The sequence below is a fragment of the Stegostoma tigrinum genome, chromosome 21 (assembly GCF_030684315.1).
Source record: "Stegostoma tigrinum isolate sSteTig4 chromosome 21, sSteTig4.hap1, whole genome shotgun sequence".
NCBI classification, from domain to species: Eukaryota; Metazoa; Chordata; class Chondrichthyes; order Orectolobiformes; family Stegostomatidae; genus Stegostoma; species Stegostoma tigrinum.
Window position 1 is genome coordinate 34,963,613 of NC_081374.1, and position 144,179 is coordinate 35,107,791.

Genomic DNA, 144,179 nt, shown 5'->3' on the forward strand with positions numbered 1-144,179 from the left:
GATACTAACATCATACGTGGAAACACCACCCACACATACAAGGCAGATACTCATCTGCCTCCGCCAATGTTGTCTATCTCATACACTGCAGGTAAGGTTGCCCCAAGGCATGGGATGCTATGACAACAGATGAAAAGACACCAAGCAACAATTGCCAGCAGGGATGTTCCCTTCCAGTTGGGGGGGTGGGGGAGAATCAAATCAGTCGTCAAGGCCATTTGGCCTCGGATCTTTGGGTAGACATCCAAGGCAAACTTTGGAACACATAACAATGCAGAGTTGCCAAGCAGAGGTTGTTAGGCAAGTTTGGTACCCATTTGTATGGCCTCAACCGGGATCCTGGGTTCATGTCGCATACGGGTGACCACACACACACACACACCACAGGTAGGGGTGTATTTGCAGATACATTCTATTTTGTAGAAAAAGCACACAAATTATGGACACAGTCACACAATGTGGCATAGGATTCTTACTGCTGAATTACAAGCAGGAAGATTGTACTTTTTTAAAAATAAAAAGCTGTACCGAATAGAGAAGCTAAGCATGGTCACTCATGCAAAGAAAGAGAAAAAAAATCTGCAGGGAGAAAGGGCAGTTTTAAGAAAAATGCTATTTATCCTTCAGTAAAATTTGTACCCAAGATTTTAGGATTAAATACTTTACATATTGTTTTGGCAGATTGAAAGTCATGCAGGCTAGGACCCAGCATTGATTTGTCTCATGTACTGCAATTTGTGATATGTGAGTCACGTCATGTGATGTCTGATAACATCTGATAAAATCGCCCGCTTCAGATTTATTTGTTGTGCCATGGAAAATCAAACTTTAAGTTTGTGGCCTTGAGAAAATGTTCTGCTTAAAATGCTTTGCACAGGTCAGCTATTTCCTCAAAAAGTAATTAACACTTTCCATTACTCTATCTTTAAAAAATCTAATTGCTCAATTTACAAGGTCTAACAGGTTTCCTCAGAAACTCTCATTATCCTTTGGGTAACAGACCCTGATATTTTCTGTGACAAGATTTCCAAACCCGGAAAAATATATATTAGGCATGGTTATTGATCTGGATTGATAGACTCGATTTGCAATTGGACAGAAAATGCTTTGAAAGAGATCACAGCCCAGCAGACATCTTTCATGAATGTGACTTTTGGGGATAGAGGTTGTGATTGGGCAGTTTGATGCAACATAGCTTGGAGCCTTAGCATTGTAGCTAGAATTCAGTGGCTGAGTCAGATGGGGGGGAGAGTTGGGAGACAGTAGGGATTGTGTCAATGGTAGAACAATGACAGAGAGAGATGGAAGTGGAAGTTGGGTGTATCCATAGGTTGAATTATAACAAGCCTCTGCCTCACTGCAAATTTGGTGTAAATACCTATAAGAACTTTAAGATTCACTGTCCCTTTTTTGAATTGTCAACTTTTCTAAAGCTGTTCAGCAAGTTTTACCAACTTGCTAGTTCAACCCATTGAAAAGTCTGCAATGACCTGGAAACACTGGTATAAACAATACCTGCATAAGTTGAAAATGACCTCTCTCACAATAGTTAACTTTCTTCAGTGAGAACAAATCTCTAACTAAACAAATATTAAGTCACAGCAAATACCAAAAAGCTCTTGCAGCAGCTAGTTTTAAGATTAGATTGCCTTAGGACAGGATAAAATGTCTCGAAGATAGGCAGTTGGGTGTTTGTCTGCATGGTTTCATGAAAGGAAAATAACATTTGATCAATCTATTAAACCTCTTTGAAAGAATACAACATGCAGTAGATAAGCGGTGGCCCACAGATCTCTGGTCTTTGGATTTTTAGAAGGCATTTGATAAACTGCCACTCCAAAGGCTATTGTGGGCAGCAAAAGCTCATTGTGTACAGTGTAACATATTAACATGGATGGAAGATTGGCTGGCGGAAAACAAAATATGTCTGAATAATATGTTCGTCTGAAAGGCAAGATAAGATCAATGGAGAAATGCAGGAATCTGTGCTGGGACCTTAAATTTTCACAATTTATATTAATAATTTAGTTCAGGGAAGTAATGGCGTGGTAACTATTTTGTAGATGACTCAAAGATAGGTAGGAAAGTATAGCATGGAGAGAACATAAGATGTTTGCAGACTGATATAGGTTGAGTGAATGGGCACATCTGATGGATGAAATTTTGCAGAAAAATTTGAAGTTGTTCACTTTGACACAGAATTAAGAAAATTTTGTATTATTTTAATGGAATTGAGAGTCATAGAAAGATTTAGGTTCTGGTGCATGAGTCACTCAAATGTTAGTATGCAGGAAAACCACATCGTCAAAACGGCCAACGGGATACTATCTTTCATTACAAAATAAATTGAAAATAAAAATAATGATGTTATGCTTTTAAATGCATGTCATTGGTGAAGCCACATCTCAAATACCGTTTGCAGTTTGAACCTCCTTATGGAAGAAAGGATGTGAATACATTGGAAATGGTTCAAAGGACATTTACCAGATTAATAGCTAGAATGAATGGGTTGCCTTGTGAGGATAGGTTGGAAAGGCTGGGTTTGATTGCACTGGGGCTTAGAAAAGGGAAGGGTTGATTGCAGTATAAAAGATCCTGAATAGTATTAACATGGTGGAACTGGAAAGAATAAACCAGGAGGCACTGGTTTAATTTAAGGATCACCAAGTAAAAATGGAAAGAACTGCAGATGCTCTAAATCAGAAACAAAAACATATATTGCTGGGAAAGCTCAGCAGGAGCATCTGCAGAAAGAAATCAGAGTTAACGTTTTGGTTCAAATGACCCTTCCTAATAAGTTCTGAGGTTATTAGGGATAGCTAGGAATGTGGAATTCACAACACAAGCTGGTCTTTATTATGGGATATTAAAGGAAGCCACTACAGGGATAGTGGAGGCACAGGTAGCTAGCTTTCTAGGAATACTTACATTCTGGAAAAGTCTGAGAAAACTGGAGAACAGCCAGAGTAATAGCTTTATTCAAAAGCAAAGCAGAGAAAAGACAGGTAGCCATAGACCTGCTAACTTAACGTCTGTTTTTGAGACACATTTTATCTGGAAATTGTTCGGTACAGTAAATCGACTCACAAACAGAGGGGGAAAAAAAAGAGCCTTAGTCTTTTTAAGGCCAAGGACAGCAGCTGTAAGCAAAATTTAATGCCTCCATAAGTTCCCATGGCTCAGAAAACAGAGGAAAATAAGATTTCTCGCAAACCATGTACATCCCCAACTTGACCACTGAAATAACTGCACAGAGGCTGGTATTCCACCTCCAAGTTACCCTTTATTTACTTGTGCACCATACACTGGCCATGGCCAGCCAGCTTTGAATGTTTGCCAGGGTGAGCGAAGAGAATTTGTGGAGACATTCAAAAGACAAATAAAATGAACGTATGCTATGTTTAGGAATAATACAAATCCAACTGAAAAAGCCCTAAATCAAGTTCCAAGCCAAAAAATGGAAAGGAATATTAAATATAGTTAGCTTGGTCAGCTGGTATGCAATGTGATGTGATGCTGACAGTGTAGGTTCTATTCTTGCACAGGCTGAAGTTACTATGAAGGACTCTCCTACTCCACTGCTCCCTCGCCTGAGGTATGGTGACTCTCCGGTTAAACTTTAGTGAGAAAGCTGCAATATTGCCTGGTGGGCCAATAGTAACTCTTACAGTTCTAAAAACAGAAAACGTGTGCTAAGTTAAATGACAAAAATTCAGCAGAAAAATTGATACCAAATCCCCCAGCATGAGCTGGCAAGTAATTGCTCTACTGTCTGAATTCAAACTTAAAAAGAGAAGGTTCACCTATGCTTCATTGAACAAACAGTCGCATAAATGGTGAGACAGACAGTCATGAAGATATTAACAGCTGTTGGTATGATGAGTTATACAGAGTCAATACCTTTGGTTAATCTAAATATCAGAATGATTCCACAAAGACATACACAGTGCTAGAAGATCAGCTGCATTTAAGAATTAACTTTAAAATTTGGATATACTTAAAAGAAAGTAGCGTAAAGAGACAGGGGGTTCTGAATGATCTGGCAGTCTCAAAAATAGATAAATCTCCAGGGCTGGATGAAATGCGTATTATAGGTTGTTGAGTGAGGCAAGGGAGGAAATAGGAACAGCACACAATAATTTTCAATTCTTCTCTGAGAACTGATGGAGAGTCCATGTGGTATCATTATTCAAGGAAGGAGGAAAGGATAAACCAAGAAGCTACAGGCCAGCCAGTGTAACTTAAGTAATGAGGAAACAATTGGAAGCTATTCTGAGGGACAGAATTAATCTGCATTTGGAGATGCAGACATCAATCAAGAACGGTCTGCATGATTTTGTCAAGAGGAGGTCATGTCTGACCAATTTGTTTGAATTTTTTGATGAGGCTTATAGTCCTCTTCACTGTTATTTGCATGCAACAGGTAAAGCAACCTTAATTGAGAGCAAATAGACAATCAAGTGAGGAAATGCAATATTTCTCCTTTGTAATAATGACAGTGGATTTCATGATGCTGCTCGCAGAATTTTATGATCATCCAAAGCACAAAGCTGAGGAGGTAATTTGGCCCATCAGGCCAGTATAACTCTTTGAAAATGCTGGAAGTCCCAACCTCCCTGCTCTTACACCATGCCAAAACGATTTTTACCCTTCAAGTGTTTATTCAATAAAATTCAGAAAGTTAGCATTGAAAATATTTTCACCTTGTTTTAGGCAGACCGTTTCAGATTATAACAAGCAGTTACTTCAAAACTATTCCGCATGTCACTCCTGTTTCTTTCGCTGATCATCTTAAATCTGCTTCTTCTGGTTTCTGCCCTTTCTACCACTGGCAACAATTCATCCTTCTTTACTCCACTAAGACTATTCATATTTTTGAACATCAGAATTAATTCTCCTTATATTCTTCTGGGCTTTACTGGTGCGGCACAAGGGTAAGCGGCAAGGTCCCTGGGCCCAGAGTGGAGTGGGACAGTGTTATAGCAGGGAATGGTCATACCCCTCTGATAATTCAACTAAAACACACAAGCCCTAGTCCCTTATGAAAGGAGTTAAGGTTCCCTTCTAATAATTACCCCAAAACACCCAGAAAAGCTCACCTTTCCCCTTGTAATCTGTTAAAAGAGTGCTCAAAGGAAAGAAAATCCCTGATCTCCACTTTACAAGGAACAAGAAACAATTTTTTTTAACCCAACAATGAGCAAATTAACAAAATGGCAATGCCCCCTTAGATTACTAACCACTCCCTAACTGGCCTGAATTCTACTGGAATGCTGTTTAAATAAAGACAAGACCCACTAATATAAACCCAATTAATAAGAAGCAATAAATTATAACTTGATCTCTTCAAGTTCACACAGACTGTCTTCTGGAATATTCTGTCATCTCCGGTCTCTTCACAAACACCTTTCTTCCACTAATTATGCTGTCAGGGATGTTTTATTTCTACAATTCCTTCAATGACGGCTCTGAGCTAAAATACCGCAGTAGCTTTGATTAATTAGATGGGTTTCCCTGAGAGACGTATGGTGCAAAATCTGGCAGCTGGCAGATTGTTCTCTCTTTCAGATGGCAGTTGGTTGTCTCCAATTTCCCAAATGCCCTTGTCTTACATACCCATAATGACATTATCAAACTCTTATAATATGATGGTGTTGCCAATCTGAAACCTATCAGATTTAAATTCAGTTAGATGTTTCTAGGCACTTCATATTAGGTAGTTCGCTGAATTCAAACTCATTGTCGCAAAACCAAAACAAGCCTATTGTTTTGCCTGCCACCTGTAAGGCACTTTTTATTTTTTGACACACTTCTTTCACTTTGAGACTCACAGACATGGAAATTTTTAAAAATTTCCAAGTACAGACATAGCACAAATCTCTCAAAGAGACCAAATGCTTCAGCTTCCTGCCTTCCACCTCACAGTTACTTGACCCAACTTCATAACAAGAGCAGAGGTGGGCCCAGGGCCTGGAACAGGGCAGCTGGTTGCTGATGGACTGGGGGCCCCGGTGAAGTCAGCCCTTCACAGTGGCCAGCAGCTTGTGAACCCAGTTGGGTTTGGCTTGTTGTGTGGGGGAGTGAAACCACATGTGGATGGCTGGCAGCGTGGAGTGACTGCAGGCTACAGAAGGACTGTAATATCCATCTTTCAACTTTAATTTTTTATTTTATTAATTTATACTATGAAGAACTGTAATGTAGAGCTTTTAGCTTTATTCTTTATTCCCCTATTTTTGTACCTAATCTATCTTAGTACCTAATATTTGTGACACGGAAATTTGTACCTAAGCTGGTGCTATGTGTGGTGACATTGCAGACTTTTCACTGTACTCTTGTACCTGAGTACACATGATAATAAAACCCAATTCTAATCTAATTCCTTCACATGCCTCATTCCTGGCACCTTTGAGGTACGTCTTGCCAGCACTCTATTTAAGACCTTGATATTCTCCCTAAAGTGTGATACCAAAAATTGGACACATTGACCTGGATCCTACAGTCAGCGGTGAAGTGGAAGTCCATGTCATTACCTACATTTTAAATTGCATCCTCTCCATCATGCAGCAGGGACTTACTATCCTGGCTGCAGCATTGAGCAGTGAGGTGAGTAGTGTGGCCAGTAATGAAACATGGTTCGACCGAAACTAAACCTCCTCTCTGGTGGCATGAGCTGAAGACACACCACTTGCTTAATGCCAGCTGACTGCTTTTGAAATGTATTCATCATTCAGCTTTTCTTTCTTATATTCTCCATCCAATCTGCACAACCCAGTCACCTCGAGAGCCGTAATATACCATCACCCCACAACCCTGAGTAACCCACCCAGTAGCTCCAATATTGACAGCATGGAAACAGACCCTTTGGTCCAACTCATCTATGTCAAGCAGATATCCCGAATTAACCTAGTCCCATTTTCCAGCACTTGGCCAATATCCCTCTAAATCCTTCCAATTCATATACGCATCCAGATACCTTTGAAATGCTGCAATCATACCAGCCTCCACCACATCTTCTGGCAGTTCATTCCATACACACACCACCCTCTTTGTGAAAATGTTATCTGTTATGTCCCTTTTATTTGCTGATGAAGGGTCTACGCCCGGGACATCGGCTTTTGTGCTCCTGGGATGCTGCTTGGCCTGTTGTGTTCATCCAGCTCCACACTTTGTTGTCTCGGATTCTCCAGCATCTGCAGTTCCCATTGTCTCTGTGGGAAACTTTAGATAGCTCTTGTAATCTGGATTACCACAGCTACAGAAAGTACCACTGGTTTGATCAGCTTGAGTGCTGGGATTTGGAGCTTGAGCATCAGCTGGAAGTACAGGGGGATTGAGTTTAAGAGTCGTGAGATCTTGTTGCAGCTCTATAAAACTTTGGTTAGACCGCACTTGGAATACTGCGTCCAGTTCTGGGCGCCCTATTATAGGAAAGATGTGGATGCTTTGGAGAGGGTTCAGAGGAGGTTTACCAGGATGCTGCCTGGACTGGAGGGCTTATCTTATGAAGAGAGTTTGACTGAGCTCGGTCTCTTTTCATTGGAGAAAAGGAGGAGGAGAGGGGACCTAATTGAGGTATACAAGATAATGAGAGGCATAGATAGAGTTGATAGCCAGAGACTATTTCCCAGGGCAGAAATGGCTAGCACGAGGGGTCATAGTTTTAAGCTGGTTGGTGGAAAGTATAGAGGGGATGTCAGAGGCAGGTTCTTTACGCAGAGAGTTGTGAGAGCATGGAATGCGTTGCCAGCAGCAGTTGTGGAAGCAAGGTCATTGGGGTCATTTAAGAGACTGCTGGACATGTATATGGTCACAGAAATTTGAGGGTGCATACATGAGGATCAATGGTCGGCACAACATTGTGGGCTGAAGGGCCCGTTCTGTGCTGTACGGTTCTATGTTCTATGTTCTATATCTTTACCCTTACAATTTAAACTGGTGTCCTCCAGCTTTGGACACCCCCACCTCGGGGAAAAGACTTTGTCTATTTACTCTATCCAAGCCCCTCATGATTTTATAAACCTCATTCACCCCTCAGCAATCCAATGCGCCAGAGAAAATTGCCCCAGCCTATTCAGCTTCTCTATAGCTCAAACCCTTCAACCCTGGAAACATTCTCAAATCTTTTCTGAACCCTTTCTAGTTTCACAACATCCTTCCTATAGGGAGACCAGAATCGCACGCATTACTCCAAAAAAGTGACCAAACTAATGTATTGTACAGCTGCAATATGACCTACTAACTTCTATACTCAGTGCACTGACCAATAATAGAAAGCATACCAAATGCCTTCTTCACTATCCTGCCTAACTGTGGCACCACTTACAAGGAACTATGACCTGCACTCCAAGGTCTCTTTATTGCTTTCAGGTGCAGTGAAAGAGGGAGTAGAGCTAAATTAGCTGAAAAAACATTAGCTTAAAGGTCAAGTTAAGGACAGCCCAGAGTGGGCCAGAACCAAAAAATGATGTCTGCTTTCAATCTATCCAGGTTTGTGTGTGTTCAGAGAAATTAGTTTTACAGCTTGAACTGGAGAGACAGTTGTTGTTAGCAGAGTGTAAGCAGTTCGAGCAGGAGAAAATCCTGGAAGACATTAATTCTTCATTGCAGCTGACGGAGTTAAGGACACTGACAAGCATATTTGAATTCGTGCAGGGAAGAAAGATTAGAAACTAGAGAAATTGCAGCCAGTTGTCTGGTAAAAATGGAAATCATACTCATAATTGGAACACATGAGACATTTCTCAAGAATCGTTGAGAACTCAGTCACAGGAGAAGAGATTTGAACTGCTAAGACATGAACAGTGATTCAACCAGCTGACAGACTTTCAATGGAACTCTGAAAATTTTTTTGGCATTTCAATTCAACCCTGGAATCCTGCTGCTTATTTTTTTTTAATCTTTGATTCTTCCACACATTCTAGTCTTCAATAGATTACAACAACGGACTGCCCAGTCCAGTATTGTCCTTATGGTGATCAAAACAATGGCTTCTAATTGAAGAGACAGAAGGATTATCTTTTTTTACCTCATTAAAGCCCTGTATCACTGGGGAGGCAGTTCAGAGCATTCCGAAAAGATAGGAGTTTAGGGGACTGAAAACACCAGTGCATCTCTCTTAAAAACTTCAGAATTCAAAACCAAAATATTGATTTAACTATTCTCTGAGGTTTAACTACATCAGTTCTGAGGAAGGGTCACTGGACCCGGAACGTTAATTCTGATTCTTTTTTTCCTCCACAAATGCTGCCAGACTTGCTGAGCTTTGCCAGCAACTTCTGTTTTTGTTATAGGTTCAATTAACATTCCTCAATTAATTTAAGCAAAAAAATGCTGGAAATCACAGTGGGTTGGGCAGCATCCATGGAGAGAGCAAGCTAATGTTTTCAACTCCAATGAAGAGTCGTCTAGATTCAAAACATGAGCTTGCTCTCTTCTCCATGGATGCTGTCCAACCCACTGTGATTTCCAGCATCTTTTGTTTTCAGTACAGATTCCAGCATCTACAATAATTTATTCCTCAATTAATATTCTGACCAAACACCATTCCAACTCTGTCTTCTAATTAGTGATGTTGACACCATCTGTGTAAAAATGCATCATCTGAGTTAGTCAATTCACCTTTCCTCTTACAATGTTAATGGCACAACCTGTGAAATATCATGGGCGCAAACAATTATTGTTTTAATATTGTGACTGTCTCACATGAAGACATTAGAAGGCATCCAAGTAAGGGGAGGCAGTTAAGGCCAGGGATGGCAGATGCTACATTTATTATTTTGCATCCTTGCAACAGTTTCAGCTTAACAAACTGCAGATGAAAGAATCTCATGATCCAACTAATAAAGCCAGCTGTATCATATTTCATTCTAATTGTCACTCAGCATATTGTCAACATATCCTGATGAAATGACTGCTAATCAAGATACTGAGGTGCTCTTAGACAAGTTCTTTTAGAATGTGAATTCCTCAGGGTGTAAATGCCATTTCGCTACATATATCGTACTGTACACTGATGGCTGTCTAGGCTTGGCATCAGGCTGACTGTGTCTGACTAGTTAGACATTTTTGCTGATTTATCCCACAGTTTGCAGGGAGACAATCCATTGACATCGATGCAATCCAGGTGGAATTGGATTGCAGAGAAATAAGGGACCAACATTCCAACCCCCCCATTTCATGGGTCTGGAATATATTTGTAACATTTTTTACAATTTATTGTTAGAACATAAATAAGTGAAGGTGCATAGCTGGAGGCTGCTTTCTAAGCTTTGATTATTATAATATTCTCCCTGTGCCTCTGTGTCTATAATAAGAGTCAAGAAATATTGTTTGTCCTTTGGGATATCCTGGCATTTGAAATTTTGTGTAAAAGTGACAAATGCCTGAAAAATTTGACCATCAATGACAGAAATCCACTATATTATTATGTTCTGACCATTCTTATTTAGCTTCAATAGACTGAGCTTTCCCCCTCATTTATCAATACTGTCCCATTAAATCATTGCTAACGAAAAATGCAACTGCTTGTATTCATTAATGATAAATGGTCATCTCCAAATAATAGAGTGCAACCCATACCTGACAGCTCCATCTCCATGTTTACATTGAAAGAGAATAATATGCCTAATTACCATTGAAGCCCTGCCCATTGGGACTTTCAAGTGAATCGCAGTGCTGAAGGTCTAAGCCACTGGTAGATTCAGCTTAGTCACATACTTTCAGTTTGCAAATAAGTATGAACAAGGCTCAAAATGATTCAGGTCATAGAGTCAAAGTCATAGACTCATACAGCATGGAAACAGGCCCTTTGGTCCACCTAGTCCATGCCAAACATAATTCCAAACTAAACTAGTCCTACCTGCCTGCACCTGGCCCATATCCCTCCAAAACTATCCTATTCACATCCTTATCCAAATGTCTTTTAAAACTTTGTAATTGTACCCACACCCACCATTTCTTCAGAAAGTTCATTTCACATGCGAACCACTCCCGTGTCAAAAAAAAATTGCCTTTTATGCCTTTTTTAAAAATCTCTCTCCTCTCACCTTAAAAATGTGCCCCCTAGTCTTGTAATCACCTATCCTAGGGACAGCACAACTAACATTAACTCTATTAATATCACTCATTATTTTATAAACTCCTATCAGGTCACCTCTCAACCTCCTTACTCCAATAAAAAACATCCCAGCCTTTCTTTATAATTCAAACCTTTCTGACCCAGCAACATCCTGGTAAATATCTTCTGAACCCTGTTCAGCTTGATAATATCCTATCTATAACTGGGTGACCAGAACTGGATACAGCATTCCAGAAGCGACCTCACCAATGTCCTGTATAACCTCAACATGACTTCCCAAAAGCTATAATTACAGAACTGAGCAATAGAGGCAAGTGGGCCAAGCCCCTTTTCAACTACACCATCTATTTGTGACACAAACTTCAAAGAATTATGTACCTGCATCCCAAGATCCCTCTGTTCTACGACACTACAAAAGGCCTTACTATTAATTGTATAATCCTTACCCTTGTTTGTTGTACCAAAATGCAATACCTTGCATTTATCCAGATTGAACTCCATCTGCCATTTTTCAGCCTATTGACTCATTTGATCAACAACCCTTTGTAACCTTACAAAACCTTCTCCACTGTTTACAATGCCACCAACCTTGGTATTGTCCGCAAACTTGTTAATCATGCCTTCTATATTATCATACAAATTATTTATATAAATGACAAACAAAAGAGGACCCAGACATGATCCCTGTGGCACACAACTGGTCATGGGCCTTCCAGTCTGAAAAGTAAACTTCCAGCTCAGGGTGTCCCTCTCTGGTGGTAGTATGGTGAACTGACCTCTACAATTGCTGAGGCCTGACACTAACTCTCTGACACCTACTATCCCCTCAATCATGACCCCATTTCTGATCACTAAGCCACCATCTCCCAGACCATCAACAACATCATCACTTCAGGAGAAATCTCACCCTCAGCCTCCAACCTTATAGTTCCCCAACCCAGCATCGCCCGTTTCTCTGTCCTACTCAAGATCTATAAACCTGACAGCCCTGGTCGACCCATAATCTCTGCCTGCTCCTGGCCCACTGAATTTATCTTGACTCTATTCTTTCCCCTTTAGCCCAGGAACTCCTTACCTACATTTGTGACTCAACCCATGCCCTCCACCTTTTCCAAAACATTCAATTCTCCTGCCCCCAACACCTCATCTTCACTGTGAATGTTCAGTACCCATATACCTGCATTCCCCACAAGGAATCCTTCCATTTCTTCCCCTCCTATAGGCCCACCCAGTTCCCCTCCCTCATCCGCTTGGCTGAACTGGTCCTCGATAATTTTTCTTTTGATTCCTCTGACTTCTGACAAACCAAAGGGTTGACTCTGGGCATCTGTATGGGCCCAAGCCATGCTTGCCTTTTTGTAGGATTCATGGAGCAGAACCTCATCCACAACTACACTGGCGTCATCCTCACCTTTTTCGCCGTTACATTGATGACTGTATCAACACTACGTCATGCTCCCGCAAGGACCTCATTAACTTTGCTAACACCTTCCACCCTGTGCTCAAATTCACCCGGACAATTTCTGACACCTCCTTTCCTTCCCTGGGCCTCATTGGCCCTGCCTCTGGAAACCGACTCACTACTGACAACCATTTCAAACCCATTGGCTCCAACAACTACCTCAACTATACTTCCTCTGACGCACCCTCCTGCAAAAATGCAATCCCATAACCTCAAGTCCTCCACCTCTGCCGCATCTGCTCCCAGGATAAGGCATTTGACTCAAGGGCATCCCAGATATCCTCCTACTTCAGAGACCATAATGTCCCCTACTCTATAATTAAAGAAGCCGTCAATTGCATCTCCCCCATTTCCTGCATTTTTGCCCTTAAACTCAGTACCCCCCATCAACAGTAAGGATAGAGTGCCATGAGTCACTGTGATTAAACGGTAAAAAATTGCCACCAATCACTGTTTTAAATGGTAAAAAATTGCAGCACAATGCTGTGCAGAGGGACTTGGGTGTCCTAGTGCATGAACTGCTGAAGGTGAGGTTGCAGGTCCAGCAGGTAATTAAAAAGGTGATTAAAAAATTTTGTCTGCCACTGCTGGAGGGATGAAGTTTAAAAACAGGGAGGCTATGCTGCAGATGTATAGGGTCCCGATGAGACCCCATGTGGAGCACTGTGTACAGTTTTGGTCTCCTTGCTTAAGAAGAGATAGACTAGCACTGAAGGGGGTGCAGTGGAGATTCACTCGGTTGATTCCAGGGTTCAGAGGGTTGGATTATGGGGAGAGACGAGTAGACTGGGGCTATAATAATTGGAATTCAGAAGAATGAGGGGAGATCTTATAGAAACATATAATATTATGAAGGGAATAGATAAGGTGGAGGCAGGGAGGTTGTTTCCGCTAGCGGTAAAACTAGGACAAGGGGGCATAGCCTCAAAATTACGGGAATCAGATGTAGGACTGAGGTCAGGAGGAACTTCTTCACCCAAAGGGTTGTGAATCTGTGGAATTCCCTGCCCAGTGAAGACGTTGAAGTTACCTCACTGAGTGTTTTTAAGGCAAGGCTAGATACGTTTTTGAACAGTAAAGGAATTAAGGGTTATGGTTAGTGGGCAGGTAAGTGAAGGTGAGTCTCAAAAAGATCAGCCATGATCTTATTAAATGGTGGGGTAGGCTCGAGGGGCCAGATGGCCTACTCCTGCTCGATGGTCTAATGTTCTAATGTTCACGTCCTCACGTACCAACTCACCAACCTCCAAATCCATCGCACCATCCTCTGACAATTTCATCACCTCCTATCTGACCCCACCACCAAAAAGATACTTCCTTCCCCATCCCTGTCTGCTTTCTGCAGGAATTTTCATTCCACAAATCCCTCGTCAGTTCCACACTCCCCACCAGACTCTCAACACACTCAGTACATTTCACTGCGACTACAAAAGCTGCAACACCTGCCCCTACACCTCCCTTCTCACCTCCATCCAAGACCTCAAACAGTCTTTCCAGATCCAGAAGAGATTCACCTGCACTTCATCCAACCTGATTTATTGTATCTCTTGCTCCCTACATCAGGGAGACCAAATACAGACTTGAGTCCGGTTCACAAAGCATCTGAATTGTGTACGTACCAACCAACGCAACCCTCCGGCTGCCATCTCATTTAATTCAGCCCTCACTCCCCTCACGACATGTCCACCCTTGATCTCTCCACCGTCAGAATGAGGCCAAATGCAAACTGAAGGACAAACACCTGAAATTTCGCCTTGGGAGCTTACAGCCCAAGGGCCTGAATATTGACTTACCAACTTCAAAATCCCTCCACCCCCAGACTTATCCAATGTCCCACCTCCCTAAACTGTCCTACTCACCTATCCACCCTAACCTTCTCACTGATTAATCACTGTAACCTCCTAACTGCATCTACCTATCACCATCCCATCTACTTTTCCCCAGCTCCACATTCCTTCCTCTTTATTTCCGGGCTCCTCACCCTGTCCCCAGCCCTGTCAAAGCATTTCGGCCTGAAACATTGACTTTCCATCTCTTCAGATGTAGTCTGACCTGCTGTGTTTGACCGGCTCGACATTTATTGCCTCCACCATTATTCGCTGTCTCCTGCCATTAAGCCAATTATGTTTCCAATTGGCAAGCTCACCCTGAATCCCATGTGATCTAATTTTACTGGTTAATCTGCCATGCAGAACCTTGTCAAAGGCTTCACTAAAATCCAAATAAACAACGTCTGCTGCTCTACCATCAATCTTTTTGGTAACTTCCTCAAAAACTCAGTTAAGTTTGGAGACATGATTTTCCATGCACAAAACCATGCTGATTATCCTTAATTAGTTTTTGCCTTTCTACGTGTTCATAAATTTAACTTTTGTAATCCCCTCCAACAATTTATCCACAACTGGATTCAGACTCACAGGTCAATAGTTCCCTGGTTTCTCCTTACAACCTTTCTTCAACAAAGGCACAACATTAGACCACTCTCCAGTCATTGGGTCCTGCACCAACTCGTTCATTCAGCCCTCACAGCCTAGCATCAAAATTGAAATTAACCATTTTTCACTTTAGAAACAGCTATCGACTTTAAGAAACCAAAATCACACTTTAAAGATATTATAGAGTCATACAGCACAGAAACAGACTCTTAAGTCCAACCAGTCCATGCTGACTGTGTTCCCAAACTAAACTAGTCCCACTTGCTTGCGCTTGGCCCATATCCCTCCATACATGTTTTATTTGTGTTCTTATCCAAATGTTTTTTAATTGTTGTAACTGTACTGGCATCCATTACTTCATCTGGAAGTTCATTCCACACATGGTCCACTCTTTAAGTAAAAACGTTGCCTTTCTTGTCTTTCTTAAAATCTATCTCCGTTCAACTTAAAAAATGGCCCTTAGTCTTGAAATACTCTAACCTAGGGAAAAGGCATGTGTCATGCACCTTATCTATACCCCTCATGATTTTATAAAGGTCACCCTTCAGCCTCCTATGCTCTCGTGAATAATAGTCCCAGCCCATCCAGCCTCTCCTTTTAACTCAAACCCTCCATTCCCAGGAACAGCCTCATAAATTTCTTTGTATGGTATCCAGCATAATTATACCCTTTCTGCAGCAGGGTGAGCAGAACTGCACACAGTACTCTAGAAGGGGCCTCACCAACATCCTGTATAACCCCAACATAATGTCCCGACTCCTGTATTCAAAAGATTAAGCAATGAAGGATTTTATGGTAGATTTTTAGGGTCCTCTGCTGTAGCTATTATATAGAATGGCTTTTGAATAAAATGAGCTCTAATTTTCAATAATTATCCCTAATTTTTAATCAGGATGACAACAGCTGTGTTGATGCAAATTTACCTCACATAAATGGAACTCATGCAGCTAAAATGATAATGTTACAAACATTATTTGCAACATAAATATTAAAATGAAATATATTACAAAATCATCTATTATTTGGCAGATTTTATTTGATGAATGATAAATTTCAATTCACTGTAGGTCTTCAAAAAAAAGAATATTGATGGAGAGAGAAAGATGTCACTGAAACCTTTTTTGACAAGCATTGTTCAGAACAAATGGGAGAACACAAAATTTCAAACAGTCACAAGAGCAGGGGAAAGGCTTGACCAGACCTTGGCAAGTAAACTCTAAATCATCAAGGAATTGTTATAGAGAATGTAAGGAAATTATAGGGTCTCATAGTATTTGGTAATTCATTAAAAAAGGCATGTGGCTTTAACGTATTCATATTCTGTGCAGGGAACAGATCACAATGAATGTTGCTTCTCATGAGTATAAATGAGCACCATTACAAACTTGACTGATTATCTTAACATGGTTCTTCGTGTAGCAATGAGCATATTTAGGATTGTTTAGCAAGTGCAGCCCAAACACAGAAACATTTTCCACAGTGGACACTTAGGGGTCTGCACAGGCGGCTTGCTTTCATATGGTCTTGTTTATTACAGACAGTTGAAGGATCATGCTCTTTAGTTCAAAGAGCCGGTCAGTATGACCCATGCACTTGGCATCACACCAGCACTGAAATTCATACACAACATTGTACAATTGACAGCAAATCTTTTTGGACTGATGGTAGCATTTTGCTGGTGGAAATAACAATGAAGTTTTCGTATCATTCATTCAAATTTTCAAGATACTTTGCCTTTCCACAGGACCCAATTGCTTTCCTGTAGCAACAAAATCAACTTGCCAACCAATCAGCACAAACCCTCTGGAAGAAGATAAGAAAAAGAGCCTTTGGATCCTGGGCTGATTCCACGCACATTGCAAAAGAGACAAGTTGAGATGGATTGAATGGTTAATACAAACAAAATGCAATTTTTAAGAGTTCTAATGCAGAGGTTGTGAAACATTGTAACTTCAGTGTAGAATGTACATTTCAGCTGCAGATCAGCACTAGATTACAGGCACATCAGGGTTGGAGCATATAGAGTTGGGTAGTGGGGACTAAAGGCACACCTAGACAACCTGTTATCCTTGTGACTTCTTCTGAATAAGTTCAATTAAGCCCCTTAAATGCCTATTCTACCCCATTGTGAAAGTGGAGGTGGGAGGAGGAGGGGGAAATGCTTTGTGAACAGGCCTCCAGCTAGATACTAGTCATCTGCCTGTGGCTGGTGACAGAGCCCTCTTGGTCAGTCATTCTCTGCATAACAGAAATAAAGGATCATCCCAGTGGGAATATACTTCCCTAACTTTCAAACCAACCCTTCTCTCCCTTTGCTTGGTCTGGGCCTGCCTGACTGCTCCCCTCATTTACTTCTCCTCTTGTGGATACCTTCAATTTGGGCTACCTGCAGTACCAATAGTGATCATTATTCCTAGTGGCGCTACTGGTACTGAAGTGCTGATGGATTCTGATTGACCGGCCACAGATGGAAATCGAATCTTTGTCCTGAAGTCTCTCAGAACCCTGATGGCAGACAGATCAGTACCTGATCAGGATTTAATCTCATTTATCTTTGGAGAATGGCAACGATAAGATTGTATGTGCATGGATAGGACTATCAACATGCCTATTAAATTTTTCAGTCCAGTCACAGGTTGATTCACTATAGTTTCACTGTTGTAGCATTGATGTCACAAGTAGCTTAATGTTCCATATAAGACAAACTCCACAATGCACATTGCATTTGACATTGGCTCCAACGAGGGGAAAAACACACTTGGCTCTGTTTTTCATCTTTCTATATGTATGCTTTCTGAAGACATACAGACTATTATCTTGTAAACCAATGATTTCTCATAAACATTCATTGACAATATTAATTCAGTTACGCTGCTTGACAAAGCATAATTGCTTGCAAGTCTCCATTGATGTAAGAGATATTATTCATTTTAATGAGATACAATTTTCTAAATCACAATTATCTTTCGGTGTACAACCAAGCTAGACAATAGCTTTTCAGTAGCTGTAGTTTTCCAAGTGTGATAATTGATGCAATTTTATTTGGAATTAAAATTTAAGGAGATAGGGAATAGTTTGATATGTTTACAATCAACAGAACCAGATCTCTCAGCGCTGTAAACTGATAGCTTTTCTGTTGAAATATTGGAACAGTGTACGTTAGAATTAAAAGCTATTAGTAAAGCAGTCATTGTTACAACTTACAAACAGATATCTGTCTCTGTAGTAAAACCATGAGGGTAATTTTATCTACATTGAGAGAGAGAAATCAGGTTGGTAGGGGCTATGGACTTGGTAAAAAAGCAACTGATCCAGTTCCATTAGATTTACACCAAACAGATTAGGCTAAGATAAAGCCCTTTATTTTCCTACAAATACAGAAGGCCAGTGGCACCTCATGTTCATGAGATTATAGCTGATTTACAACCTAATTGTGTATACCTGCCTCTGGCTCAGAGGCCTCAATGTATGATTATTAAAAAACATCCAATCATGGTTTAACATTAATAATTGATTAAGCACCAATTGTCATTTACACAAAAAAAGCCAATCTTCTACCTCCCTTCACATTTACAAATGTTTTCTAGTTTTACTGTTGAATGATCTGACTATTAATTCTTAGATAATATCTTGTGGGCCTGGATTCCCACCCATCAAAATATTTTTTCTCTGTCAACTGCCAATCCCCTTTAACCTTCTAATTCCAGAGAATACCACCCTTGTTAGTCCATATCTGCTAGTCATTTAACCCTAATTCAAATATGATTCTATTACACTATGCTCATCAAAGGCATTACCTCAGTCCTACAATGTAGTGCCATCACTGCTGACAATCACTCAATGTAGTCTAAACAATGACTCATATAGCTGAAGAATGACTTCTACCCTTTATAGCTATTCTTCCAGACATAATAGGTTATATTCCAATAGATTATAAAATTATTTTTTGTATATGTTCGTTACATATTAATGATACATGTGTCTGGATTTCAAGTCCACCTGCCCTTTCCTGATTCTATCTTGTTCAAATTTAGAAAGTGGCCTGTCCTATTCATTTTAGGTGAAAGGTGGATAATGTCGCACCTGTCCACTTTGAAACTAATTTGCCACAGTCTGGCTCATTCACTTAATCCGACATTATCTCGGTAATTTCAAGCCTCCATGTACACTACTTTGCCACCTATGTTTGTTGAATTTTGAGACACAGTTTTCTATCATAGAATTGTTCAAAAATATGGTGAATAGTTGAAGCCCCAGTGCAAATTCTCATGGGACAACATCACTTACAGTCTGCCATCTCAAAAACCTGCCTATTGTCCCTACGTTCCATCTGCTGCATGTATTAAAAATTGTTTGCCCCTTAGTACATTCTCTGCCTGTCATGATGGCTGAAAAATAAAAACATGTTGTTTTTAGGAGCTTTAGGGATGGTTGCATATCCATCTATATGGTCCTTTTTACTACAGGGCCTTTGGCACTTGCTGAACACTCCATAGTATTTCTGTCACTCCTTGTTAAAAATGAACATTTATAACCCAAGGTAATAAAACGTGAGGCTGGATGAACACAGCAGGCCCAGCAGCATCTCAGAAGCACAAAAGCTGACGTTTCGGGCCTAGACCCATCAGAGAGGTCTAGGCCCGAAACGTCAGCTTTTGTGCTCCTGAGATGCTGCTGGGCCTGCTGTGTTCATCCAGCCTCACATTTTATTATCTTGGATTCTCCAGCATCTGCAGTTCCCATTATCACTCATTTATAACCCAAGATAGGTTTGGGAAATTTTGTTTAACCCAGGAAACATCAGCAAGTTTTGGTTTTTAAAATAAGGAAGTTCATCCGAAATGTGTTTAAACCTTTGACAAATCTAGTTTCAGGTTCAGCTTACAAAATACATAGGATGCAGCGTTTTCTGCACAAGGTGACTGAGATCCAGTTCCTTCCTGAAGTGTATTCCTCTGATGCAGATGGTTAGATCTCATGGGAACCACAAAGACGACTGCAGATGCTTAGCATTTTGGAAAGTACAGAAGCAAAAATATCAATTGAACAGTGGTATACAAACAGATTCTGCCCCACCTGATCACTGTCTGTTTCTGATTTTGATCCACATTTCCAATACTTGTATTATCATTATTATTATAGGTTTGAAATGCTTTTCTGTTTTGTCTAATACAGCACAGGGAGATATTAACAGCTTCAACACTGAATTGTGCCAGTAGTCCCCTCCCTGTTATTCAAAGAACGCCTCAATGTGTTTGTTCTGAGGAACAAGGTCTGTAGATAACCCTTTGACTGACTCGTCTTCTCATTGAAAGCATTGTAAATGAAACATGTGCACATTGCCATAAGTGTATAATTTTCTGTATTTGTAAGGGAATCTGTCTTTAAAATGGAAACAAGGAATCTTATAAAAAAAACTCCAAGAAAGTTTTTACTTGCACCATGGCACACTTGACTTACGAGAAAAATCACAAGACAGCTTTTGAAATTCAATTAATATTTCCGAGGGTAACCATAAACTCTGACTGTGTTTCCTCAAAGATGTGGATAGCTCATCTACCTCATCAATACCACAACAGTATGAGAGCTGTCTAAGCTAATGCCTATGACAGTATAAAAGTTAATTAAATAAAACAAAGAACAGCAGATGCTGGAAATCTGAAGCATGTTCTCAAGAAGGGTCACTGGGACTCAAAATGTTCATCCTCATTTTTCTCCACAGGTATCTAAGACCTGCTAAGCTTCTTCTGCACTTTCTATTTATGTTTATAAAAGTTAATTTCCTCAACTGAAAGATAGTGGCATGATCTATGCCAAAGACACAAAGTAACCTAATATTGGACCAATTGGAAATGCGATTCAACATTTTACGAACATCAGCTGTATTAGGATTTGTTCTGCATTAACGTCTGCCAACTATTTTGTGTGAATCATGGAATCCCTACAGTGTGGAAGCAGGCCATTCAGCCCATCAAGTTACACTGCCTGTCGGGAGAGCATTCTACCACCCCCAACCGATCTCTTTAACTCTATTTTCCATGGCTAATCCACTTAGGCGATACACTACGGGAAATTTAGCGTGGCAAATTCACTTAACCTGCAAATAGAGACATACAGAACAGAAACAGACCCGAGATCCAGTCCATAACGAAGACGATCCCAAACTAAAGTGATCTCACCTGCCTGTTCCTGGCCCATATTCCGCCAAACCTTCCCTATTTTTGCACTTATCCAAATGTCTTTTCAACATTGTAATTGTACCTGCGCCTATCACTTCCTCAGGAGTTCATTCCACATGCAAACCACCCTCTGGAGTAAAAGATTTGTCCCTCATGTCTTCTTTAAACCTCTCTCTTCCCACCGTAAAAATGTTAAAATCCCCCAAACAAGGGAAAAGATAACTGCATTAACTCTATTTATACCCCTAATTAATTTATAAATTTCAATAAGATTGCCTCTCAACCCCCTATGCTTGAGTGAAAAAAGTCCCAGGCTATCCAGCTTTCTTTATAACGCAAGTCTCCCATACATGGCAACATCACCTTTGGACTGTGGGAGGAAACCCACGCCCATGCAGGTAAAATGCCCAAACTCCACACATGCATTTGCCTGAGATTGGAATCAAACTCAGGTCTCTGGTGCTATGAAGCAGCAGTACTAACCACTGTGCCATCCTGTACAGGGAGCATTACAGAAATAGATCAAAGCAAGAATCCCTTATCAACAGAGAGACAGAGGAAGATACCCAGGGTCGCTGTACTGAACTAGGCCAGTAAGGACCACAGTCTAAAACAAAAGTGCAATAAAATAAGCAATAGATTCTTCACACTTCCAAAACCTGTGGTACTCAGAACACCATTGGGAGAAATCTCCAACAGAAACCATGGCAGCTGCCAAATCTAACATCAAGGCTGAATTTTCCCATTTCTAGTCAGAGTATTTTTGAATAGGTTTGACTGCACCCAATTTGGCAAAGCCCATGGTGATTTTTCTCAGGCAGCCTTCCATGCTTCATCGCATTAATAATGCACCCAGCCTGTACAGTATGCTTATTGTAGAGCCAGGTGGAAGTGCTGCCCTTTGCTGGGAGCTCATAACATTCATGTTGTTGGTGCCATAGTGAAACCCCATTTCTATTGCACATGAGACACTACAAGTGAAGAACTATATCTCACAACGTGCTGCTCAACCGTCATCATGGAGGACATGGCCCAAAAGAGGAAAGTGATCTCCTCAGTTCACCAGCAGGGAACGGGATATGCCAGTGGACAGGGAGGTATGGGGGAGGGCAATGCTTTATCTTGCAGGCCAGCAAAGGAGACCACGCTACCCATGTCAGCCAGCATGGAAACAGATAGCCATCCAAATCAATGCTGCGTCCCGGGTTAAAGAGAATCCATAGCAGAGCAAGAAGAACATTCATGATGTTCTACACTTCACAAGAATAAGTGCCACCATCTTCCAACTGCTTTCTCACACTCACAGGACCACCACGGCCTCTGACCGAGTCACCCCATATGCTTCTCACTAAGGCTCAAGGACTACATCTCTCACTAGTGAAGACTTCATGCCCACTCAACAACTCTTGCCCACCTCCCCCTCCTAAACCGTACTAATCTTTCCTGGCCTCTGCACTTCCTATTTACTCACTGGAGGCACCTCATCACCCTCCCTGCTCTTGTAGCATCACTGACAGCTCTTCCATTCAATCCAGCAAACTCACTCCCTCCCTTTGTCTCTTGAAGGAAAAATTACCCATTCCTCAGACTCCATAGAGATCTATCTTCTAAAAAGTTATCCAGAACTCCAAAGATGGAAGCTTAAATCGCACAATGTCAGTAAGTACTAAGAAACTAAGCTGAGAAACATAAGATGCAAGCTGTTCAAATACATCAGATACATATGTATCTATGCACAAAAAGTGACCTTGCAGAAACATACAAGTTGCAGTACCCTAAACTCCAAAGTAAAGGTTTGAAGTGGTGTTTGAGTTGGACTGAGAGCAGGCATGATATACCAAGCCTAGTGATTTATACCTTGCATGGGTGAAGGGTCAAGGATGGTGTCAGTGGAGCATGCAGGGTCATTGTCGTGAAGCTGGAATTGGAAGATAGCCATGTGGTCAAATGACTACAGGCCCAAAGTGGGACATTCCAAATTGACCCACAGCTGGAGAGATCAGGCCTGGTAGAAAATTGGCCAAAATAAATTAAACAGCAGCCAGCTGAAAGAGCATCGTGGAAACCAAGATCAAAGAGGTCACAACAGTTCAGGGGAAACCAGTTACAAGGTTGTAACATAATATTACAAAATTTGCCAACGACACAAAGCTGGATGGAGGAGGAGGACATAGAGATGTGATTTTGAGAGGCTATACGACTGGGCAAATGCATGGCAAATGAAATATAATGTGGATAAAGTGTGAAATTATCCATTTTCATGGCAAAAAATAGGAAAGCAAATTTTTATTTCAATGTCTGTAAATTGAGAGAGGGGAATGTTTAATGAGACCTGAGCGCCCTCATGCACCAGTCTTTGAAAGTAAGCACGTGGATGCAACAGGCAGTAAAGAAGGCTAACTGTATGATGGCCTTTATATCCTGGTTTAAGTACAGGAGCAGGATATTTTACTGCAATTATACAGGGCATTGGTGGGGCCACACGTGGAATATTATGTGCAATTGTGATCTCCTTATCTGAGGACAGAGGGAGTGAAGTGAGGATTTACTAAATTGATTCCTGAAATGGGAGGACTGAGGAATGAGGAGGGGTTAATTTTATTAGGATTGTATTTGCTGGAGATTAGAAGAGCAAAAGGGATCTCATAAAGATCTATAATATTCTAATAGGATTAGACAGTTTGGATGTAGGAAGAATGTTCCTGATGGTGGGGAAGTCCAGGACCAGGCTCATAGATTCAGGATAAAGGTAAACTTTTTAGGGCTGAGATAAGAAGAAATAACTTCACCCAGAGAACAGTGAGCCTGTAGAATTCACTACCACAGAAAGTGTTTGAGGCCAAAACATTATGTGTTTTCAAGGAGGAAGTAGGTACAGATCTTGTGGATAAAGGAATCAAGGGATATGGGAAGATAGTGGAATTAGGTCTTGATCTTGATGATCAAAGATGATCACAATAAGTGGTGGAGTAGTTTTGAGGGGTCGAATGACGTATACGTTTTATTGGTCATTGATTTCCTTTCCTCTATGAGATTACAATTACTTCGTCAATTCCAATCAACGTTATGCCCCCAGTGAGACTATGGTTTTTTAAAAAAAAGACCCATAGAACATAAAAATCTGCTTCAGATCTGAATAGATCTTACTTTTCAGCATGTAGATTAATCTTTCTGAAAGGGGATAATTTAAGACGTGGATTGCCCTTGACAAAACAAGTGTGCTAGACATAGCTACTATGCTCACACAAATATGTGATCATTGCAAAAGAGAAAGAATGGCATATTTCAGTTGTTCATAATATACCATACTTCAAAACTAGATTCAGACTTGATGTCATGATATGTTTCACAACTGAGAATATTGCACCTTTTACTTGTTTATTTGATTATGGGTATACACTCTATGTTCTCATCAACAGTTGAAGTGCTGGTCTGTCTTTGTAAAACATCACTCCCAATACTGGTTCCAGTTTTGCACCAGATTGGCAGGATTTGCGAGGTACAACAGTACAATTCTGTCATTTTACTCAGTAGTAACCAAGGCTGATATGATACTAATAATGATTGCTGGTACGTTTTCTATGGAACAAACACATGTTGCAAATGTCCCTTGCTAAAGTATCACATAACAGGGCTGCAAATCAGAAAGATTTTTGTGCAAATTAATCTGTCTGGTTATATACCACTCAGTGTTAACTTATCTCAATAAATGAAGTTCTGTAATCAGAATACTAAAACACTAATTTACCCCATTATGTACAAAAATTCTCTTCGGTTGTGCAATTTCCATGCTTGGATCAGACATCATTAATGTTGTGGACTGTGGACGTACGGAGAAGACGAGGTATTATCAAAGAATCTAATCAAAATAGGAAGTGTATTGGACTCATTGATTAGGAGGTAGAAACCTTTTATCTCAGTTCTCACTTAATAAATAATGAAATTATTTAATCCTCCTACTTTCATTTGTTATATTAAACCACATTCCATAGAGTATTTTTGGTAACTAATTGTCAGTGCTACTAATGTGATTAATAATTTACAAGATATAAAGAAAATATTTTGTTGCTTTAATTTGTGTATTAAATTCTTATGTTATCTTATAAAAAAGCTCCATCAATATGTTTCTTCAACAAACACAAAGTTATAATTCATTACAAAAGAAAATCATGTAGTCAAGTTGCAGAATTGGTTACTAGGTTGTAATATAAAAATATCAATGAATTCCCCTCTAAATAATGCAGCACACTCACAGATGTGAAGCTTAAAAAAATTATTTTAAACATATGCACTTTAAAAAAGGGCAAAAATAATTTTCTAGTTAAGGTTGATTATTTTTGAAGGTAAACGGCACAGAGTTTTATGAAGTACTGGTGTACTAGCTTGTGTGGCTACTTCACTATTTGTACACAGTTATCTCTGGAGCCTTGGCAGACACAGATTACTCAGGGGAAAAAAAATAAATGTTTTTTTTTGATCACACTCTTTCTAATTCACACTAGATTCATCATAAAACATGTTTTGAAAACAGGAGAAATTGACAGTTCAGCTTATTCTTAGCAGGCTTTCCCTAACTAATTCCAACAGAAATTCCAATCCTGCAAACAATGCTCAAATGGTACAACCATAAACCGCAGTCATAAAATACTCAAGTGCTTTGCATGAAGTGAACTCAAGCAAACAAAACCAGCAATTATCACAAAACATCATGGTTTCCAAGATAAAATAATTTAAGAAAGGATTTTCATTGACCTTTTTTAAAAATATTTAGTCATCTTCACAATATTTCAAATCTAATTTCTCAAAGATGCATTAAATATTTCGCAACAACTCTTCTAGGTTTGTCTCAACAAATATTTTTATATGCTTTTTACACCTATCTGTTACGATTCATGTTTCCTAAATTATCCAGCTGTTGAAATATAGCTCAACGGGGCTCAGTGGTTAGCACTGCTACCTCACAGCACCAGGGACCAGATTCAATTACACCCTTGAGCAGTTGTCTGTGTGGAGTTTGCACATTCTCCAGGTGTCTGCATGGGTTTCTTCCAGGTGCTCCAGTTTCCTCCCACAGCCCAAAGATGTGCAAGCTACTTGAATTGGCTGTGTTAAATTGCCCTTAGTACCCAGGGATGTTTAGGTTAGGTGTGTTTGACATGGAAAAATGCAGAGGAAAGGATCTGGGTGGGATAGTCTTCAGAGGAGCAGTGTGGACTTGTTGGGCCAAATGTCTGCTTCCACAGCCTAGTACCTTTAATAATGATGTTAATTTCAGATCAGATCAGTTCTGGTTTATGGATGCTTTCGTGAGTTTGACTTAACCAGGTGACTGCCTCAGCCAGCTTCGGACAATATTTGAGATAATGGGAACAGCAGATGCTGGAGATTCCAAGATAATAAAATGCCCCAGCTATGCCTGCCTCTTTGTAGGTTACGTGGAACAGTCCCTCTTCCACACCTACACAGGCCCCAAACCCCACCTCTTCCTCCGGTACATTGATGACTGTATCGGCGCCGCCTCTTGCTCCCCAGAGGAGCTCGAACAGTTCATCCACTTCACCAACACCTTCCACCCCAACCTTCAGTTCACCTGGGCCATCTCCAGCACATCCCTCACCTTCCTGGACCTCTCAGTCTCCATCTCAGGCAACCAGCTTGTAACTGATGTCCATTTCAAGCCCACCGACTCCCACAGCTACCTAGAATACACCTCCTCCCACCCACCCTCCTGCAAAAATTCCATCCCCTATTCCCAATTCCTCCGCCTCCGCCGCATCTGCTCCCACGATAAGACATTCCACTCCCGCACATCCCAGATGTCCAAGTTCTTTAAGGACCACAACTTTCCCCCCACGGTGATTGAGAACGCCCTTGACCGCGTCTCCCGCATTTCCCGCGACACATCCCTCACACCCCGCCCCCGCCACAACCGCCCCAAGAGGATCCCCCTCGTTCTCACACACCACCCTACCAACCTCCGGATACAACGCATCATCCTCCGACACTTCCGCCATTTACAATCCGACCCCACCACCCAAGACATTTTTCCATCCCCTCCCCTGTCTGCTTTCCGGAGAGACCACTCTCTCCGTGACTCCCTTGTTCGCTCCACACTGCCCTCCAACCCCACCACACCCGGCACATTCCCCTGCAACCGCAGGAAATGCTACACTTGTCCCCACACCTCCTCCCTCACCCCCATCCCAGGCCACAAGATGACATTCCACATTAAGCAGAGGTTCACCTGCACATCTGCCAATGTGGTATACTGCATCCACTGTACCCGGTGCGGCTTCCTCTACATTGGGGAAACCAAGCGGAGGCTTGGGGACCGCTTTGCAGAACACCTCCGCTCAGTTCGCAACAAACAACTGCACCTCCCAGTCGCAAACCATTTCCACTCCCCCTCCCATTCTCTTGATGACATGTCCATCATGGGCCTCCTGCACTGCCACAATGATGCCACCCGAAGGTTGCAGGAACAGCAACTCATATTCCGCCTGGAAACCCTGCAGCCATATGGTATCAATGTGGACTTCACCAGTTTCAAAATCTCCCCTTCCCCTACTGCATCCCTAAACCAGCCCAGTTCATCCCCTCCCCCCACTGCACCACACAACCAGCCCAGCTCTTCCCCCCCACCCACTGCATCCCAAAACCAGTCCAACCTGTCTCTGCCTCCCTAACCGGTTCTTCCTCTCACCCATCCCTTCCTCCCACCCCAAGCCGCACCCCCAGCTACCTACTAACCTCATCCCACCTCCTTGACCTGTCCGTCTTCCCTGGACTGAACTATCCCCTCCCTACCTCCCCACCTACACCCTCTCCACCTATCTTCTTTACTCTCCATCTTCGGTCCGCCTCCCCCTCTCTCCCTATTTATTCCAGTTCCCTCCCCCCATCCCCCTCTCTGATGAAGGGTCTAGGCCCGAAACGTCAGCTTTTGTGCTCCTGAGATGCTGCTTGGCCTGCTGTGTTCATCAAGCCTCACATTTTATTATCTTCGGACAATATTTGTCCTTTTTAAAGGCCACTTTAGTCCATGAAGATCTCAGGTGTTAAAATATGTTGGATTTGAATTTCAATAGTCCATGTCTACAATGATCAAATCAAGGAGTGTTTGGCATAAGGGAAGAATTCAAGGCTTGGAAATATGAGAAATGGAGGATTTCCTTCTGAGCCTTCAACTTCATGCATATATTATCCTTCAACATAGGTTTATAAGACAAGAACTTGAATAAGTTGTCTAGAGAGGCCATTATCCCATCACCAAGTCACCTCTTATTTACACATGCACAGTACACAGACTCTGACTAGGTTGCTCAGGGCCAGCTCCTAGAATGATGACACTCAGACTCCTGTTTATATCGGTCAGCCAGGTAGCCAGCCTAATTGGCCCAGGTTAACAACCCCAATCAGGGATATTGTAGTCAATGAGATTCACCTGGCCCTTGTTCCTACAACAACAGACTCGACAATATGCAAAATGGAACCTAAGAACTGTTAAAATAAGGAAAGGAAAAGTTTACCTTCTCGTTCCCAATTCTAATTTGCTTCCTATTGATCTGGTAGTCACACATGCAATGATAATAGATTTGTTGAATAACAATAATGGAAATCAAACGTTATCAGTTATCCTACAACAGACCCAGATGTGACACAGAGTGCCCCATTGGAATAGGGCTTTGGGAATTAAGTCTTTGGTACCTTCCAAGTAGAATTGTTTGATAGACTGTTCAAAAAAGCATGCTGGAAAAATTAACCCCAAATTCGAAAGTGCTATGCAGTTGGTTCGAAAGTGATAAAGGAGATTGAGTGGCAGTGGGAAACCCGTCATAAAAATCAGAAGGTGATTGGTAGCATCAGTTGATGGAACAACCTTGCGACATGGAATATGTCAGCAAGAATGGTATGACTGCAGTGTTATTCAAATATTGATTGTCAGTGAAACTGATAGAGGACAGTTTGAGAGATAACCCAAATAAAACCCCATGTAGGATATTGAAAAACTATTAATTTTTGAGTTTTCTCTAGTAGAAAAATTGGCCATTCAAATTGTACTACTTTACTTAAAGTTTGCACAAGTCCCTAAATCTAAAACATATTGATTGCTTCTTTGGCTCAATGGTGAAAACAAACATTAGATGGGTGCTATGTTAATACAACATGCCTGTTTGAAATTGTGGATTTAGCGCACTGTTTTGGTCCTAAGTAATGGTTACCACAATTTGACCATTTTTGGACATTCTAAACAGACATACACAGGGTTGGAATTGAAGGTCTGATAATGTGCAAGATTTCTGGAGCAGCATGTATAGCCTCCTACAGCCACTCATTGAAAGCATGGAGTATCGTAGCTGATGCGCTGTAGCAGGATGGCTCAGGAACAAAGGACACACAGGTTCTCACAAAAGACACAGGATGTCCTGCAGAAGATGATCCAGGGATGGAGGAGAGATGTCCTGAAAACAGCATTTCGAAAACATGCCACCTTTTCCAGCTTACTATCCTGGTCTGAATGGCTGGTACTGCTCTGACCATCCTGAACTTGCATTCTCAATCTAGTCAAATAGGACTCCTTGTTGCAAGATTCATTAAGACCATAAGAAACAGAAACATTCAGCCACTTGAGCCTGTTCCACTGTGCAATAGGATCGTAGCCTTGATTTTCTTGTGTCTTGTATACTTTGCTGTAAGCAGAGAGGAACTCACTTTCTCCCTTTCATACCTCAATTCACACCCATTTTACATCGCTGTTAACGGTGACACCATTATTAACAATCTCATTGACTTCTGCACTGGGCCTCTACACCATCTAGTACACGACAAGACCAAAAAAAGGGAACAGGGGTAGGGTGTTCAGCCCTTTAAGCCTACTTCACCATTCAATAGGACCATGGCTGATCTGGCTTTCCACACAGGCACTTTCTTGCCCTACCCCCATAATCCTTGATTGTCCTACTGATCAATAATCTGTCCATCTCAGCCTTAAGTACGCTGCCACTGCAGCTGTCTCTAGCAAGGAGTTCCAAAGACTCACAGTCCTTAGAGAAGAAATTCTTCCTCATCTCATGCCTTAAACTCGTGCCCTTTATTCTGAGCCAATGGCCTCTGATCCGAGACTTACCCACGAGGGGCAACGTCTCCTCAGAATTTACTCTGCCAAGCCCCTTAAGAATCCAATGTGTTTAAATGAGATCTCCTCATTTTTCTAAATGTCATGATACCCATGATTTAACACTGCCTTTCTCCGGTTGAGTCAAGTGAAGCATCCTGTAGGAGGGATGAGAATGTTACTTGCTCTTGTAAAGTGAAGACCTAGAAGAACTTGTGCAGTAAATATTGCTAAAGTGTCACTGAAGTCTTGTCAATATGTCCACAAAGTATGACCAAGGAGTTTTTCAGAAGTCTTCCCATAGGATAGTGTAGGGGGGTGAGTCTGAGTGGGATGCTCTTTGGAGGGTTGGCATGGACTCAAATGGGTCAAATAGCCTGCTTCTACGCTGAAGGGATTCTATGAGCTCACCCAAATCCATCCATCCTCTGAAAATATATTCCCCCCACCCTGCACAACATTTATTATAAATCTTTGGTAGTAATAGCATTTTAGAATGAGGAAAATAGGCAGTACATGTATGTGACTGCTGATGCACAGTAATTAATAATTTTTCAGAATTATTTTAAATTTATATGTACTATTGACTCATTCTACCTTTCTTTTTCAAGTTATTGATAAATAGCATGTTTTAAGGGCACCATTTTCATTCCGTAATGTGATCATTTATCCTTGCTGATATTTCACCAGTCAGATGTTGAGCAAACAGTCTTTAAAGGTTAAAACAAACCAGACAGAATGGACTCTAACATTAAGCTCATAAGTCAATAAATCCACTCAAGGACCCTTCTGTTGATTCCTTACAGTTTTTACATTCAAAAGTTGACTCTCAAAATTCACTGATGATGGCTTCACAACCTGACAACCTCAACATTGACAGCTTTCTGTACCCAAGAACGTACCTTTGCATAATTAGTTCACGTAGGCCAGGTTTCTGGGAAAATCAGGATATATATGAGTTATAATATTAGCACAGCAGAGTGGCAGGGATATTCCACCTGACTACTGTAAGGCTTTCCCCTTGGATTTTTAAATTGCAAATAAAAGCCTATTTAGCTCAATTTCCTTTTATTATTGAAACCAGATCAAATTGAATTTGAATTCCTGTGAGACTTGAAACTGCAAAAGATGCATATTCCCACAGATGGTAAAAAGAAAGAGTTCTCTGGATGGCTCTATTAGTAAGTGCAGTGTCTGGACTGGAATTGAACCACATCTCAGCTTCGGTGCCCTTAAAACATGCTATTTGTCAATAACTTCAAAAAGAAAGGTAGAATAAGTCAATAGTACATATAAATTTAAAATAATTCCAAAAAATATCTATGTTGAGTTGCCTCATTTTAGATAAAGCAGCACTAGGGTTGACATAATTGACTTCAGCACCTACGACAAACAAGGGGCACAATGCATTGACAGCTATCCATTCACTGTTGCTGAAACTGTAATGCATGCATATCAACAGTCTCAATCAAATACACTGGGAATAACTAAAGAAGGGTTGAGCGCTTATTGATATTGGCCAGATCAAAGGCCATTGTGTTGACCACGAAGATAAATTCTGAGCATTGACAGCATTTCACAACATTAAATGGTTTCAAGTGAGGACAGATTTGATTAATAATCCCCACTGGCACTCATTCTCAAGGTGGATGTTCAGTAATGACCATTTAGTAGTAGACTTCAGAGGACATAGAACTAGAGGGCCAGAAAATGTCTAACAATGCAATGGGCTGAATCCAAAATTTTTCTGGTTAGTGCGGGTTGTGTTGGGTTTTGGAGCATTTTTACCACAACGCCTAATGGATTATTTTGCCATTATGTACAAAATTCACCCCATTACCTAGATACCCCATCCCATACTGTCCCTCTCATTTGATTCTAACCACAACTTACCACGTGCCACTCTGAGAACAACTCACCATTAAGCAGATATTCTGGAATAGATTGTCATCACCAGCAGTGTCATCTTCAAAAGGCTTTGGAGTGCCTAGATAAGCACTGTCAGCCTGTAACTGCCTTTAGACAAGTGGAAATGAGAGTTCTTAGAAGCTGGCTCGGTGGATGTGGCTGGTGCCAGGGAATGCACCTGAGATTTTGGTGCGCAGTGTCCAGTGTGGGGATCCTTTGGAGCAAATGGTAAACTAAATCTCTCAGGACCCACTCAGACTTCCATTGAGAAGAATTCTCGATGTCAAGCTTGGGCAGCATACTTGGTAAGATAGGAAGTTGAATATTGACGAGATGTGTTGTACCAGTAATAAGGCATTAAATAAACTATTAGGGCCCTTACATAAAAATCATTTGCAACCTAGTGACGATCTCGCACCATCTTGCCTCGCTGCTCAGCAAATGCTGGACTTTTCACATGATTCTGCCACAAACCTCATTATAGCCCACAGTGTTCTAGTCTATATAGTATTTCACCCGACATTGTTGTTTATTCACTGATGTGACTCTGCCTGTTAATGTACACAGCAGTGACGGATGACCATTTAAATATGATAACAGCAGCACCATTTGAAGTGGTAAAGCATGTGACTCACGAATCTGAATGATAAATAAGCAATTTGAGAATTGAGAAATACCGAGAATAATTAATTTATAACGCCCTACTGGAGCAAGAGAGGATTCAGAATGCCTTTACGATTCAGTGCAACATATATCCTTTCACCAAATGCTTTTCTTTAACACAAAAAGTAACTGAAATGGCAAGCAAAATGCCATTATGGACCTCATTTTATTAGCTATTAAATTCAAGACAAATATTGCACACGACCAACTCATTTTGCTGTTGGATTGGCATTTAAATAGCACATGTTTATAGTTGCTGTTCAGGCTGCTGGCTAGGTACACACCTATTAGCATCTACACACATTTGTTCAGTAGGGGTTAACTATTGTGGTTTCTGAAACTAAAAGTGTATACTCAAATGGTAAAAATAACATTTTCTGTCCATGTCAGTTCCTCCATTTTTGTTACTATATTACTGTGTTAGTCACAGCACATCGATTGGAAACACAATCTTCGCTTTTTAAAAAAATCTGAAATTCCATTTGCTGTTGGAGCTTTATTTAAAGAGTTATTGGTAAATATCATCTGAATTTTGAGATGGTCAATTACTAGAACAGCCAGATTTCAAATTAGCACTGTAGTTTTAGTCTTGATAGTCTTCATAGTAATTTTTCTCTGTAATAGCAATGCACGGCTGTTGCTCAATGCAAAGAATATATAGTCCCACATACAAAATGAATGTTAAACCAAATCACAGAAGTGTGGTTCTAACCCACCATTTAGCATCTGGTTGACATGAACACAATCAATTTTAATTGCTTCAAAATGATGAATTTATCATAAAAACAATTTGCATTCATACGGTGCATTTCATGACCTTGTGATAATCCAGATCGCATGTTGTATAGGTTGCAGACAATTTACCCACATCAAAATTCCACAAATAACAATGTAAATATTAGTGACAATCTGGTTGTGTGGTATTGATTGAGTGACAAGTACTAGCCAAGGAAAATCTCCCTTGTCCTTCTTCAAATGAATCCAATGGCATCTTTCACAATCACTTGAGAAGTCAGGCAATGTTTGGAATGTACAACATAGCCGTGTGTTCAACATAAGGTCTTTGAAGTGTATATCTCATAGTAAAGATCATGTGACGATGGCATGTATAACACAGATATTTCTGCATGATTGTATTCAATCCAAACATTCTCCTTTTTAAACAAAAAGATGAAATGCATTATCATGTATATTTTTAGTTGCCAGTATTACTATTCACATGCTTTCACAGTTCATCCATTCCATCAGTCTCTGCATATGCATTGCAGCCATAGTATTTAAATCATGCTGGTCTCTTTATTGTATATCAGCATGTTGTTGTGGGCTGGCCAAAATTCCTTCAATTAATGGCATGGGGCAGTGAGATCTCTGACTGAGGTGACTGGTGTTTGCTTACACTCTACGATCTGAAACTCCATATCTCTGTTCATGCTTTTGCAATGGGCTAGGGCAGTAATCTGTCCCTTTTGCATTGGACATGTTACCATCTGATAGCCTTAACCTTGTTGTTAATTTTTTTTATTGCTACGTGGAGCCAATTTGCTCAATTCTGTGAAGTTCATGGTGTTGTATGATACATCAATGTCTATTTGACATTTTATGTCATCCTGATGTTCTCCTTCTGCAGTCCTTATTCCAACCATCACAAATCATCCTTCATCTATTGATTTGCCTGAAAGAACATGTTTTATGTCATAAAGTAAATTGAGCGAAAAATGGTCTGGTATGTCTCCATTACCTGCTTGTGAGTGCTTATTATTAATTATACATGTGTGCAAAGTGATATCAGCCTTTTGGAGTGAGAATGATGTTTTACCATACTGCTCAGGCCTCCTTCTTTTTGGCGTGATGCCTTCCACATGATTTGCATCCAGACCTTTGCCTGTGATTGTTCTGTCCTGTGTGCCTGGAGCATTTGTCAGCAAAGTGTAAAACCTTGTCTGTTCTGCCAAGAATATGCTCCAGGTGTTGATTCACAGTCTCAGTACGTTTACTGTTCAAATGCTTTCTTGAGTGCAGGTTTATCTTCTCTTAGTTATATGCTTTCACTTTTGAATCTTTATTCCTAATACAGTACAATCTTGTCTCTAATAATCTCATTCTTTAACTATCTAAACTAAGGTTTCTGCAAGCTAATGATGTTATACATTGAAGAATTGATTGTTTTTCACAATGTTCCCTAGTATTTAATGTGCACTGCTCATGTATAATAATCATTTGGGGTCAAATATACCTTGTAACAGATTTTTTTCCTCAAAAATGATAAAAAATGTAGTGACTTATAATTATTTTGGTTTGATGAACACATTTATAGCCATTGCTTATTTTTGCCACTGTTCATGGAAGATTTCCCAGTTCTGCCTAATGTTCTCAACAATTTGAGCAGGAGACGCTTTAGGGAAAAGGTCCAGTGGTTTTCTCTTAAGCAGTGTTTTCACTGTGATCTTCATTTTTTGTTAAGTTGCACTCACAGCTTGGCAGCTGTGCTTTTTCTTTCAGTTCTGTACTTCTGACACCATGTTTTGAGTGTAAAACACAGCAGTGTGTTTAACACAAAGATATTATTGAAGTGAAGCTTAAGTTGTCTGCCTACATGTTGTGTGTCTCAGGGGTGCGGCAGATTAGGACAGACTTGTATATGATTTTGTGTTTCAGCCTAAACTAACAGTGTCCCAGTTTAATGTTACATCTAAAGGACAGATTGTTAGACAGTGCAGTATACCCTCAGTTGTATGCTTATTTGTCGACTGAGCTCCTAGAATGGGACTTGAACCCACACACTTCTGAAGCAAAGGCCAGATTGTTCCCAGCTAATAGCTGACAGAGAAACTTAAAGCATTATATTGATGAAAAAAAGCATAATTTAATGTACATTGCAAAAGCAACGTACTGTAGATGTTAGAAACCTGAAAAAAATATAATAACAATTGAAAGATCATTGACTCAAAATAGTAACTTAGGTTTTCTCTCTGCAGATGCTGCAAGAACTGTTCGGTATTTCCAGCATTTTCTGTTTTAACATCAATGAGGGTTATTTATTCCTCATTCTGTGTTGATCTCCCTGCAGTTCCCTGGCATCGACACACAGGAGTTTCCAGGTTATGAATGGGCTCCATCCTTGATTATATTTGCAAGTCAATTTGTAAGCAAGTTGCAACATATAACACAGTATGAAATATCCGTTCATAAGTACCACTGAACACTTGCATGTCAGATCCTTAAAATCAATTCATATGAGATTAGTTTATAAGTATGAGTCTTCATCATCCCGTCTGTAGGTCGGGAAACAAGTGGAAAAATGAAAGATGGGAATAGGTTGCTGGGACCATTGGGCAGAGTATTATAGGGGCCTGAGTGAAGTAAGCTACGGTGAGATTTGTGACAGACTTGCACAAGAAATCCAAGGAGGCCTATCTTGAAGTCAACAGCAACTCTTATTGCATTTTTAACGCTTTTGCTGAGCAGCAAGGCAAGTGTCTCACTATGCAGCAGAGAGTTGCTAATTAGCATCAGAACATGCCTCATGAATCTTCGGCTTTCTATTTTATCAAACATTTTGAACAATCTGGACATTGAGAATTCTCAACATGGAAGTCAGAGCCAGTACCTGGTGACTTCAGTTCATTACCTACTCCACAGGGCCTTCATTTTGATCAGTGGGCACAAAATCTCAGGGCATGCTCTGTGGGCACCAGCCACATGCTCATCCCCACCCCCACCATGCCCACAGACATTGGTAACTATGTCCAATGTCTAAGAATCTGCATTGCACATCTCCAATACACTATTCAAGCACTTTAATACTGAATCTTGAGCTTCCCCCACAGCTATGAATGCAATGCTACTGCAAGGATGCTGGGTGCTCAAGGGTCCATATTTGGCGCATGGACTGAACCAGGCTGAATCCTTGGCTTGTTCACTTGTTGTTACAGCCCTCAGTCTCTCTGAGCCTACCTGGATGCTCATGCCCTTGCACTGCCATGCTTTGCCATTTTGTCCTATCAGCCAGAGTTACCAGGCTCAGATTATAGCAGTCGCGCTTTGCTGGTTAACGCCAACACAAAACCTGGAAAGTTGCTATGGTTGTCAACATCCCTCAGGCAAGTCGACGGGGTGCCAACACTGTAAGTCAAGGACAGTCCTCGATACCAATCCAGGGGCTTGGACAGACTCAGGATTCTTTTTGTTTTATTCACATGTGGGATGTGGGAAATCGATGGCTGAGCCAGCACTATTTTTCCTGTTCACCAACTGCCGCTGAGAAAGTGGTGGTGTGCTGTCTTATTGCACTGCAGTCCATGTGTTGTGGATACATCCGCAATGTCATTACAGAGAGGATTTGACCCTGCTGATAACGAAGGAACGGTGCTATATTTCTAAATGAGGACGGGGAGTGGCTTGAAGGGAATTTGCAGGTGTTGGTGTGATTGCTCCCTTTGTCCTTCTAGATCATTGTAATTGTGGGTTTGGAAGGTGCTGTCTAAGGATCTCTGGTGAATTACTGCAGTGCATCTTGTAAGATTGTATACACTGTTGCTACTGAGTATCAGAATTGGAATGTTTGAGTTTGTGGTACCAATCAAGTGGGATGCTTTGTCCTGGAGGATGGAAATCTTCTTGAGTCTGGTTGGAGCTGCTCTCATCCAGTCACATGAGGAGTATTCCATCAAACTCTTGACTTATGTCTGGTAAATGATGAACAAGCTTATGGAATCAGGAGAGTTATTTATTGCAGGATTCCTAGCTTCTAACCTGCCCTTGTAAACATTGTCCTTAAATGGTTAGTCCAATTCAGTTTCTGATCAGTTAAAGTCCCAGGTTGTTGTTAGTAGAGGATTCAGCGATAGTAACAGTACTGATTGTACTGAACTTAGTGATTAGATTGTCTCTTACTGGAGATGGTTCTTATCTGGCACTTTTGAGACTTGAATGTTACTTATCACGTTTAAACCCAAGCCTGGAATTTGTCCAATTCGTGCTGTATTTGGACAAGGACTACTTCAGTATCTGAGGTGTTTGCATGGTGCTGAGCTTTGTACAATCTTTAATGAAAATCTGACAGATGTTAGGGAGAAGGTCATTGATGAAGCAACTAAGTTAAGTGCTTCTAGGACGCTACCTTGAGGATCTCCTGTAGAGATGTCCTGGACCTGAGAGGACAGCCTTTTAATAACCACAACCATCTTCCTTTGAGCTAGCTATGACTCCAACGAGTGGACAGTTTTCCCCAAGATTCCCATTGATTCCAGTTTTGCTGGGGGTCCTTGATGCCACAGTCAGTGAAATGCAGCCTTCCATGTCAAAGCCAATCTTTCTCATCTTGCCTCTGGAATTCCATATAAGGGTGAAGAACTAAGTGTCAGGCAGCTCATCAACCTTCTTTACTCATTCTACCACATTACTTGCTACTTTCCTCCCGGAATGAGAGAGAGGCAGATATGAATGGAAATGAAAGTGGATAATGAGGTTATTACTTTTGTTGTGGTTGCGGAGAGGTCTTGAGAATGTGAGTAGTAATGCAGAGGGCATGCAGGGTTAGTGGTGTCGGGAGTTTGGATGCATGACAGTGAGTGGAGAAGGTATTATGGGTAATAAAACACAGTTGTAGAAGTAGGCCATTCAGCCCATCGAGTCTGTTCCACCATTCAATGAGACCACAGCTGACCTGCTAATCCTCAACTTCAGTTTCCTGCCTTTTCTCCATAAATCTTGACTGATGAAGGGGCTACGCTCTGAAAGCTCCTGTTTTCAAATAAACCTGTTGGACTGTAACTGGTGTCGGGTGATTTCTGACCTTGTCCACCCCAGTCCAACACCAGCACCTCCATATCTTGAATTTTTTTTTAAAAATCAACCTCAAAAAGTCTCTGCAATAGAATTCCATAGATTCAATGCCCCTGACAGAGATTAAAAACTCTTCATCACTGCCTGACATGTGCAAGACCTTACTCTGAGATTATACCCTCTGGCCCTAGAATCTCCCATAAAAGGAAATCATCTTTTCTGCATCTTCCATATCAAGTTCTCTAAGAAACATGTATGTTTCAATAAGGTTGCCTCTCGTTCTTCTATATTTCAACTACAAAACCTTTCCTCATAAGACAGTCTCTCAATACCTTATACCAGTCTAGTGAACCTTCTCTGGTCTCCCTCCAATGCTAGTTTGTCTCTCCATCTGTAAGGGTCCTAAAGCTGCTCACACCATTTCAGCTGTGGTCTGACTAGTTCCTTGTGTAGTTTTAGTAAAACCCCCCTACTTGCATTCTCCATTCCCTTTGAATTAAACGTCAAATTTTCTCTTAGCTACCTTGTTACCTGTTGAATGTGGAAGTTAGCATTTTGTTGATAATCCCCAAGGACTCCCAAATCCCTGTGCTCTGTAGATTTCTGCAGTCTTTCTCTATTTAAATAATATTTAGCTCCTCTATTCTTCATACTGATGTCCACAACCTCACATTTTCCCATTTTATATTTTATCTACTCTTCTGCAGGCTCTTTGTGTGATCTTCATTACTTACCTTCTCCTCTATTTTTATGTCATTCACTAACTTGGCAATGGTACATACACTTTCCTCATCCAAAAATTAATATATATTGTAAATAATTGTGGCCCCCAACACTGATCCTAGTAGCACTCAACTACTTAAGGCTGCCATTCTCAAAATAGCCCCCTTCTTCTAGTTCTCCATGCTAATATCCTACTTCCAACACCTTGGGCATTAATTTTGTGTGATACCTAATCAAATATCTTCTGCAGATCCAATTATAATAATCCTCTGTTTCTACTTCGTCTATCATGCTTACTAACTCCTCAAAGGATTTGAGGAAATTTGAGAGACATGATATACTCTTCATGAAACCATGTTGATTCTGTTTGATTATATTACATAAATATTTCTAAAAGCTCTGCTATTACACCATTTGTAATCAAGCTTAACATTTTTCCAATAACAGATGTTAAGCAAATGGGTCTCATTTCCTTTTTAAATAGAAGTGGCGCATTAACAGTTTTTCTATCCTCTGGGACTTTTCCAGAATCTAAGGATTCCTGGAAGATTACTACCAGTGCATCAGTTATCTCCATAGCGGCTTCCTTTAATACCCTAGGAGATATCCCATCAGGCCCGAAGGACTAATTGGTCTTCAGCTTCATGAGTTTCCCTCGCACTTTCTTTTTCTCTCTTCTTCCGACGTTGTGGGCTGTCTTCCAAATTCTGTGGCTGTTTTAACCACATGGTAACATCAGACCATGCTGGCTAATCATGGGGAAAGAGGATGTTCTATATCTGCATTGTCCTTTCCAGCAGGACTTCCAGGTCCCTGCCATAAAGCAGCCTGTCACCTTTGCCTTGTCTACCATATCCAGGGCAATTGTCAGGAACTGTGAAGGAAAGCTCCAAACTGACAGTCATTTTTGGTGGGGGATTTTAAAGATGGATTGGCACCAGGGATACAGGCCAATTCCAGGACATCCAGTGAATGAGGAATTACTTTGGAATGTCACATGCTAAATGTTGGGCTAGAATGAGACAAGTGAGACACCAAAGGGGTAGGGCAGGTAATTAACATGTCGAGTTTACCAAGAAAGGGTGAGTAAACTAATCAGGCCTTGCAGTGAAAATTCCTCCAGAAAACTCAATGCTACTTATACTATGCCAAAACAAAACAAAGACTGAACCCATAATTCAGACCAAGATGGTAGTGGAGTTAGGAAGGCAGCATGCGGGCTCCCAACCAAATCCCTTCTCCATCCACTTTTATATTTTTCCCACTTTTCCTGTACTTTTCTATCTTTCACTACTCTACTCACCTTTTGCGAGTCTTTACAGTGCAGAGAGATCGAACAGCTTGAATAGGCAGACTGGGGCGGCCAGCAGTGAGAGCGGAGACCTGGCACACACCCGGTGATTGGAGGCTGTGAGCACGGGCATGTTCCAGAGGCAGCAGCATCAGGGGCAGCAGCGGCAGTGATGGAATCGTGTCTTCGTCGGGTCTGGGCCTTGGGCTTTGTCGTTCAGACTCAAGCCCAGGGTAGGAAAACCGAGCAGTGGGGGACCTCCCTGATACCTGCAGCTGAGGTCTCCCAGAGAGCGAGCTACCTGAAGGAGATTGGGACCCCATAATGAATAAGCACTCAAGAAAATCTGTTGAACTTTTACGTTTTTTTTATTTTCTAGTTTATGTTAAGAAGGACTTTAATCCTAAATATAACCTGTTTTTTAAATTTGTTTATATGATGATCTGAATTGCTTAACTTTTTTAACTTTGTTTCTCCCTTTTACCATTCTGTTCCTAAGTTTTTTGTACTTAGGTATCTTTGTATCTCAGAAGGCTTTATGTGTTGTAACATTATACACTTTTCTCTGTACTCTTGTACTTTAGTACACATGACAATAAAATCAAGATCTAAATAAATCTAATTCAATATTCAATGTGAATGTATTTATCATTGAAATTTCATCGATATTTTTCATTTGCTTAAAACAAAAGACTGTAGCAATAACAGAAGTAACAAGTCAGAATAATTTGACGACTGAACACATTTTATCTTGTATAAAGGCTCTGTCATGAGCTTGTCAAACATATAGAGGAATACATTGCTCATTACATAATCATACTTTAGTCACAGCAGAGACATACAAACAAACAAGCCTCTAGGCTACATGGTGTTGCTATGAATACAATTCAGCAACTTTTGCTGCTTCCTGTTGTCAGCAAAGGAAGAATTAACATCAGGTACAGCAGCCTATACAGAGTGCATCCAGACAGAGGATGTCACTGCACCAAACATTTATTCTCCATACTTATCTCAGAAAAATAAAATTTAGCACAATCAATACATCTGGAATTAAGATAGTTTGCAGGAAACTTCTAAACATTCTCTTTAATTGACATCTAAATATGCATCATTTCTGTTTTGATAACTTTGCAATTATCTCACACAAGAAAACAAAAACCATTAAGATCATATTAACTGCATATTCAATCATCCAAGTGTAGACACAGTTCACAATTTGATGATAATAAAATGTGAGGCTGGATGAACACAGCAGGCCAAGCAGCATCTCAGGAGCACAAAAGCTGACGTTTCGGGCCTAGACCCTTCATCAGAGAGGGGGATGGGGGGAGGGAACTGGAATAAATAGGGAGAGAGGGGGAGGCGGACCGAAGATGGAGAGTAAAGAAGATAGGTGGAGAGGGTGTAGGTGGGGAGGTAGGGAGGGGATAGGTCAGTCCAGGGAAGACGGACAGGTCAAGGAGGTGGGAAGAGGTTAGTAGGTAGCTGGGGGTGCGGCTTGGGGTGGGAGGAAGGGATGGGTGAGAGGAAGAACCGGTTAGGGAGGCAGAGGCAGGTTGGACTGGTTTTGGGATGCAGTGGGTGGGGGGGAAGAGCTGGGCTGGTTGTGTGGTGCAGTGGGGGGAGGGGATGAACTGGGCTGGTTTAGGGATGCAGTAGGGGAAGGGGAGATTTTGAAACTGGTGAAGTCCACATTGATACCATATGGCTGCAGGGTTCCCAGGCGGAATATGAGTTGCTGTTCCTGCAACCTTCGGGTGGCATCATTGTGGCAGTGCAGGAGGCCCATGATGGACATGTCATCAAGAGAATGGGAGGGGGAGTGGAAATGGTTTGCGACTGGGAGATGCAGTTGTTTGTTGCGAACTGAGCGGAGGTGTTCTGCAAAGCGGTCCCCAAGCCTCCGCTTGGTTTCCCCAATGTAGAGGAAGCCGCACCGGGTACAGTGGATGCAGTATACCACATTGGCAGATGTGCAGGTGAACCTCTGCTTAATGTGGAATGTCATCTTGGGGCCTGGGATGGGGGTGAGGGAGGAGGTGTGGGGACAAGTGTAGCATTTCCTGCGGTTGCAGGGGAAGGTGCCAGGTGTGGTGGGGTTGGAGGGCAGTGTGGAGCGAACAAGGGAGTCACGGAGAGAGTGGTCTCTCCGGAAAGCAGACAGGGGAGGGGATGGAAAAATGTCTTGGGCGGTGGGGTCGGATTGTAAATGGCGGAAGTGTCGGAGGATAATGCGTTGTATCCGGAGGTTGGTAGGGTGGTGTGTGAGAACGAGGGGGATCCTCTTGGGGCGGTTGTGGCGGGGGCGGGGTGTGAGGGATGTGTCGCGGGAAATGCGGGAGACGCGGTCAAGGGCGTTCTCGATCACCGTGGGGGGAAAGTTGCGGTCCTTAAAGAACTTGGACATCTGGGATGTGCGGGAGTGGAATGTCTTATCGTGGGAGCAGATGCGGCGGAGGCGGAGGAATTGGGAATAGGGGATGGAATTTTTGCAGGAGGGTGGGTGGGAGGAGGTGTATTCTAGGTAGCTGTGGGAGTCGGTGGGCTTGAAATGGACATCAGTTACAAGCTGGTTGCCTGAGATGGAGACTGAGAGGTCCAGGAAGGCGAGGGATGTGCTGGAGATGGCCCAGGTGAACTGAAGGTTGGGGTGGAAGGTGTTGGTGAAGTGGATGAACTGTTCGAGCTCCTCTGGGGAGCAAGAGGCGGCGCCGATACAGTCATCAATGTACCGGAGGAAGAGGTGGGGTTTGGGGCCTGTGTAGGTGCGGAAGAGGGACTGTTCCACGTAACCTACAAAGAGGCAGGCATAGCTGGGGCCCATGCGGGTGCCCATGGCCACCCCCTTAGTCTGTAGGAAGTGGGAGGAGTCAAAAGAGAAGTTGTTGAGTGTGAGGACGAGTTCACAATTTGATGGTCACTTTTATTTCACTTACTTTTAAGTACAGCCTACTTAGCTCGAGGAACTTGCATGAAATGCAAATCCATTTAATCAAACAATCTAGAAATGACAGATCAAATAACTTGCAGAGCATATTAATGAAGAGACATATTGCATTATAACACATTTACCATCAATATAAACATTTCCACATAAACAAAACATAAAAAATGCTAGCTTGCACTTACATTTACTGTGGTCTCCTATGGAATTGCATCTCAGATCTCAACACTCATGACAAAGCTGATTCAAAAGGGACTTTTCATCTTGGTACCCCACACCACAAATTCAGTTCTTCAAACACTAAATGGAAAGTTGACCAGGTACTATATGTCCACTAATAGCAGGATAAATCCAATTGGCTAATCACTGTGCTATCATACTACTCTTGATAATCAATAATACAATGGAAGGGATCATTGGAAGGGCTATGAAACGTTACTTGTTCAGCAATAATCTGCTCATTATGGCTCAGTTTAGGTTCCACCAGAGCCACTCAGCTCCTGACATTATGATGGCCTTTATCTAAAAACATGGATGAAAGAGCTCAACTCCAGAGGTGAGCTGAAAGTGATTGACCTGGACATCAAGATAGGGTTTGACTGAATGTGCCCTCAGGGAGCCTGAGCAAAACTGGATTCTGGAGAAAAACTCTCCATAAATTGGTGTCAAACACCATACAAGATAAGATGGCTTTGGTTGATATTTTTAACTGTGTGACTGTGGTCAAAAGTCTAAAAGGTTCTTTTTAATTCCTGACCTCAGGATAGCTGATCTCAGAAGAAGACGTAGGTGGGGGATAACAATTGGGTACATTTCCTTTCGAATAGGTAAAAAAACAATGCTGATGTTACCAGCTCCTAATTACTGACCCAGTCACCACGCTGGGACATGCATAGCATGTGGTTGAGGACAGGATCGGGAATGTAGGTGATGCCTTTGCAGTTGAATTACTTGTGCTTGCTGCTTAGCCTCAGACTTGGAAAAACAGTTGCCTTAATTGCAGGAGATCTGCCATTATGCATCGAACCAAACAGGCAGCCAAAAACCTCAGGTGGGCAGGAAAGAAAACTGAATGGTGAAGTATTTAATAAAATATTCATAACAGTCTATTGCTAAGATATGATGATGTGTCCCTAACACAACATTTGCCAAGTTTGATGATTGCTTGTGGCAAGCTTTCAAAATGAATCTGTTTGCTTGAGAAACCCAAAATTGTCAGTTTATGTCAAAAATTATATCACCCAGCAGCCAGTACTGTTTTGGATCAGAAACACTTACAAAGACACATTATACTCGTGATTCCGTGTGTGGAATATTATAAATAGAGAGAAAAGATTGAGTAACATGTGCCTATACTTTATCAGGTTCAGACAAATAAGAGGTATTTCTATTGATAAAATAAGTTTCTAAGAGGCTTTGACAGGATCGATTCTCTGAAGCTATTTCCCTGTGAGGAGGATCTAAAACTAGTGGGCATTGTCTCACGAGTACAAGTCAGAACGTCAAAGTACTATGGACATATTTAGCTCATTGTTCCAAAATGTTTTATTTAAGAGAATTGCTATGAAAATAATGACTACAGGTGTACAAAAGGTGTCAATAACGTTGCAAACAGATTAACTTGTGATCTCACGTGTTAATATGAAGCTGACAACTGTAGTCCAATCACAACCTACCTCTGATGGATTATGTCTCAAACTGCAGACACATTTTCTGTTTTTCCTTTCGACAAAGACATGAGTTAAAAATCATTTTCAAATCTACTGGAGTGGACTGGTAAGACTCAACACTTTTGTGTATACCAGGCTGCATTTGAGCATTAACATGCTGTGAAGCTCACAGTCAAAGAACTGTCCCTTAGTTACCCCTGTGTTGTATATAAGATACTCTCTAACTCTAAGGGCTGCAAACCATTTCGAGAGGAAACAGGATAACAAAAGGGTCTCTTTAAGCCTGAGTGCTACCATTTAATCAGGGTTAAAAGGATTCAGAATTGCAGAGTCTAAACCAATCTATAAATCCAAGGATCGTGAAACCAACTGTTCATCTACCAATCTCAATGCTAATGTATTCTCGGCTGCAAAGATCACAATTTTCAACTATCCACTTTTCACAAGCAATTCGGAGAGTGATCCGCATATTTGTTTTGTTAACTTTTACCTTTTTAGGTAAATTTCTAATACTTTCTAATCTTTCTGCACTTATGTTTTATTATTAATGCTTGTCACAGTAAATAATTGATCAACTCATTCTTTGTTAATTCGAGAATGACTGGTTAAATTGTCACCTTTTCAAATGTAAGTTGACTTAGCGTTGGGAGAACAATATTAATAAAAGATGGGAACTTTTCTAAATTAACCTTGTTGCAAACAACTGAGGAGGTGGGTAAATGAAGAAGGGGTCCCATATGGACCTGAAATGAATTTGTAAACCTCACCCAAAGACTGGTCATAACAAATATCTCAGGACAGATATACCATTTTGTATTGGAATAAGCAGAACTGTCTTCACTTGTTGTGGATGGTCCATTATCAAACAGTTCCAGCCTTAGATTAATACATCATTGCACTCTTACGGCCACTACATTCCACATCTTTGCCTGTGACTCCTGTTCTTCCCTGTGCATATAGATGAAGTCTCTGGCTGGGTCCTCTCCTTCCTGGGGCTAAGCAGGTGTTTAGTCTCCAGCTGTATTCGGGTTCCAGCAGCTTGAGGTATTTTGAAATAGAGTTGTTGCAGTGAGGTGCTCACCAGATTATGCTTCCAAATTTTTGGACCAACAGTTAATGTGGCAGAACATGAGCCTTTGTAGGAGATGGGAGCAGTGGTAGAGGTATAGTGAGTGTGAAGTAGTACAGAAAAGGGTGTGGCGCTTAAACTGGTAGAGTGGAGAAACGCCATTGACCTTGTGGCACTGCTACCCATTCTTCTGCACCATAGAGATTGCACTGACCAAGGTGGTGACCTCTGACCAGGCTGCCAAGGTCACCTGCAGGTCCTGGGGAAAGAGACTGCCCCTCCTCAGCTCCACAACCTCCTGTAGGAGATTCACAATGCCACCTCCCCCTTCACCAATATCTTCAGAATGTTTGTCACTGAGTAGGGCAGTTTTGGAATGCCAGAACTTTCCCAAGTCCTGTAAAGATGGCATTAGTGATAGGATGCTAGCCTTTCAGCTGATAACCACCAATTAGCAAATTGTTTCAGGAATGATGCAGTGGCTAAGCAACGACAGACTCAAATTGGACATTCTAAATTGACCCACAGCTGCAGAAATCAGGCCTGACAAAAAATTGGCCAAATTAAAATAAACAGTAGCCAACAGCTATTGGCTACAGAGAATAGTGGAAACCAAGATCAAAGAGGTTACGAAGGTTCAGGGTGAGCCAGTTACAATCAGTTTCAAGGTTGATTATTGGAGAAGTATCACTCAGACTTTCTGTCAACTTGACTTCCAGCCATTATCTGAGGATTGGCACTTTACACATCCCTAGTATGACATCAATGAACGGTGTTGGCACAACCCCATTGGATGTTTTGAACCCAGCTCATGACCTCATTTGTCAAAGGTTATAGAACATTCCGGAAAATCCAGGGCAAAGGCGGCTAAAACCACATACTGGGAAGCCACCCCTTCAGTGAAGACTCACAGCGAGACTATGGTGGAAGACTGTGCAGCAACCCAAGAAGATTCAGGAGAAGATTCACCCTGACCTGCATGATCTGTCTTCATGGAAGAGCGCCAGCCCTATGTCAGAGAGGAAGGAGATTTCAATGGCCCAGCTCAAAGATGTGGATTATTCCAGGTGATATCCTTTCTCAGAGGGATATGGCTAGACAAAGAGCAAACATTGTGGGAATTTGGGAAATGCCTACATGGTGTTTCTAATAAGGATTAAAAGAAAAATCAATTTGAACCACAAACAGAATTCCGTGACCCTTTGTCCACCTCACCAACAGTAGCACTTAGATAAAATAGTTTTAATACATAAATTCGTCCAAGTGTCCAAAGCATGGACAAAATTGGTTTCCCTGGGTGATCCTTAATTAGAAGTGTTTGTTTAACATCCAAAGTCAAATTCCATTGACCTCTCAAACCTCCAGCCTAAGCCTGAATCAAAGGCAGCTGCCCCACCTGGTGGCTGGGATTCAATTGGCTGAAAGGGAGTGAAGGTTTCTGGCCAGTGACTGGGCCATAAACCAAATGTTTGTAACCTGAGGAGGGCATGTTGTCCCCATTCAATTCCCATGCTCCAGGGTGAGCCCTAGTGGGAGACTGAGAGCATGAGTGAGTCAGAGTCAGTACAGGGTTGGTGACCTACAGAAAACAGAGGCATTGGGAAGTTGAATATAGGGATCCACCAGGGCACAGAGAAACTAAAGTATGATTGGGAGCTCTGATGTAAGAGACAGTGTGAAGGGTTAGAGCCCCAGAGCCACAAAACGTGAAAAAGTAACTGACAGCACAACATTGAAACATTATAGTCCCAACATTCCATGCAAAAGGAATTTTGAGCAACAGAATCAGATGTAGACAGCAATTCTGGGATAGACGTGAAGGAAATGGAAGAAACACTGAAAACAGTGAAAATTGGGGACCCCTATGACCTGTTCCTGAGGGAGTAGATCCTTTAGTAACCCTGGGGTCTTACCCTGCCCCAGTGAACCCAATTACTTCTACAGCCACTTCTACAGTGGAGCAATTAATAAAGATGGCAAAAAAGATCTCTGCATTTGAGCCCACAACTGACACCCACATGTTTTTCAACAGCATCCACCCATAAAGGGTTCTCCACTAATTTGACAATGTCGAGGATTAATTATTGTTCATGTGTCTAAACTCCGCAATCCAATCTGCCTTCCCCAATCCACCAAAAATAGCGGGTGAGCAGCTGCAGGCCACGAAAATGGCTATCCTACCCACTGCAAGATACAATAGGGGAGACCGCATAGAGGGTTTAAACAAGTACAGGCAGCGAGAGGGAAACAGCATTTGTCTGGCACCTGGGGACAAGATCACAGCAGCCTTCAGTAACCTAGATCAGACTGCGCTGACACTGCAAACCTGAGCAAACTGGACGAGACCGTTTGTTTTGCATACCGCTGAGGCAGCGGGGAAATCCCACATACAACATCCTCACAGAGCTACAAATGACAAGGAGGGTGGCCCAATCTTGGGAGAAATAGATTAATGAATCAGAGCACCCCAAATCAGGCAAGGGGAAAATGCACCCAAGTAAAAGCCCCAAATTCCAGACCCATGTGGAGTAACAAAGGGGGCAATTGAAACACAGGTAGTTTTATTGGAGTTACCCACCTCCACACGGCCATCCCTCCATGAGAGACAGGGATCAACTGCATGGACATCTGAGGCGGCAAATGCTGTCGCAAGGGTAACGCTACCATGTGTGTGCACAGGCACTTTGCAAAGGACTGCAGGGTACTCAGGCAATTAGTACCATGGTAGGAGTCAGGCTCAAGACACTAGTCCACACTAATGGAAGGACCAGAGAGAGATGGGAGGGAGATCATGCAGCCAAATTTGGTGAAGCAAATTCCACTGTCTAACTCCTTGAGCTTGATGGAGACGCACATCTCCTCACTGGGTGTGCCATGTCAGATGGGACAGTGTGGAACGGTCCCTGGTAAATAGCGAGGAGGAAGGCCACCTCACTATGTTTTTAATGGAAAACTAGAGGTGTCCAGAATGGCACTAAATGCATCCCACAACTCGGGTAGCACATGATGTGCCCATTGGAAAATTCTTCCAAGCAGAAAATTCTTCCAAGCAGATTCACTGCGCACCTCCAGGAGGGCGAAGAGACAGAACCTGTAGGATTCAAGCAGGCAGACATAGTCTGCCATCGCCCAGCAGGACTGGTTAGTGTCCACACAGACAGCAAGGTCAGTTTAGGCTCAGACCTCACGAGGAAGTCTAAATTTATCTTTTGAGCCGACCAGTCACTGTATTTGGTAAATGTTGTGATTGCTTTATTTTATTGCCACATGTAACAAAATACAGTGAAAATCTTTGTTTACGAGCAGTACAGGCAGATCACAGCAAGCAAAGGATGTACAGATCAGAAAGACTTAGAGGCATTAGTTGTTACATTATTTGGGGTCAGAGTCCATTCAACGTCTGATAACAGCTAGAAAGAAAAATGTTCCTGAACCTGCTTGTGTGCGCGTTCAGGTTTCTGTATCTTCTGCTTGAGGGAAGGGATTGTAGTAGATCATTACTGGGGTGTGAGGGGTCTTTGATGATGTTGGTGGCCCTTCTGTGGCAGCGAGCCATGTAAATGGAGCGCATGGATGGGATGTTGACTTCTGTGATGGCCTGGGTTGTGCACACAGCCTTCGGTAGTTTTTTTTTACAAAACCTGTGCAGAGCAGTTGCCATACCAGGCAGTATGCTTTCTATGGTGAATCTGTAGAATTGGTGAGGGACCTTACGGGCGTGGAAAATTTCCTGAGCTGCCTGTGGAAGAAGAAGTGTGGTTGTGTCTCTTTGACTATCCCATTATTGGAAGTCCAGGACAGGTCATCAGCTATTGTCACTCAAAGAACTTGATGCTTTTCGCTCTCTCAATCTCAGTTCCATTGATATAGATGGGACTGTGTTCTTCTCCTTTCTTTCTTACGTCAATGATCAGTTCTTTAGTTTTGCTGAAGTTGAAACAGATTGTTTTCATCGCACCACATCACCAAGTACTCTTGATCTGTCCGAGCTTGATAAGGCCCCAGCAAGGATTGCAATAGGCACACACTCACACACTCAGCAATTGTGGATTAGACTCACCGAAATGACTGAGGACCCAGCAGCACAGGCAATTCTCAGAGCAGAAGACTGTGTTCACCACACCCAAAGGGGACTGTGGGTGTATAGAGGACAATAATAGACAGAACAGGCCCAAAGCCACAAAAACAATATACTTTCCAAAGCGGACAGAGGACGAGGTGGCCAAGGTCATTAACAAGAAGAAGTCCTATGTCCTGTAACATCTACCAATAATGGCTGGATAAGAAACCAGGCAGCTCTCAGTGATCTACCATTGATTACAGGCAACTAAACAAAACTCTCTCAATCATGGCAGGGTCAGTAGTGACTAGCCTATAGCCATAATGAGACAAGCCCCACAGGCAAAATATTTCCCTTCACTGGACATGAGTAATGGATTTTGAACTATCCCCCCTAACCAATGGGGCCATTATAAATTTGTCTTCACATTTCAGAGCCAGCTGTTACACATGGACCTTCTTGACCTAAGATTTTTACAATAGCCACTTTAGATCAGCATTATCTTTTTCATAACATCTTTGGTCTATTTATGCTTAAGGTGTTAAAGTAAAAACTTTGATTGTTGAATATTCATGGTCTATTTCCACTGCAATAATAATGCCTTAATGTTTATTTTCCCCTAAACTTAATTCTGCTTCTATTTTTGCAAGCAGTACATTTTTTTCATTAAAATTTCTGCTATTTATTTTTCTTGGAAAAAGTACCCCAAGACAAGTGAAGAGGAAGAGGATTGGAAATATGCTGGGCAGCAGCAGTGTGTCTAATAGGAGATCCTATAGGCTGAATGTGATAGAAACAAAGCTTGGTTCTCCACCAGTCAAGCTAACAAAAACAGTCTTTTACCTCTTAATGTGGATTTTGGGTCCATAAAGAATTATGAATCAAAAAAATCAGACTTGCTACAACATTTTAAGAGCTAGTCTCCTGATTTTCCTGAGCCTGTTGAAGAACATGCACCAATGGATTAGATAGAGGATTTGCAGAGCTTGGTCCCCATTTCCCTCGCAGTCACGGTTCTGCTATACATTTTAGATGAGCAAATCCAAAAATAAAAACTAGAGGACCTTTGCTCCGATCACGTTCAACATTTGTTGGGCCACTTGCACAGCAGACTATAGGAGAAGGAAAAATGCCTCTCTAGCACCAGAACTTATTCTACAGTAATCAGGCAAACACCTACCACTTGACAACACATATTCTGTTAAAGGAAATATGAACAACATACGAACAATGATGAGCTGGAGAAGAGTGTTTTCAAATATGATAAGACCCAGCAATCCAGTCCCACACCATTCAAATGCTTTATAGGCCCTAATGTAAAGACTCTATCCTGCACCCGAAGCCTGTGGTCTATTGAGTGAGGGGTAATAAACAGAAGGGACATTGAAGCCCAGGACATACACTGTTGCCATGACTGATGTCAATGAGATTTTGCATCAGAGGAGCCAAAACAGATGTAGGATTTTGTGGATGATCCTGAAAATGCAAAGGATACAACAACATTGGCACAGATCACAGACACCAGAGGCAATTTTAATAACTTCAGACAGTCATCTGTAACTTCCTCATGACCTATATAAAAATTCTCCCTAAAGCATACATGTTGCAAATGATGCTGGGCAAATTTTGTCAACGATAAAAATAAAAAGAAAAACTTGTTTTTCTAAAACTTCAAAAACAAGTTATTTTCTTTCTGAAAAGTTGTATCTGAATCCAGAGTCCTTGCAACTGCACTGTCTCCACTTGCAAACAGTTTATGTTTAGAATGTAACATTTCAGCCCAATCCCTGCTTTTGCAGTTTATAAGGTGCCTGTCTTCTGAGTCTGAGTAAAGGGACCTGCAGAGGTTGAGATAGCCGTCAACCTCTGCCAACATAACCAAAGCATCATCCTGCTTCAGCCGATAGCGCTTCATCAGTAACAGGAATAGACTGGCTCACATCACATGAAGTCGCTGGAGTGTTAGGCAGAATGGTGTTACTTCCTGCTCCACTTCTGGTGTTCTTGCTGCTAATCTGTGTGCGAGCAGACCCCAAGGTGTTAATTACATTGCTGAAGTGTCCACCTGTGCTGTTTGTATTTTGCTGAACAGGCAAGTGAACCCGCTGAAAGAGGAGGTGTTAGCAGCTGCCCGAGCCAGCATGATGGATGTGAAGTCTGTCTTCGCTGACACTGCAGTAAACTCTGAAAACGTTACATGCCCCAAGGCAGAGGGCAGTTTTGATGTGTAGCAAGATAGCCTCACTTATGGCTAGAAGAATACTTAACATTATCTATCATGTGATTGATCCATCCAACTATGTCACTGATGACTCTCACTAATCTATTGTGTTCTCAGTGTAACTTTCTTACACAGGACCCATGAATTCAGATTTCCTGTCATCTTCAGCAAACCATAAGTTGTGAGATGAACCCTGTGTTTTCAGTTTGGAGCCACTGTGGTCTGTGTGACTCAGTGGCTGAACAAAGTTGTAAAAACATGATGATCTATTTTGAACTGCACTATGTGTGTGTATGGTCTGGATAGCCCAATTAGTGTGGAATATATGGAAGTCAGGCCCGCTCAGTCACAGTGTGCCTCACTTTAGAATCCTCATGGCACAAAACCTCCTGCTTTCAACTCAAACAATGAAAGGAAAGGAGCTGCTGAGGCATTCCCAGCTGCTGCCAGCAGAATGTTAACAGAGCCCATTAATGAGCCAATTGACACCCATCATCTCTGAACTCACTGTGGCTTTGCAGTGGCAGAGGCAAAATAGGAGCTTTCTCGTGCTTTCCGAAGGCAGCCTTCTTATCCAGCTTACTGACCCCAGGTGTACAGGAAGGAGCGGGGGCTGGGTGGTGGGGGTGGGGGGAGTGGTGATGGCAGGGGAGGGATTGTTCCTTGTCATCGAGCATCCTGTGCTAAAATGAGGGAACCAGCTCCTTGTGGGGAAATGGCCCTTGATTCCTTCACTTCTTCCTTGCCGTGACCTCTTTCCTATGATATCTACCTCATGATTTCTATCTCATTTACCTTTGGTCTGGGATTCCAGCACAATCATGGAACTTTGGTAGATTCATTGCAATTCACAGACAGCAGTCATACTGGAGCTAGTGGTAACGAAGAGCTGCTTGCCTCTTATTGGATGACAACCACAGAATGACACCCTGAGGGCCTGAATTAAGGGAAGGCCCTGAAGGTGGCTATTTAAATGCCTGAAAACTACCTGACTTCATCAGGTCTTCCCAAAAAAACTGATTGGATTTTGCTACAACTTCTCTGATTGGCAGGCAAAACTCCAGTCAGCCTGACAAATTCCCTGCCTTTGAGTCACTGTATCTTATTAGATTAATGGATGAAAGCCTCCTATCAATTCAATTTCCATCAGCAAATACTGTAAGTAAGGCTGCACACTCCTATGATGACAATTTCTCAACAAAGGGAACAATTCCAAATGTAAATAGGCTTCATATGAAATTTTATGTGAAGCAAATTATGAAAATCAGCTGCTCCCAAAACAAACAGTTAAGAAACAATTTTAAAACAATGTCAGTTCTACCAGGAGAAAACAGTGAAACCTATTAGCTAAATTAATCTAGCCTGGTGAATTTGTACGAAAAAGAAAGGATTTTGTGAATATTGTGACGATTCAATGGTTTTAGAAGGTGTATTTTGTCCTTTTTTTAAAAATGACAAAATGTTCAGGCAGAAGGACCGAGCAATCTATTCCAAAGCTCATAAAGTAAATAGCCTGTGAGGGCTCGGTTTTTTTTCCAAAGTTGGAACAATAGAAGCAGCCTGAATGGGTGGGATTAAGCTCTCGTAGAACCAGGGTTTTGTTTTAATTTTAGCTTTCAGTAGCAATTGTTGGGGTCTCGAAGCTGAATGTGGAAACTTTTATTCCTTTCTCTGTCAGAGATAAAAGTGAGAGCTCTCTTCTTGCTGTTATGTGAGGCAATCTATTTTACTGAATGTGCCTCTGCCCACGGCATGTTAATGTGGTATTACAATATTGGAACAGTTAATTAGTGGTAGTTGATATATATTTATAATTTTGTTAAGCATTTCTACAGAGTTACGGTTAAGCTAATTATTTTCTTTAATTATTATTTTGACTGTATTTTAATTATGGTGCGTTTTATTTCAATCCTGTTAGTTTGATCAATTGAATTCCAACTGAAAAACAACTCTTGCCTTTAAAAATCAAAAGAAGATAATAGGGTCCCGACTATCTTCTTAATATATTTGAGGTTTGGTCTGGTCTTTAACAATATGTTTCATTGTAAAAGGAAACTATTTTTATTTGTTGATGGAATGTGCATATCACTAGCTGGGGCAGCCATTTGTGGTACCCATCTCTAATTTCCCTGGAGAAGGCAGTAGCGAGCTGATTTCTTGCAATCAATGTGAGGTAGTGAAACCCACAATGCTGTTTGGAAAAGAGTTCCTGGATTTTAACCAAGCTGCTGTCATATTGTTTCAATCAGGATGCTGAGTGGCTTGGAGTAAACCTTGCAAATGGTGGAGATGCTCATGATTCTGTTACCCTTGCCCTTTCAGATGGTAGAGGTTACGAGTTTGGGAACATACTGTTGGAGAAGCCTTGGTGTCCTACTGCAGTATATATTGTAGATGGAACACACTGCTGCCATTGTGCATCAGTGGTGAAAGGAGTAAATGTTGAAGGTGGTTAATGGAATGCCAGTTAAGTAGGGCCCTGTATCCTTTATATTATGTTGACCTTCTTGAGTGTTTTTAGAGATGCATCCTCTCAGGCAGGTGGGCAGTATTCCATCACACTCCTGATTTGTGCCTTGCCGATAATTGGCAAGCTTTGGGGAGTCAGAAGATGATTTACTTGTCACTGGATTCCTAGCATCTGGCCTGCTCTTATAGTCATACTATTTCTATGACTGATCTATTTGTGTTTCCAATTGAGACGTAAAAGACTATTAAGGGATTGGACAATCTGGAGGCAGGAAGTATGTTTGCATTGATGGGTGAGTCCAGAACCAGAGGACACAGTTTAAAAATAAGAGGTAGGCCATTTAGAACAGAGTTGAGGAGAAACTTCTTCACCCAGAGAGTGGTGGATATATGGAATGGTCTGCCCCAGAAGGCAGTGGAGGCCAAGATTCAAGAAAGAGATAGATAGAGCTCTTAAAGGTAGTGGAATCAAGGGTTATGGGGACAAGGCAGGAACAAGATACTGATTGTGGATGATCAGCCATGATCATAATGAATAGTGGTGCTGGCCCGAAGGGCCGAATGGCCTACCCCTGCACTTATTGTCTATTGTCAATGGTAATATCCAGGATGTTGGTAGTGTGGCTTCAGTGATGGTATTGGCCTTGAATTTTAAAGGATGATGGTTAGCTTTGCTTTTGATGGAGATGGTTATTGCCTGGCACTTGTGTGACATGAATGTTTCTTCACACTTATTGACCCAATGCTTGATGTTGTGCAGACACTGCTGTATATAGATGCAGACTACTTCAGTATCTGAGGAGTTATAATTGATTGTCAGCATTGTGCGGTCCTCAGCAAACATTCCCACTTCTGCAGGGATATCCTGGAGTTAACATGATTGATCTCCAATAACCACAACCATCTTCCTTTGTGCTAGTTATGACTCCAACTAGCGGGGAATTAAACCCTGAATTCCACTGAATCCAGTTTTGCTTGGTCTCTTTGATGTTATATTTAGTAAAATGCTGCTCATTGTCAATAGAAGCTACTCTCACCTCTCATTTGTGGTTCAGCTCCTTTGTCCATGTTTAGATCAAGCCTGTAACGAGGTTATAGGTTGACTGACCCCTCCAGAGCATCAGTAAGAAGGTTGACATCACTGTTGGGGACCCCTTTTGTTACCTTCATGATTCAGAGTGGACTGATAGGGTGGTAATCAGCTGGGTTGGATTTGTTGTGCTGTTAGTGTACAAGACATTCCTGGACAAATTTCAACTTATTTGACTGTCAGGTAGATGTATTTGTTGTTGCTGTACTGGAACAGTTTGTATAGGAATATGCCAAGTTCCAAACACACATCCTCGGTATTATCATCAGAATGCGTCAAGACCTACAAAGCCGTAAGTATCCACTGCCTTCAGCTTTTTCTTGATATCATTAACTCTATCTCTAGCTTGATGCAAGTGTTTGAGAATTGTCCTTTGTACTGACATGCTGGGCGCTCTCATCATTGATGAAGAGGACATTTATGGACTGTCATCCTCCTGTTAGTTTTTTAATTGCCCACTATCATTCACAACTGGGTGTGACAGCACTATAGAGCTTAGATCTGATCCAATATTTGTGCGACTGCTTTGCTTTGCCCACTGCAAGCTGTTTCTGCTGTTTGACATGCAATTTGTCTTGTGCCATAGTTTCGTGAGGTTGATACCTCATTTTTAAATATGTCTCGTATGGCTCCTGGCACACTATCTTGCAGTCTTCCATAAACTAGTGTTGGTGCCCTGGCTTAATGATAATGATAGAGTGACGTATATATTGGGCCACGATGTCACAGATTGTTATTGAATACAGTATTGCTGCTGCTTATGGCCCACTGCAACTCATCGATGATTTTTTTCCAGATGGTGGACTTATTCAAAATCTATCCCATTCATCACAGTGAGTGTCACACAATATGATGGGTAGTATCCTGAATATGAAGACCATTCACTCCATCGAGTCAATGCTAACCCTTTGAAGGAGCTTTCCGACTATTTCCAATTCCTAGTTCAATTACCTTGTCTTGCAAGTTTTATTTTCTTTTTAAGTATATATCCAACACACTTTGAAAGTTACTCTTCAATCTACTCACACCCCTCTTTCAGAAAGTTCATTCTAAATCATAACAATTCAATTGATGAATAAATTAATCTAATGTTGCCAATGATTATTTAGTCAGACTATTATCACAGCAGAAACGCTCTTGAAGAGTAATTTGTAAAATCCCTTCCTATTACTTTATGAATGAAATACGGCTTCCTTTTTGTTGCACGAGAGACATTGATTCTAGGTGGTACATATTACGTGATTGCCATCCATTAATTTATAAGCTTGAGCATGTACCCTGTACAGAACTTTGGAGGCTTGGATCAGGGCCAGGACATATTCAAATCTTGTGGCCTGGCTGCTTAAGTTATTATAATATTGTCCTCATGCCATACTCATTTATCTATATTAAAAGCATGTGAAACCACTAATATAAATTGTTGGACATGAAAAGTGGAAAAGCACCCGTTCTGTTATAAAATTTTCCTTGAAAAATCAAGCATGTGTATATACAAATTAGGAGCAGGATCTGATTTTTTGTCCTCTTGTGCTTACCGTGACATTTAACAAGGGAAGACAATGGCCTAGTAGTATTATCACTAGATTACTAAACCAGAAACTCAGCTAATGTTCTGGGAACCTGGGTATAAATCCTGCCATGGAAAAAAGATGGAGTTTGAATTCAATAAAAAAAAACTTCTAGAATTAAGGGTTTAATGATGGCCATGGAATCATCATCAATTGTAGGGAAAACCCATCTGGTTCACTGATAACACAGTGTGGAGCTAGAAGAACACAGCAGGCCAGGCAGCATCAGAGGAGGAGGAAAGGTGACGTTTCGGGTCAGAACCCTTCATTAGAAAAGCGGAAGAAGGCTCCTGACCCGAAACACTAAAGTTCCTGCTGCTCTAATGCTGCCTGGCCTGCTGTGTTTCTCCAGCTCCACAAATTGTTACCTCTGACTCAGGCATCCGCAGTTCTACTGCTCTATTAGGTTTGCGAATGTATCTTAAGGAAAAACACAATGTTGTTGACTCTTTACTACCCACTCGGCAATTAGAGATGGGCAATAAACGCTGGCCTAGCCAGAGATGTCCAGATCCCACAAGTGAATAAAAAAAACATGCCTGACATGATTATGATCTCTATTCTACTTACCTGCCTATACCCTTTACTTAACTGTCAATCAAGAATCTATCTAAAAGCAAAGTATTGCCAATGCTAGAAATCTGAAACAAACACAGGGAATGTGACAATGCTGGAAAAAACACAACAGGTCATGCAGCATTTGTGGAGTGAGAAACAGAATTAACATTTTGAGTTGAGTATGAATCTTCTTTGGAACAGACAGGTATTGAAATTTTTTTTAATATATACTTTTTGGCAGAGGAAGAGCAAGGAGACAGATTTTAGTCCACTTATTTAAGGGAAGATGTCATTTCATTGGAGGTAGTTCAGAGAAGCTTCACTAGGATGCTCTTTGGTATAAGGGGATTGTCCAATGAGCAAAAGTTAAACAGGCTGCAACTGTACTCATTGGAGTTTAGAGAGTGAGAGGTCATCGCATTGAAACATATAAGATTCTTAAACAGCTTTACGGGGTAACTGCTGAGAGGATGTTTCCCCTTGTAGGAGATTCTAGTCTCAGATTTAAGAGGCACCAATTTAAGGCTGAGATGAGGAGGAATTTCTTCCCTCTGAGGGTTGTGAGTCTTTGCAACTCCTTGCCATGGAGACAGCTGCGGTGGCAGAGTCCTTGTGAACGTTTAAGGCTGAGACAGATAGATTATTGATCAGGAGGGGATTTAAGGATTACGGGGAAAGGCCAGGAAAGTAAATGTCAAAAGGAATGTCAAATCAGCCATGATTTTACTGAATGGCAAAGCAGTCTCAAGGGGTCGAATGCCCTTTGAACGTTCCTATTTCGCACGGTCATATGGTGTTATAGATGATATAGAGGCCTAGTGCGAAAGAGAGTGTTGTTAATGGGGATGTTGGACCTAAAGAAAATATAAAATGGGGGAGAATGGGTCCTCTCTGCTCAGAGCAAAGTGTACAAAACTCAAACATGACAAGGCCGTGGGGGAGGCATGTTGGAGAAGGTGAGAAATATGGATTTCAGACAAAATGTGATCAGTTTCTGAAGTTATGGAATTTAATATTGACACTTTAAGGCTGTGAAGGGTATTAGCAGAAATTGAGATGTTGTACCTTGTACTAGTGCTGTGCTTCATCGAAACATAGTAGCAAGCCCAATTCAGAAACATTAACATGGAACATAATGTATATTAAAGTGGCAAGCAGCTGGGAGTTCAGGGACATCCCAACAGACAGAGTGGATGTGTGCCCCAAAGCTATGGAACTCAGCCTTTAAAATATTCAACAATTCTGCCTCCAGTGTTCTCTGAAGAAGAATTTCTGGGCCAGGTGACTCTTTGAGAGAAAAAGATTTTTACCTCCATCTTAAATAGGAGACTCCTTGTTTTTAAGACATGGTAGGAACTACAGTTGCTGGAGAATCTGAGATAACAAGGTGTAGAGCCGGATGAACACAGGAGGCCGATGTTTCAGGCCTAGACCCGTCTTCAGAAAGAAGAAAGGGTCCTTCTGAAGAAGGGTCTGACCCGAAACGTCAGCTTTCCTGCTCCTCTGATGCTGCTTGGCCTGTTGTGTTCATCCAGCTCTACACTTTGTTATCCTTGTTTTTAAACTGTGTTCCGATTCTAGTTCAACTTCTAGAAATAGTTCTATCTCACAGGGGTTGTATCCTTTCTGTATTTACCCTGTGAATTCACCAATAGATTTTATGTATTCCATGAAGATCACCTCTAAGTCTTCTAATCTCCGATGGGTAAAAGCCCAAGCTGTCGAAATTATATATTCATGACCTTTAAGTGTGCCAAAAATGTATATCTCTATAAAAATGTCAGCAATGGAACTTAACCATTTGTATTTAATAGAAACACTTCCATTACTTGTAAATGTTAGGTAGAGATCATAAAGACCTGATTAATTGAAACTCTGCCACAACTCCTAACATAATTAACGTTTGTGCAAATGTACATTTTGCATATTACAGAAGCTCTGCATACAGTTTCCGAAATCAGATTTTAATCTCCATCAATAACTTTTAAATTTGTTCTGTGCCATTAATATTTTTGCTTCAGAGGTGGGAACAAAGACATGGTGAGTAGGATCTGAGAATATCACATCCTTTTTCTGTTTAGTGCAAATGCAATGTTAACATAGCCAGAATTGACAGCCATCTGAGGTTATTTTATTAGGAACTGAGGCTACCAATTCCAACCCTTAATGCTATAATTCGATGCCAGTAAAAGCTGGACAAGTTTCTTGTATTTCAAGTCACAGATTAACTATCTGGTATATAAGAGGTAAACTAATTGTAAGTGAAATGATTTCAGTCTTGACATGTGATTTTTGTGACTTCTTATAAACCTGTCACATATGCTGAAGGCTTCTTGTTGTACATGCATTAGGAACAGGAGTTTGACCTTGCTAATGAAGGAATGCTAAGCAAGTTGAAGTATTTAATGGATGTTCTAGAACTTAATACATTGCACTGAACTTAAGGGTGATATCCTGCACCAACACCTCCTAAAGGATTTCTAGACATACTTCAGATTCTGGAAATGTTTGGGGGCAGAATGGTATGTTCAGTGAGTCACCATGTTCCGGAATTAACTTGACGCACCCATCACTCGGTTTCAATAGCCTCACGGCCATACAGTAGACTCATCTCAAGAAACTCTGCTGAAATGTAGATGAGAGACCCATATCTCTGACAGACTTCAAGGACGTGAGGCTAGAAAGAACACTAATACACAAGTTAAACCAAGAGGTGGAAAATGTAAAACAGTAAGTTGGAGAAAGTTGTGGTTTATACGCAATTTCAAACCCCTCTAAACTTGTTTGATGTAAGCTGGAGAATGGGCATGTTAATTTCCAATTTGGAACTTTATTGTTTTCCCGGAGTCAACGTGTGTTTAACAACTCAAGACCATGAACTATTTTTTTCCTGAGAGTCTGATTCTTGTTTTTATGTCAGACCTAACATTTTTCTGTTATTATATCCTACTCTGAACTGATTTTATTCCCTATCCACGCAACCAATTCCACTCACTTTGCCTTTAGTTCAATGACACCTTCTATCTCTAATCTCCTTCTCTTGAACTCTTCCTTGCTTTGCTTTTTAATCTACTTGTTGCACACCTTTTTTATTGGCATAAAACCTCCCCCCCAGAAAAAAGGTAGAAAAACTCAGGAAACCTGGCAGCACATGTGGAAAAAAAGCAGAGTCAATATTTTGGGTCCAGAAAGAAGACCCTTCTTCCAGAAATTGTTTCAGATTTCCAGCATCTGCAGTTCTTTATGTTATAAAATCCAACACATTTCCACCTTTGTTCGATGCAAATAAGAGCCATATTATAATCAAAGCATTATCTCAGTTTGCCTCTCCACTGATGCTGCCAGATCTGCTGCATTCCTGTCACATTTTCACTTTTATTTCTTCACTTCACAAAGACAGCCTGAAAACATCAATGCAATTGTGGAAGCAATAGAGGTAGTGGAAAAATATACTTCAGATTCTGGAAATGTTTGGGGGCAGAATGGTAGATTCAGTAAGTCACCATGTTCAGGAATTAACTTGACACATCCATCAGTGTTGAGGGATCTTCATCCATTCAGCATTGTGCAGAGAGGACATAAGTAAAAGAGAAGGGAAGCCAAGAAATGGTAGGGTAGGGGCTGTGGCTTAGATTGGGTGTTGGGGTGTGATGGGGCAGGGATGTGGTTGCTGATAAATTAGGAGTGGAGTAGGTTGGAGACAGTGGTGGTGTGGGGATGAATAGGAGATACCTGTTGTTAGGTTGTGGGAAGGCATTGACAACTCTGAAAATGGAGAATAGGATGTTCTGTTATAATTTATATGAATCTCCAAACTCAATTTGTCCTGAGTATTTTTGTCAGAGCCCCAAATCAGCCAAATGGGGTCTTAACATAAAGCCTGATTTACCTTGCATTTATTATAACATACTGTCATTGCAAAGGAATGAAGTTGCACAATATGAATGGTTACTCATGGCATCATTAAAGAGACATTGATCACTTCAATTCCATATTTATGCTCATTAAGAAGACTGCACAGCATTTAGGGGAGAGTATTTGAATCAGCACATTCTTCTGAAAATGAACAGCTGTTTGGGAGTAAACCAATTGCTGATGATGATTTTGAGTGTAACTTAATGATCATTTACAACTTCCTGCTCGTTTGCTCCTGGAGATTTGGAGAGTGGATTATCCTGAAAGCTACAGTTGAGTGTAAGTTATCTGACTCCATCACAACAAAGTCAGTGGTTCAGAAATGTTCACAAAACCTGCTGTGGGGAAAATAGTTTAATCATTGTTCACATGTTGAACCTGTAGGTTTCTGTTTTAGCACCACCAGGAACATTCAGATTATGGTAATCAATAATTAGGACTAAAATTGTATGCTAAATCCTAACTTCCAAGCAATTGTGTCTTATAAGCACAGCATATTTTTTAGCACTTGTGTTCTTTTGCTAAATAACTCCCAAATTTATCAGTTTCTAAACATGGCCTGAAACAACCTCCAAATACAACAGAGGTAAATTTTAATATCCTTAGTAAACAGTGCATTTATCAAAGCCCACATTAACCTGTGCCATTCAGTTTAATGCAGGCAGCTGACAAATCTGTCCTGACTATTCATATCGGTGATTTCACATCTGAGACAGTGATAACCGCATCAGCAGGAGGCCCATGGGGTTATTTCATAGCAACTTTGGCCTGCAGGTTTTAAGGGAATGTGTGATTTGTTTGTTTGAGATACAAGGGCATTGCAAAGAGTTTTGGTGGACAATCAACAATGGCTGACCACTAGGGAGAGTGTGTGTGAAGGTTTGTACCCTCTGCGTTGAAAATCTTGGCGGAGAATGTGTAACCCTGTCACAGTGAGACCAATAGTCATGGAAGTTAACACTAACACTAGAAATTTAGTGTCAAGGATTTGGATACATTGTTGCAAGTATTTAATGATTGGATGAGTTGTGATTGAGATCAGTGAATGCTGCTTCAACTCGTACTAATGCACCCATGATTTTGAGAACCTGGTTTGTGAAAGTACCTTGAAATCAGCAAACCAGCATCTGCCATGTTTCCTGTAGATTTAAAAGCTTGAAGCCTCAATAGAAAGTGGCAAAAGGCAAACAAAATTATAGCAACAGCCAAAAGAAATTTGCCAGTAAGTTGATGAGAACATTTTACATCGTGCTGGTAAGGAGATTGAGTATGGGAGTAACAACAGGTGTTTTTTTTTCAAAATATTTGTATTATTTCTGCACTTCCGCAAGTAGAAATGCCACACATTCCTTGTTAAGTTCAAATATGTAATAAAATATAAACATTTACTGGATGTAATGATCTGTGGTAAACAAGATTAACCACAGAACCATTGCTAATCATGATTAGGAGTGAGATTAAGGGTTCCTTTAAATATTTTCTAATCAACCTGTTCAGACATGTTATTACCTGCTTCTGGAGTAGGGTGGGTCTTGAACCAAGACTTCCTGGCTCAGAGACAGGAACACTACCACTGTGCCACTAAAGGGGCCAATAACTGAATTCAAAAGCAGCCATTACTCTCCTCGGTTACTTCAGTTACACAAGCCACAGATGCCACTAGAATTTGAACCCAGGATCATCCAGCTTACCAGGCAGGCATGTTAAGCAAATAAGCCATGTTTCTAACAGAGTAATGGATTATTCAAGTTACCTGGCTCAGTTCACCTATGCATGCTTACAACAGGGCATCAGCTGCAAGGTTGAGTGCCAAAATAACAGCACTGTTGCTTAAATGAGCATTTTGTATTGACTGATTGATTGGCCCACCCTACTCATTTCTGGGAATTAATTAGTGACATGACCTTACACACCAATATGGCTTTAAGCTCAACTTTGTATCAGCTATGTGCACATCTGAATTGCGGATTATTTTGGAACACGAGGAGGCCAAATAACTGCCAAAAAAATGGATGCAACTGAATGTAATTTTGACCTTCAAAGGAATTGATATATATCTTGCATTGCTGCACTTTTAAGATTATTACCTGCTGGCTACTCATGACATCTAATTACTTTAAGGATGTAGATGTGATTTGCAACTGAGCACAAAGGAAATGACTCAGAGATAGTAGGATCTGCCGATGATGGAGAATCTGAGATAACAAGGTGTAGAGCTGGATGAATACAGCAGGCCAAGCAGCATCAGAGGAACAGGAAGGCTGACATTTCGGGTCTGGACCTGAAACGTCAGCTTTCCTGCTCCTCCGGTGCTGCTTGGCCTGCTGTGTTCATCCAACTCTACACCTTGTTATCACAAAGGAAGTGAAATTTTATTTCTCAAAGAAGAATAAATGCTTTTGCTAAAACTAAAGATTTTATAAATGCCCCAAACAGATGAGTTATTTTTTCTTTTGGTTCAATCAGGAGGAGGCAAAGAACAAAATTCCATCAATTATCTCAACAGGCATCTCAAAAAATTGGTTGCAAGGCCACAGTATGGCTTGTTTCATTTTTTTTTAAATTTGAAGAATAACTGACATCAGCTATTTATTTTGTTGGTTGTCATATTTCACAAATGACAAGTAATTTGTTAAATACGAGTGGCCTGCAAACTTTTGTGTACTTTCTTCAGAGCGTTAAAAAAAGGAAATAAATTTTTTGCCTTGTTGCTTTTCCATTTAGGACACAGTTCCTGAGCAGTTTAAGATGTGGTGTAACAATTCAAATGTCTAAAATACTCTCGGGTGGCTAAGATGTGGACTTGAGTTTAACTACTGCTTTAATCCACGTTGAGTACAATAGATCATCTCAATTTTTAAAAAAAATTGAAGGATGTACCCAAAATGGTCACTCAGAAGCTTGTTAAAACAGCTGATTACTTTTCAAAATGCTCATTGGAGTTCATTAAAAGTCTAAACACTTTGGAAACCATTACTGGTCCTCTTCCCTAACAGAACCTACTGAGATGAAACAAACTGCTGGTATGAATTAGAATGAAATTTAGAGCTATCGTCAATTTCATATTCCAGAAAATGCTGGAGCTGTGAACTTCCCATGGCTAATAAACCTAGCCTGTACATCCCTGGATACTACGGGCAATTTAGCATGGCCAGTCCACCTAATCTGCACATCTTTGGACTGTGGGAGGAAACCGAAGCACCTGGTGGAAACTCACAGATATGGAGAGAATGTGTAAACTACACCAGACAGTCACCCAGGTGTGGCCGAGACCCCAGCCAGGGAGGCAGAATGCAATCACTGAACCACCATATATTTAAATTCAGAGGAAAAAAAATGACAATCACTGATGTGAAAGTGACAGTGTCTGTGTTTCAATGACTGGATGTGATTGAATAACATGCACACCAGTCTTGAATATTAATGCAGGATTGGGCTATGAATACCTTGTGTTAGATAACATTTTACTGGAAATCAGGGCCTTTTCACAGGAATTTTATTTTCTTTTGAATTTAATGTCTCTAGCACAAGTGACGTCCACAGCACCCCAAACCCAACTGAATACAATCCCCCAAAATGCCGATCCCCTCTCACATTCCACCCTTCCCCGTGGGTAACATCCCCAAATATCACCCCCATCCTAAATGTGCAAACAACACTGTAACCCAAACATCTGCCCTAACCTGACATCTGACCCACCTTGCACTTTTACCCACTTACCTATCACCTGTACTCGCTCCCCAAATTGCCACCCTAACTTCCAGCTGCACTATCCTCTCATCCATGTATCTGCCATCCCATCTCCATTTCTCACCTGGCACCCTAACCCCTCAGCAAAGTACATGGCACCTTCCATTCCAGTCATTCACAAATTTGACCATCCCACCTTTGCACTCACACACCTGTAATTCTACCCTCTTACCCTATCCCTCACCTACCCCGACCCTACCATCCTACCTAGCAATCATCTTATCATTCACCTGCCAATTATCACCCTAAACCATTACCCATATGACACCCTACCCCATTTATCACCAACCATTCCAACTCCATGCCTACCTGTCACCCTAGCTCATCGCCCTACATATCTGGCACCCAATCCCTTCATGCACTCAATTGTCACATTAACCCCTTACTCATTTCTATAGTCAGTGGGGAATAATTCGAGGAAAGTAACATAGCATTAAGGATTCCATTTAGGAAAAGGACAAACAGTTATCTAGAGTAAGAATAATTAATTGTGAAAATGGATCTGACAAAAACACATTGGAATCACAAAAGGGAACTCAGACTTATGTTTACGGCATGTGCCGGGTGGAGAGCACAACTGAGAATCAGGCTGAATATAAAATGTTCAAAGTGGAATTGAAAAACAATTACGAGAAGCAAAGAGAGAATAAGACAAGACTGGCAGTAAAATGAAATGACCTGGTCTTCTGTCATGTGCCTCACTCATTTGGCACCATAAACCCTTTATCCACCTGACACCCTATCACTTAAACAGTTGGCATCCTACCTTCTTATCCATGTGGTCCCATACCTCTCATTCACTGGGTGCCTTGTCCCTTCATTTGATATACTAACCCTGACTACCACACTAAACCCTCACTCAGCCACCAAAAGCCTTACTCCTTCTCCCGCTATCACACACCGATTTTCTCTCAACAGTGGTTAAGGCGGCTTTCAGGCATTTTAGCATTTTCGAGACTTGAAAAGGGTAACTGAAAAAAAAATGCACCTTGCACTCCACAAATGAGCCTGTGCTGTAGGTTTCTAGCCAGTTTCTCACAATGGAGGCATCTGCAGTAGACCAGACTCAGCAATATAGCCACAAAAATCACTGCCATGTTACTGAGCAAAGTTTACTCGAGTACCTTTGGTCAGATCTATTCCAATGTTGATTAGAAGATCTGCGTCATTAACATTAATTGCAGCCAGCTTTTCAAATATTTCCCCCTCACCAGTGTTCAATCCACTAAAGATCTGAACTAAATCCTCTTTCACTATGACAGCTTCTTTTTCCTTAGTAATGCTATGTTCCCCCTTCCTCTTGTAATCCTTGTTTTAGATCCACAATTGGCCCTACTCCTCCTTTCACTGTTTATATGCCAATCAAAGACTTGTGGATTTCATTTTACTTCCAATCTTGTCTTATTCTCTCTTTTTGCTTCTCTTAATTGTTTTTCAATTCCACTTCGAACATTTTATATTCAGCCTGATTCTCAGTTGTACTATCCACCTGGCACATGCCGTAAGCATAAGTCTGAGTTCCCTTTTGTGATTCCAATGTGTTTTTGCCAGATCCATTTTCACCATTAATTATTCTTACACTGGATTACTGTTTGTCCTTTACCTAAATGGAATCCTTAATGTTACTTTCCTCGAATTATTCCCCACTGACTATAGAAAATGAGAGTGTCTCAGAGATCACAATTAAAAACGGAATCAGTGGTAGACAACGTATTCCTGTAAGCCCGAGAGAAAACAATGTCAGAAACCAAAGCTAAAAGCAGCAATGAGGAGTTAGTATGTGCCAGACCAAACCTGAGACGAAGACTCAGAGACTTTCAGTTCAATGTGACAGTGAGAAGTCAGCAAGGGATTGAATGAATCTGGGAGAGAATAACAGAGGAGAACCAGTCTGAAAGTTGCTGGGAGGCAGAGTGAATGAATTTATAAAGAGAAAGAAATTTAAATGTGACCACAAAGGACATTGGGCAAGTTATTTGTGGGTAAGTTTTTCTTTGCCTTCCCTCTAAATTAGTGTATAAAATTAAACTAGGAGCTGGGAAATTAAAATCTTTAAATCAGCATCTTAAAGAGGTCAATTGCTGTGAGTCAAATCTGTGTGGGATCCGTATCCCAGAAATGAATTGACATCACTGGACAAGAAGTCATGTGGATGAATTTTCTTGTAAATATTTAAATTAACCTGAAATAATCAAATAGAAAACCATAGAAGAATTGACCGTTTGATCAGTGCAGTTCCTAAAAATGAAGCTAATTTTATAGAGACAGTAGGAATTTTATACTTTGTTATATAAAAGACGCAAAGGCAAAGTTGCCATATACTTAGCAGATCGTAGGGCTGCTCTTTTATTAAAGAGAGACACACACACACATCTGGTGGTGGTTTTAATCTGAGGGTCACCACAACATTACACAAGGGGAAAAGTTATCTTTATGGTAACCTCAGCCAGTGCAGAAATTGAAGCTGGGCTGTTGGTATCATTCCGAATCACAAACCAGCTGTTCAGCCAACTGGGCTAGGCTGTAACAGATTCTGAATTAGGGTTCTACTGTTTACAAAGCTGTTCTTTAAAATAAAATATTGATCTAATGACCAACTGTGTCTGGGACAGTTTACAAATTCAGCTTTGACTGGAAATAAATAGTGGATCGGTTGGACATTTATGTGCAAGCACAGACTGTGGTAAATAAGGTTTTTGAGCCTCAGGCTCAGATAACCACATAGAAATATACTGTTGTGGCCATAAGAGAGGCCTGGTTTAAAGAAGGGCAGGACTATGTATTAAATATTCCTGGACACACAGAGGAAAGATAGGGAAAAAAATAAGGGGTGGAGGAGGTTGCGTTGATTAAAGAACATATTACAGCATTGGAGTGAAATGATATCCCAGAGGTCAGAAAATATTTGGTAATAGCTAAGAAGCAACTAATAAATTAATACATTGCTTAAAATGTATTTTGGCAATCAGCTCATGGAGAACACAGAGAGGAACATTATCATCATCTGCATGTTCCCCTCTCCCATCCTGACTTGAAATATACTGCCACTCCTTTACTGTCGCTGGGCTTTTATATCTTCCTTTCAAGGTGTTCTTCATGCTGTTCCACCAAAATCTATTTTATCAGCAATTTCTATCATTCTTTAATGTTGCAGATGTTTCTTAAGATCGTTATCAGCTTCCTCTGGGTCACACACATTTCAGGCTCACCAAGAAAATAATACAATCAGAGTGTCGCAACAGGCAGCAGAGGTCTCCTGGAGAGTGAGGTACATGGAGGAAATTGGGGCCTTATTATTGCTGACCACTGAAGAAAGATGTTGAATTTTTAACTGTCTGTCTTCTTTCGCACCTATCCGCTCCGCCCACCTCACTGACCAATCCCTTCCTGCACTCACCTATCACCAGCTCACCTACGTTCCCCAGCTCTACCCCTCCTCTCTCTATTTATTTCCCAGCTCCATCCCCCTTCCCATTTCTGAAGAAGGATCCCAACCCGGAAAGTCAGCTTTCCTGCCGCTCTGATGCTGCCTGGTCTGCTGTGTTCCTCCAGCTCCACACTGTTACATTGAACTTTTAACTTTATTTCTTTATTTTTCTAGTTTATATAAAGAAAGACTTTAATGCTAACTATTACCTTTATTTATTTTTCTATTTATATTATGATGGTCTGTTTGGCTTCATCGGGATAGTGCACTGCAAATCAATTCACACCATTCACCAAGTTATCACAGGAGTTAAAGATGTAAAAAATTGATAGAATCGCCTAGTTTACCCGAGTTTTTTTAGTTCTAAGTTGACAGAAAGCACAGAACAGTTCTGTACAGAAGAATGATTTTTTTTATAAATATAATCTAAGTACTGGTAAACAATTATGAACCATTGACATATGACTCTACTGGTTAAAAAACTATCCACTGATAAATTCCCCCATCTACATACCAACATGCAGACCGATAAAAAGAAACATTAGTGTGTGAGCAGAGGGAAAGTCTGGACATGCAGATCAGTAATCCTTGTCCACAGAGTTTGCTGAGATGGTCCTGATTAAAATGCACTTCTCGTTCTGTTGTTTTCACTTGTTTTTGGGAGGCACATGGAATGTGGCTCAAACTTATAAATATTTCTTAATTATTATTTAAAATGCAGTTTACAGTAACTGAGCAGAAATAAACCGGCTATCTTCAGGTTTTAGATGCTTTTTGCTGCAGAGCTAAACAGTTCCTTCCCTTTCAGATGTCCTATGGCCTCTGAACAGCCACAATCCCAGCCAATTCAGCTACCTGAGACCCCATCACAGAACTGTTGGCAGGCAGGAGACCATTGCCATTGATGACTGGTCACTAATCACAGACCAACTAGTTACTGGTTAGTGGCTGAAGCTCCATTCATGCACATCCCCCCGACTCCACCTTGTCTGTAAGTAGATGTTCTCTGCTGTTGAATAAAAAAAGCTGTGAAAACCTGCACTTACAATAAATGTCAGACATTATGCTTTTAAACAGTGCTGTAATCCCTCAGCAACCTCTTGAGTTTAAACCAGATCTTTGCCCATTTCAGTCTGCAGTCATGTATGCAGAAAATTAAAAATATATTGTCTTTACAGTACAGTCACTTTTAGGACATTCCAGCAAGAATATCAGCTGAAATTAGAACTGTTTAAGTTGCACTGAATCTTGTTGTACAAACTCTAATCATGCCTGAGTTGAGGTCAGCTAACTCATACGGAGTGGAATTAAACTGCAGACATTCTGAGTTTGATCTTAAACATAGTGAGATTGATTTTAATGGCCCCTTATTCTAAATAGAGTACAATAGCCTGAGGTAGAAAGGTAATGGAAAATGTACACTCCACTCATTTATTCTAGTGTTGAATAAGCCTTAAAAGGGTCACTGGGGGAATTACTGAAGCTGCAGACAAAATTTGATTTTAACATTTGTTTTTATAAGATTGGAGGCTCATTGCTAATTATTGTGAAAACAGCTCCAATTAATCTCTTTTCCACCTTCCAAATCCCTACAGTTTGTCAAGTTCAGTACCGTAACCAGCTAAAGAGGAGAGATTGAGAAATTTGGGTTTGGACTCATTGGAGTTTGAGAATGAGAGGTGATGTTATTGAAACATGCAAGATGGACAAAGGTTAGTTTCCCTTGTGGGAGAGCATAGGATTAGAGGACATCAACTCAGGATACTGGGTCACCTATTTAAGACAGAGATGAGGAGGAATTTCATCTCTAAAAGGGCAGAAAATCTGTGCAACTATTTACCTCAGAGGGTTGGAGAGGCTGGATCATTTAGTCCATTCAAGGCTGAGACAGACAGACTTTTAATCAGTTAATGGAATCGAGGTTATGGAGGGAAGGCAGGATGGTGGATTTGAGGATTATCAGATCAGCCATGATCTCATTGAATTGTGGAGCAGATCTGATGGGCCATATGGTCTACTTTAGCTCTCATGTCTTCTAGTCTAGTGCCCCCCATGTAGCTGAAGTTTCAAGCTGGTTTGATGTCCACTTCTTTTCAATAGGAAAGCGGAACTAGCCTCATCACTTGAGAGGAATAACAACTGGGAACAAGGAGCAACCAGAAACTTGAAGTGAGCCATGAGCTGGAGCTGTTGCTAATTCAATTCGATTGTCGAATCAATGTTTCCTGAGACAGCTTTAATCATAGAAATCATAGAATCCCTAGAGTGTGGAAGCAGGCCTTTTGGCCCAACAAGTCCACACTGACCCCCACAGCACTCCACCCAGACTCAGCCCCCTATTTTACTAAACTAATTTCCTTTTCTTTTATATAGTTCCTCAATCAGAAATATAATTTGGGAGCAACCTCTCCATATTAATACAGCGGAAGGTAAAAGTTCTTTTCAGAGCCAGAGCAATTCAATACTCACACCATCATACATTTGTATCTTATTTCCAAAAGGAAAAGAAATGAGTGGATCTCAGATCACACTCTCAAAGTGCAAAATTTTCATTTCATCATGTGTTTACTGGAAGCATGTCTCATTACTATCAGTGCATCACTGCTCTTGTTATTTTGTAAATAATTCAGATTGCCTCCCAGTTTTAATCTCCATGATCCCATATGAATATAAAATCATTCATAATAAATATCTGAATAATGGATAACTTCAAAGCTGGTCACTACAAGCTAATAAACTCTCTCACTCTGCATCAAGCCACAATTGCCTGACTGGAAAAGACAAAATAAGCTTGTGTTGAGAAACATAAAATATTAAATTTTAGAAACGAACCCAAGATCATAAAATCAAGTAAAAAATGAAGTTCAGTGCGCCTAACAAAACTATAATTTTTTTTAAAAGTTTGTTGATGGGATGAGGGCATCACAGGCTAGGCAGCATTTATTGCCCTATGTTAAGCACATTGCTGTGGGTCTGGAGTCGCATGTAGGCCAGATAGGTAAGGATGGTAGTTCCCTTCCCTAAAGGACATTAGTGAACCAGATGGATTTTTCCCAACAATTGACTATGGATTCATAGACTGTTAATTCTAGATTTTTTTTTTATTGAATTCAAATTCCACAATCTGCTGTGGCAAGATTTGAACCCAGGTCCCCAGAACATTGTCTGGGTCTCTGGATTAACAGTTGAGCAACAATACCATTAGGCCATCACCTCCCCCTATAATTTTGTGAAGATTTCATCTGCTTATTAAATCACTTATACTTCATGAGAACTAGTGAGTGGAAGGAATCTTCACAATTGTATTCAAGTTGTCACTGCACAAAGCAATGATGGGAATTCTCACTCTCATCATGCTCCATTTTATTTTCACTTTGTGATTGCATTATCTCAAGATAGATTCAAAATGTAAGCACAATTCATTGTAAGTGTGAACTGACACTTTCAACATCAGTGTGAAATGGTTATACTTTACAGTCCCAAAATATTGTATTGTGAAATCCTAAGTCAAGAATCACTTGAACCTGCAGAAAGGAAAAGCAGTATTTCTTCAACTGTATTACATAAATACAGTCAAAACATGAGCTGAGTTGCCCCTGAATTATCAATTCCTGTCCAGGCTCACTTATCACTAAAAGAATTATTTTATTTTGGCAATAAATTATTACAAGTATGGTGAAGTCATAACTGGAGTATTGTGTGCAGTCTGATCACCACATTACCAGAAGCACGTAATTTCTCTGAAGAGAGCGCAGGTAAGATTTATGAGAATGTTGCTAGGGTTGGAGAATTGTACTACGAGGAGAGATTGGAGAGGTTGGGATTGTCTTCCCTGGAACAGTGAAGGCTGAGGGGTGACATGAATGAGGCACACAAATTTGTGAGGGTGGAGATAGAGCAGGCAGGAGGAAGTCGTTTCCCTTGGCAGCTAAGTGGCAGAAGGATTCGAGGGGACGTGAGGAAAAACATTTTATGCAAAATAGTGGGTGTATGCAATTTGCTGCCATAGTTAGTAGTGAAGGCAGAGTCCTTAAACTCTTTTCAAACCTGCCTGGATCTGCACCATAAGTGCTGTAAGCTGCAGGGCAATGGGCTCTGTGCAGGAAGACAGAATTAGAAAGGGCATGTGAGTGACTTTGAATCAGTGGTGGATAAGATGGGTCCAATAGACCCATTGTGTGCTGTATCATTTCTATGGTTTAATGGTTCTATATTGCATTTTCAGTAAAACCTTGCTGCTTCAAAATTGGATAAACTGACACTCAGATTGTCTCGAAGTTACCAACGATCCCTCATTGGCAGAACAGGAAACCAAGCAGGTGGTTGCCCTTGATAAATTTGAAGTTCTGATCCGGTAACTCCAGAACAGTCAAACCTCTGGCACTTTGGCCATGTGACCACAGCAACCAATCACAGTGGTGATCGTATTAACCAATTGAAGCAATTAAACATTCTGCAGCAAAAATCATGGACATTAAGGTCTCTGTAAAACCCTACAAATATGGCTAAGTCTGTGAAAAATTTAATAGTGCTGTTGATTGAGAACAAAGTGACTTGATGTAGCAAGTGGCAAACTGAGGTGCGAAGCAAAAAACAGACTTCAGCACAAGACAGAGGCCTTGAAGCAGTTTGTCGAGAGGCATTCTCTCTAGCATAGAAAGGGATGAGTTCGGAGGAAGTGTCGTATCAGACTAAAAACGTTGATTTTATTTCTCTTTCTATGGGCCTACCAGACCTTTTGAGCTTCTCCAGAATTTTCTATGTTTGTTGCAGGTTTTCAGCATCTGCAGTTTTTTTTGCTTCTATAAAGGAAGTGGATGAGAATGGCTGCCAATCCTAGTATCAAAGTAACTCAGCTAATATTGCTCAAGGTGATTCTTCGGCCCAATTCTGCAGGAACAAGGAGATGTCCTGTCAAAGAGGCTGAACCACAAGGAGTTTTCTGGCAGCAAAGGATGGCTGGATTGTTTCCATAAAAGGGACAGGATTTTTTCCATGGGGCAAACATGAGGGTGAGTGTGTGGGGGTTACAATAACAATGGCACATGATTGGCTGATGATCTTGCTCACATCTAAACAAGTAAATACCCAGAGACATTTTTAATATGGATGAAAAGTAGATATTTTTCTCATCTTTTGCATCCTGCACCAATGTGAATGGCATCAACAAACTGCTGCTTCTTGTGATAACAAAGTCCAGGAAGCCACGTTGCTTTGTGAATGTGAAAACGCAACCCCTGCAGAATGAAAATACCCAAACCACCTGGATGACCACCAACCTGACTCTTCCAGAAGCCATGTACATGATGAGGAAGGCTTGGTGGAGGTGTTAATGGGAAGCCACAAATGCCAACTACCTCTAACATGCCGAGTTTAAATTTCACCAACTTCTCAAGTCACAAGGAACAGGGCAGAGTAGTAAGAACGTTCTTTCCACTCATCTATGGAAAGCTGGTGTGGAAATTTCAGCAGACAAAAGTGAAACTCTACACCAAGTCAATGACACCATATGTTGAACCACAAGAATGACAGATGATGCAATCATAGATCTGTATGTTCTTCAACTGAGGAGGCCAAAGACCCCAAAGAGAGTGATGAATGCTTACCAGCTCACCAACCCATCTCGCTAGCTCGAACAGTAAAACCTGCAGACATGCTTTGAGGTTTTTCACTGAGACACGCTCACACAGAAAGCATGTTTGACTGCCTCAATGTCATGGCCGATTTGTTTGATGTTTAGCGGAAGAGAGCTCATTCAGAGCTAGCACCAAGCATTCTGTAATGCCTTTTACAGCCAAAGGTATTATAATGCATGACGACATTGAAAAGTAAAGACATACATTTTTGACATATTTACAACACTCTTTTTTTGGAACATTGAGTATGTTTGTTTTCAGGAAAACTGGGTTGCATGGAGTCTCCTCTACCATCTCATTATTCCACTTAACCGGAATTTGTTGGAAAATCCCCTACAATTCAACCTGTATTGCATTTTTCGTTTTGAACAACTCTAAACAAACAGTAAGTGAATCATATCAGAGATAATGGGAACTGCAGATGCTGGAGAATTCCAAGATAATAAAGTGTGAGGCTAGATGAACACAGCAGGCCAAGCAGCATCTCAGGAGCACAAAAGCTGATGTTTCGGGCCTAGACCCTTCATCAGAAAAGTAAGTCAGTAAGTGAATGTCACAGTTTGAGATTATTACTAATTACTAAGAATAAATAACTAAGTGAAGTGTCTTTCCATATCTCAGATATATTCCATATATCAGAATGTTTGAATAATAGCAATGTTTTGTTGCAATTTCTTGTAAGAGCTCTCAAGGAATGCCTACATACAATGGTGCACCACACACGTTATATTTTACAGAACTGACACCTTGCATTCAAATATCCTTTCTTAAAAACATCAGAAAAATAAGTCAATCATTGAATTCAGGAGCATTTTGTCCTTCAATTGGAACTGTTAACCTTACACAGATATTTCAGGCTAATGATAACCTTGCATCAGCAGAAAACAATATCCTCTGTATTACACTCATACCTTTGTATGTGGCATATCTTTGAATTTACTGTAAGTTTTCCAAAAGAGATCTGCTAATTGTAATAGAAGGAGGATATTATTGCTGGTAAATCCACTATCTATCCAACTCACTGCCTCCTCTGTGACTGTTGGTAACATTTCAATAACAGTGTAAGAAGAGCAGTTACTGACAAACTAGCAGGTGTATAACAAGCATATACTAAAATTAATGCTGATCATCACAATCTCTTATCCCAAATGCTTCCATGTCCAGATCATATGCCACTGTTACATTGCCAAAACAAAAGACAATTCCATTAAGAGCCTGCTGAAATGCTTATCTTCAGCCAATTCAATATTGTATGTATATTGTGCTGTAGTCAGTGGTGAGAGAACAGGCAAAGCACTTGTCTGAAAACTTTGGGTTTGTTCCAATTCACTCAAAAGATCAATAGCGCCCATTCTAAAAATATTCAACTACTTTGAATAAAATGTAACATAAGAAACCTATAGTAGTTTTGTAAGTTTTAGAACATGCTGCTCAGTTTAGTGTGCGGTATGGTTGAAAATACAATATACTGATTGCGTAGGGTTAGCCAGTATTTGTGACACTGGAAAAGATTTAGTGAACTTGTTTGTAGATTTATTTTAAAAAATGACTTCACAGACAATCCCATGTCTGAGCACATCTTCCCATCAGTGATGTTGAAATGAATGCTAACATTGCATTTACCTTTCTAACTGACAAGTGAATCTGCATGTTAACTGTAAGAGAAACCTGATCTGGGACTCCCAAATTCCTTGTGCTTCAGATTTCTGAAGCCTTAGCCAATTTAGAAAATAGCCTATGCCTCTGTTCTTCCTACCAAAGTGCATGACCTTGCATTTTCCCATTGTATTCCATCTACACCTTGCACTAAGTAAGACTATTTCATGTAGAAATGTGAGCAGCTCAGGATGCAACGTCAGTATCCCATTTCTCTTCTTCATTTTCCTCTTCTCCCATCAATAAATTACCCATTTTGCTTGTGGAAGTCCAAACCTCGCAGAGCTCAGCAAGGATTTTATTAAGCTGGAGAGGGTTCAGAAGAGATTTACCAGGATATTACTTGGTACGGAAGGTTTGAGTTATGGAGAAAGAATGGATAGGCTAGGAATTTTTTTTGTTATTGGAGCATAGAAGTTTATTAAATCATGAACGGTATAGATAGGGTTAATTGTAGGTGTGTTTCCCTTAGGGTAGGGGATTTAAAGGCTGGAGGAAGATTTTTAAAGTGAGGGTAGAGAGATTTAAAAAGTCATGAGCCACAGTTTTTTTTAACACAGAGGGTAGTTCATGGAATGAACTTCCTGAGAAAGTGGCGGATATGGGCACAATTACAACTTTTAAACCATACTTAGATAAGTTCATGAATAGGAAAGGTTTAGAAGGATATGTGCCATGAGCTGGAATATCGGAATAGTGTAGTTTGGGATAATGTTCGGCATGGACTGGATGGACCCAAGGATCTGTTTCTATGCTGTATGACTCTATGACTCAGCACACTGCACTGAATCTGAACATTCTGGCTCTAATATATTGAAGGGTACATCTAACTCTGCATCTGAAACTTACCTTCAGCCTGCTTGTTTATAACACATCCAGTGGAGTTATGTGGTAATCATTGCAATGCAATTGGATTTAATTAGTTGGGTTTCACCATCCAGGTTTGAAATGGATCTCCCTGTTCCTGAGCTCAAATACCTGCAGCCTGTTTTCAGATCGAAAACCATCAGAGTGATGAACTGCTGTTAGAGAAAAAAACATAGTGGCAGTTACCAGAAAGCCTGCGCATGCCAGCAGATGACTCCTTTTGTGGTTGTACTCTGGCCTTGCATTGATAGATTAGAGGATCTCACATTTCGTGTATGCCCCTTGTTGATTTGGGAATTTCCTGATTGCCAATTGTGCGCAGTCAGCTGTGATGCTCTGTCTATAAACCCTGAGCTGCAAGACGTTTTCAAGCTCCTAAAATCTGCATATATCTGCTGCTCGTTCTGTCCTGGCCTCTTCTGTCCTCTATAGTTTCGAGTTTGTAGGCTGCAGGCTGTTGCTGGTTCTCATGGGCTTGATGTTGGTTATACTCCTCCCATCTGAATGTTCAACCGAAATTCCACTCATCCTGACAAGACAGAACAAGCCTTCAAACTGGAGAAACTGAACCCTCAACAAAGTATTGTGATCATCGTTTACCAAAAGCAGGTCAGAAAGCAACAATGTGAACTAAGGATTTATTGCCAAGTTTCCATAAGATAGTCCTTCAACTGTTGCCTTATTTTTAATTTGTTCGCACTCTTACTGGTAAATTTAAGCAAAGCAAACAGTAAAGTCAAATGTTTGTGCTAACTTCATTCTAATTACAGATTTAGTATCTGGTAATTAAATACTCACATCTCCTATACAGGCTATGCTGAAGCGAAATGCTGATACTACCAAGGTGGAACCTGCTTCATGACCCCCTGGCAATTTCTCCTATTTAACCCATGCCTGGATTTATACATCTTCCAGGTTACAATTCCCACTTTGATTTCAAGAAGTAAAATTCCACTTTTTTGTAACTTTTCAGGTTTTTAAAGCCTCTTTATATCAGAATTCCAGTGGAGCTCAGTGGCTAGACTGCTCAATGAATTGGGCAAAATTCTCAAATTAAGTGTATAATAGCACTGTGCAGTTTCCAGTTTTTATCTTAGAACCTAATATACCTAATTCCCTTCTGCTCAACGTCTATGCAGAGCGAAGCTCTGTGCATTTATTTTCATTGGAATTTTCAATTGTGAAAAATCTATTGAACTTGTGGGTTGGACTCCAAACAGATAGACCCTAGGAGCTGACTGATATTAAAAATCAGAAAGCATACTAATTTGTGACAGCTCCTGCGTACAGTTATCAACAACTCGTGTCAACCTGTAATGATGAAAGAACACTTGCTGCTGACTTTTGGTTGCAAATCAATTAATTGCACAACAATACTGAAAAGAAAAGAAACAAACTTACATAGACTATTTTCACATCCTTTAGATATGTTGACTACAACAAATGACTCAGAGGTTCAGTTGCCACTGGCATAATTGCTATGGAATTAGTAACATTAAACGAAGATAAGACAGCGTGCTTATTTCCTGAAATTAAATTATAGATGCTTTCTAGCGACTTCATTTGCGTTGTTTCATGCGCCAGCAGACAGAAGAGTAGCAAACTTTTAGACTGGAATCACACAATCATACAATTGTGGCACAAAAAGAGGCATTTGACTCATGATTCCGTGTCTCCTTTTTGCAAAAAACCTCAACTCATTGTACTCCCATGCCATTCACTTAAGCACTGCAAATTCTTTTCTCTTCAGGCAGTCATTCTTTCATGATATCCATGACTGAATCAGCTTCCACCACACTCTTAAGCAGTGCATTTGCAAATCACTGCACACAATGAAGATTTTCCACATGCCACCTGTAATTCTTTTGTCCTTCATCTTAGATCAGTATCCTCTGGTTTTTCACATTTCTGTTATTTGGAACAGCTGTACCCTGATCCCTTCATCATTTTGAAAATCTCTTGGAATATCCTGTCAAATGTTTCCTGTCCAAGTAGAACAGCCTCTCATCTATCTCATCTACACCTTCTGTAACAGCTTCTCATACTTCCAAAATGTCATATGCAGAATTCAGCACAGTACTCCTTCTGATGCCAAATTGGTGCTTTATAAAGCTTCCTTTTTTTTTCCAGAGTTCTACCAAGAGTAACCAAACCAGTGAATAAAAAGTGCTGATATTTTCCCCTTGAATCAGAGTAGGATGTGGCATCAGCTCAGTAGACCTGACCGAAGCATAAATAGTGTCGGAAAATTAGAAGAACACATTGTCCTGTTTAGTACTGCAGCTCACATGGACAGTCACACAACATTACTGCTTAACAATCATAGTTATTTAGTGACACACCAGAAGGAGTTTTGACTAATTTGAAAAAAATTTTCACCTGTCAACCTATTATTTTGTTGCTCCTTGTGAATGCTGGTGAACTGTGCAATGATGTTATTTGAATTATAGATAAAGTTAACTGTTTCATATTGCTACTGCTCAGTAAACAACATGAGTGGTATTCTCAACTAACTGGATGCTGTTAATCCAAAAAGATGTTCTGGCTACCACACAATAAGTAGCACGGTATATGCATTTCAGCATTGGTGCAATGCAAGATCCAAAGGCGGTACATCTCAATGACCAGAGATAATGGGAACTGCAGATGCTGGAGAATCCGAGATAACAAGATGTGGAGCTGGATGAACACAGCAGACCAAGCAGCATCTTAGGAGCAGGAAAGCTGACGTTTCAGGCCTAGACCCTTCATCAGAAAATCTCAATGACCAACAGACCATATCTTACAGCACATCGCCTTAGCAATTCACAAAAGGCAACACACTGACAGTATACAACCAGCCTCTACTTGCAAAACTCAGACCATTACATCCAATGTTAAATGTTTACCACAGCTGGACAATTTTACTTAATAATCTAAAGTGTACCAATAATTACATTAGCAACCAATTTAAGATTATTAGTCATATTTACAATACAGCTCATTTATCCTTGCAAGAGCCTATATATATTCAAATACTGTATCCAGATCTCTGCATTAAAAATATAGTTTTCTCAGACATCATCTTATCAACTAAACAAAAATTTTGGAGCAGCAGAATGGCTCAGTGGTCAGCATTGCTGCCTCACAGCAGCAGGAACCTACATTCAATTCCAACCTTGGATGGCTATCTGTGTGGAGTTTGCACATTCTCCCTGTGCCTGCATGGATTTATTCCCACAGTCTAAAGATATGTGGGTTAGGTGGGTTGGTCATGCTAAGTTGCCCATTGTGTCCAGGGATGTGTATGAAGTGAATTAGCCATGGGAAATAAAGGGATAGTTTAGGTGGATGATTTTGAGTGGGATGCTCTATGGACAGTTGGTGTAGATGTGTTCGGCCATGTGGCCTGTTTCTGCATTGTATAGATTCTATGAAAATGGAATGGTACCTCCCTATGGAACATCTGCACCATTCAGGGTGGATTTGGCTTCATTGAATTTCAACAAACACTTTGAAGGAACTGTTTTGTGTATTCTTCATAGCAACACCTTGCCAATTAGAATAATTTGCCAACCAATCAGCACCTGTTCCTCATGCAGATTGATTGTTTCCTTTGAAATGTGGTGTTTTGTGTCTGCCCTGAGGACTGCAAGATGTCAATCTCCAACAGCAGCTCTTTTTATATCAGCAATATTCAAGTTTATGCTACCAAGTGACAATAAATGATAAAAGGTGCATTTGTTTTAATGCTAGAATTTGGGGCGGCACGGTGGCTCACTGGTTAGCACTGCAGCCTACCAGCACCAGGGACCCGGGTTCGATTCCAGCCTCGGGTGGCTGTCTGTGTGGAGTTTGCACATTCTCCCCGTGTCTGCGTGAGTATCCTTCGGGTGCTCCGGTTTCCTCCCACAGTCCAAAGATGTGCAGGCTAGGTGGACTGGCTATGCTAAATTGCCCGCAGTGTTCAGGGGCGTGTGGGTTATAGGGGGATGGGTCTGGGTTGGCTGCTTCAAGTGGCAGCGTGGACTTGTTGGGCCGAAAGGCCTGTTTCCACACTGTGGGGGATCTAATCTAAAAAAAAGTAGTCGTTAAGGCAGATGAACTGAGGGCTTGGGTTAGTACCTGGGAGTATGATGCTATTGCTATTACTGAAACTTGGTTGAGGGAAGGGCAAGATTGGCAACAAAATATCCCAGGACATAGATGCTTCAGGCGGGGTAGAGAGAGAGGTAAAAGGGGTGGAGGAGTTGCATTACTGGTCAAAGAAGATATCACAGCTGTGCTGAAGGAGGGCACTATGGAGGACTCGAGCAGAGAGGCCATATGTGCAGAGCTCAGAAATAGGAAGGGTGTGGTAGCAATGTTGGGGCTGTACTACAGGCCTCCCAACAGCAAGCATGAGATAGAGGTACAAATATGTAGACAGATTGTGGAAAGACGTTGGAGCAACAGGATGGTGGTGATAGGAGATTTTAATTTTCCCAACATTGACTGAGATTCACTTAGAGTTAGAGGTTTAGATGGAGCAGAATTTGTAAGGAGCATCCAGGAGGGTTTTCTAGAGCGGTATGTAAATAGTCCAGCTTGGGAAGGGGCCATACTGGACCTGGTGTTGCTGCATGAGCCCGGTCAGGTGGTTGAAGTTTCAGTAGGGGATTACTTTGGGAATAGTGATCACAATTGCGTAAATTTTACAATACTCATGGACAAAGACAAGAGAGGTCCTAACGGAAGAATGCTAATTTGAGGAAATGTCAACTATAGCAAAATTCGGCAGGAATAGGGGAATGTGGATTGGGAGCAGCTGTTTGAAGGTAAATCCATATTTGATATGTGGGAGGCTTTTAAAGAGAGATTGATTAGAATGCAGGACAGACATGTCCCTGTGAAAATGAGGAATAAAAAGGGCAAGATTAGGGAACCATGGATGACAGGTGAAATTATGAGACTAACAAAGAGGAAAAAGGAAGCATACATAAGGCCTTGGTGACGGAAAACAGATGAAGCTTTAGAAGAATATCGGGAAAGTAGGACCAATCTGAAATGAGGAATTAAGAGGGCTAAAAGGGGTCATGAAATATCTTTAGCAAACAGGGCTAAGGAAAATCCCCAAGCCTTTTATTCATACATAAGGAGCAAGGGTTGGCCCACTCAAGGAGAAAAGAGGGAAAGTATGCGAGGAGTCAGAGAAAATGAGTGAGATTCTTAATGAATACTTTGTGTCAGTATTCACCAAGGAGAGGAACATGACGATGTTGACGTTAGGGATAGATGTTTTATTACTCTAGATCAAGTTGGCATAAGGAGGGAGGAAGTGTTGGGTATTCTAAAAGGCATTAGGGTGGGCAAATCCCAGGTCTGGATGGGATCGATCCCAGGCTACTGAGGGAAGTGAGAAAGGAAATAGCTGGGGCCTTAACAGATATCTTTGCGGCATTCTTGAGCACGGGTGAGGTCCCGGAGGACTGAAGAATTGCTAATGTTGTCCCCTTGTTTAAGAAGGTTAGCAAGGATAATCCAAGTAATTATTGACCAGTGAGCCTGATGTCAGTGGTGGGGAAGCTGCTGGAGAAGATACTGAGGGATAGGATCTATTTATCTGTTGGAAGAAAATGGGCTCATTAGTGACAGGCAGCATGGTTTTATGCAGGGAAGGTCATGTCTTACCAACTTGATAGAATTTTTTGAGGAAGTGACAAAGCTGATAGATAAGGGAAGAGCTGTAATGTTTCTACAAGGACTTCAGTAAAGCATTTGATAAGATTCCCCATGGTAGGCTGATGGGGAAAGTGAAGTTGCATGGGGTCTAGAGTGTACTAGGTAGATGGATAGAGAACTGGCTGGGCAAGAGGAGACACAGAGTTATAGTGGAAGGGAGTTTCTCAAGGTTGTGAACTGTGAGCAGTGGTGTTCCACAGGGATCTGTGTTGGGACCACTGTTGTTTGTGATATACATAAATGATCTAGAGGAATGTATAGATGGTCTGATTAGTGAGTTTTCAGATGACACTATGATTAGTGGAGTAGTAGACAGTGAGGGGAACTGTCAGAGAATGCAGCAGAATACAAATAGATTGGAGAGTTGCGTGGACAAATAGCAGATGGAGTTCAATCCAGGCAAATGCGAGGTGATGCATTTTGGAAGATCCAATTCAAGAGCGAACTAGATGGTAAATGGAAAATTGATGCACAGACAGATCTGGGTGTTCAGGTCCATCGTACCTGAAGGTGGCAACACAGGTTCATAGAGTTGTCTAGAAGGCATATGGCGCGCTTTCATTCATCATCCGCAGTATTGAGTACAAGAGTCAACAGGTCATGTTACAGCTGTTTCGGACTTCGGTTTGAACACATTTGGAATACTGCATACAGTTCTGGTCGCCACATTACCAAAAGGATGTGGATGCTTTGGAGAGGGTGCAGAGGAGGTTCACCAGGATGTTGCCTGGTATGGAAGGTGTTAGCTATGAAGAGAGGTTGAGTAGATTAGGACTATTTACATTAGAAAGATGGAGGTTGAGGGGCGGACCTGATAGAAGTCTGCAAAATCAGGAGAGGTACAGACAGGGTGGATAGCAAGAAGCTTTTTCCCACAATGGGGGACTCAGTTACCAGGGGTCACGATTTCAAGGTGAGAGGGGAAAAGTTTAATGGAGATGTGCGTGGAAAGTTCTTTACACAGAAGGTGGTGGGTGCCTGGAATGCATAGCCAGCGGAGGTGGTAGAGGCAGGCACGATCGCGTCATTTAAGATGTATCTAGGCAGATACATGAATAGGCAGGAAGCAGAGAGATACAGATCCTTGGAAAATAGGCAGCAGGTTTAAGTAGAGGATCTGGATCGGCGCAGGTTTGGAGAGCCGAAGGGCCTGTTCCTATGCTGTAATTTCCTTTGTTCTTTGTTCTAATGTTGTTTTTACTGCTTGATCTAGACTGATTGTGCTTGAAGTCTGCCTCTATGACAGGTATGCTCACAAAGAATCAAGCAATACTCATAAATTTAACATATAAGGGCCTCAATCTCTCAGATGACTCATTTCTACCATTGCAACCACATTGCAACAAGTGAGAGGATATGAGTGTCTTCACATGTTCCAATCAAACAGAATAAGAAATGTTTATGCCACACAAATGCCAGGCAATGGCCATTTACAGCAAGAGGGAATTTAAACATTGTCCTGTAGCATTCAAAGGTATTACTGTCACTGAATATCATACTATCAACATCTTGGGAGTTATCATTGACACAAAAACCCTGAAGTGGACCAAACAGATAAATACTATGGAGATAAGAGTGGGTCAAAGAATGGCAATTCTGCAATAACTAAGCTCCTGAGTCTACCCGCATCCTGTCCACCATCTACATGGCACAAGTCAGAGGTGTGATAGAATGTCCTCCACTTACCTGAATGGGGACACTACCAAAACACTCAAGAATTTCAACAAATTCCAGGGCAAGTACACCACTTAAATTACATGGCAGTCAACACTTCTTTTCTTCAGTAATACACAGTGACAACAGTAAGTGCACTGCAACAAGTTTCCTTCAATAGTGTCTTCCACATCCATAAGATCTGCCATCTAGAACGACAAAGGCAGCAGATGCATGGCTACACCACCACCTGCAGAGTCCCCTCCAAGTCACTCACCATTCTGATTTGAAACAGATTTTCATTCCTTCACTGGTGCTGAGTCAAAATCCTGCATATCCCTTCCTGACAACACTATTGATACATCTATTCCATCCATGCTTTGGACACTTTGACCGTCTTATGTATTAAAAACACTTTATCCAAGTGTTCTTGTTGGTGAAGCAGACAAAAAGTCACAGAATTCGGTTTGCATTTCAACTCAATTTTATTAACAAAATATTCCTTATTAAAAACATAGTTCTCATTTTCCCAATGTCCCACTGTGTTTCTTCCCCGTTTAGCTCTATCTTCCTGAGAAAACTGCAACAATCCATGTATTTGAACTGGGCTTTGGAAACTCCTTCCTAGCCAACAGGTCAGAGCAGATCTTCTCTGGGTTCTCTTTACCATGAGTTTTGTGGTAAGTCTTCGCTGAGGGGATGGCTTTCAGGTGTGTGTTTCTAGCCTCCTCACGCTGAATTTAAAAATGTTCTGTAGCCTTTTGCCAATTGGGTCATGAGCTGGGTTTGAAGTATTCAGTGGGGCTGCACCAGCTCCCTTCACTGTTGCCATGCCAGCGAGGTGTAAAGTGTACATCCTCAGGCACTGGTTGGATGTCAAGGTGCCAGAAAATCTGATTGACACTTCTCCGATACCCAACCTTGTGCTATTTGTAACTGGCTCCCCTGAACCTTTGTGACCTCTAAAGTTTTTGAGAAGGTTTGTAGCTCAGGTTGTAGGTGAGGTTGCAGACTTGCTTGCCGAGCCGGTGTGTTTGATTGCAGATGTCTCATCCCCCTGCGAGGTAGCATAGTCAATGTGCCTCTGGTGAGGCATTGGCATTCTGCCCCATTTGTTATTTACATGCCTCAGTTTGCTGGGATGGTTTGCATCACTTCCACTACAGTGACTTGTATATTGGATCCAGTTCAATACGTTTGTTTATGGAGTTCCGGTTGGGATGCCAGGCCTCCAGCAACCTATGACCTTCATTTCCACTGTTCTCTATCACCAACAGCTACTGGCTGCTGTTTAATTTAGTTTAACCAATTCTCTATCAAGTCCGAGTTCGTTGACTGTGGGTCAATTTCAAATGTTTGATTTCAGGCCTGTGGTCACTTGAGCACCCCACCCTTTACAGACTGCAGCAGTTCAAGAATGGGGCTCACCACAACCTTTTCTAGGTCAGTTAGAGATGGAGAACAATACCGCTACTGCCACCAATGCCCACATCACGTGAACAAATTAAAGGAGACCACACTATTCTGAATAAACCATTCTGTGATTTGAATTATTCCATACTTCCAGGGCAAATACGTTTTCTTCATCAGGACTCTGTCCTATTATTTATGAAGCAAATTTATGTAGGAAGGTAATCCATATCTAGGGCAAAGGAAATATATGATGATTTTCTGTACTGCCGTGTTACATTGCACGCTCATTTCATTAGGTTAAGCTATCGTCATTACACATTATCTCATTGCGTCTTGCAAATGGAATTCTGAGAAGCCTTTGATAAGACCATCATTTTCCACATGTTTCTTTAAAACATGTCGCCAAAAGGTTTGTCACAATTTGCCAAACAAACACATGATGATTCTTAAATGATAAATCCATTTAACCGTAAAAGAAACAACATTGTGAAATTCTTTAAAAGCAGAGTTAAGTAAGCATTAATGTTTGTCCTTTGCAGTTTGAGATTTCAGTGGCCAGTTTGGTCAATATAAGTGAAACCAGTTTCCTTTCATATTGCCCTCCTACTACCAATGCTTTGGTTGTAGGTCATGGAAATTTCAAATACAAACTAATCAAAAACTTATTAAAATAAACTGCAATGATTGATGAGCAATTGTTACTTTCCAATTACTTTACTACGTAGAGTCATGGAGTCAAAGAGAAAACCGACCCTTCAGTCCAACTCATCCATGCTGACCAGATATCCTAAGTAAATCTAATCTAATTACCAGCAATTGGCCCATATTCTAAACCTTTCCTATTCATACACCCATCCAGATGGTTTTTAAATGTTGTATTTGTACAAGATCCCAACACTTCCTCTGGCAGTTCATTCCATACACGCACCACCCTCTGCATGAAAATGTTGCTCCTTAGGTGATGAACTCTGATGTCCACAGGCATTTGAAATCAAGCAGCAAAACAGTCAGCTGTGCATATTCGCTGCTGGCTCAGACAGCAATGCTGGTTTATTTCTCTGTTTGATTCACATCCCATGTGGTCACTGCCTCTGTCTGTCTTCCTCCTTTTTAAAGTAGTGTTGTTTTGACTTTTTTTCACAAAGTTCTGAGATAATGAAACAGCTTATAATATTGAAATTAATGCTGAATGTTATTCTGTCCCTCAGATCAACCAAGAATTTTACGTATTGGATCAAACTCCATTACTGTCTAATTAATATAATTAAGACTCCAGCACAGGACTGATTTCCAAAAGGCCTAACAAGCTTCATCATATTTAATTAACTTCATCAGAATTGCACAACACAAAGCAAAATATCCCAAGATACTAAACAAAGGAGAATGGACAGTAATCAATCTGTTATGTAGCAGTTAGATTGTGTAAATGTGAATTGTCAAAGGTAATTAAAAATGCTGAGGATAATGAGAATTGTTTTAAAATAGTTTTTAATGTCACTTTCTCTGGTGTGAGTAATGTAAAAGGGGTGCTTTTAGATACTTTTTAATACAATCCATGTAAATTCTGCACCTTCTACAATACCTCTCTATCCTTTTATGACATGATCATCAGAATGACAGGCAGTACTTTTAAGTACAGTCTAAGTAAGTTCCATTACAGGTTTGGCATAACTTCCCTACTCTGGAAATAAAGTCAAGTGCTTGGTTTGTATTTTTACAGCCTTGCTGACATATAGCATGACATTTGGTGATTGATGGATTTGTTTCTCTATGTCACCTGGACTTGCACCTTCCAGAGAATAAGGGTCTTCCAATTCTTGTTACCAAAAGGTACTACCACATAGTAATGTAAATTTACCTTCTCTTTTATTTTAATTCACCTGTGGGATGTGTGCATCACTTCCTGACCAGTATCTGTTGCCTGTCACTGGTTGCCCTTGAGAAGATGATGCTGAGCTGATTTCTTGAACTGCTGCTGACCACATGCTGTAGGTTGACACACAATGCCCTTGGTGAGAGGTGTCCAGGATTTTGATCCAGCAACAGTAAAAGAATGGGTGATATATTTCCAATTCATCATGGTGAGTGGCCTGGAGTGGAGGAAGCAGGTGGTGGTGTTCCAACCAATTTGTCAATTATCTGAGACAAGAAATTTTTACCAACTTTTAATGTAGAGAGTCGACCAATGTTTTGAGGCCTTCACCCTCATTGGTTTCCGCTTTGATTACCACTAACTCCACAATCTAATTATAACTGTTCAATCAATGCTGTTTTATTTCTGATAGGGTGGAGAAGACTGTTAGTAATGGCTTCTGAATGATAAACAGTACATAATGAAAAATCTGCTTTCACTTAACTAATAATGTTGATTCTAGCTATTAACCCTTGTTCTAATTTAGAGAGTACCTCAAATTCAGCCAATATTTCAAAAACATAAATACCCAGTTTATCAAAATTTCAGTTACGTATCAATAATTTGGAGACATGCAATCAGCACAGTAACAAATTACATGTACTGAAGAGTGTACTTTGTACACTATGGTATATTGCATTAGATTCAATTTGATTTTCCAGCTTCTGAACTTTTGTACTTGTGTCATTTCTACAGTGTGATCTAAGTACTATTTTATAAATTGCTTTGAATGCTTTATTTCCAAAGTTTTTACGTTTATCTGGGATTTTTGTATTAGAAGGCTTGCTGAAGTTCTGAAGCTACAATAGCTTGTATTGATGAAGCTGCCTTTGGTTCTTTACATGAGATGGCTTCCTTTCTCAATGTCTTTTTTTCTCCCTTTTCCTTCCTTCTGATCCTTGCACCTGAAACATTTCACACAGAAGAGTATTTCACACATGTATGCAGGACATCGCGTCAATGATGCGGTGAGATGAAAGAACTGTATACTTGAATCTAATTGTAATTTTCAGATTGGATTGTACTGTGCTGGTAAGACAAACAACTGCAGTTATTTATTGAAGACGGAAGGTCTTCGTGAGGAGGTTGAATTGGCAATCAAAGTAGAAATGCTGGCTGTTTGCGGAAAGGAAATAAACAGCAATTGAAAGTACCAGAAATAGCACTCTCGGTCACTGAAATTTATGACAGAGATGTCCAAACTGCGATTGAACATCAGTCTGCTAATGAACTAGTCAATAAAACATTGGCAAAGTCATTTAAGTTGCACATATTAAAGCCTCTTTTACATTAGCTATTGCTACTTTCGTTCACATTTTAGAGAAAATGATTTCAGTCATAAAATTCCCTATAACTATTGGTAAAAATGTGCAATTCTTTCCCTATCGTTGCACCCAAAATAAATCGCATATAACCTGACTTAGCATAACAAATTGGCAAAATTTAAAACACAATAATTCAATCATTTGAAAAAATCATATGTATCTAATTAAATAAAATATCTAATGAATTACAATAAGACAAACTTATTGCAATGTTATGCTTTATTATACCCCTCAATTTAATTAAATAATTCAAACTTCAAACATAAGCCTGGATCGCACATAATTTTCTGATTATAATCCTCAGCTGATATAAAAGTAAATATAATCAACTCATTCCATTTTAGGACTACATTCTACAGTCAGTGAACTATGAAAATCAGAACACTAACCCAGTACCAAACTCCAGTTTGAAACTCTCCCATTACTACCTGTATTAAGACTATCCTAGTTTACAGAAATAACAACATTGTAACTTAGTTCAATGTATGGAGTATCAGTAGCTTTTCTAAGTCAATTGAATCATGAGTTACCAAGTATCTTAAATAAAACTAAATCTATATCTTGAATAAGTATTTTTCATTGCCTAGTTATACTATGCAACAATTTATATAAATAAGTATGTTTTCTTAGCTAAAACAAAAGAAAGGAGACACTGTCAGTGTGTTGTAATAGCATAATGGAGTAGCAAAGGATTTAGGCCAGAACTCAGTATTTTCCACTCCTAACAAAACCTATCCAAAGCCTCTATGGGAGTTTTTGTTTCTGTATCAGTTCATGAGTGTGGGCTTTGTTGACTAAGGCACTATTTATTGCCCATCCGTTATTGACTTCTGACCAAAAAAAGCTAACAGACTGTATTTTTGCAACCTATCAAATGCAGAATGTTGAAGAAATAAAGTGACTTGTGAAGAAAAAAGTAGAAGTGAGAGACAGAGATCTCAGACTATTCTAAGTCTTGTGGATCAAACAGTGATGTAACTCCTCTTACATTTTGTTCTAAATGGGCTGCAGTGAGAGACTGTATCAGTGATAATTGGAACTGCAGATGCTGGAGAATCCGAGATGCAGTGAGAGATTGTATGTTTGAGCCTATTCTTGTCTCTCACCGTACTGTAACCTGCTCAGAGAAATCATTGACTCCTGCAGTGACAATGTGCAGCTGGAATCATTTTACTTCAATTGTCTTCAAGTGGTGACCCTGCAGAACAGCGAGGCCGCCACTCTGATTTAATACCAGTTATTTTATTCATCAGAATGCTGCCAACTAAATAACATCAATTTCATTAAATCCTTCTTGACAAGTTTTGAAAAAGAAACATGATACACTTCCATATATATGCAACCAAATATACATACATTTAAATGATGGGCAGAAATTAGTTCAACCATCAGGCCAGGCATAAGGATGAACTTCAGGTTGCAGGGCATATACCAGATTCTTAGAGTTCAGGAAAATTTTCCCAGATTATAAGAATCTTTTTAATACCCACCAAGCCGGTGAAAAGTAATCAAAACATAATCTTGAGCACACACACACACACACACACACACACACACACACACACACACACACACACACACACACACACACACACACACACGTGCACACACACACATGCACAGACCACAAAGACACGCACAGTCTTGCACTCTCTGTTTCTACAAGTAATATATTTAAGACACTGAGACCCCGGTACGGACAGCATTTATAAAAGGTACACAGTTTAAAAGTCCATGTAGTCTGTCAAGGCAGCAGTTGTTTAATTATTAATTGTTGTCTACAGCAAGATGAAGTTTTTAAACATGTTTGAAATCTTGTTAAATAGTTGTTTACCCAATTTGGTGTCTTCTAAGAGAAAGCTGGGGGAAATATGTTGAGAGAGAAAGAGAGAGCCTTCCACTTGTTGCTTACAAATCCATTTGCCATCCCTCTGCCCTGCTGCACAAAGGTGGCTGCTGAAACTTGGTTCAGTATGTGTTCCTGAGTCTGGATCCATTGCCTTTCCAGGCTGGCTAACTGACAGGTGAGCCTTTCACCTTCCAATGTTGGAAATTAATATACATGTGAATTAAAACAGGTGAAATAAAATACTTGATGTTGACATAGTTGCCTGGTTTAGAATGTAGAACAGTACAGCACAGTACAAGCCCTTCGGCCCTTGATGTTGTGCTGAACTTTTACTCTAAACCTAAGGTCTATCTAACCTCCACCACTACCTTATACTAGCATCCAAATGCCTATCTAATAGCCACTTAAATTCCCCTAATGAGGCCGACTCCACTACCCTCTCTGGCAATGCATTCCACCCCCATACGATTCTCTGAGTAAAGAGCCTACCTCTGATGTCTCCCCAATATCTACCTCCTTTCAATTTAAAACTATGTCTACCTTCACCCTAGGAAAAAGTCTCTGGCTGTCTACTCTATGTATACCTCTGATCATTTTGTACACCTCTATCATCCTAAATTAATCTAGCCCCATTTGTCAACATTTAGCTCACACCCCTCTGAACCCTTCCTATTCATATTTCAATCCAGATGCTTTTTAAACATAATTGTACCAGCTTCCACTACTTCCTCTGGTAGCTCATTCCATATATGTAGGGGAAACAACAGCCTAGTGGCATTACCATTGGACAGTTAATCCAGACCCCCCAGATAACATTCTGGGAACTCTGGTTCAAATCGTACCACAGCAGCATTGAATTCAAATTCAATGAAAATATCTGGAATTAAAAATCTAATGATGACCACGAATCAACTGTCAATTGTCAGGAAAAACCCATCTGGTTCACTAATGTCAATTAGAGAAGGAAACTGCCACCCTTGCCTGGTCTGGCCTACATGTGACTCCAGACCACAGCAATGTGGTTGACTTTGAATTAGGGATCCTAGCCAGCAATGCCTGCATCCCATTAATGAATAATAAAAATAAAACACCCTCTGTATGAAAACAGTGCCCCTTGGGTCCCTTTTAAATCTTTCCCCTCTTACCTTAGACCTATGCCCTCTAGTTTTGGACATCCCTATGGTGGGGAACACACCTTGGCCATTCACGCTATCCATGCCCCTCATGATTTCATAAGCTTCTAGGGTTCCAGGGAAATAGCCCCAGCCTATTAAGCAAATCCCTATAACTCAAGCCTTCCAACCTTGGCAACACCCTTGTAATTTTTTTCCACGTTCACTCTGTCCAGCCCTCTCAGTATTCCATAATTTCCAGTCAGATCCCTCTTCATTCTCCTAAACTCCATTGTGCACAGGCCCAAAGTCCTCAACTGCTCCTCATTTGACAAGGACTCCATTTCCAGAATCATTCTTATAAATGCCCTGTGAACCTCCTCCAAGGCCAGTACGTGCTTCCATAGGGATCCAAAACTTCTCACAAAATCCCAATGTGGTCTGAACAGACCCTTATACAGCTTTAGCAGTACATTTCTGTTTTTGTATTTTAGCCCTTTCAAAATAAATGTTAACATTGTGTTTGCCTTCCTAACTGTCAACTGTACCTGCATGTCAAACTTAAGACAATCCTGAACTAAAACTCCCAAGTCCTCCTGTGCTTCAAATTTCCGAAGCCTTTCCCCATTTAGGAAATAGTCTACACCTTTATTCTTCCTACCAATGTGCATAACCTCACATTTGCCTACATTGTATTCCATCTACCATTTCTTCACCCACTCTTCTAACCTGTCCAAGTTTTTATGCTACTTCCCTGCTTCCTCAAAACCACCTGTCCCTCCAACCATCTTCATCTCATTTGCAAACTTATCAACAGTGCTTTCAGGTCCTTTGTCCAGATTGTTAATGTATAATTAACATGAGTAGTTGTCATCCCAATGCTGATCCCTGTGGAACTCCAATAGTCACAGGCTGCGATCACGGTAAAAGCACTCATCTGCATTTTCTGCTTCGGCCAGTCAACCAGTCCTCTATCCATGCTAGTATTTTACCCCTATCACTGTGGGCTCTTCTCTTATTTAGTAGCCTCCTTTGTAGCACCTTGTCAAAGGCCTTCTGGACGTTCTAATAGATCATGTCCACTGACTCTCCTTGGTCTAACTTGCTTGTTACTTCTTCAAAGAATTCTAACAGTTTTGTGAGGCATGATCTCCCTTTGTTGAAGCTATGCTGACTCAGCCCTAATTTACTATGCATTGTCAAGTTCTCTGCAATCTCATCTTTAATAATGCACTCTAAAATCTTACAAATGACAGAGGTCAGACTAACTGGTCTGCAGCTTACTGTCTTCTGTCTACCTCCCTTCTTAAACAGGGATGTTGGATTAACCATTTTCCAGTCCTCTGGGTCTCTCCCTGACTCCAATGATTCCTAAGAGATCACCAACATGGCTCTACCTCCCTCAGCTATGTCCTTCACAGCTCTGGGGTGTATTCCATCTGGTTTCAGTGATTTATCCACCTCAGACTTCTTAGCTTCCCCAGCACCTTCCCCTTAGTTTTGAAGCCCTTGAAGTATATAAGGAAAGTAGGCAAGAGCTTAAACAAGGCATTAGAAGGTCTACAAGCGTCATGAAAACAGGATTAAGGAGAATCCCAAGGCTTATTTTACATATATAAAAAACAAGAGGGTAGCCATGTAAAGGGTTGGCTGACTCACAGAAAAAGGATGGAATCTGTGTGGGGCCAGAAGAGGTAGATGAGGTCGAAATCTTGTTGATGATGAAAAAGCAGTTAATGTTGTCTTTACAGGCTTCAGTAAAGCATTCTGTAAGGTTCCTAAAGGCAGTCTGGTACAAAAGATGAAGTCACATGGTATCAGCTGGTAAGATGGATACAGAACTAGTTTAGCCACAGGAGACAAAAGGTAATGGCGGAAGGACACTTTTCGGAATGGAGGGCTGTGACTAGTGGCGTTACACAGGGATCAGTGCTGGCACCTCTGCTGTTTGTGATTTACATGGATGGTTTGGAGGAAAACATAGCTGGTCTAATTAGTAAGTTTGCGGACGATACAAAGATTGGTAGAGTTACAGATAGTGAGGACGTTTGTCAGAGGATACAGGAGGATATAGATCAGTTGGAGGCTTGGGCAGAAAAATGGCAGATAGAGTTTAATCAGAAAAAATGTGAGGTGATGTATTTTGGAAGGTCAAGTACAGGTGGAAATGATACAGAACCCTGAGGAGTATTGGTACGCAGAGTGATATGGGTGAGCAGGTCCACAGATCACTGAAGCTGGCAGTGCAGGTTGATAAGGTAGTGAAAAAAGCTTATGGCATGCTTACCTTCATTGGAATGTGTATTGAGCATAAGGATAGACAAGTTATGCAGCAGCGTCATAGAACTTTAGTTAGGCCACACTTGGAATATTGCATACAGCTCTGGTCACCATACTACCAGAAGGATGTGGATGCTTTTGAGAGGGTTCAGAAAAGGTTTACCAGAATGTTGCCTGGTATGGGAGATTTTAGCGATGAAGAAAGGTAGGATAGATTAGACTTTTTCTTCACAGATACTGTCAGACCTGATGAACTTTTCCAGTTACTTCTGTTTTTGATGTTGGACAGACTGGGCATGTTTTCACTGGAATACAGGAGATTGAGGGGCGATCTGATAGAAATTTATAAGATTGTGAATAGCATGAACAGAGTGGAAAATATGAGGCTTTTTCCCAGGATAGAGGGGTCAATTACTAGGGGGCACAAGTTCAATGTGTGAGGAGGAGGTTTAAAAAAGAATCACGAGGCGTGTTTTTCACACAAAGAGCGGCACGTGCCTGGAATACGTTGTCAGTGGAGATTTTGGAAGCAGTACACAATAGCTGCCTTTGAGAAGCACCTCAATGAATATACAAATAGGAATGTGTTAGAGGGGTATAGATCCTGTAAATGAAGACAGTTTTTGTATGTGAGGGCAAAATGTAGTGGCACAGACCTGGAGGGCTGAATGGCCTATTCCTGTGCTGTTCTGTTCTTTGTTGAAGGGCTTCCCCTGCTTTTAATGTGTTGTTCCTAACATATGTTTCCTGCTTTTTTTTTAATCATACTCTTGATATTCCTTGACTTCCAGGGATCCTTGGACTTGCTGCCCTTGCCCTCAACTCTTAAAGGAACACATAGCCTTGAATTCTCACTATACTACTTTTAAACGGCTCCCACTTTCCAAACGTAAACTTAGCTGTAAGTAACAGCTCCCAGCCTATGTTAGCCAGAACCTGTCTAATCATATTGAAATTGGTCTTCCTCCAGTTTAGACATTTAACCTCTGCACTATTGTTATCCCTTTTCAGAATTACTTTGAAACTTAGAGTTATGGTCACTATTCCCAAAATGTTTCACCCAGTGACATTTCATTAACTTGATTAAATCTTGCACTGCCCCATCTCTAGTAGGACTGTTTACATATTGACACAAAACTTCCATGGATATATGTTAAAGTTACCAGCCCATCTAATCCTTTCACACTAAGGCAGACCCAGGTAAAGTTAGCAAAGCTGAAGTCCCTGCTAAAGTTAGCAAAGCTGAAGTCCCCTATGGCTTCTCTCATACACTTCTGTCATTTGCTTGCATATCTGCTCCTCTATTTCCCTTTGATTATTGGGAGGCCTGTAATATAATCCCAATAAGGTAATCACCATTTGTTTTTATTTCTGAGCTTTACCCAGATAGCCTCATTTGAAGACATCCTTCCTCATTACTGCAGTGTTGGCTTTCTCAGCAATAATGCAATCCTTCACCTTTTCCCCATCATGCCTGATACTTCTATACCCTGGAATGCAGAGCTGCCCATCCTATCCTTTCTTTAACCATTATTGATTGCACTATATCACATTCCCATGCCCTAAATTCATATGCCCTATCAGTCAAGCTCTTTGCATTAAAATTGATATAATTTAGCTTTCCAGGATTCCCATGTGCCTTGTCATGCCCATGTCTTCTCTGTCTAATGGACTGTACTAGCATTCCTTCTATATCTGATATGATCCACCTACCCTGGATGAGGGCGTAGAAGGATGGGTTAGTAAATTTGCAGACGACACTAAGGTCGGTGGAGTTGTGGATAGTGACGAAGGATGCTGTAGATTGCAGAGAGACATAGATAAGCTGCAGAGCTGGGATGAGAGGTGGCAAATGGAGTTTAATGCAGACAAGTGTGAGGTGATGCACTTTGGTAGGAGTAACCAGATGGCAAAGTACAGGGCTAATGGTAAGATTCTTAGCAGTGTAGATGAGCAGAGAGATCTCGGTGTCCATGTAGGCAGATCCTTGAAAGTTGCCACCCAGGTTGACAGGGCTGTTAAGAAGGCATACAGTGTTTTAGCTTTTATTAATAAAGGGATCGAGTTCCGGAACCAAGAGGTTATGGTGAAGCTGTACAAAACTCTGGTGCGGCCGCACTTGGAGTATTGTGTACAGTTCTGGTCACCGCATTATAAGAAGGAAGTGGAAGGTTTGGAAAGGGTGCAGAGGAGATTTACTAGGATGTTGCCTGGTATGGAGGGAAGGTCTTACGAGGAAAGGCTGAGGGACTTGAGGCTGTTTTCATTAGAGAGAAGAAGGTTGAGAGGTGACTTAATTGAAACATATAAAATAATCAGAGGGTTAGATAGGGTGGATAGGGAGAGCCTTTTTCCTAGGATGGTGATGGCGAGCACGAGGGGGCATAGCTTTAAATTGAAGGGTGAAAGATATAGGACAGATGTCAGAGGTAGTTTCTTTACTCAGAGAGTAGTAAGGGAATGGAACGCTTTGCCTGCAACAGTAGTAGATTCGCCAACTTTAGGTACATTTAAGTCGTCATTGGATAAGGATATGGACGTACATGGAATAGTGTAGGTTAGACGGGCTTGAGGTCGGTATGACAGGTCAGCACAACATCGAGGGCTGAAGGGCCTGTACTGTGCTGTAATGTTCTATGTTCTATGTTCTATGTACCCATTTTACATCTATTCTGTGCCCCATTCCCCTGCTGAATCAGTTTAAAACATTCACAACCACATGAACAAAGCTCCCACTATGGATATTGAACTTATTCCATCTTGTACAGGTCCTACCTACCCAAGAAGCCAAGACAATGATCCAAAATTCTAAAGCTCTCCCTCTTATATTATCCCTTTAGACACCATTCATCTGACCTATCTTTCTATTCCTTTACTCAGCAGTGCTTGGCCCTGAAAGACATCCAGAGATTAAATCCTCCTTTTTAATCTATCACCTAACTCTGTGAATTCCTGTTCCAGGTCCTCATTTCTTTTACCCCCATGTCATTGGTGCCAACATGTACCTTGACCGCTGGCTGTTCACCCTCTCCCTTCAGAACACCCTGTAGCTAATCTGAGGCATCCCTGACCCTGATACCAGGATGGCAACGTACCATTCAAGAGCAGTGTTGGCTGGCACAGAACTGCCTGTGAGGTCCCCTTACAACTGAGTCCCCTACCACGAAAGCTCTACCAGCCTGTTTCCTCCCCTGTGCGGCAGAGCCAATTGGATGCTACTGCTTTCCCTGGAGAGGCCATCTCTACACACACCCCTCCCTCCCTCAATCGTATCCAAAATGGTCCATCTTTGAAAAGAAGGGAATAGTCACAGAGCTTTGCCTGCCCATGCTTACTCATCTCCCTGGAATTAACCCAACACTTCTCTGTCTGTTCTGAGGAAGGGTCACCGGACCCAAAACGTTAACTCTGTTTTTTTCCTTCACAGACGCTGCCAGACCTGCTGGGCTTTTCCAGCAACTTTGTTTTTGTTCCTGATTTACAGCATCTGCAGTGCTTTCAGTTTTTACTTCTCTGTCTGCGTATCCCTTCCTTGTGGTATGAACAGCTCGCTAAATGTGCTACCCACAACATTCTCAGCCTCATTCTTACTCCAAAGTGAGTCCATCTGCCATTCCAGCCACTCCGTATAGTCAATCAGGACCTGAGCTTGAACACACTTCCTTAATACACGGTCACCGTAGACACGGGAAGTATCTCTGATTTCCCACATATTACAGGAGGAGTATTCTAGGAGCTGAATTATCCCGCCATTGTGAACTTTGGTGACTACAACAATAAACTAGGAACAAATTACTCAATCTTACCCACTATGCACCAAATCAAACTTATCTCTCTTTCTATCTCTTTGCAACAAACTATAAGCAACAAAAAAAACTTAACACACAGTCTTCCCTTCCTCCTCCAAAGTCTCAAAAATTAGCTCCCAAGGCCCAAGTGGAGTGGCACGGTGGCTCAGTGTTTAGCACTGCTGCCACAGAGGACCTGGATTCAATTCCAGCCTCGGGTGACTGTCTGTGTAGAGTTTGTATATTCTTCCTGTGTCTGTGTGGGTTTCCTCTCGCAGTCCAAAGATGTACAGATTGGGTGGATTGGCCATGCTAAATTGCCCATAATGTTGAGGGAGGTGTAGATTAGGGGAATGGGTCTGGATGGATTGGTCTGAGGTTCGGTGTGGACTTGTTGGGCCAAAGGGCCTGTTTCCACATTGTAGGGATTCTATGAAGTCATGACTTTTTGATCCCAGATGTGACCACAGAAACTCTGCCTCTGGACTCAATGAAGATGTGGGTCCTGTGCTTACTGCTGCACCTGGCCATCCTTCACTGCACCATGGGAACAGCAATAACAGACCCTGTTGAGGTTGGATCTATTGGTCAAGGTTCTATTAAACCTCTGTAGGGAATATCACTTTAAAAAAGTCTCTTATTAGCTTGAACAGTGAGCATTCACTCTGCACACAAATAACAGTTTAATATGGCCCTCCATATGATGGAGCATGGTGGACTCTCACAAGGTGTGCTATGGATTGTCTCTATGTGGTCCTTTGGCATAGCCCAGTAACCCTTATTCTAATGTATGTGGTATAAACCATTTCACACAAATGCAGTGGGGAATTGGGAATAGAGTCAGATTATGAAATCTTGTCCCAAACGCCAGTCCCATCATATCACCCAGAAAAAAAACACCATTGGATATTGGAGTATATTGGTGAATACTTACAGTTTAAGGTGAGAGGAAATCAGCTTCACACCTGGTTCAACCAGTCAGATCTGGGATTTTTTTTGATAACTGTAGTCTATGGGTGCCATTTTTAAGGTCATTCACATGCAGGGTACTGGGATTACAAATGTCTTCAACTCTACGCTGTAAATAATACCCAAAAGAACTGCAGATGCTGTAAATCTGGAACAAAAACAGAAGTTGCTGGAAAAGCTCAGCAAGCCTGGTAGCACCTGTGAAGAAAATAATCAGAGTTAACATTTCAGGTCTGGTGATCCTTCCTCAGTTTCATTATCAAAATATTAACTCTGAGTTTTTTTTTCATTGAGGCTGCCAGACCTGAACTTTTCCAGCAGCTCTGCCTTTGTGCTGTGTAAACGGCTGATTGAAAGCAGACTAGACATCTCTAAGTGAGCACAAAAGCTGACGTTTCGGGCCTAGACCCTTCATCATCGGGTCTAGGCCCGAAACGTCAGCTTTTGTGCTCCTGAGATGCTGCTTGGCCTGCTGTGTTCATCCAGCTCCACACTTTGTTATCTTGGATTCTCCAGCATCTGCAGTTCCCATTATCACTAGACATCTCTAAGTCTCTGGACTGAGGTCTGACACCGCCCCTGACTGACTGCAGAAACAACCCCTGATTGGTGACAATTTTCTTTGACAGAGGGCTGCTTCCTTTGGATTTTGAAACGTGGCCTTTTTGGCTGAAGCCCATGCAGAATATTTGCCACATAAGCTGCTGGCAGCGGGTGCATGTGTGGCATTGTGGTAGAGCAATGTATCCACTCCCTTGAATAATCACTGCTAACAGCTGTAACAAACCCTCTGCAATTTTGCCTGCACTAAATGGCAAGGCATGACAGATGTACCATGAGCCATTAATTTCTTAATAAAGTAGCAAAGTGCAAAAATACAAGGTAAAGCAGAAATGCTATGAGCATCCAAGTGAGAATCCAAGGTGCGGAGTAAGAAAGTGCTAAGAAGGGAAGAGCCCTAATGTGTGCTCTGCTCATACATGAGATAAGTCCCTCTCTCTGCATGCATACTGGCCTGGCGGAAATGTTGTGGTGCGAAATGTCAATGCACTCCAATGTGCAGAATGGAAGTGGGGGACTGTGTTACACATGTGTTAGTGACGGCCATAACAATACAATGTGGCTGAAGCATATCTGATGCCAACGGGGATGGTGGTGAGTTTGGTCTGGTTGCTGTCCCTGAAAATTGAGGACTGATGTTCAAGACAGAGGACTGAAGGACAAAGCAGTGAGCTGCAGCTGTCAGGCACCTGCTCTACCTTTCATTGGCAATTACATATAAACAAGGTGAGATGAGCTTCTAATGAGATGTCAATGCATGTAAATAGGCCTCCCTGCACTCACTAGCGAGTCTCATCTCATCATTCAAATCTTGCATGGAAAATCTGTCTTATTTTTCCTCAATATCGAGAATTGCTTTTGCCATATTGCCCCATCTAATTCACCATTCCCCTCTTCGTTCAGAAGCTGGAAAAACTGGCGAAAGAGCAGGGGAGGAGAAGAATTTCTGATATATTGAACAGCACTTTCTAAATCAGTATGTTTCCGCACCAGCAGGAAGGAAGACACTTTTGGAATTAATTCTGGGGAATGAAATGGAGCAAGTGGATTGTGTTACTGTAAGGAACTGATCAGCTAATAATAACTACACCATAATTTAGTTTGAAGTCATTACGGACAGAGAACAGAAAGTACTGAAGGTAAAATTGCTTAATTTGAGAGAATCTGTGATTTAAGGGGATGAAGATTAATTGGAAAAGGCAATTCCACAGCAAGATAACAAATCAACACAGTGCGTTGTGGAGAGCCAGGCACAAAACAGACTCATTCCTTTAAAAGGGATGCGGTAGAATACCCAATGCTAAAGTGCCTTACATGACAAAGCAATTAAAATTTAAATTTAAACATAATTAGGAAGAAATTGAAACACACAGGAGGCAGAGCAAGATGACAGAAAAATGGGAGTAGACAGTATTAAATTAAAGCATGAGAAATTAATGAACATATACAGGGTAAATGGTCAGTGAGAGACAAGTTGGATGTATTAAGGATCTAAAGATAAATCTTTATGTAGAAGCAGAACACATTGGAGAGGTATGGGTTAGTGGTTAATTAGAATGTTTGTAAATGAATTTGTTAAAATAACAGCAGATAGAATGGAGTAGATATGTATCAAGTCTGGTTTGTATTAACTGTAAATGAAGAGTTCTAAGAAATGTTAAAAGAAGTAGATTCAGTGGCTCAGTTTTTGTTGGCGATAAAAGCCGAGCTCTACAAAGCCAATTTTTAGGAATCACTGCTGGAGGTTCTCATATTTTCAGTCTTAGCTTGGGGGGTGGGATTAGTGGGATAGTTTGCATGAGGACCCCAACAACCTGACAGTTCCTGAGGAGGATCTCAGTCATCTCTCAAAGCTTCAGCCTAATGGCCAAAACTGAAGGCAAAAGACTAAAATATTAAGCATTCATTCAACCCTCACTTACCTTATGACCTTCAACCCTGCACATTGCAACATATGCCATAAACCCATCTTCCAAGATTTCCCACAACCCCTGTGCTTTAGCATCTACTTTCACCCTTCATGAACCACACTACTGTAGCTCACTACTCCCTGGTGTCCATAAACATGGTGTAAAAAGTAAAGCTCAGTTACCTAATGGTTCTATATTACAGACTACGCTTTAGTAAGGAACACAACATCATTTGTAAAAATTGTTTAAAAAAATTTTCCAGTTTTAATACTTGTTAACAATTCAACATTTCTTGACACATTTTGACACTTCTTCATAGGTCATCAATTCTTGACTGTATTCTCTTAGCAGTCACACTATCATTCTAGGATTTGTTCTGCCTAAGATCATTCTATCTTTGATGAGATCATCATTTAGGTGCCCAAATGCAAAGGAATCTGCACACTGGATTAATGTAATCACACCAATCAATCAGCTGTCTTTCACCTTGAGTTCTAACATTGACCATATATCATTTATGTGTTATGTTTATGTAGGATTCAAAACTCACCCTCTTGACTTTCAAAATTTCAGCTATATATTTTTCAATCTGTTCTTCAAAAACTTTTAGGGTATAATACACAGCAGCTCAGTGGTTAGCACTCTGCCTCTCAGTACCATAGACCTGGATCCAATTCTGCCCTTGGGTGTCTGTCTGTGTAGAGTTTGCACATTCTCAGTGTGTCAATGTAGGTTTCCACTGAGGGCTCTGATTGTCTCCACAGTCCAAAGGTGTGCATGCCAGGTAGATTGGCCATGCTAAATTACCCATAGTGTCCAGCGATATGTGGGCTATGTGGGTTAGCCACAGGAAATGCAGGGTTGATGGAGTGGGTCTGGGTGGGATGCTCTTCAGAAGATCAGTGAACATTTGATGGGTTGAAAGGCCTGCTTTCACACTGTAGGGAGTCAAGACTCTGTTCCTTTTTCAGAAGCTATGTTGCTATAGAGGTCTTCAACACTCAGTCTCAGTTCATCGGACAATGTGGCTTTACTGAAGTGCTTACATAGGGCATTTGCCTCATGGTAGAGCTCACAGAACTATGGGAAACTGAGGACACTTCTATGTTATTGCATTTCAATCCAGATGAGGCCCTCCTCCTTTAATATCATTTTAAAACCAAACACTTTAACCAGATTTCTTTCCCCCCTCTGTCATCCTAATATTCCTTATTCTTTCTCCTGCAGTCCACTTCTGACTATATCTGTGAAATGCCATGGGCATTTCATATGGAAAGTGTATTCTTTTCATGCAAGTTGAGATTATATGCACAGAATACTATTTTATGGAAAGATTTATTTGCCGGTGATTCACTGTTACTACAGTATGCATTGTGCCTAATTTACAGTCGTTGAAGAGTTTGTTATTATTTGGTAAGTGGGTTTTCAAGGGCTTCCAGAAATGCTTTCATAAAGTACAATCAACTATTTCCATTTAATGTTTAATGACGTTAAACTGTTTTTCTGCTGAACTTCCAAAAGCCACAGGAACACTGAACAGATAGGACCATAGTGATAGAGTCATACGGTGTGGAAACAGACCCAAACTAAACTAGTCCCACCTGCCTGCTCCTGGCCCATATCCCTCCAAAACTTTCCTACTCATATATTTGTCCAAATGTCTTTTAAATGTGGTAATTGTACCTGAGTCCACCACTTCATCAGGAAGTTCATTCCAAACACGAACCACCCTTTTTGTAAAAAAATTGCCCCTTATGTCTTTTTTAAACTTCCCTCCTTTTACCTTAAAAATGTGCCTTGTAGTCTTGAAATTCCCCATCTTAGTGACAAGACAACATCCATCAACTCTATCTATAGCTGTCATTATTTGATAAACTTCTATCAAGTCACCTCTCAACTTCTTACGCTCCAGTGAAAAAAAGTTCCGGCCACTTCAGCCTTTACTTATAACTCAAATATTCCAAACCCGGCAACATCCTGGTAAATCTCTTCTGAACCCTCTCCAGCTTGATAATATCCTTCCTATAACTGGGCAACTGGAACTGGACACAGTATTCCAGAAGAAGCCTCACTAATGTCCTGTACAACCTCAACATGACTTCCCGACTCCTATACTTCAAAGGACTAAGCAATGAAGGTGTGCTGACAGAGAAGGAATGCATAAAGCCTGGCAGTTTCCTGGGAACAAAGGTGTAGTAGGAGACAGCATCTTTCATTGTCAGTTTATCAGATGTACAGTCAATTCCTGGCTTTTGTGGTACATTATCAGATGTTATCAAATTATGTATGATCATCTTTAAAACGCTAGTGAGTATAAGAACTTTTCAGTCAGCAAGCAGTAATTTACAGAGAGGCAAAACAGTATTACCATGTTCTTAGATAACAAAGTATGGAGCTGGATGAACACAGCAGGCCAAGCAGCATCTTAGATGCTCCTGAGATGCTGCTGGGCCTGCTGTGTTCATCCAGCTTCACACTTTGTTATCTCAGATTCTCCAGCATCTGCAGTTCACATTATCTCTTACCATGTTCTTACTTTGGATAGTGCGTAAAATCTAGGTACCCTTTCTATTGTAGCTCTAACAAATAAAAGCTGTTTCATATGTTCAGTGATAATTCTTTCAGCCGCATAATTTCCAAAGAGGATATTTTCCTGATATAAAATGTTGGGATTAGCAGCAGCTGACTTCCATTCAAGAGTCAGTGGGGAAACAGCCTGCTTTCTGATTTGGCTCCTTGATCTAGTTAACTTTTTGACACATTGGAAGAGCATGAACTACCTAGCTCACAAGCCCTGATATTGCACGTTACCCATGGCAATCTGCTTGCCAATTTCATTCTCCTCTTTTACTTCAAGTAGTCATGGATAATAGCCCTTCCTTATCACATGCTGACATCCTATGATGACTGTTCAAGCTTCTGTGGCTACTTCATGACCACCAGGTGTCTCAATGCACCTACAGCCAATTGATTACTTTTAAAGTCATCACTGTTTACTGCAAGAAACATTGTAGCCAGTTTTACACAGTAAGCTCCCACAAATAGCAACAAACTTACGGTCATATAGTCTGTTTTTGTGGTGTTAGTTAAGGAATCAATATCAGCTTTTCTTCAAAACAGTGCCATGAGATTTTTACATCCACCTGGAGCAGGTAGATGTGGCCTTATTTTAACCCATTGTCTGAAAGACTGCAGTACATTCTTAGTATTGTACTGCAATTTCAGCTTGGATCCTTTTATTCAAATCCTGGAATGCAACTTGAGGTCAAGAGCTAATGCCCAGAGTTGAAAGTGCCCCTAACCACTTGTTAGGCAGACCTTTCGGATCAAGGACGACGTGCTTCCATCCAGTTCATTGGGTTCTGAAATGGTTGATACATTCAACGCAAGATCTGTAGACCCTGCCACATGTGAGGGTCAGATGGTGCTTGATGCCGCTGAAGAGTTGGAGTTCATGCACACACTCATTGTCTAGACTTTGCCCCTGTGTACTCTGGATGAAGTCTTTATGTATTCGGTGCATTCCTAAATAAGTCTTCTCCTTTTTGATCAGTAACAAGGCAGGGACTCCAATTAGTTAGTGGGTTGGACGATCATATGAGGGACGCATTGAAGACTTTCCTAAAGCATTTCCTTTGTCCTCCAGGGACTCAGTTCCAAGTACAGTGGCTGCTTCATGACTCTGATGCCAGGATAGTAATGGCATGAAAACAGAAAGTGCTAGAGAAATTCATAAAGCCTGGCAGCACTTGTGGAGAGAGAAACAGAGTTACATTTTGAGTCTGCTACAATTCTTCTTTCAAAATTCTTTTTTACAGCAGTGTTTTGTTTTTAGAGGGATGATATGTCCTGCCCAGTGGAATTGCGTATGAATTGAAATACTGGCTTGGGAGATGACAGTTTCTGACAAACTGCATTTCCTGTCACAGCTTTGAATGATCTTATGAAGACCCAGCTGATCGTATATCTCCAACTGAGCCACAGAGATAATGGGAGCTGCAGATGCTGGAGAATCCAAGATAACAAAGTGTGGAGCTGGATGAACACAGCAGGCCAAGCAGCATCTCAGGAGCACAAAAGCTGACGTTTCGGGCCGAGACCCTTCATCAGAGAGGGGGATGGGGAGAGGGTTCTGGAATAAATAGGGAGAGAGGGGGAGGCGGATCGAAGATGGAGAGAAAAGAAGATAGGTGGAGAGGAGAGTATAGGTGGGGAGGTAGGGAAGGGATAGGTCAGTGCAGGGAAGACGGACAGGCCAAGGAGGTGGGATGAGGTTAGTAGGTAGGAAATGGAGGTGCGGCTTGAGGTGGGAGGAAGGGATGGGTGAGAGGAAGAACAGGTTAGGGAGGCGGAGACAGGCTGGGCTGGTTTTGGGATGCAGTGGGGGGAGGGGATGAGCTGGGCAGGTTGTGTGATGCAGTGGGGGGAGGGGACGAACTGGGCTGGTTTTGGGATGCGGTGGGGGAAGGGGAGATTTTGAAGCTGGTGAAGTCCACATTGATACCATTGGGTTGCAGGGTTCCCAAGCGGAATATGAATTGCTGTTCCTGCAACTTTCGGGTGGCATCCTTGTGACACTGCAGGAGGCCCATGATGGACATGTCGTCTGAAGAATGGGAGGGGGAGTTAAAATGGTTTGCGACTGGGAGGTGCAGTTGTTTATTGCGAAGCGAGCTGAGGTGTTCTGCAAGGCAGTCCCCAAGCCTCCTCTTGGTTTCCCCAATGTAGAGGAAGCCACACCGGGTACAATGGATACAGTTTACCACATTGGCAGATGTGCAGGTGAACCTCTGCTTAATGTGGAAAGTCATCTTGGGGCCTGGGATGGGGTGAGGGAGGAGGTGTGGAGGCAAGTGTAGCACTTCCTGTGGTTGCAGGGGAAGATGCCGGGTGTGGTGGGTTTGGAGGGCAGTGTGGAGTGAACAAGGGAGTCACGGAGAGAGTGGTCTCTCCGAAAGGCAGACAGGGGTGGGGATGGAAAAATGTATTGGGTGGTGGGGTCGGATTGTAGATGGTGGAAGTGTCGGAGGATGATGCGTTGTATCTGGAGATTGGTGGGGTGGTGTGTGAGAACGAGGGGGATCCTCTTAGGGCGGTTGTGGCGGGTGCGGGGTGTGAGGTATGTGTTGCGGGAAATGCAGGAGACGCGCTCAAGGGCGTTCTCGACCACTGCGGGGGAAAGTTGTGGTTCTTGAAGAACTTGGACATCTGGGATGTGCGGGAGTGGAATGCCTCATCCTGGGACCAGATGCGGTGGAGGCGGACGAATTGGGATAAGGAGATGGAATCTTTGCAGGAAGGTGGGTGGGAGGCAGATGGCCTCAAGGCCCTCCGCTTCTTCCTGTCTCGCAGGCCCGACCAATCCCCCTCCACCGACACCCTTATCCGCCTCTCCGAACTCACCCTTACCCTCAACTACTTCTCTTTCGATTCCTCCCACTTCCTACAGACCAAGGGGGTGGCCATGGGCACCCGCATGGGCCCCAGCTATGCCTGCCTCTTTGTAGGTTACGTGGAACAGTCCCTCTTCCACACCTACACAGGCCCCAAACCCCACCTCTTCCTCCGTTACATTGATGACTGTATCGGCGCCGCCTCTTGCTCCCCAGAGGAACTCGAACAGTTTATCCACTTCACCAACACCTTCCACCCCAACCTCAAGTTCACCTGGGCCATCTCCAACACATCCCTCACCTTCCTGGATCTCTCATTCTCCATCTCAGGCAACCAGCTAGTAACTGATGTCCATTTCAAGCCCACCAACTCCCACAGCTACCTAGAATGCACCTCCTCCCAACCACCCTCCTGCAAAAATTCCATCTCCTATTCCCAATTCCTCCGCCTCCACAGCATCTGGTCCCACGATGAGGCATTCCACTCCCGTACATTCCAGATGTCCAAGTTCTTCAAGGACCGCAACTTTCCCCCCGCAGTGGTCGAGAACGCCCTTGACCACGTCTCCCGCATTTCCCGCAACACATCCCTCACACCCCGCACCCGCCACAACCGCCCTAAGAGGATCCCCCTCGTTCTCACACACCACCCCACCAACCTCCAGATACAACGCATCATCCTCCGACACTTCCACCATCTACAATCTGACCCTACCACCCAAGACATTTTTCCATCCCCAACCTTGTCTGCCTTTCGGAGAGACCACACTCTCCATGACTCCCTTGTTTGCTCCACACTGCCCTCCAACCCCACCACACCCGGCACCTTCCCCTGCAACCGCAGGAAGTGCTACACTTGCCTCCACACCTCCTCTCTCACCCCTATCCCGGGCCCCAAGATGACACTCCACATTAAGCAGAGGTTCACCTGCACATCTGCCAATGTGGTATACTGTATCCATTGTACCCGATGTGGCTTCCTGTACATTGGGGAAACCAAGCGGAGGCTTGCGGACCGCTTTGCAGACACCTCAGCTCGCTTCGCAATAGACAACTGCACCTCCCAGTCGCAAACCATTTTAACTCCCCCTCCCATTCTTCAGACGACACGTCCATCACGGGCCTCCTGCAGTGCCACAAGGATGCCACCCGAAAGTTGCAGGAACAGCAACTCATATTCCGTTGGGAACCGTGCAACCCAATGGTATCAATGTGGACTTCACCAGCTTCAAAATCTCCCCTTCCCCCACCGCATCCCAAAACCAGCCCAGTTCATCCCCTCCCCCCACTGCATCACACAACCTGCCCAGCTCATCCCCTCCCCCCACTGCATCCCAAAACCAGCCCAGCCTGTACCGCCTTCCTAACCTGTTCTTCCTCTCACCCATCCCTTCCTCCCACCTCAAGCTGCACCTCCATTTCCTACCTACTAACCTCATCCCACCTCCTTGGCCTGTCCGTCTTCCCTGCACTGACCTATCCCCTCCCTACCTCCCCACCTATACTCTCTCCACCTATCTTCTTTTCTCTCCATCTTCGATCCGCCTCCCCCTCTCTCCCTATTTATTCCAGAACCCTCTCTCCATCCCCCTCTCTGATGAAGGGTCCAGGCCCGAAACGTCAGCTTTTGTGCTCCTGAGATGCTGCTTGGCCTGCTGTGTTCATCCAGCTCCACACTTTGTTATCCAACTGAGCCTCAGCTGGCATAGGTCAACAGTTTACAGATTGAAACTCGGGTCATTTAGGCACAGAAGTTGGCAAATTTTAAATTATTTCAATCGGTAAAAGAGTAATCAGAAAAATGTGTGACAATGTACACTAACTACAAGATCGTGACGAATGTTGCTCATGCAAAGTTCTCTGACCTCCTATCAATATTCCAATAGGCTTTTAACGTATAAATCACAGTGTGAAAACATTTCCTTTGTCCACTGCTCCACTCATATTGATGTAGATCTCCATTGAAGGCATTGAGCTTGTGCCAGTTTGAAGTGTACCATGCTGATGAAAGGCACTGATGGTAAATATATGATTTTTAAAAATTCTTTCAGGGAATGTGAAAATCACTGGCAAGGTCAACATTTGTTTCTGATTCCTAACTGGAAAGATGTCAATCAGCCCTGTCCTTGAACCGTTGTAGACTATATGGTGGAGGGACACACACAGTGCTGATTGGAGAGAATTTCCAAGCTGAAGTTGCTGGAGTTCAGAATCCAATCTTTGATTCCCTGCTGGAATCTATTTCCGTAGAGCTAATTAACCAATTTTTGAAGCTACAAAGGCAGCCAAGTTGTAATCGTTGATTTCTCTGTAGTTTCACTTTCAAAGTCATCACATGTGTCATTAAACACATAAATCTAGATGTTGCTAGCGATGTTTCTACACTTTTCCAGAGGGTGCGCTGTTAAAGCATCCTCGTCACTCCACCCACACCAGCACGGACCCTTTGCAAGACAACAATCAATTGAAAACCTACAAATTGGACAGAATTTATATTTTGACATGTCATGCTATGAAAACCCTTGAATAGGTTATAGCATGTTGAATACCTGTGTTTAAAAGATTATTTCGTACTTTTGCAATGTCAAATTCCTCCAATATGATAAAAAAAGTTAAAATTTTAACGTGAAATGATGTGTTATTTTAAAAGTTTGTGTGTTTTTATCTTTCAATTAAATTACACTTTAAGCAGAATAGTAAGTGAGTTCGCTTATAACCTTCTGATTTGCCATCTGTGAGAATACTTCAGTGTGAATACCGGATAATTATCCAATATGACGACAACACAGCTGTTTTATGCCATCCGATCATTGTGATTTGGTTCAGAGTAAGCTAGAGTCAGGAAAGAGAGAATCCTTACCTCAGAGATCTTGAAATATTTGCAGCCACCTTTCCACAAAGTCAACAAAGCGGCTTCACCATTGACTGCAAAATTTGACTGTGTTTTTCTTTTCATTGCATCCACTAAGATCAATGACTGGGGTTCAGATCCATCCAGAGTGAATGGATAAAAAATATCCTTTTTCTCATGGGACTCTTTCAGTCCTAAACAAACTTTAATAATTTCAACTTTAGGCTGCAGTGAAAAACAATTGCTTCTAATGCCTTTCACAGAGCAAGCCTGGACATGCTGAAATAACCTCTTTCTATGTTCTAACCATTCTATGACGCTAATTTACTGGAAACACAATAACTGTTGTGGAAAATGAGGAAAGAACTCACACATGACTGGTTACAGGGAGCTTCAGTCTGCAAATAAGTCTAGGCTCTGCTTGATCTGAGAGACATTGTTGCTATCTCCGGGACATGATCCATACCCTTGCTTCCTTATAGAGAATATGAGAAAATTGCAACATCTTTCATACTTTTACAACATGCGAGGGTGTCAAAGAATGTGTCTCATACAGGTGAGGGCTTGGAAAATCTATCCACAAGTTCACAATGTAAAAAAAGAGTTTAACTCCTGATCACTCCATTCTCCCACTGTGGGGAATACAAAAGTACAGTTTCTTCCTTGCAATCCTCTAATGCGCCATTTGCTTTCAGAGCTGAAATGCGATGCTAAAGCTTATTTCGTTTATAGAACTGACAGTAAATATTGATTGGTTACAGTGCAGGTGGTCAATGTATACATCCCGTTTATGCCAGCTCTCTGCAAGAACAAATCATCTTGACTACTTACCACATCTGTTCACGATAGTCCTCCATTCTTTTCTCTACAGATAATAATCTAGTTGTCTTTTCAAAGTCACTATTGAATCAGACTTTATCACAGTCTTGAAGCAGTCAGTTACAGGTCCTTGATAATAAAATGTGAGGCTGGATGAACACAGCAGGCCCAGCAGCATCTCAGGAGCACAAAAGCTGACGTTTCATCAGAGGCTCTCTGATGAAGGGTCTAGGCCCGAAACGTCAGCTTTTGTGCTCCTGAGATGCTGCTGGGCCTGCTGTGTTCATCCAGCCTCACATTTTATTATCTTGGATTCTCCAGCATCTGCAGTTCCCATTATCACAGTTACAGGTCCTTATCGCTCACTGCTTAAAAGAAAGCGGCATGGTGGCTCAGCAGTTAGCACTGCAGCCTCACAGCACCAGGGACTTAAGTTCAATTCCATCCTCAGGTGACTGTCTGTGTGGAGTTTGCACATTCTCCCTGCGTCTGCGTGGGTTTCCTCCCACAGTCCAAAGATGTGCAGGTTAGGTGGATTGGCCATGCTAAATTTCTCATAGCGTTCAGGGGTGTGTGGGTTATAGGAGGATGGGTCTGGGTGGGATGCTTCAAGGGGTAGTGTGGACTTTTTGGGCCAAAAAGCCTGTTTCCACACTGTAGCGAATCTAATCTAATCTAAAGTTCTCTTCATCTCACCATTGCTTCTTTTGCTAACCTTCCTACATTGGGCCTTCTGGTCCTTGATTATTTCCTAGAATGATTACTTGCTATCTACTCTGTAAAGACCACTCATGATTTTGAAATGGACAACATTACATTTTAACTTAAATAGTGAAATGATTCAGTGATCTTAGCTTCCTGTTATTTTGGCCCATGAAATTACATTTTAGATAAAAATCTATCTCTATATTGTGGAAATAAAGATTCAGACTGTTGTTGAGATTATGGTTCAATATCTTCGAAACACGCTCTGTCTCCAGCAAACAAATTTGCTCCCATTACTCATAAACCTTGAACATTGCACTTGTGGACAACAGACTATTGCCTTTCAGGTTTCACATAATCACACAGCAAGTCATGTTCTGTTAGCCCTGTAGCCTGTCTCATTTCCAAATGAAGCATTCCAAATTAGCCATATCTTACATATCTGGATTATAATTGATAGAAACTTGGTTACGTCCTAATGGTTTGCACAGAACAATAAGCATGCAGACCAAAATAACAAATGACACCTTTCATCAGTCGCAATAAGCCTATTTAAGCACTGTTGGAGGGAAATTGAGATTGTTTACATTCACTTTCTGCTTTTTAAGAGTGCCTGTAGAACTCCAACTTGCCCTTTGAGATGTGTGTACACTTTTGAAACAAGTGATACCACATGCTATATTGGTGAGAGTTTTGCCATAGACAGTTAACGGCTGCTCAAACAGGACAGGCAGATCGTGATATGCAACAATGAAGATAAATTTTGTTTGAAATATTTGTCAAACCTTTATCATTATAGTTATACCATCATCACTTTGGATTATAAACAATAACAAAACTAATTGTATCATCATTTGCACATTCTTTTGAGCTTAATGAACTCAAAACTGTGTGACCTTGGTCTCGGCTCTGCCCTCTGCAACTGGATCCTCAGCTTTTTGATCCATAGGCTGCAATTAGTGAAGATAGGTAACTGCACCTCCTCCACAATAACACTCAACACTGGAGGCCCCCCCCCACCGCCAGGGTTCTCAGCCGCCTCCTGTACCCGCTGTACACCTACACTGTGTTTCCACATTCCGAACAAACACTTTCTACAAGTTCTCTCATGATACCACCATGTTGGGATGGATATCTAACAATGACAAGTCAAACGACAGAAGGGAGATAGAGGGCTTGGTGATGTGGTGCAATGAAAACAATCCATCTCTCAACGTTGGCAAAACTAAAGAACTGATCATCAACTTCAGAAAGAAAGGAGGAGAACACGGCCCCATCTTCATCAACGGAACTGATGTTGAGAGAGTGAAGAGCATCAAGTTCCTCGGAGTGACGATAACCAACAATCCATCCTGTACTTCCCATGTAAATGCAATAGTCAAGAAGGCACAACAATGCCTCTTCGGCCTCAGGCGACTCAGGAAATTTGGCACATCCATAAGAGCCCTCACCAATGTCTGCAGGTGCACCATTGAAAGCATACTGTCCGGGTGCATAACAGCCTGGTACGGCAACTGCTCTACCCAGGACCGTAAGAAGCTGCAGAAGGTGGCATGCACAGCCCAGGCCTTCCATCATGGACTATATTTACATAGTTTGCTGCTGTGGAAAGGTGGCCACCACCATCAAAGACCCATTGCACCCCAATAATGATCTCCTCTAACCTCTCCCATCAGTTAGAAGAAACAGAAGCCTGAACACATGCACCAGCTGGTTCAGGAACAGCTTCTTTCTGACTGTTATCAGACTGTTGAATGGACTGTAGCCTCAAATAATGTAACCTGCTAAGTAACCTGTATGTCTCTAAGTCTTTTTGATTTGTACATCCTTCACTTGCCATGAACTGTCTGTACCGCTCATGAACAAAGCTTTTCACTGTATTTCACTGTCACAGTACATGTGACAATAAAATCAATCAATAATGCAGTTAGATACCTCTCTTTACGATAGCATCAAAGTTCAATGCCACTCTTATTCCTTTAGGGCAGCATGGTGGCTCACAGCAATGGGGTCCCAGGTTCAATTCCACCCTCAGTTGACTGTCTGTGTTGAGTTTGCATCTTCTCCCTGTTTCTGTGTGGGTTTCCTCCAGGTGCTCCAGTTCCTTCTCACAGTCCAGAGGTGTGCATGTTAGGTGGATTGGCCATGCTAAATTGTCTATCGTGTCCAGGGATGTGCAGGCTAGGTGGATTGGCCATGTGAAGTATCAGGTAGGGGGTGGGTTTGGGTGTGATGCTTTGCATAGGGTCAGTATGGACTTGATGGGCCACATGGCCTACTTCCACACTGTAGAGATTCTAATGAACCCTTGCATCAATTTTAGTTTTTTCTTAGATTTCCAATTTCTGCAGTATTTTGCTTTTTCTTGCTAATAGCTTTATTGTGATTTACATTACAATACTACAAGTACCACCAAGAGGGAAATCTTCGAGAATGAAAAATGCAAAGAGATGAAAAAGTACCTTAGAGGCAGTTGCCAAATTGTGTGTGATATGCTGATCTCTATGCTCTCTCTATCCTTCTTTCCTCTAGCTAGCATTTCATACCCTCACAAAACATTGTAGAAAAGGTGATCCCAACTGTCTCTTTTATCTGTTCCATACACGTTGGAGAAAATGTTCCTGATATTCAAATTTCTCAAAGCACAAAAACTTAAACCAAATCTACAAAGTCTTCACTTTTTATTACGTTGATGATGCTTCTTTTAAAAAATTATGCCTTAGCTGCCCCTCTGGCAGGAACAGAAGATGCCTTTTCAGCTTCAATTCTCTAAAGTGTATCAGCAACTATTCACATAGATGCTCATTTCAAACCGTAAAACTGAGATTGTTTGGGATATCTTCAATCATTCAACTGTTAGGGCTCACTGCATGTGGCAACCATTAAATTTTATTCCCTTGTTCATCAGCCGAACTGAAGACTGAGTGTTGCAGAGTCTAAAAATTTGTTGGCCTCTGGTTGTTTGCCAATTGATTGTAATTTATGTTCTCTGGGTACTTCTGACACCAAAATCATTTTTTCCTATTCAATGCCCTTCATGACTTTGAACACCACTATTCAATCTAGCGTCTATGCTGTGAGGAGAACAAGCCCAGCTTTTTATAACTACTCACTTAACTGAAATTCCACATCACTGGAACCATTATACATGTCGCCAGGAGATGTACATGTACACAATGTTTTGTTAAAGATTGTAGATAATTAACTGTTGTAATAGATGCAGATGCACCTCCTTGTACTTGAGGACATGAATGTAGGCCTGGGGCTTTCAGGGCCTATTGTGCCAGAACTCTGTATAAATCCACTACTTCAGTGAGGGAATGAGAAAAATGAGGGTACCACATTGTAACTGTTTAATAAAAGTTTTAATGTTGAGTTGTATTGAGCTCCACACAATACGGTGATATTACACAGTCGTTGGGTGGAAAAACGGTTTGTCTTTCATGAGTTCCTAATGGAAAAAACAACTGAGATATGTAGCTTTCAACAATTGTGAATCTACCTAACTAGTTAATAATATTTGTACCAATTTTTGTCATGCAATAAAGTATAGAAACATAGAATATGGGACAGGAGTAGGCCATTTGGCTCTTTCAGCCCGCACCACCTTTCAAAAATGATCATGGCTGATCATGCAATTTTGGTAATCCACTCCCAGCTTCACTCCATACCCCTTGCTCTCTATAGCTGTAAGGGCCATGATCAGTTCCCTCTCGAATATATCTAACAAACCGGTCTCAACAGCTTTTTGTAGTAGAGAATTCCACAGATTCTCATGGTTGACAGTCGGGCTTGGTCAGTTAAAGTGCCTGCCTAATAGACGAGACCTAAGTTTGAATTTTGGCAATGTTTAAGGCCACTTGTGGTGCAGTGATAGTGTCCCTCCCTCTGGGCAAGAAGGCCTTATTTCAAATCCCACCTGCTTCAGAAGTATGCCATATCATGTCTGAGTAGATTGGTCAAAAAGCAAACTATACCTGGTGTGTAAGATTCATACCTCCCCTTGTTAAGGCTTGACAGTCGTCTGTCTCCTACCATTGATAATTAGTCAAGCGCTTAGACTTAGCATACAAAGGACAATTGGTTGTCATGAACTGTGCCATACAGAAGCCACCAGTGGTAAGTACCTGGAAATACAAAACATTCAGCAGTGGTGTAGAATCAATGTTCATTTGAATTTGAATGCAAGTGACTATATCAATTTAAGAACAGTACCACTTTAATCAGACACAGCCACCAGCCATAAAAATGGGAAAACCCCTTGTAACTCTTCAACAGATTGTCTAGAAATTCCTTCCAGACAATTTGATGGGGAGGATGTGGCCAGCAATGCTGCTTGGCCTACTGTGTTCATCCAGCTCCACACTTTGTTAACTCAACATTTCTGTTTTCTCGCTCCCCATCTGAGAAATCAGATAATTAACACTTTGCTCTGCATCTTCTCATAAAGTAAAATGTGGATTTTGTAGATTTCTGTCTAAATGACATGAATTCAAGGTGATGAGTACAGAAGATTAATCTGACTCTGAATTGGTATTTTAATGTGGTCCTTCCACTGAGGACCATTGAAACAAGGGGCAAACTTAAGATGTCAGTGAATAAGCCAATGAATATGACGGGTTAATCTCTTCTATAAAATCTAGCACTGATTGCTTGACATTAGCATTTAACTTAAGTTTACTGTTCTTAATTTTAAGTTTCTCCCCGGCTTGGGGAGTGCTCAAAAAAAGCACTCTGCTGGAGCCAAGGAGAAATGAATTATTTAAGAAGTTGTTAAACCTCACTGAGGTAGCACAGTAAAAATGAAGACCCACAATTGCCAGAGCAATCACAAACATTAAAGATTTTTAAAAGTGTGTAGAATTCCCCTGTTTTCATGACTTTTAGAGCCAGGCTAACAGAAAGCACTGGCCAAGTTTCTGCACTTTACACAAATGACTATTTACTTCAAATAAAAATTCTAACTATGGGTGAACAATTTTGATCTGTCCACAGATAACTTTACTTACTAAAATTCAAGCCCCCTTGTAAGCTGCCCCTCTTTATACTCATACAGACATACTCAGACAATGGGTGTTATGTGTAGCAAGAAAGATTGGGAAGGCAGTTCAGTGCTCTGCATCCATAGGGTTTGCTGAGATGATTCTTGTGCTGATCAAAATGCTCTTTCTCGATCTTCCTTTGCCAGATATTTTCACTTATTTGCAGGAGGCACAAGCTTACTGGTTCCCACTTGTAAATGTTTTTAATCTATCAATGAATAATCATAGCTTTCAGCAATTGGAAAAGGGAAATAACATAACTATCTTCCATTTGTGGTACTTTTTATTGCAGAGTGAAAACAATTTCTTCTCCTCTAGAGGTCCCATGGTTTCTGCCAAAACATTCACATCCCCATGTTTTTCAGATTTCCATGAACCAAGCACATTGAAGGCTAAGTCCAATGTCTGTTTAATATGTGGTTAGTTGGCATGAACAAGCAAGGACGATAAAAATAGAAGTTAAAGAGTCAGTTAAAACAATATATGCTGCATTTGTAAAAACAAAACAAGCCTTGGCTTCTGGTTATTTTGTCTGACTGCATTTTGAAAAATTAAAATTTGTAATTTTAACTCAGAATATATTAAATTAATAGTTTGAGACTATAGGAACAGAGTCTTGTTAGATGGGAAATCTTGAGTTAGGGACAGAATACAGCATGGCAGGTTAAACATTTGAACATTCCCATCAATAGGATTGGGAATCACAGTGCAAGATTCCCACTCACAGTGAGACGGATAGCATACAAACACATTCATCAACATGAATGTGGTGTGCAGCCCTGTGCTAAAAATGCTGTCAATTGGCTGCATGCTCAGAATGGGTACAACAGAAAGGGTACCCAGCATGTATTAAAGCTTGATTATATTTCTTAAAGGAGAAGTGCTTTGAGGCTGCAGCCACTGGTGAAACTGTTCTATAAAATCTCACAGGGCAGGAATAAGATGACCAATGTATATCAGGGTTTAGATATGGCTTCCAAATTCACTGAAGGAGCAATGAGGGCCTTGACCCAGGAAGATAAAAGGAGCTGAAAGGTCACATTTCTACAGGGAGTCAGAGCTTATACCAAACAGTGAAAGGAGCAGAAGAAAAACAGAAGTTGCGCAAAAAGCTCATCAGATCTGGCAGCATCTGTGAAGCAAAATCGGAGTTAATGTTTCAGATCCAGTGACCCTTCCTCAGAAAGGAATGGAAGTCAAGCCTCAAGAGACCTAGCTATTGTATTGGCAAGAGTTTCATGACCTCACATAGTGGTCAAGGTCAGTGAATGGATCTTTACGTGTCATCTCTTTAACTACTGCACCTTCAAAACTCGGTAAGAACCAACGCCTAATGTCCACATGATCTACCTCAGGCTCATGTATTTTCCAGTGATAAAGAAGCATACACCCACATACTTCCAGAGATAGCTGACGTTTTGGGTCTGGACCTTTCTTCAGAAAATTTCTGAAGAAGGTTCCAGACTCAAAACATCAGCTTTCCTGCTCCTCTGATGCTGTTTGGCCTGCTGTGCTAATCCAGCTCTGCACCTTGCTATCTCAGATTCTCCAGCATCGGCAGTTCCTACTATCTCCCCACATACCTCCAGCTGCTCAACTATGAAAAACGCATCATGCAAACTATTGCAAAACATTTACTGATCCTCATTGCAGGGCAAGGCGGTGCGTAAGAAGAAGGAGCAGCAGAGAATCACTGAGAAACAGTCATGTCTGTATTCCCGAGCTCTTGAAGGAGACAGACTTGCGAATTGTTGGACCAGGAGAGACTTATACTGTTGGGCCCTGCGCTGCTGAGAAAAGCCAGGTTAAAGGTCTGTCGTCGCCTTTGTCATCTCCTCAAACCCTATTTTATCATCACTGAGATGTCATGACACAGCACAAGCTGCAGATGCTGTGGCCATGGATCTCTTGGTTTTCACCCATAAATAACACAGGCCTCTTTCTGTCCCTATTCTTTGAACCCTCCATTGAAACTTTCGGATACTGAAAACTCATTGCCAGGTGAGCCAGGGCCATCTCATTATGACAGGTGAGCACAAATGCAGACATCTGATGATGAAGTATTGTAATTTAATTTAATACATGCAGCACTAACTTATATGCTAGAATTGTGTACACTCTAGAGAATTGTATGGAGCCAAGGTCAGCAGGTGATAAGTTAATAAAAAGTAAAACTGTGAAGAGGCCAGGGAAGGGATAGCATGTATGCCTGTTTATAGAAGACCTAATTTGCTGAGATCCATTTACAGATACATCCATTTCATGGCACTACGCGTATAAACAAAAAGCAACATATCCTCGAGCATAACTTCACCTGCAACTTTATGCATTCCTGTTTTCATTAAGATCACTTAACACCATATCTAGCCTCAGAGGCCAGATAATCATTTAACAAGCACAGTGTCCTGACCCAGTATTAGCCAGTCAATAGCTTCAACTATTACAGATTAAATATTATTACAAAAATGAATTCTATTGGAACAATGCCATTGATTGAAATGGGTACTCAAGATCCCAATGAATTAACAATCTGTGAATGCTTATTTTCTGCTGTTAACTCACCTTTAGAATGTATAAATATTATTGAGCTCTGGAAACAATTTATGCAAATTATTGTAGAAAACAATGGATTTAGATTGTAGATATTCCAAAATGCAAATTCCCACTGATGTGCACAACAGAGTATTACATGACTATCAGAGCAATCCATAACTATTCCCTTGACCTGTAATGCCTCTCAAACTTTCATTTTTAGATTTCTGCAAAGCTTATACAATTTGATACAGAATTTGACTCAATAGGTTCATTGTGAGGAGCTGACTTTTACAAGGCACCCACAGACAGGAAAGCAGGCAGGGTGATGCTTAAATTAGATTCTCATGTCGCCGGCTGTATGACCACCCACTGTCAGGAATCTATGAGCAGGAAGTGAGAAGTTGTGTTATCCACTAGTGAACTAACTAAGGCCCATAAATGAGCAATTAATGCCTAATTAAAAGCCTAGCTCTGTCATTGATTTGATCTAATGGGCAACCAGAGAGGATGGCACTCAATGTGCAGTGAAGCAGATTTAACCCCAGAGGTCTCCAGCCAGTTTAAAGAGGGAGGTCATGCTTACCGATGCCAATCAGAGTCTCTACCCTAGATTTAATCTCTCCGTATCCAACATTCCCTTACCTTTCCCAACGTATCCTACACTTAGTAAAGCCTGTCAGATGGGCCCTAAGTGAAATCTTGGTCGCAATTTATATTCCCTCAGGAAGTGCAATTGTATTTTGTCCATTAGTGTGTCAATGTGGGGCTCAACCAATTAAGCAGAGGCAGACTTGTTCCATACATTTACACTGTGATGTGGGGAAACCACTCCCAGTGTACAATACAGGGCTCTGTAATTTCCATCTCCATTGCAATATGAAACAAAAGAGCAATTTATAGAACTATAACCTTCTTTATTTTTATTCCTGTGTGCAGGCATACACAGAATATAGCTTACCTCACTCAAACTAAACTGCTGTCCACCCACTCCAACATTTATTTTCATAGTATGCATGAAGAAAAAGACACTCCTACAAAAAAGTATTTGAGATTCTCAGTTGTTTCTTCAAACAACCACATCTACTTGCTTTTTGGCACATCTTCTGGCTTAATAAGAAATATCAACAATAACAATGAAAGCTAAAAGAATTCCCCTGAGGAGTGACGGTAAGCTGCTACCCAAGTTTAGGGTTGTAAAGAAGTGTGTTGGCTTTTATTGGCAGGAATTGAGTTTGAGGGCAGCAAAGTTATGTTGCAGCTCTATTAAACTCTGGTCAAACCACACCTGGAATATTGTGCTCAGCTCTGGTTGCCTCATTATTGGATGGATGTGGAAGTTTTAGAGAGGTTGCAGAGGAGATTTACCACAATGCTGCTTGGACTGGAGGGCAGATCTTACAAGGAAAGGTTGAGGGAGCTAGGTCTTTTTTCATTCGTGCAAAGAAGGATGAGAGGTGACTTAATAGAGGTTTACAAGATGATGAAAGGCATAGATAAAGTGGATTCCCAGAGATTTTCCCACAGGGCTGAAATGGCTATTAAAAGGGGACATTATTCTGAAGTGATTGGAGGAAGTTATGCGGAAATGTCAGAGGTAGGTTCTTTACACAGAGAGTGGTGGGAGCATGGAATGCAATGCCCATGGTGGTAGTGGAGTCAGACAATTTAGAGACATTTAAGTGACTCTTGGATATGTACATGGATGATAGTGAAATGTGGGGTATACAAGGTGGTTTGATCTTAGAGTAGGATAATAGGTCGGCGCAACATCGTGGGCCGAAGGGCCTGTATGTGCTGTATTGTTTTATGTTCTAAGTTCTAAACATCTTTCCCTATACCAGGAAGCCTTCATTTCTTCAATTCACAGTCTTAACTCTTAGAATGGAATGTTATTCAGTACAGAAAAGGCCCTTTCTCCCATCAAGACTTATTACCAAAAATACACGAATGCACTCTTACTTTTTGTGGGAGTGTAAATTGTCTGTCGACTGTCTCTGTTTTTGCTTTGAGTGGGTTGTGAGCTGAACCTGCTTTATGATGAATATGCTTAACATTTGAAAGTATTAATAATTATTAAATACATAAGCAAGGGGTAAAATCAAAGGCAGCAATCAAGTGAAGAGGAGAGTAGTACCTCTTCAGCGTATTTTCAATGCAAATATTTTTCTCCCTGTGTTGCATTTTAAATACATTTGAAAGGCATTTGATCTTATTCTTGGAGCTATTTTCATGAGAATTTTTTTGGCTGGTTATTATTTAGGAATTATTGGAAAATCATTCTGGTAAATGTATAAGCTACACTATGAATGCATGAAAATGTGACCATCAGAGCTGAAGGTTCAACATTCCTGCAGCATAAAATATGATCCCATGCATGGAAAGCTTTTGATTTTAGGAGCAAGTGTATTTGCATAAATAGTAAAGTATGATAATCTGGTTTTATTGGGAATGTAGTGTAAATATATATAGACAAAACTCTTGCTTCTTCCAAGTAGGGAATGACTTGCTTGATGGTGAAAGATGTATGTCTTAGAAATTGGCTTCTGTTACGAATGAAGCCAGTGACAGAGCCGTGGAAATTGTTTCTCAATATCTGCAGCAGCATGTAGTTAGCTCACTGTTCCCAGAAACCATCAATACTGACCAGCTTGCATCCCAAATATGGTTATAAGCAGAGCTTGAAATGCTTTTGGAAAGCTTTGGTTGATAGGAACTAATGCTTACTCGGCCACACTGCAGGAAAAAGTAAGTTAAAGGTTCATGCTTCATGAAGCAGTCCCTAATGTATTGTTTAAAGCTGCAGAACCCAAGGAGTGCTCTTTGCCATTGTTGGAGTGAGAGAAAGAAGAAAATGTATCCACAGCACTTTGGTGTCGTGAGTGAAGAAAGCTGTTTTGTGTTATTGAAATAGTACATAAACATTGTTGACTATAACTTTTATGCATCTGCTTTTGAGTTCTTCTGCATTGGTGCTCAAAACATTTCACACCATCCAAAGGTTCATGGCTACAGAAGAGATGTCGTGGGCTGAGGTTTGTGCTATTACCTCGGACATCGGGCCCAAGCAGGGCACGGAAGCAAAGATATTACATTTTGTGATGCTGACCCCTTTGACCATCCTCATGAACTACCTAATGTTTAGATCTCTGTGTGCACTGAGGTAGAGCTGCTGGACAATTGTCCAACTGTGCCAGGCAGGTGCCATCAACAGAGATGGTCAATGTTGGTGGCATGACCAGGGAAAAGGTAGCATCCATGCCTGTATGCTAGAACTTTCGGGGGCCTGAGATTTATGTTTCCACCTTTCCACCTCCCTCACAGCTCAAAGTACTTGCCCTACCCACTCTGAGTGTGGTCACAGCCATGTTTTTCCCCATTGCATACTTTTCATTTCCATCACAATGGAAATTGTGATGGAATTAACTTCTCAGTTAACTTTAACTTCTCATTAACTTCTCAGCACTCATTAACTTCTCAGCATTCACACTCATCCCAGTACCTCCCCAACCAGCCACATTCCCCTACAGCTTCCTCCCTTTCCCAACCAGTGCCAGTTACATTCCCCTACAGCTGCCTCCCTTTCCCACCCAGAGCCAGTTACATTCCCCTACAGCCACCTTCCTTTCCTACCCAGAGCCAGTTACATTCCCCTACAGCTGCCTCCCTTTCCTACCCAGTGCCAGTTACATTCCCCTACAGCTGGCTCCCTTTCCCACCCAGAGCCAGTTACATTCCCCTACAGCTGCCTCCATTTCCCACCCAGAGCCAGCTACATTTCCCTACAGCTGCTTCCATTTCCCACCCAGAGCCAGCCACATCCCCCTACAGCTGCCTCCATTTCCCACCCAGAGCCAGCCACATTCCCCGACAGCTGCCTCCCTTTCCCACTCAGAGCCAGCCACATTCCCCTACAGCTGTCTCCCTTTCCCACCCAGAGCCAGCCACATCCCCCTACAGCTGCCTCCATTTCCCACCCAGAGCCAGCTATATTCCCCTACAGCTGGCTCCCTTTCCTACCCAGAGCCAGTTACATTCCAGGACAGCTGCCTCCCTTTCCCACCCAGAGCCAGTTACAGTCCTGGACAGCTGCCTCCCTTTCCCACCCAGAGCCAGTTACATTCCCCTACAGCTGCCTCCCTTTCCCACCCAGTGCCAGGCACATTCCCCTACAGCTGCCTCCCTTTCCCACCCAGAACCAGTTACATCCCCTACAGCTGCCTCTCTTTCCCACCCAGAGCCAGTTACATTCCCACCCGCCCCCACCACAACCGGCGCAAGTGGATCCCCCTCGTTCTCACATACCACCCCACCAACTTCCGGATACAACGCATCACCCTCCGACAATTCCGCCATCTACAATCCGACCCCACCACCCAAGACATTTTTCCATCCCAACCCTTGTCTGCCTTCCGGAGAGACCACTCTCTCCGTGACTCCCTTGTTCACTCCACACTCCCCCACAACCCCACCACACCCGGCACCTTCCCCTGCAACCGCAGGAAATGCTACACTTGACCCCACACCTCCTCCCTCACCCCTATCCCAGGCCCCAAGATGACTTTCCACATTAAGTAGATGTTCACCTGCACATCTGCCAAGGTGGTATACTGTATCCATTGTACCCAGTGTGGCTTCATCTACATTGGGGAAACCAAGCGGAGGCTTGCGGACCGCTTTGCAGAACACCTCCGCTCCGTTCGCAATAAACAACTGCACGTCCCAGTCGCAAACCATTTTAACTCCCCCTCCCATTCTTTAGACGACATGTCCATCATGGGCCTCATGCAGTGCCACAATGATGCCATCCGAAGGTTGCAGGAACAGCAACTCATATTCCGCTTGGAAACCCTGCAGCCCAATGGTACCAATGTGGACTTCACCAGCTTCAAAATCTCCCCTTTCCCCACTGCATCCCAAAACCAGCCTAGTTCGTCCCCTCCCCCCACTGCATCATACAACCAGCCCAGCTTGTCCCCTTCCCTCACTACATCTCAAAACCAGCCCAGCCGGTCTCCGCCTCCCTAACCTGTTCTTCCTCTCACCCATCCCTTCCTCCCACCTCAAGCCGCACCTCCATTTCCTACCTACTAACCTCATCCCACCTCCTTGACCTGTCCATCTTCCCTGGATTGACCTTTCCCCTCCCTACCTCCCCACCTATACTCTCCGCTCCACCTATCTTCTTTTCTCACCATCTTTGGTCCGGTTCCCCCTCTCTCCCTATTTACTCCAGAACGCTCTCCCCTTCTCCCTCCCTGATGAAGGGTCTAGGCCCGAAACGTCAGCTTTTGTGGTCCTGAGATGCTGCTTGGCCTGCTGTGTTCATCCAGCTTCACACTTGGTTATCTTACATTCCCCTACAGCTGCCTCCCTTTCCCACCCAGAGCCAGCCACATTCCCCTACAGCCGCCTCCCTTTCCTACCCAGAGCCAGTTACATTCCCCTACAGCTGGCTCCCTTTCCTACCCAGAGCCAGTTACATTCCCCTACAGCTGCCTCCCTTTCCCACCCAGAGCCAGTTACATTCCCCTACAGCTGCCTCCCTTTCCCACCCAGAGCCAGCCAATGTGAGGCGACCATGACCAGTGTGCCTACCCCATCTTGAAGACAGGATGCTCCTGACTGTTGATGAAATCCCTCCCCTCCCTCATTAGGCCCTTTCCCACCCAGAGCCAGTTACATTCCCCTACAGCTGCCTCCCTTTCCCACCCAGAGCCAGCCAATGTGAGGCGACCATGACCAGTGTGCCTACCCCATCTTGAAGACAGGATGCTCCTGACTGTTGATGAAATCCCTCCCCTCCCTCATTAGGCCCTTCCGAGCCATTGCTTTACAACATCATCCCATTCAAACTCTTGCTGCCACCTTGACACCTGTTTCAAGCCCTCGTCCAGAGCCTGCAGACCCCTGTCTGAAGCCACTTTTTACACCCTTGCCCAAACACCCTTCTCCTTCCTCATAGTTTCTGTGGGCAGACTGACCATGATTCACCACCTGGATCAACATGCCTGGTCAGCCCCATGCAACTCAAAGCAGAGATGCTGACAACAAGCAAGCAGGTACTAACTGAACACTTGTTACTAGAGTAAGGGCTCATCCCTAAGATGCAACCTTGTCCAGTCTGTGAGCTGGCTGCCTGTCCCATGGGAAAAAAAGATAGCCCTACAGCAGCCTTTCAGTGCTAATTGTGCCCTGCAAGGCAAGTACGTGTTTCCAGAGTGCAATGCCAGTGCCTGGATGCCAGAATGCACGGGATGGGCTGACAGCGGTCAGATGCCAATGGCCATGGACCAGCAGTGAATGAAGCTGGTGCCTGTATACTGTGCCTTGGGCTGTGTTTAGTCACAGACTACATGGAGATCCTCCAGAATGAGCAGGAAAGCTGAATCCACCAGCGGCATACTGTCGCGTTTACCCTGACATCGCGTTTGTTAGGTGAGCTTTGTACGATGGGACTGTGAATACAAATGAGATGATTGATGGAGATAATCTGGCACCTTACCAACTGCCCACGTTTGCACCTTGTTTGTTTTTTGCCCCTGTATCTCCCAGCACTCTAACCTCACCTTATGTACTTACATTTTCATAGAAGCTTTTAAAGTTGCTGCCTTCGATGTTGGATCTTTAAGTCACAGAACTGGTTGACAACAACGAGCAGCTATGAAAAAGTAAAAGTTTGCATTCCCATGAATATCCTGCACTATGATTTATGGAATGAGTACTTAATTTTAAAGGACTCTGAATCAAAATTTTCTGTCAGAGATGCAAAACTCCTTTTTAATGTAAAAAGCAGCAGAGTTTCAATCTGTATGTGATGGCCATTCTTTAGAAAATACAGCCCATTATATTTTGTAGCAGTACAGCCTTCAGAGGAAGTCTCCATCATAAGGTGCCCTCTGAGTTTCCTACCTATAGTGGCAGTGCCCATATCCCCTATTGAGGAATGTTATGGGATGGAGCAAGATGATTAGGAGAAGGTAAATCAGTGCCTCTTTCTCACAGCCTCAGAATTGAGCAATCGGCTCTCGCTCATCATCCTTAAATGTACAGCATTCACTAAGATAGCCATGAATTCTCTTCCTCATTGAAAATCCTCTTCAGGGTCCTGCGGCAGCCATTCCAGGATTCTAATCTGGAATTCAGGCTGGTTACTGAATCAGAACCCTGGAACTACAATTGAAATTATTTCCATTCTTACCAATAAGAATAATGATGACAAATGATGCAGAATAGTTGGGGTAAAATTGATACTTGTAATATCTTTGATATTTAACAAATAACACCTGTTTTCTATTGTAACACAAAAATCCTTCTAATTTTCCTTCCTACAGGCTTTGTCTCTGGCTGTCATTTCCTAGCACAACCATTTACCACCTTATAGTGACACAGTCTAAGAAGCCATTCTTCAGAGGTAGGCCTGTATAATAAGTCAGTAAGTTATTGCCTCCTATGTGTTGTAAAAGGTAATGGCTCTGGAAGAGTTATTGTTGAAGTCACATTAGTCCCACCCACTCTAATGATAAAACGTAGATGTTGAGTGACGAATGAGGCAATCTTATACGAGGTCCCAATGGAGACAGATATGCCATCTTTGTCTCCTGATGCTTTTAATTATGCCTACCTAGTTAGTGTTGTTTGTGATTTTTGCTATCATGTTGCAAAATATATCTTATTCTGTAAAATGAGTGCTCTGTTCTTTTTAAGAACCCCTTCAAGTCTGCTCTGCAATTTGAAGTAGTCGTGGCAAATCCTTTATCTGAATGTCATATTTCTGTTCTTTCTCCATACTCTTAAATGACTTTAATATCTAGAGCAATTTCACCCAGCCATCTTCTGTGTTTGAAGAATTCTATACCGTTACCACCCATTGAGTGAAGAAATGTTTCCTCATCTCAGTTCTAAATGGTCTACTCCATATCCTGAGACTGTGACCACTGGTTCTAGACTCCCAAAAAAGGGGAAACTACCTCCCTGAATCTAGCCTGCCTAGGCCTTGTTAGAACTTTGCATGCTTCAATGAGATCCTCTCTCATTTTTAAATTCTAGTGAATACCCACCCAGCTAAACCAATTTCTCTTTAACCATCAGTCCTGCTGTCTCCAATATCAACCTAGTGAACTTTTACTGATCTCCCTCTATGACAAGTATATCCTGTCACAGATAACAAGGCGTAGAGCTGGATGAACACAGCCTGCCAAGTAGCATCAGGAAGGCTGACATTTTGGGCCTAGATCCTCCTTCGGAAATGTATTAATCCAGTAAAATGTGCAAATCCAGTAAATCAACTGAAGTTGGGAAAATAAGTAGTTTATCAGTAAGATATGTACAGAGCGTGAATGAAGACTTCCAAGCTAATCAACAAGTTAAAGTATAAAACTTATAAATTTCAACACTAGGGTGATAGCAGACCAAGTGTAAAGATTTGCTTCAATAAAATGGAAATGAGCTGCATGCCACCCTATAGAGCAGGATTCAGGCCATGATCAAAACAAGTAATTTTGAACACTTAGGATGCACCAAAATGAATTCATCTTCAAATCCAAAATTAATCCAGGATACTGCATACCAGAATTGGTTTAAATAGAGCAGCTATTTTTCATATTAGACAGTTACGTGATTAGAGATCCCAGATATGACAACTACACAAACTGGCAAGGAACAGTTCCTCTGCTACATGAATTAAGGAGATTAAAGATCCTCCAAACAAGGTAAGGAACCTAATATTGGTTCTTGCAGAAACAACATTCTCTGTAAAAGACAGCCAAGGGATAAAAGATCCTCCAGTAGTAGTTGGATATATAAACATTGTATATTATCAATCATTCAGAAATAACTAATTGTTGAACTTGCATTAGCTACACTTAATATGATGTGAAACTGAACATGACCACCACCAGAAATGCAGTTGTTAGAACAGCTGGTCAGAAGCTGAGAATTTTGTGGGGAGGAGCTCACCTCCCGAGTCCGTAACGCCTGTCCACCATTCACAAGGCGCAAGTCAGGATTGCAATGGAATACTCTCCACTTGCCTGGATGAATGCAGTTCTAACAATACTCAGGAAGCTCAACACCATTCAAGGCAGTGTAACCTGCTTGATCCAACTCATTAACAATTTACTACCTCTGCTACTGATGCTCTTTAGCAGCAGGATGTACTATTTACAAGGTGCACTTAGTGAGTATTAGAAAATCATCGCACAGCATGTGTTAGCAACTGACATTTGATCCAACCAATATTTTGCTGTAGAATCTCTAAAAAAATGGCGTATCTGATTTAATAATGACATTGGATCCCAATATTGCCAAGTGTAGGTCAGCCACATATCACTGGTGTCCTGTGCCTATAAATATTACAGGACATGCTGAAGGAGTGACAGGGACAAGGCGTTAGGCAAAACTAAAGGTTATGTCTTAAGGTGGACTTACATCTGTGACACACAGTCATCCTATCAAATGACACAGATTGCCTAGAGAGCATACTGGCTGGTGAGAAATGGTTCCACAGCAATCTGGTGATTCAACCAACCTACTCAAAACCAGTTTTATCACACAGGGACAGTCAGAACACTGAAATCACATGTCCTCTGTCCATCAGGGAGCATCTGGGATAAGCATTAATGAAACTGGAATCTATTGTACCCTTCGAACTGATGTCAGCTTATGTACAACTATCCTCTCAATCTTATTGAAATGTAGCTGATTTTAAAATGGATGGAAATCAGAGAACATTAGCTCTAGGAACCAATAATCCCAAATTAATGTTTTTCCATTACATTTTAAAAGTTACCTTTCAAGTAATAACACTAACCCATCAATCATAAATATCAAGTAAAACATTTTTAATAACCTGTAGTTGGGAAAGGTTTTTAAATTTTCATGGTTCCTATACTAACATTATGAAAAGTTTCTATGATCAATGTTCTAGCTCAAGGCGCTGGTTATTGTCAGTCAGCTGCACTGACTCAGAGAATCCCTACAGAAGGAAACAGGCCATTCAGTTCATTGAGTCCACACTGACCCTCTGAAGAGCATCTCACCCCTGTTACCCTGCCATCCCCATAGCTAAACCACCTAGCCTGCATGGGTAATTTAGCATGGCCAATCCACCCAACCTGCACATCTTTGGACTGTGGGAGGAAACCAGACCACCCAGACATTGGGAGAATGTACAAATCCGCACAGAGTTGCCCAAGGCTGGCATTAAACCCAGGCTCTTGGTGCTGTGAGGCAGCAGTGTGGCACTGTGCCATCCCATTTTGTGGTCCACATTGTCTACAAGCATGGCCAAAGACTTTGAAAATAAGCTTTTTACACTGAGCTTAGCCAAGCCAAGTCATCACCAGGAAAACCAGATAAAAATGCTTTAAGGATGTCCCCAAAGCATCTGTGAAAAATAATCTAACTTTGCCACCAATCTCTTGCCCAAAGTGGTAAAGAAGTATCTATGAAGGGATTAGGATTTTAAGCATCTCCGACAGGCCCAGGCAGAGGCCACACGTGCGACAGCGAAAGGTAAGTGTGAAAATGCAAGGATCCTACCCAGTCTACTCTTTCAACATGACCTGTGACACTCATGATAAGGCATGCACTTCCAGTATTAGACTATTTAGTCACCTTAGCATCCACAGCACCAGAGTGGAAGAAAATCATCCCTAGTTTCAAAAGGCTGGCTAAGAAGATGAAAATTTTACTAAAAAGCACTAATTCGATATTGAGCAAGTCTCAATAAGGTTAATTTGATCAAACTCTCAAAAGGTTACAGGTAACCAACCAAAAAAGAATGACCTTGTCTCCTGCTGTATTTAAAAATTATGAGTTCCATTCTGTCATGGGAGTTAGTGTTCTAATTTTTGAAGGTAGTGGGCTGAGAAGGAGCAGGGCTCACTGACCTTTATTTCCTCTGAATGTTTTGTGGGAGAATCTTCATACGGAGAAAGGATTTATAGGATGGATAGCAAAGATCCACAAGATAATAATTATTGTGGTTACTGTAACTCATTTTGCCAAAACTTTCAAAATCTTTAAAGTCACACCATTAGTTGGTGCTCAGACATAACATATATTCAGAAGAAAGTTACAAACTTTATAATCATCAGAGAGAATGGGATATTCTGTTTCAGTATCCCTAAATAAGAAATATCGGAAGCTGAATATTAATGAGACAATTTGTGTCATTGTTAAGTCATTTAACAGCCATAAGTCCCCTTTAACTGGCAACTCACTGGTGCCTAGTGAGAAATTTGCCTTAATAAGAGCAAAGGAGGCAGTACTATCACTGGCCAAGTTATCCAGGACCCTACACTAATGCATTGAGGACATGGGTTCAAATCCCACCATAGCAGATGGTGAAATGTAACTTGTATATATATAATATATACATACATCAAAAAATTAGGGGAAAAATACAGGTATGATGGTAAAAACACACCTACTGTAAACCATCTGGTTCATTATTGCCTTTTAGGGAAGGAGATCTACCGTCTTTACCCAATCCAGCCTATATGTGACTCCACACCCACAGCAATGTAGTTGACTCTGAACTGCTCTTAGGACAATTAAGGATGAGCAATAAATGCTGGCTGAGGCAGCAATGCCTACATTCAAGGTTTGACTTTGGAGAGGGCAAACTCCAAAAGTGCCTCCCTGATGAAGCTTGGGTGGCAAATTCAAATTTAGCTGAGCCAATATGGCACTGTCTGTCTCTGGATCAGAGCAAATTCATTGGTACAATGTTCTTGCTTTTGCCAACACTTCCCAGATCCACAGTGGAAGAGAATTTACAAAGAAATACACCTCTGATCTATTTGGACACCAGCTCTGCTGACAGTAGCTAAAAGAAAGAAAAAAAAAATCAATGGCAAGCAAAGTGGTATTTGAATTCAAAAAATATCTGGAATTAAGAGTCTAATGATGACCATGAATTCATTGTCGATTTTTGGAAAAGCCCCTCTGGTTCACTAATGTCCTTTAGGGAAGACAACTGCCATCATTACCTGGTCCGACCTACATGTGACTCCAGACTCACAGCAATGTGGTTGACTCTTAACTGCACTCTGGGCAATTAGAGATGGGCAATAAATGTTGACCTGGCCAACGACGCCCTCATCCTGTGAATGAACAAAAGAAATGCAGATTGATATCAATGAAACAGCTTCAACTCAAACAACAGAGGCAGAGATAATCTACCTGCAGTTATCTTCCTTTTAAATCTTAAAAGTGGTTATCACAGGCCAACAGCACAAGTTTACTGAGACCCCTGGCACTACCCATTATAAAGTAAATGGCAGCTGGAGTTCTCAGTGCTAATTTCCCACCTCACTCCTGTACTGAGGAGAAGTCTCCACTTAAATCCCTGTCTTCAGCTAATTTTTCTTACTTCAAGCATAATGCTTCAAAGTTAAAGCATAGAGGAGCACAATACTTATGCACGGATGGGCCAGCATAATGAAGTATTGCTGTTCCAAGCATGAAATTGCTCAATGCAGCCAGAGAAGTATCATCAAGGTTAAACAGAATGATGTAAATTCTGCACTGAGTGTTTTATTCACCATGTTCAATATTTGCATGAAATATGTGAAAAAGGACTATTATTTCATAGCACAATTGCTTGGCTGCACATTTTGTCACAACATATTTAATCAATATTGTTGCTTAAGATAAAAAGCTCTGCAAATAATTGACTTCAGAAACAGCCGATTGCAGTTTGAAACAGTGTTCCTTTCATTCTTGTGATGCGCTGAGCAATATTTTTCGATAATTAAAATGACATCGTAGTAAAGAAGGCTGCAAACGTCTGAAACGTAAGAGGTACTGACAACACTTACGTCAGCAGCCATGTCCACAACAAAAAGGAATATGCAAAGAAATAATGATTTTAAAAATTAAAACATTTCCCCAAAAAAGCCCAGCCTGACGGAGACAGTGTCATCACGCTAATGACACTGAGTTATTTGTCCTAAATCCCAAGCTAATGGGATGTGTTGGGCATGGACATGTGTTGAATTCCTACTGCAGAAAATTTGATTAATAAATCTGGAACATTAATCTGGTCTCAATAGTGATAGTCATCAAAATATCATCAATTATTGTAACAACGAATCAGGTCTGTTAATAGCATTTAGGGAACAAAATCAAGTATCTTTACAGACAACTCCAGAGCCACAATAATATTGTTAACTCTTAGCTACCCTCTGCAGTGGCCAAGTAAGGCATTCTATTCAAGGTTGATTGAAGGTGAGCATCAAATATTGTAAGTAATATCTACTGTCCATGGAAGGCAAAAAAGAACTTACAATTTTCCTCCTTTCTATCTTTGGTTCAACATCTACCTCTTTTGTAAAGTCTTTCACCAAACCTATATTCAGAGATCTTATATGATGATAGGTGGCACACTCAAAACTTCAAAACCTGGAAGCTTCAACGGAAACCAAGGAGGCAATGGCCTAGTGGTATTTTCGCTGGACCATAAATCCAGTAATCCAGGTAATGATCTGGGGACCTGGGTTTGAATTCCACTGTGGCAGATGCTGGAATTTGAATTCAATAAATATCTGAAATTCGGAGCACAATGATGACTGTGAATCCATTGTTGATTATCAGAAAAAAACTCATCTAGCTCACTTATGTCCTTCAGGGAAGGCAATTGCCATCTTTATCTGGTCTACAGCAATACAGTTGACTTTTAGTGTCCCTCTGGGCAATTAAGGATGGGCTATAAATGCTGGCCCTGCCAATGATGCCCGCATTCCATGAATGAATAAACAAAATATTTTTCCACAGATACTGACTGATCAATTGGACATTTTGAGTCGGTTCTGTTTGGGGTGTAGATTTCCCTGATTTGCTTTTTTTTATAGTCAATCATTCAAATTGCTAACCTATTTTTAAGATGCTGAGACATTTTCATTTTTGTTCCAGGCTGACTGTTATTTTGGCAACTTCTGCTGACCTATTAGAGTCATAGAGTCATGGAAACAGGCCCCTCGGTTCAATTTGTCCATACTGACCAGATATCCTGAGTTAATCTAGTTCCATTTGCTAGCATTTGGCCTATATCCCTCTAAACCCTTCCTATTCATATACTCATCGTAAAACACCGTTCGCACTTACTCATGATGTTCATCTTTATTTAAAGTTCTTCATTTTTGTTTAATTGGAGGGGTCATAAAATTATGATGGCTCCAAGTCCAAATTTGAAGACCAAATTCTAAATCTCAGGAATTAGTCATATGAATGGTGGCCTGTCCCAGTTGACAAAAGAAAGATTATCCAAGCTGTGAGACCTGGGAAGACAATGAAAAGTGTTATAGCTCAGAATCCTTAATATGGCTCTAACAATGCATTTTACACAAGCACTGTTGACACTTTATTAAGTTTCTCATATATCATACTGGCAGTTATTTCGCTGGGATAAAGTGCCTACCTTTCTTCTGGTCCAGCTAATAAGTGGGGAGCATCAGTCGCCAAAACTGAACTTACTTTAATCTTTCTGAAGAAAGGTCTAGCCCGGAAACGTCAGATTTCCTGCTCCTCTGATGCTGCTTGGCCTGCTGTCTTCATCCAGCTCTACACCTTGTTAACTTACTTTTACCCCAAATGAGCTGAATCAAAGCTGGCATTAAAGATGATTTCAGAGTATATTCAGACCATTCCTTATGGATCAGCATGGTCTAGAACAAACCAGAGAGCAAGCTGTCATGTTATTGACTGCTAATAGTGTCGTAGATATTTACAGAGCAAAAGAAGGCCATTCAACCCATCATGTTCACACAACAAAGTTCTGACTACAAAATCCCATTTTCCAGCTCTTGGTTCAGACCCTGGCAAGTTATGGTTATACATAAAAGATATACTGCGTAACTGTTACAAGGGGTTCTGACACAAGCACCTTTGCAGGCAAATAAAAGCAAAATCCTACAGATGCTGGAAATCTGAAATAAAAACAGAAAGTGCTGCAGCTTAGCTCACTCAGTCTGACAACATCTCTGCTGAGAGAAATAGAGTTATAAAATTTCAAGTCTGATATGAATTTTCTTCAGAAATTAATACAGCTCAGAGCTACTGTCTTTCAGCTAATGCTGCCTGAACTGTTGAATGTCTCAAGCATTTTCTATTTGATTTTACTCTTTCAGACAGCGAGTTCCAGACTCCTACTGCTGTCTGGGTGAAAAACAATTATCCTCAATGCTCTGCTGAGCCTATCTTTTATTTTAATCCATGTCACTTCGTTATTGAACCCTCCACAAATGGTTTCTTAATCCACTCTGTCTATGCCTCTGATTATCTTACACATCTCTCTCTGTCAGGCTGTCTCTCCACCATTGCTGATCCAATGAAAACAACCCCAGTCTATCCAATCTTTCCTCATATCTCAGACCCACCATCCCAGGCAGCATCCTGATAAATTCCTCTGCAGTCTCGCTAATGCAATCGGATTCTTGAAAAAACATGTTGACTGCAACTGCACACATTACTCTAGTCATAGTTAAACCAGCAATTTATACAGTTCAGGTATAATGTCCTTGCTCTTGTATTCTATGCCTCAACAAATAAAAGCACATGTCCCATATGTCTTCCAACTACCTGATCCACTTGTCCTGCTACATTGAGGGATCTGTGGATATGCACCAAAGTCTTGCTAATCTTCAGTATTTTCAAGAGTCCTACAAATCACAGCAAAATTTTTTGCTTTGCTTGCCCTCCCCAAGCACATTACAGGTTGAAATCCAGTTGAAATTGCTTTGTTTAGCTGGCCAGTATGTTGACATCCCCCTGCAGTTTACAGCTATTGTCATTCTTTAGCACCCTACCAAATCCAATTTTATCCATGAACTTCTTGATCATGGCTTTTACAATTAAGTCCAAGTAATCTTTGTGCATCATAAACGGCAAGGTCTCCAACCCTGTGGACCTCAATGGAAACACATTTCCAGTGACAGAAACATCCCTTTCCTATCACCCACTGCTTCATGCTTCTCAGCCAAGTTCAGGTATAACATTAAACTTTGCCTTAGGTCCCTTGGGCTCTTTTTTCCATGACCAGTCTGCCATGAGGGATTAAATTAAAAATGTGGCAGAAGTGCACGTGAACCAAATCAAATGTATTATTCTCAATACTCCTATTAACTCATCAAAAGATGAGTCTGAATCTGTGCCAACTATCCCTGATTGATCTGTGTCACTTCAAGTTTTCTGCTCTCAGCATGCTTTGCAGTAACTTCCTCACTGCTGAATGACTTGTATCCAGATTTACTGATGATACAACATTTCTCACCCCCATTCCCACCCCACACCCAAGTCTTAGTCTCTGTTGTCAGTACAACTTGTGAAAGGGTGGAGTGTTGGTGGCTGACATTCTGGTGACGAGAAAACAAATTGTGAGGAGGAGAGAATAGGACATCAGAGGATTTATTTATTGGAGAGAGGTGCCAAATACTGTAGTACAGAGAGATTTGGGTGTCCTTGTGCCTGAATCAAAAAGTGTTAGCATGCAATTACAGCAACTAACGGGAGAGTCAAATGGAACCTTAGCCTTTATTGCAAGGTAGATAGAGTGCAAAATTAAGAAAACTAACACTGTGCAGCACATCATTGAGACTGTGCATGGAGTAGTTCTGCGCAGTTTTAAACTCCCTATCTCGGAGAAAATTCAGTAGGTTGTTGCTTGTGATGAAAGGATTGTCTTATGTAGAAGAGTTAAGCAGGTTAGGCTTTAACACGTTGGAATGTAAAATAATGTGAGGTGATTGTATTGAATATTGTATGATTTTGAGCAGACCTGACAGGGTAGATGCTGAGAGGATCTTTCCCCAGTTGAGAAAATTTGGGGGCACAGTTTCAAGATAAGGGGTGTCCCATTTAAAGCAGAGAAGAGGAGGAATTTCTTTTGCTCAGAGGATTGTTAGATTTTGGAATCCTTTTTACCAGCTCACATTTGAGACAGAGTCATTGAATGTATTCAAGACTGAGTTTGACAAATTTTTGATTGACAAGGGAGTCAAGGGGTATTTTGGCAGGTGGGTAAATGGTGATGAAGTTAGAGTGAATGATGGTGAATCAAACTTGAGGGAAAAGTAGTCTATTCCTCTTTTATTTGTTACATTCTCATGTGCAAATTCTACATCAAGGAGGCACAGTCCAAACTCCAAACGGCAAAAGATGAGGGACAGTTCAATAATGGAATTGGAAAGATACGAGGCCAGGTGAAAACACATCAGCAATTCTGAAAGACCAAGAGCAGAGATAGTGGAATAATAATGATGGTGAGTTCATATTTATGGACGGGATGCAACAGGACCGAGGGGAAGAGTGTAAATGGGTATGATTAGATCGAGCAGAGTGCATTCACCTTGATCTAATCTGGGATCCTATATGGTTTCTTTTTCTCTATCTATCATCAAACAAATTTACTTTGTATTGTCAGAAGAATTTATTCCACTACTTCCCTGAATTATATTGGCTTTGTTGTTTTTTCTCGAGACATTATTTTACGCCTGGAGCATAGTGCAGTACCCTTTCATCTCTCAGCATCTCACAGCCTTACGTGACTTGATACTAAATCTAGGCTGATCAGATTTGCCATTTGTCAAATGTGACACTAATCCAAAGTTCCATCCTTATCTGCCGATCTTAAAAGATACCACAGAACGTTTTCAATGAAGAACAGGGGAATTATCTTTGGTGTGTTGGCATAATCGTCACATAAGCACATTGCTATTTGAGGTGAATTGCTGAACACAAATTAATTGTTATGTTTGCTGAGGTAATTACATTTCAAAAGTATTTCAGACTAACAAACACTTAGGGATACCCTGAGGTTGCTTCATTAATAATCTTAAATTCCAAGCGCAAGTAATGCATTTACTTTTCTTAGAAATTCTTCTTGAAAATTTAAGCCTGTATTCTTTATTTCTTTGCTACCTCTGTAATTTCTTTTTGTACACAAATAATATTTCATAAATATAAATACTTTAGCCATGAATTGAATTTGAACTGCTTTTGTTACTTCTCACCCTAGATTTGAATTCATGTGTTTAGGGTGAGTTTAAATTATTGATGAATTTCATTAACCTTCAACCCTCAGTTGGTTTGCAGCAATGATTGTTCATTGCCCTGAGAAGGTCAGTTTTTTTAATTCATTCATCGGGTAATGGCGTCACTGACAGGACCAGCATCTATTGCCCATCCCTAACTGCCCAGAGGCCAGTTAAGAATCAAGCAAATTGCTGTGGGTCTGGAGTCACATGTAGGTCAGACCAGGTAAGGATGGCCGCTCCTCCCCTAAACGACCAGATGGGTTTTTCTGACAATTGACAATGGTCATTATTAGACCCTTAATTGCAGATATTTACTGAATTCAGCCATTAAACCTTTAACTTATATTCTGAATCAGGCTGAAGCAAAAGATTACTGTAATAAAGAACCTGAATCTCAAAATGAGCTTTATTGATGCAATGGCCTGTAATTTTTCTGGTCAGTTGTGACCAAATAGCCCAAGTCGTTTGTTTCATGTACACTTACCCTCAGACTCTGTATTCTTTTACATTGGAACATGCAGCAATTACAAACCCACTACCTTCTGCAGCAGATCAGAAGCCTGGGTGGACACTGTTATAAATTCATATTGAGCTTGGAGGGAGAATCAAGTTGATCTTCAGTGAAAAAAAACCTTTATTAAGTATTGATTCTCTAAACACAAGTAGGCAGGAGGGGCATTCCTAGAACCTTGCAGTTTTGGGCTTGATTCCAACTGTGTCTGTGTCATCCCATTAACGATTCTCTTGACATTTAATGATTAATCTTTCTTTTGACATTTATTCATTAACATTTGTCACTATCATTCCCAACCCACACCCAAGTCTTAGTCTCTGTTCTCAGTGCAACTTGGGAAGGGTGGATAATCGGTGGCTCACTTTCTGGTAATAGGAAGGTAGAATCACAGTAAGCGTGTTATCCTACACAACCACTGACACCTGAAGTGTACCCTTCACAGCAACCTAAAGATAAGGGCATGGAAGAGGATTCTAGGAGATAAACCATTAGCAGCTGCTGAAAGGAAGGGTAAAAATAGGCAAGTGATGTGGCTATAGTTTGAGTCCTCTTTGTACTCTGTTCTGTAACCTGTGAAGAAATCTTAGCACTGACTTTGAGAAATGGGGCATTCTTATATCCCATGTTCAGTCTCATAGGCCCAACCGTGGAGGTGTAACTGAACTCCACCTTTGGAAACAAAGAAGGATGATAATCGGAAAAAGGGGAGATTATTAAATGAGTCACTTTATTGGACTTTTACAGTGAATAATTCAGTTGCTATATATAGTGGAGTACATTACCCATGTTCAGGAGCTTAGGAGCCCTTTCTCTGGGTTCTCAGTAGGGGTCTTTCCTGACCTATGAAATGGAAAGCCTGTTAGGTCTGTTTCTCTGGAATGGACATGAATAAAACAGATTCCATAGGAAAGGTTAACTAGTTGGTAGGCACTGTGAGGACTGCTACTTACACCTGAATCTGAGGCTGTATCTCAAAAGACAACAAATCATTGGACTGTGCAATGGAAGTAAATATGGAAGAACCAGTAATTTACTTCCTCAGGGATATCATAATTGAAATCTGAAGAAGGTGGACCTTCTGGATTTCAGCAGGAATTTTTATCTGCGTACGAGACTTGTTCAGCATCCTGAGTTGTATATTAAAGTCAAAGCACTTTGGACCAAAAGGAGTATCAATGTGGACCATCTCTACATGGTCTTGAAGTGCAGGCTTGTTGGCATTCGATATAGTTCTTAGTAACAAAAACAGCAATTGCCATTAACTAAAACATCTGAGGATGCTATCTTCTCATAGAAAAGAAATTTATTCATCACGAGCATCCATTTCTTGACCAGGAACAGATTGTCAGGATTTATTTTTGGCTGTTTTCTTACACTGCTAGGATTGTTCGACTGCCCTTAACTGTTCTTTATTTACAGGCATGGCCCACTGAATTACTAGCTGAGCATTTTTCCCGCCAATGGAAATTTTTCCCAAGGCACCATGAACAAGGAGCAGTGATGGCTGTCACTACCCCTGTTGTGAATTTCTAATTGGCTTGCTGGATTATTGCTAAACAACTGGACAAAGCCAGCTGTGAGATCCCAGTGAAAGCCTTTCACATCCCTTTGTAGGGATTCATTTTTTTCACAGATATCAGATTGCCAGGCTATTTCAAACACCTTGAACAATGTAAGGTCTCTACTGCATTGTCAACACTTATGCACAGAGTGGCACATGGTTGGAACCCTTTCGTGCAAGTGCAAATTAATGCCAAATTAGTTGTTAACTTTAGACCTGAGATGAACAGATTTTTGTCATGCTACATGACATTGCAGTTAGGTCCTTGGAATTGGCCACCCAAGCGACCTGCTCTCTTTTCCTTCACAGCATTTATCTTGTGGACCTACATCTCACTATGGCCATTCATTGTGCCAGCTCTCAGTCTTTGGTCCCACTGTATATAGTCTAGTTGGTCCCATTATCAGTTTGAAACATTAGAACAAATCAAGCTCTCAGTCTCTAACTTCCAGACTATATTCATATGAGCTCTCCCATAAAATTTGACTTGTGTGAACGAGGGGCAAATTTTATGACACTGGGTTTCTTTTAAAAACTGAGGAGTTGGTACTATTTTCCAATTGTGATAACCCTACTCTCTGTCCCTCATTCCCCCTAATAATGGGTTCTCTGTCACTGTATTTTTGATGGTAGCTTCCTAGTGCCTTGCCTCACTATAGTGTTATGATCCCAACTGAAGGCACTACATAGTAAGGTAGATTACAGAATAAACCCTGGCTTGACAGACCATATGTTTCTTGTTAATGTGGTGGTTAATCACTGAGACATATTCACATAAAGATACAGTTTTTTATAACAAAGAAAACAGAGCCAAGCCATCTCGAGTTAATAAGTCGTACAGGTATTCAGAATGAAACCAGGCAATTCAACTGAACTCATTCATGCTGATCAGGTTTCCTAATAAATTAACCCATCCCTTTTTCCCACATTTGGCCCATATTCCTTCAAACATGTCCTACACATGTGCCTGTGCAAATGTCTTTTAAATTTTGTAATTTTACCCACCTCTCCACTTCCCCTGGCAGCTCATTCAATCTAATTATCAAAGACAGTTAGCAAGATCTGAAAAATATGGCAAAACAAAGTTTCAAGCCATTTTCCAACACCATCTGCTCCAGAGACTCAACTCTAGAGGAATTACTCCTCTCATCTTGAATTTTTTTAATATCCTATTTAACTAATTCCTGGCATTTTCTTTGCACGGACTGTGGAGATAATTCAAATAGCCCTTTCCATATTTGCTCACATGAACTTCCCATAAATCTGTGAGCCTAAACTTTCTCAGTTCTAATATTCCATAGATTTCAACTAGATTCTTTGGGCTTGGAAGTTCCGTCAGCAAAATTTTCCTACTGAGGTAACTGGTTCCCTGATCAGCCCTAAATTTTCTAGCATGAAAAATAAACTTAATTCTGGTGCATTCTGGACTGAAAAGGAGAAATTTCCTTCGAAATTGAATTTAAAACAAATTTGCTTCCCTATATTCTTCTTAGCAGAAAGCAAACCTTATGGTCTTATGTGGTTACTTTACAGCAAAACAAAAGATAAAACAAATAAGTTTGGATGCTGGAGATCTAAAACAAAAGCAGATATTTCTGGAGAAACTCAGCAGGTCTGGAAGAGCCACTGGACTCAAAAAGTCAATAGTATTTTCTTTCCACTGATGCTGTCGGACCGGCTGAGTTTCTCCAGCATTTTCTGTTTCAGTGTTTCCTCTACGTGTTGATGGTAGGCTCAATCCGAACGTCACAGCTGGGAACAAGGGACACATCCAGCAGGAGAGCTGGTGATGCTCAGGCAATAAAGAGACTGTGAGTCACCTTAACATGCAGGCATACTTGGAAGCATCAATGCAATCAAGAAACCTAAAACCAGAATTGGAGTGAAGGAAAAGACCCTTTGGAGGATACATTTCAGCTATAAGTGGGCATTCATTCCAGCAACGCAGTCATTGGGGGTGGAATAGAGCCTCTGGTCTGCTGAGCTGCAGGACTTCACATCATGGAAGAGTCAGTTCCAACGTTGAGACAATCACGGCAGTACCACATGGCATCCCTTCCTTTCCATCCTTAACTCCTCATTTTTGGCTAATTACTGCTGCCAGGTAGATAGCCACTGCCACCATTCACTACATCCAACAGGATTTCTGCAAGGAAGGGGCAGGTAGCTCTCATCTCTGGTTTTGCTGCTGATTCTGCTTTTAAATCTGGATCTGTGGGAACAGAATGATTCCATCATGGTAACTTTCTTATCAACTGGCACTTCCAAAGGCCAATATATTCTTATGTGTTGCTCAGAAATGCACTTAGTATTGCAGGAATGCTTTAACAATAATTTATATAACTGTGTATTTAGTGCACTAAATACAAAGACTGTCATTTCATTCTTTTGGGATTTAAAGCTTCAAAATTCATCCCTTCTGGGAGATTCTCTGCAATGAAGATCTATTACAATGAGATCATGGCTGAATAGTCTATTCACAAGCTTATGCTCAAGTATTAGTTTGTTGGTATCCAAAAGTTTTAAATGCAGCCTGGTGTGACCTTCAACCCATGCATCTGATGAGGAGGTGTCTGGGCTCTGACTCAGCAAAGATAACTATGCAAAGATGAGATGACATGAGCATAAACAGATCTAACAAATCTAAGGCATGGATGGAGGAAGCAGCAACACCTTAAGTATAGACGAATGAATTCTTTATTTAAAAAAGTTGACAGAAATGTCAATACTTCGTTTAATTAGCAAATTCCTCAACCATCTCACCAAGTTTAAAACTAAAGTGTAACATTGAATCACAAACATTTGGGCACAAACAGATTTCCACTGTCCAAATGTCATGCAATAGATTTTTCTCTGCTTTTGCCAAATTGATTTTGTTCATTGGTCAGGGTTGGCTTCATACATTTTAAAGAGAACATCAATCTTTACTTTTTCATCTCTCTAATCACACTGATTAATGTTTAATCAACGTAACATTGGTCATTTGAACCCAGCCCTGTGATTACCATTTGTAGTAATTTTCCTTCATCAGCAGAGCTACCATTGAAGATCTGGAACAAAACTGACAATAACATGGTTTAATTATACAAATATAGGGAAGATAGTTATTCATTTTCAATGCAGTGAGAAGACAGTTAAATGACTAGCTTTATAATGATATACAGTGGTTTGGCATTTGCAGTGATGCAAAGCTTTTGTTTCTGAACACAAGCCTTTTTGGTTTGATTGAACTTAAAATATTAATACTTTTTGATTGGGTTCCTTTCACCTTACTTTCTACTGTTTATTATGGATGGAGGAAATTAACACACATGAAATTGGTATACAATTAGCTAAAATGTAAAGATCAACAAGGGTGGATTTATTTCCAGCTTGACTTTTTTTACTCTAGGTCAAATGCCCATGGATCATAATTGTGAGTTCATCAACCTTGTGTATGAAATGACATCCCAAAAATGTATCTCCTATATATGTATCTCAATTATTAAAGCATTTACCTTTCATTTAAACAAAATACATCACTGAAATAGAATTGGTTTACCAATCATCTCACAGTGATGAAATTTTTGTCTATATTTTCCTGATGCATTGAAGAAATATTTTTGACTCTACTTCTTTGGAATGTTTATGAACCATGACCACATAGTATAGGTGGCTCAATAGTATCCACTGGTGCCTCATAGCACCAAGATCTGGGTTCAATTCTGCCCTCAGGCAATTGTCTACGTAGAGTTTGCACATTCTCACCATGTCTGTTTTGGTTTCAATCAGGTGCTCATGGTTTTCTTCCAACAGTCCAAAGATTTGCAGGCTAGGTGGATTACTCATGGGAATTGTAGGGTTATAGGGTGGTTGGGCACCTAAGTGAGATAATGCTTGGAGGCTTTGGTGTAGTTTGAATGGCCTGCTCCCACACTGTAGGAATTCTGTGAATTCAGACAAAAAATAGCAATTTCCTTTAAGGATGATTTACCTTGCAATCAATGTTAAGGTCACCATGTACAGTCTTCAGCACCTGTAAATTCATTGCATCAGACACTCAAAACTTAACATTATCTTTCCGTAACAAACCATTTGGTTAAAGGTAATTTTATCATTTTCCCTTCCTGTAGCAAATAAAGGTAATTGATTTTCAGGCAGTAGCAACATTGATACCCATTCCATGTTATTATTCCCACAATGGTAAAAATCCATTTAGCGATCCATATACTTCTTCAAGATTGACATTTTGGTGAGAGGAGAGGTGGAAGGAGATGGGATTCAGAATTAACATTTTCTAGCATTCACTCACTCTGTTTAGACACGAAATAATAGAGCATATTAACCCACACACTGGAGTGTGAATATATTCTTCGATAACAAGGATTGAAATAGCAAAAGCAAGGAATGAAGTGGTGAGTGGGGAGGGGTCTGGGGTGGGGATAAACCCTGTGTGTTACAGACACTGGAAGCAAAATGAACAAGAGATGGTGAATCTGGAAAGGCCTGCAAAATATGCAGAAGTGCAATCAAATCAAAATTCATGCGAAAGTCAAACTTTGAAGGACAAAGAAGATAAACACCACTGACCTCAAAGAAATAGACAGATCGATAGGTGAAAGGAGACCAGCTTTTGGAGACATTGGTTGAGTGAATTGATGGGACAGAGAAGACCAAGTGCAGCATTAGACTTGAAAGTAAAACTGCAGAAATATACATCACTAAGATTAAAT